Genomic DNA, 120451 nt, shown 5'->3' with positions numbered 1-120451 from the left:
AATACATATTTTTTAAATTATATCTATTTAAATTTAATACATATTTATTTTTTAATTATAATTTCTAAATTTATGAATATGTGAAAGTTATTTGTTTTTAACAAAAAAAAAACTCATTCCATTATTAGAAAAAATTAATATGTAAGGGTAAAATTGTAAAGTAACATTTTACACCTTTAAAAAAAACTTTCATAAACTTTCCTCGTACATCCATTCTAACATACTCCAATCCAAACATCATCATTCCAAACAAATGTTTGGATTTAGGAGTGGAAATGAGAAAGTTATGATGTTTGGATTAAGGTAAATAGAGTAGAAAGTGTAGGAAAAGTTTAGGAAAGTTTGTGAGTGATGTCATGGATGTGATTGAAATTATATTTTTTTAAATGATAAAAATATAAGTTTACAAATTTACCCATATATTTAAAAATTGTTAAAAAATTAATTTGATTTATTTATTTATAAATTATAATTATTTTTATTTAAAATATTTATAATTATAAAAATTTGATAAAAACTTATTTTTATATTAAATAACATTATTTTATTTTATCTTTAATTTTTTGTAATTAATATAATTATTATATAAATTTATTTCTTTATTATTAAAAAGTATATTTATTATTATTATTTATTATATATATATATATATATTATGATTAATTATGTTATTTTACAATAATTATTTTTTTATAATCTTAATTATATTTTTATATTTAAATTATAATTCTATTTAAAAAAAATATTTAAAATAAAAATGGTAAAATAGTAAATTATAATATATATATATATATATATATATATATATATATATATATATATATATATATTCAACTTTCTTTGCAAATCAACAAAGAATGTTTAGAGTGCAATTTTTTTTAGGGTTTCCATGCGTTTTACATTGATTTTTGCACTTTTCTTTTGTAGAGTAAAATTGTGTTTTCCTTGTTAAAATGTTACTATCAATATAATTATACATAAAATAAAATATTTCTTAAATACTTTGAAAGATTTTAACGATGTTAATTGATTTAAATAATTTTAAGCATTCAAATTGATTAAGAGTTTTACAACTTATTATACATATAATTTCCTTTATGATCTTTGTTTTTAAGTTGGAATTTGTTTCTATAATTTTGATAAAAAATCATATATTTTAATTATATTAAAATTGGTTAGGATATGCATTGATTTGTGATTGATCTATAAAGAGTTATCCTGACTCTACTTGCATATTGAAATCATATAGATGAAAAATATCAAATAGTGAGAGTTGAATAAGGTTCATATGATTAAATATATAGTTTGTAGGACATTTGGTCTGACAGGTCATATGGATTAACCATTTCATATAAGGTGATTTGGTACTTATATTGCTCTGCACACAACAATGTGAATTTCAAAGTGTGGTAGTATGACATGTTCAATATCTGAGTCTACGTCAATGTATAATATTCTATAAGTAGAGTCATTTATATATATATATATATATATGTTGGATAGTGAAATTATGACATTAGTTATATTGATTACGCATTAATTACACACGTGACTGCTGTATTTATTGAAACTACATTTGTATTTATTGATTTTAGCAATTTTAATTGAATTAAATAATTTCCAACATTCAAATTTTTGTAGTAGTTTTAAAAATTATATATATAATTTTGTTTCTAATCCATGTTTTAAAGTTGGAATTTGTTTCAATAATTTTGATTAAAAAAATCATATATTTTAATTATATTGAAATTGGTTAGGATGTGCATTGATTTTTGATTCATTTAGAATAAGGTATCATGACTTTATTGGTATATTGAAATCATATAAATGAAAATTATGAAACAATGGGGGTTGAATGAGGTTCATATTGAGTTTATAGTTTGAAGGATAACTGGTTTGCTGTGTGAATTTCAAAGTGGTAGAATGACATGTGCAATCTCTGAGTTTGAATCACGGTAGAGTCTTCTAAAAGTAGAGTCAAGTGTCTATGTATGTTTTTATTATAACTTTGACATAATGGATATTGATTACAAGTTAAATATACACATGTGACTGTTTATTTAAATTAGAAGATATAAGAAGTTATGAATTATATGTTTGTGATTGTATTAAAAATATTAGCTTACCCTACCTTCTGTTTTCACTACAAAAAAATATGAAATAGAAACTAATTTTTACAGACCAAAATAATTAGTTGCAATAGTAACTAAATTAGAGACCATTTTAGAAACTAAAACAAAAATTAGTTTTTAAATTAGTTTATATTATTGTTAAATAGTTTCTAAATTGGTATGTAATTAGCAACCAAGGTTTTAACTACCAATTATTTAGTTTCTAAATTTGGTCTACAAAACCTTGGTTGTTAATTAGATACCAATTTAGAAACTATTTAACAATAATAAAAACTAATTTAGAAACCAGTTTTTGTTTTAGTTTATAAAATGGTCTCTAATTTAGTTACTATTGCAACTAATTATTTTAATCTCTAAAAATTGGTTTCTATTTCATGATTTTCTTGTAGTGTTTGTGGTTTGTTTTAAAATTTGTGATGGTTGTATTTTACAAAAAAAATATACGAGGTTGCAGGTGTTAAAACTCCACAATAAGGATATGAAGTGTTTAACATTTTTTTTTATATTTATCTATATTTTAAATTTCCTCCAAAGAGAGATATATTTTTGAAATATGATATATACATAATTACATATTTATATACATGACATAGTCGGTATGTTTTATATCGTTATGAAATATTTAATATATTTATAATAAATAAATAATTAATATACGAGTTAATTGATTATTTATTAAGCAAGGAATTGAGAATTATCTATCAAATAAATTTATATTATATTATTAATATAATTATACATAAAATAAAATATTTCTTTAATACTTTGAAATATTTCAGAGGTATTAATTGATTTAAATAATTTCCAACATTCAAATTGATTAGGAGTTTTACAACTTTATATATATAATTTCGTTTATGATTTTTGTTTTAAAATTAAAATTTGTTTTTATAATTTTGATAACAAAAATAATATATTTTAATTATATTAAAATTGATTAAGATGTGCATTGATTTGTGATTTATCTAGAAAGAGTTATCCTGACTTTATTTGTATATTGAAATCATATAAATGAAAAAATTATTCAATAGTAAAAGATGAATAAGGTTCATATGACTGAATATATAGTTTGAAGGATATTTGGTAAGACAGGTCATATAAATTAACCATGTCACATAAGATGATTTGGTACTTATATTCTTATGCACATAACTATGAGAATTTCAAAGTGTGGTAGTATGATAGGTACAATATCCGAGTCTAAATCAATTAAGAATATTGTATAAGTAGAGTCAAGTGTATATATATGTTGGCTAGTAGAATTATGACATCAGAGATATTGATTACGAGTTAATTACACACGTGACTGTTGTATTTATTGAAAGCTATGTTTGTATTTATTGATTTTAGCAAATGTTAATTGATTTAAATAAGTTTCTAACATTCAAAATTGTTTAGTGGTTTTACAACTTATTTTATATATATATATATATATATATATATATATAATTTTGTTTCTAATCCCTGCTTTAAAGTTTACTACAAGAAAATCATTCAATAGCAACCAAATTTTTAGATTACAAATAATTAGTCACTAAATTGACTAAATTAGATACTATTTTAGAGATTAAAAAATTATTGGTATCTAAAGTGATTTATAAAAACTATTTTTATAAACTAAGTTAGAATATAAAGTAGTAAGTAGTTAAAATCTTGGTAGCTAATGGTTAAATACCAATTTAAAAACTATTTTATAAATTTTTATTAATAATAGAAGTTACCTTAGATACCAATAAATTGTTTAGTTTATAAAATGATTTCTAATTTAGTCAAATAGTAACTAATTATTTTAGTATCTAAATTAGTTCTTATTTGATGAGTCAATATGTGCATGATTTGTGATTCATCTAAAATGAGGTATCATGACCTTATTGTATATTGAAATCATATAAGTGAAAAATATGAAATAGTGAGGGTTGAATGAGGTTCATATGATTGAGTTTATAGTTTGAAGGATACCTGGTTTGCCAGGTCATATAGTTTGGTACTAGTTGTGTGAATTTCATAGTGATAATATAACATATAACAGGTGCAATCTCTAAGTCTAAATCAATGTAGACTCTTCTAAAAGTAGAGTCACTGCAAAAAAATCATGAAATAGAAACCAATTTTTTGTAGTTAAAACTTTGATAGCTAATTAGATACAAATTTAAAAACCATTTAACAATAATAGAAACTAATTTATAAACCAAAAATATTTTAGTCTTTAAAATGATCTCTAATTTAGTCCCTAGCAACTAATTTTTTTTGTCTCTAAAATTGGTTTTTATTTCATGATGATTTTCTTGTAGTGAGTATTCTAAAAGTAATAATCAAGTGTTTAGGTATGTTGTTAGTGAAAAATTGACATAAATGATATTAATTATGAACCAATTATACAAATGTGACTATTTATTTAAATTAGAAGATATAAGAAGTGATGAATTATATGTTTGTGGTTATATTAAAAATATTAGCTTATCCTACCTTCATTTTCGTGTTTGTTTTAAGACATTACAAGAAAATCATAAAATAGAATAGAGACACAAAATAATTAGTTACTATAGTAACTAAATTAGAGGCAATTTTAGAACCTAAAAAATATTTGGTTTCTAAATTAATTTATATTATTGTTAAATGGTTTATAATTTGGTATCTAATTAGCCACCAAGTTTTTGCTACCAAATTTAGAATCTAAATAATTTACAATTAAAAATTGGTAGCTAATTAGATACCAATTTAGAAACCAAACACTTTTTTAGTCTCTAAAATGATCTCTAATTTAGTCATTATATCAACTAATTATTTTGTTCTCTAAAATTAACTTCTATTTCATGATTTTCTTAAAGGGAGATATGTGATAGTGGTGTATTACACAAAAACGCGTGATGTTACAGGTGTTCAAACTCCACAATAAGCCGATGAAACATTTCTCATTCTTTATATTTATCTATATTTTAAATTCCTATAAATAAAGATATATTTTTAAAATATAATATACACATAATTACATATTTATGTACATACGACAAGTTAGCGTTACCGTTATAAAATATTTATTAAATTTATAATAAGTAATTAATTAATACATGAGTTAATTGATTATTTATTGAGTAAAATGAAGAATTAACTATCAAACAAATTTACATTATAAAAAAATTAACACATGTTAAGAACATTTATGAAATTGAAATATCAGTAGTATATAATGTAAAATTGAAATAAAATAAAATATAATATAATATGTAATTTGAAATATAATATACACACTACAATAAAATTATGAAATACAAACAGATTTTTAGTGACAAAAAATAATTAGTTGCTATAGTGACTAAATTAGAGACTAACAGATTTTTGGTTTCTAAATTAGTTTATATTAGTGTTAAATAGTTTTTAAATGGTATCTAATTAGCAACCAAGGTTTTTGTTACCAAATTTAGAATTTAAATAATTTAAAGTTAAAACCTTGATAGCTAATTAGATACCAATTTAGAAACTATTTAACAAAAATAGAAACTAATTTAGAAACCAAACAATTTTTTAGTCTCTAAAATGGTATATAATTTAGTCACTATATCAACTAATTATTTTGGTCTCTAAAATTAATTTTTATTTCATGACTTTCTTAAAGTGAGATATGTGATAGTTGTGTATTACACAAAAACGCGTGATGTTACAGGTGTTCAAACTCCACAATAAGCAGATAAAGCATTTCTCATTCTTTATATTTATCTATATTTTAAATTCCTAATAAATAAAGAATTATTTTTAAAATATAATATACACATAATTACATATTTATGTACATATGACAAGTCGGTACGTTTCATATGTTAGCGTTACCGTTATAAAATATTTATTAAATTTATAATAAATAATTAATTAATACATGAGTTAATTTATTATTTATTGAGTAGAATGAAGAATTAACTATCAAACAAATTTACATTATAAAAAAATTAACACATGTTAAGAACATTTATGAAATTGAATATCAGTAGTATATAATGTAAAATTGAAATAAAATAAAATAAAATATGTAATTTGAAATATAATATACACACTACAAGAAAATTATGAAATACAAACTAATTTTTAGTAACAAAAAATAATTAGTTCCTATAGTGATTAAATTAGAGACTAACAGATTTTTGGTTTCTAAATTAATTTATATTAGTGTTAAATGGTTTCTAAATTGGTATATAATTAGCAACCAAGGTTTTTGTTACCAAATTTAGAATCTAAATAATTTACAGTTAAAACCTTGGTAGCTAATTAGATATCAATTTAGAAACTATATAACAAAAATATAAACTAATTTAGAAACCAAACAATTTTTTAGTCTCTAAAATGGTATCTAATTTAGTCACTATATCAACTAATTATTTTGGTCTCTAAAATTAATTTTTATTTCATGATTTTCTTAAAGTGAGATATGTGATAGTTGTGTATTACACAAAAAAACGCGTGATGTTACAGGTGTTCAAACTCCACAATAAGCAGATAAAGCATTTCTCATTCTTTATATTTATCTATATTTTAAATTCCTAATAAATAAAGAATTATTTTTAAAATATAATATACACATAATTACATATTTATGTACATATGACAATTCGGTACGTTTCATACGTTAGCGTTACCGTTATAAAATATTTATTAAATTTATAATAAATAATTAATTAATACATGAGCTAATTTATTATTTATTGAGTAGAATGAAGAATTAACTATCAAACAAATTTACATTATAAAAAAATTAACACATGTTAAGAACATTTATGAAATTGAAATATCAGTAGTATATAATGTAAAATTGAAATAAAATAAAATAAAATATGTAATTTGAAATATAATATACACACTACAAGAAAATTATGAAATACAAACTAATTTTTAGTAACAAAAAATAATTAGTTGTTATAGTGATTAAATTAGAGACTAACAAATTTTTGGTTTCTAAATTAATTTATATTAGTGTTAAATGGTTTCTAAATTGGTATCTAATTAGCAACCAAGGATTTTGTTACCAAATTTAGAATATAAATAATTTACAGTTAAAACCTTGATAGCTAATTAGATATCAATTTAGAAACTATTTAACAAAAATAGAAACTAATTTAGAAACCAAACAATTTTTTAGTCTCTAAAATGGTATCTAATTTAGTCACTATATCAACTAATTATTTTGGTCTCTAAAATTAATTTTTATTTCATGATTTTCTTAAAGTGAGATATGTGATAGTTGTGTATTACACAAAAACGCGTGATGTTACATGTGTTCAAACTCCACAATAAGCAGATAAAGCATTTCTCATTCTTTATATTTATCTATATTTTAAATTCCTAATAAATAAAGAATTATTTTTAAAATATAATATACACATAATTACATATTTATGTACATATGACAAGTCGGTACGTTTCATAAGTTAGCGTTACCATTATAAAATATTTATTAAATTTATAATAAATAATTAATTAATACATGAGTTAATTTATTATTTATTGAGTAGAATGAAGAATTAACTATCAAACAAATTTACATTATAAAAAAAATTACATTATAAAAAAATTAACACATGTTAAGAACATTTATGAAATTGAAATATCAGTAGTATATAATGTAAAATTGAAATAAAATATGTAATTTAAAATATAATATACACACTACAAGACAATTATGAAATACAAACTAACTTTTAGTGACAAAAAATAATTAGTTGCTATAGTGACTAAATTAGAGACCATTTTAGAGACTAACAAATTTTGGGTTTCTAAATTAGTTTATATTAGTGTTAAATGGTTTCTAAATTGGTATCTAATTAACAACCAAGGGTTTTGCTACCAAATTTAGAAACTAAATAATTGGTATTTAAAACCTTGGTAGCTAATTTGATACCAATTTGAAAACTATTTAACAATAATAGAAACTAATTTAGAAACCAAACATTTTTTTAGTCTATAAAATGGTCTCTAATTTAGTCATTATATGAACTAATTATTTTTTATCTTTAAAATTAATTTCTATTTCATAATTTCCTTATAGTGAGATTTGTGATAGTTATGTATTACACAAAAAAACACATGATGTTGTAGGTGTTCAAACTCCACAATAAGTAGATTTTTATATTTATCTATATTTTAAATTCCCTATAAATAAATAAATATTTTTAAAATATAATATACACATAATTACATATTTATGTACATATGACATAGTCGGTACGTTTTATACGATAGTGTTACCGTTATGAAATATTTATTAAATTTATAATAAATAAATAATTAATACATGCGTTAATTGATTATTTATTAAGTAGAATGAAGAATTAACTATCAAATAATTTACATTATCAAAAAAATTAACACAACATGTTAAGAACATTTATGAAATTGAAATATCAATAGTATATAATGTAATATCATTTAGTGACAAAAAATAATTAGATACCAATTTAGAAACCATTTAACAATAATAGAAATTAATCCAGAAACCAATTTTTTTTTTTAATTTCTAAAATAGTCTATAATTTAGTTACTATAACAACTAATTATTGTTTGTTTCATGTTTTTCTTATAGTGACATTTGGTATAAAGAAAAGTGATCTCATATTGGCTATTCCATTTATAATATATGCTCTAAAGTTCATTACAAGATAATCATTAAATAACAATCAAATTTAGAGACTACAAATAATTAGTCATTATACTTACTAAATTAAATACTATTTTAGAGACTACAAAATTATTGGTATTTAAAGTGGTTTTTATTATTAATAAAAAATTATAAAATGGTTTTTAAATTGGTATTTTTATTAATAATGGATAATTTTTTTAGTTTATAAAATGGTCTCTAATTTTGTTTAGTCTCTAAAATTAGTTCTTATTTAATGTTTTTCTTGTAGTGGTAAATTTAGTCAATATGTGCATAGATTTGTGATTCATCTAGAATGGACTACACTATCATGAAATAGAAACCAATTATAATTAGTTGCTATAGTAACTAAATTAGATACATTTTAGAAACTATAAAAAAAATTTGGTTTCTGAATTAGTTTCTATTATTGTTAAATGGTTTCTAAATTGGTATCTAATTAGCTACCAAGGTTTGAGCTACCAAATTTAGAATCTAAATAATTGGTAGTTAAAACCTTAGTAACTAATTAGATACCAATTTAGAAACTATTTAACAATAATAGAAACTAATTTAAAAATCAAAATTTTTTGTAGTCTCTAAAATGGTTTTTAATTTAGTCACTATAACAACTAATTATTTTCTGTCTCTAAAATTGATTTCTATTTCATGATTTTCTTATAGTGGTATCATGACCTTATTGGTATATTGAAATCATATAAATGAAAAATATGAAATAGTGAGGGTTGAATGAGATTCATATGATTGACTTTATAGTCAGAAGAATAATTGGTTTGTGAGGTCATATAGTTTGGTGCTGACATTTATATGCGCATAACTTTGTGAATTTCATAGTAATAGTACGACAAGTGCAATCTCTGAGTCTAAATAGATGTAAACTCTTCTAAAAGTAGAGTATATTTATGTACATACGGTCAATACGTTTTATACGTTACCATCACCGTTACGAAATATTTAATAAATTTATAATAAATAAATAATTAATACATTGATTATTTATTAAACATGAAGAATTAACTATCAAATAAATTTACATTATAAAAAAAAATTATGAACATTTCTCAAATTGAAATATTAGTAGTATATAATGTAAAATTAAAAAATATATAATAAAATATGTAATTTTGAAATATATACATTTGGTATTAGAAGAGAAGTGATGAGGAAATATTTGATTAATATGATCTATAATTGAAAAAAAAAATGAATAAAGACTTTAAAAGAAATTGTGAATTGTTGTTGAAAAGAAAGGAAAGAGAAATAGTGATAGAGCAGCCAGCCATAATAGCCTGAACGGTGTGAATGGTGTATCCGTACAACCCTTTCTGCAATCACTGACGCTGCCTCTGCATGCAAAGTACCCGCATGCCCTCACTCTCTCTCATATCTTAATTAATTAATCAATCAATTAATTAACCCCAAAACCATTCATCATTATCGTCCAAACCCAATTAACTCAATTAATCAACGGTTACGATCAGGGTGTGGCCATCACAGAGAGAAGCCAACTCAGTAAAAGCAAAGGGGTCTTGCTTTGCAGCTGCACTGTACTGTACACGAACACAAACACAAACATAAAACTCGTAATTTGTCTTCGTCTGTGTTCCACCCTTGTTAAGTTGCACCTGCGCGCACCGGAACACAGGTTGAGTATTACTTTGAAGGTGGACGACAATGGAGGAAGGTGGGAGATCGCATAGTTAACACAACTCTCATGAACCAATGAACAACACTCTGTGAAACGTTTCTTCCTTTTTTTTAATTTTTTTATTATTTTTTTTTTCTGTTTCGACGCCTCCCTCGCTCCTTAAATCTCACGTGTGCTCACTTTCTCCTTCACTCATTCACTCATTCTCCTTTCTTCTTCTCGCTTTCTCCGTTCTCTCGTTCGTTTTCTCCGCCTTTCTTTGCCTTCCATGAGGAGGAGGAGAGAGATGGAGCCTGAACCCAGAGACGGTCTTCCCCGTAACCGAGGTACTGCTACTGCAGTGCTATGCTACTGTTACCACCACAACACCACCATCCATCCTCAATCATTTTCTTTCCTTCAATACAATAGTGCTACTTTACTTTTCTCTTTCTCTCTTTCTTTTTTCTGTGCTTCTGGATTCACCAGGACACATTCTTTTACAATCGCTCCACCAAATCAAAGTCAACAACTGCTAATTATTATGCTGTGTTTTTGTTTTCGTTGCTGTCGGATTAAGGCTGTTTCAAGAATGGTGAACTGAATCAGTACACCAGTCCTTGATTCTCCTCTCTCTTATAAATCCGCGGCCTCGTTTGTTCATGGATCGGTGTTTTGTTTCAATTCTTCAATTTTAATTATTTTCTGTGATGGTTTCGTAGGTCCCGGAGATGATTTGTACACTGAACTGTGGCGTGCATGTGCGGGATATTCCGTTCATGTTCCTCGTGTTGGAGAGTTGGTTTTCTACTTCCCTCAAGGCCACTTGGAGCAGGTTCTTCAATTTTCTCTCTTTCTCTTTTACTCGTGTTCTTCTAATCTGGTCTTTGTCGTTCTCAATTTTACTCATGTTTTGTGTTGACTGTACAACAAAGATGGTAACTTTCCAAGGTTGTCTTGTCATCTATTATTTTTGTTTTTATTATTATTTCAGTTCATTTTATTAGGTCAATTATTGCGCACAAAGTGTTTTTGAAATGCTTAAATCAAACGTTTTTTTTTACCTTTTCTTAAGATTAAATAAGCTCTGCTTTATTTAATGTAAGCAAGTTTATTGATGATGAATGTTGGAAACGGCGATTTGAACTATGCAATTTCCCTGTGTCAACTAATTTTGCTTCACATTGGGGATACCATTGCTTTGTTTTAATTTAATACGTTTTTTCACTTAATATTTTGTAAAACATTATGAACTGGGTGGCATTAATTATTCTTTTCTGAATATTTAATACATTCGTTCTTAATTATTTTTTCATTTACTTAATTTGTGAGATTTAAAGTTTTGTTTTTCTCACTCTCCCAGTTTCGGTTTTATCGTTTCTGTTCAATGTAGTGTCTTCTTTCTTTTTATCATCACCACCAATCCATGCCTTTATACATAGGTTGTTCTGCTCTGGCTGGAGTTCATTTTGTAATAAAAGCTTTTGTGAAATTTATTCTTTTTGGAATTTTTACAAAATACTAAACATTTCAGTTGAAACGATTATGCTAACTTTTTTTTTTTTACATTTAATGCATTTTTCATTTAATATTTTATTAATTACCTATTATTTTATTAACTTATTTTTAAAAAATAAGTGTAACTCTTAAGTGCATGTTTGTTTTTTTCGTCAGAAATTCCGTTTAACGTCAATCCTTGTGTCACGTTTAGGAGCAAATGATAATTCAAACACAGTTTAAATTTATCGGATTAACGTTATTTTTTTCTCTCACCTTGTTCTAATCTTATTGTCTTTGAACGTATCTTTTTTATTATGATTTTCTTATATATATTTTTTATTTGATTACCAATTTAAACTATGGGAAGAAAGCGTTATTTTTTAACAATGAAAAACTTTGTTTCTTAATTTTATGCTTTCAATTTTGCAAACATCATTACTTTTCAAACATACTTTTACATTCAATTTATATAAGATTTACTGTTTTATTTGCTTTGTCGTCAACTTTTGATTTTTCAAGTCTATAGATAGGAATCTCAAATGGCGTATATTTTTGACGTCTTTGTGTTTTCGAAACCAATTATAATTAAGCAAATGAGAGATAGAGATGAATGATGTGTACAAATTTTGTTTCTTGATTTCATGCTTTGGAAGTATCATTAGGAATGAGTTTGCAAATAAACTTTTTGTCACTTTATGTGTAGTACACAACAACTAAGAGTCTAAAGTTAGTGTGTTTCATAACAATTTTTATTAAAAAATAATTGCTTGTTCTTCAAAACAATTGTAAACACAAGTAATATTTTGTTAAAGTAATCTGAATAAAATTTAATTTACTCTAGAGGCTAAATCATCCTTTTCTTAATCTATGATTTAAAATTTTTTGGAACTTAAAAACTACTCAAGAAATTTAATTGAAAACTGAAAAATAGACAACATTAATAATTTTTATTTCAAATATTTATTGTATTTTTAAACATTTTTCATTCAATATCAATAATTAAAACAGTATTATAACCTTGATTTATTTTATGTGACAAGTGCATTTTTGTTAATTTGTAAAATTTATGGGTTTCTCCCATTTTCCAATTTTGTTCATCTTTGTTTATTTGATGGCCATCATCGCTTTAATATACTTGATCACTGTTTTTTTTTTTGTCTTTGACCACCACTTTTATATTTGGATAAAACTTTTTTTTTTAATTCTAATGAACCTTCTTCAATTTCAAGCAAGTATTTTTTGTTCTAGAAAATTAAAATACTGTTAAGCTCTTCATATGACATCTAATTAAATTTTTTTCTTTCTTTTAAATGTTGAAACCTTTTTGAGTTTGGCTTGTAGATTAATGAAGTATACTCAAGTGTTTTGATTGAAACAATTAAAAATAATAATGAAACTAATAATAAAAAATTTCAAATATTTAATATACTTTTGAATTTTCCATTCAATGTTTTATTACCTGTTAAAATACTAATGTGATTAACTTGTTTTAAGAGACAAGTGTGTGTTTGTCAGAGTTATGATGGTCTTTACTCTGTGCTATTTTCCCTTTTTTTAATCTTTGTTTAACTTGGTCTCTCTCACATATCTTAGAGAGTGTTGCTAAATTTCTTTCTCTTTTAATCTTTCGAAATCAATGAGTTCGTGTTTTTTAATTAATAAATCTCAATCACTTCAATTGACAGCATAAACTCAACATTAATAATTACAGATTTTTAATATAGACTGTCTTATGATTACCATTTCATGATCGAATGATTGGCTTGTGGAATAGGTTGCTGCATTTACTCAGCATCAGCAAGATGGACACATGGAAATTCCTGCGTCTGGTTTGCCTTCTAAGATCTTATGCAGGGTTGTGTATGTTCAGTTACAGGTACTGTCATCTTTCTACCCGGGTTGGTATTGTTATTTACATCAAATGTTTAGTGCAAATGGGAAATAATGTAAATATTTGATTTTGCAGGCCGAAATTTACACAGATGAGGTTTTTGCTCAAGTTACATTAGTTCCGGAGGCCAAGGTTGGCTACCTTCACCTTCTTCATTTTTGCTTCTTTAAAGTGCAACCGTTATTGTTATGATATTTTTTTTATAGTATCCATTCAGTATGTGACATTAGTATTCTATAGAATTTAATCTTAAAAGAATGAATGGCAATTTACCTTGTACGACATGCAGACAAGGATAATGTCTTAATAGAATTGGTTATTGCTTGGATCTTTGCAGCAAAATGATTTTGATTTAGAGAACGAGGACAATCATGTTCCTTTAAGAACTGCAACCTACTCCTTCAGTAAGGTACTCACTCCATCAGACACAAGCACACATGGTGGATTCTCTATTCCGAAGAGACATGCTGATGAATGCTTCCGTCCCCTGGTTGGAATCCTTAGCATCTGTCATTTGTGTAGTTTTTTCTTCTTAAGGAATTTGGGTTATTTAAGGTCTTTGTCTCTTTGATATTACAGGACATGACTCATCAAACGCCTGCACAGGAAATTCTTGCGAAGGACTTGCGCGGGTTCGAGTGGCATTTTCGACACATATACCGTGGTGTGTTTAGATTACTTTTATTTTGTCAAATGTTTCTGATTCAGTTGCAACAATGTAGGGAAATTATTGTTAATTACAAGTAAAATAAATCGCATATTTTTTTTGCAAGAAATGCTGGTTTAGTTTCTGGGTTGGATATTTTTTCAAATGAAATGCAGGTCAGCCGAAACGACACTTGCTAACTAGTGGTTGGAGCACGTTCGTGAATGCAAAGAAACTTGTTGCTGGAGATTCATGCATTTTTGTTAGGTACTTTCTGTCTCATTCTTTCCCTCCCCCCATGAATTATGTTTGTGTTATTCCAGAGGAACTCTGGTTAGAATCAAAAGTTTCTTTTTTCAAATGCATTAGGAGAAGTTAATCATTGCCAGTATAGTTTTCAACTTCCATTAAGAGTAAGATTTTCAAGTAATAGTAGAGAATATTAGTAGCTTGTGCTTTTGGCGGCTTGCTATAAAACGTCACAAGAAGAGGAGCTTTGTAATATTATTCTAAATAATTAGGTTTATTTAATAATTCCAATGTTAATAGAAGTGTCAGTAAGAAGGATAGTGCTTGTGTTATTGCAGTGGGGAGTCTGGAGAAGTTCGTGTTGGGATTCGTCGGGCAAATAGACATCCCAGCAATGCATCCCTGTCTTCATCTCTGATATCGGGTCATAGCATGCAACTTGGAATTTTGGCTAGTGCTTCCCATGCTGTTTCCACAGGATCCCTGTTCACTGTCTATTACCACCCTTGGTGAGTTGTTCAGGATTTATCAGATTGAAAATTCAAAAGCACATGTCTATATATACACACACACACACCCTTTGGGCATAAGTTTCAATTGGAATGAGCTATTTGTTACCCACAATTTTGCAGGACGAATCCCTTTGAGTTTATTATTCCTCTGGAAAAATATTTGAAGTCAACTGTTCCCGACTATTCAATTGGAGCGAGAGTACAAATGCAGTGTGATGTTGAAGAGTCTCTAAGAAGGTAATGATGTCAAAGTTTGACCGAGTCATGGATGTTTTATCTTGAAATGAATCTATCTCTATGAAAATAAAAGGAAAACATACAGAAGCTGTTAATGGTAATTATAGTCTCTAACTACAATGAACAATTCGTAATCAGGTCTATTGTCTTTTTGTTTTGAGTAACCAGATATGCAGGTACGATAATTGGTACTGAAGTTATTGACAGCATTAGGTGGCCTGGTTCTGAATGGAGATGTCTCAAGGTAATCAAGCCCTTTCCAAGTCTTTTAGATTTAGTTCTTTGAAGCTATAATGCCTTTATGTTCTATATTACTGGATTCAATTAAATTTATATCTTCTCAGGTGCAATGGGATGCCGCAGTAGATGCCTTCATGCACCCTGAAAGGGTTTGTCCTTGGTGGATTGAGCCATTGGAATCTGCCACGGAGAAGCACTTTCCTGTTCTCCCAAACCCAAAAAGGCCACATCTACTTAACCAGCACCCTTTGCCTGGATTAAGTGTCTTTGGCATGAATGGTCAGTACTTATAAATTCATCTCTAGTTTGAGTTCCCTGTAAAATTCGATTTTAGGAAGCTACAAGATGTTAATGCTATAACTTTCCATGTTTATAAATTAGAATGACATGTTGCCTTTTCTTTAAGCATTATGGACTAGTTGAATTCTCTTTTTATCAGATGCTGGTCAGAGTTCAGCCAGGGCGGCATCTCAGACTCAGAGAACGGATAGGGACTTGCAAGGACAAGATTACAGTGGCCTGAGTACTTCATGGCCATTGCAAAGACCATCATCGAGTGATGTAATCAACCCATCGAAGTTCTCAATCAGTGGCTCACAATTTGGGAAGGAAAATCTGAACCAGCTCCCCTTTCACATGCAAGACATTCTTCATAAATCTCTTGGAAGATCAACGTCATTGGCACATGAAGACTTGTCAATATCAAGTTCAAATTTAGGCTCCATTTGTTCTGACTCCCTGGGATGGCCTCCTTACGAATCTAGAAATGAAAATGATGCTCCATTTGGTCAACTTGGAAGTTGTAGTAGATACAAGCTTTTTGGAGTTAGCTTAATTGACCGCCAACCGGAGCTCCCTTCATCACAACCTTCAAGTCTGCGTTCTACTCCTCCAATGTCTGTTACCTCCGGGAAAACATGTCAGAAGTGTCGCTCTGTCAATCGTAGCTGCACAAAGGTACTAAGCATTTCATATTTAACCTTCACATTGATTTGATTTTCTTGAGTTTGATTTGAACCCTCGATAAATACATTATGATATAAATAAATAATAATATAATGTGAATAATCTAAGTTCTACTATATCATATATACTTTATTGAATGGTTAATACAGCAAGTAGCTGAAACATTTTTAGCTTTTCACATTCAGAGACATTTGAACAAAGGCAACTAACTATTTCAGGTGATTAAGCTGGGAACTGCTCTTGGAAGAGCAGTTGATCTTAGCCGTTTTCGTGGATATGATGAACTCATTGCTGAGCTCGACTCGATGTTTGATTTTGGTGGCGGCTTAGTCAATGGAAGCAGTGGATGGCATGTGACCTGCATAGATGATGATGGAGACATGATGTTCTTGCGAGATTATCCATGGCAGTTAAGTACCGAAACTAAAAATATCATTGAAACATTTACTTATGCACAAACAAGCTGTTAAGCACAAACAAGCAATTTCAATGGTTTTAATAAAAAATAACAGCTGTGGTTGGAATTTTTCATTTACACATTGAAACATTTACTTAAGCAAATTCTGGTAAAAACAAAATTGAGTGGCTTTGTTTTGGCTAGTTACTCTCTTTTCTTTTATTTTTTGTTGCTAACTTTAGTATTTGTACCATCAAACAATGCAGGGATTTCCAGTGTGTGGTGCAAAAGATGATCATATGTCAGAAGGATGGTATTAACAGTCTCAATCCAAGGTCCTCAGCAGATCCTCCAAGCCTTTAGTGATCCGCCCCGTGTCTCTTTCTCCAGCAGCTTGCAGGACTAGTCCATCTATCCATACCTGTTCTCTCTGTGCAACCAATGCCATTTTGTTTCGTTTTTAGTTTCAATACATTTCTTCCCTTTCCCGGCAATTTCGGAGATCCGCAGTATTATATAAGTTTATGTGGATCTGGCTTTAATATTATATAGGAATATAGCAATCATAGTGAAAATATACAGGGTCAAAAGATCGAAAACTGGTTTTGTTGTTATATGAACCTGTGTTCTTGATACTTGTGCAAAGTATCCATGATTGTGATATAATATTTAACAATAATACATGGAAATTGCTTATTTTTATCGTCTTCCAGAATTTTCAGAATTAAGCCTTGGCGCTTGAAATTTAAGCAAATTGAGTTTGATCAAGTTATTTTAGTGCCATAGTGTCTAATGGTCCTCCACAAATGCTTTACGAATAATTTTTTTGGTACCTATAAACTTGCGACTATAATAAAAAATCGTAGAAGTTGAAAAGAACATTGTTCTACAAATTGCGAGAGGTGGGGCATGACCTCATCCCAAAAGGTTTAGTGTATACGAATGAATGGTCGATATTACTAGTTGTGTTTTTTATGTAGAGAAAGCGAGAGGGGACAACAGTGTCCATGATGACAACCTTGAAACTAAATCTGGGTCAGCACATGATCGTGTCGCCTCTCATCCCTTGCACACTCGCATTCACACCATCTTCCATTGCCGTAACTCTGACTAACCAACATGCTTCTTCTTCACTAACTCTATGCTATACTCCAACTCATTTGCTCACACGGGTCAGATCCCATTCTCACCCATTCCCAGAATCCAATGACCAAGTTGAAGACCTTAGAGTCCCTGACCATTGGTTAGACCCAAACATTTCCTTGCAGGTACTCCTTTTTTGTTGCTTTCAAAACCAATTTGATATCAGTTTTCAATTATCAGCAAGTTTAGAGAATAAGTGGTTGGGGATAAATTATAGCATGTTTTTTTTTTCACTTATCAGGAATCAGAATGGCTTAGGGTTACTTTACATAAATGGTTGGATGATGAGTACTGTCCAGAAGAAACCAATGTGGAAATAAGCCGAGTTGCTGCCAACTCATACTACAATTCTTTGCTACAGAAGCAAACAGACCTGGGTGAGATTCTGTTGAAGATGGCCCGTGAACTGGAGTCTATTAACTACAAAGAGAGTTTCCATGGGGCATTCTCATCAGCAAATGCTGCTATTGACCTCATTGCTCAACGGATAGAACAGTTCTGTCAATCAATCTGAATTTGTTGCCTCTAATTTGTTCGTTTTGGTTTGATTTCGTTCTAGTACAATCTTGTATCTTTCTAGGCTTTAACTTTAATCCCTGGAAAATGTTGTAGTGCAGGCCATTTTACGGAATCTTGTGATCTTACTATGGTGTCTATTTCTGAGTTTGCTGAAAAGGAAATGAATCTCATAGGGTTCCTTTCCAGTGAGATTGTGAAAGTCATTATCATGTCAGTATGTCACTGATGAACAACCTTTAAACTATCGAATCTATTCAAGAACTAGTCTTCATCAAGTGAACCAAAAATGTTGTCAACTAATTTTGAAGGAGAAAAGGCAAGAAATTCATATCTTGAGTGGTACTTTCTTATGAATGAAGTCTGCAAGACAAATTGGCACAATAAGTTTATGAGCAGTAATTGAAACACGGGAACCCAAGTTTTTGCATGGGTTTTTTATTCAAACTCGACTGAATTTATTTGTGGTGTATGTCGAAATGATGAGGATTTTGCAAAATGGTTGTTCTTAAGTTTCAATCATCTGACAGGTTCCAGGCTGATTTAAGTTATGTTTTTTTTAGCTTCTTATAAAGTGCGATTCCCTTTGTCAAGTAGTCCACGGGTGCTGTAAAGTTTATAATAAAGAAGGCTATTGATGGAAGCCCGATTGGTTATAATACTCTTTATAATGTTCAATCAAGTTGGCAGAGGATGCAATAGAAAGTGCTCTGAGAATAAAAAGCTTTATCATCATTTCAAGTTGATTATGACTATAGCATATTTTATAATGTTAAAATCTAAAGGTAAACATGAAAGGTTTTATTCTTCTATCATTAGGTAATGAAGGACCTGAAATGGCTGGACCAGCCATCAGAACAGATTCAACAGAAACTCCCACTACAAAGCTTTTCTATCTCTAATTCCTTTTGAATAAAAATATGAAACTATAGAAAAGTATCACTTATAATAGCATCCTTATTTAGGGTGCCTTGAAGCCTTGACTCTCAATGCTTGCATGGCTATCCCAAACTGATATCATTTGGGGTCGCCACTCAAACACTAATTGACTCACTCAATGGAATTATTTATTTAAAATTTCAAATTGGAAGATGGTTTTCCATCATTGTTAGCTTTATCTAAATAAAATTTGAACAAACTTCTACTGAACTTGATCTGGTGCAGGAAAGTCCAAATTCTTAAAAGATGTGAAACCTCCATCCACAACCAAGTTGTGTCCACTAACATACTTGGCATTATCTGACGCAAGAAAAAGTGCAGCTTCAGCAATATCATTGGGTTCACAATAGACACCCTTTAGGACACCAGCATTGTGAATAATATCCGCATGTCTCTGACTATTAACATGAGGATAAATCTGACTCATTTCTCCCAGAACAAAAGGTGTTGGGATGGCAAAAGGTGATATGCAATTGACTCGGATTCCATGCCTGCAGAGCTCTGAAGCCAGCGATTTAACAATGCCTATGATTGCAGACTTAGATATTGAGTAAGTGTGCTGGGCCAAACCTCCCATCACACCTGTGACACTTGCTGTGCAGAGAATAGACCCACTTCCACGTGGGATCATCACACGTGCTGCATGCTTCATGCCTGCCACAGCACCACGAACATTTATGTCCATGATTTTGTCAAACAATGCCATGTCCAGGTCAACAATGCTTTGAGGACTTCTGCAGGGTACCCCTGCATTGTTGTACATGATATCAAGTTGTTTGTATTTAGAAACGGCAAAATCAACAGCATTGGATATGTCTGACTCTTGAGTGACATCACATGTTATGAAAGTAGCATTAGATCCTAGTTCTTTTGCCGTCTCCTCACCAAGCTGTTGATGAATATCAGCAATAATAACCTTAGCTCCATTATTGATAAATTTGGTAGCTGTGGTCTTTCCTATTCCACTAGCTGCTCCAGTGATCAGTGCAACCTTGTCTTGTAGCTTCCTAAACCACCACATCAGAGAGTAAGGCTATATCACCCCACAAATCTTTCTAATACTTTATGAAAATAAAAGAAAAAGTAAATACATTCATCAATATCTTGGAAAGTTAAAAAAGATCAAATACTTCTTGTAGAAGGATTTTGAATTATTTCAACATCAAATGTGAATTAAAAAGCCTCAAGTACAAAGATCCTTGTGATAACATTTGTAGAATGCTGAACATCATATGATACATATCTAATATTTGACGGAATCAGAAATTCATGACTAAAAGATTGTGGAGTCTTTGATGCCCCATCAAAGACTAGTATGTCACCAAAAGATGTATAAGTGTTTCAACAATTGAGTACCTAAACCAAAGTCAAAGGTTCGATCTTAGGTTTGGATATAGGTTGGCAGTTGGAAATACCACTTTATCCTAAAATGGGTCGATCCAATTCGCGGGGGACTAATTAGGTGCCAAATAGAAGCCCCAAATCCCTCCTCTGGTTACATTAAAATAAAAGTCTGGTGTCTCAACTGGGAAATCTATTCATTATCTTCATAGTCCTCTACGCAAACATAGACACCATGACAGGAATATAAACTATAATGCATCTAAGGAAGATAGATACAAGAAGAAAGCTGAAGAAATAGTAAAGCAGCTAATCCAATTCGTATTATGAAAGGAGCTATATCAATTAAAATGCAAGGTCCCAGTCACAAGTCAAAACGGCTAGTGATCTGTGTGATAAAGAAGTGAGTATCTTCATGTAAGACTCCATACATTTATTTAATTAATCCACCAGGTACACATCAAAAGCCTTCGAATTCTGTAAATATGTGAATGGTAGCAGTGAAAATGAAAGGATTGCAAGGAAAATGCTGTAAATTTGAAACCGAGATGCATTGTGGATATGTGCCAGGAGGATACATTATGAACAATCAGCATTCGCCCCTTAGCTTGTTTTCACAAAAATTTCCCCCAATCAACCTTAATGGTTTCAATTAGTCAGATCAGAATAACTGATAGTTTCCAACTGATAAATCAAAGACAGGATAAACTGATGGTTAAGTTTCCATACCCTCCAGCTTGAGTAGACAACAGCCTGTTGAAGCTCTCAGCAAACAAAGCCCTTGAATAGGAAATGTTGCCACTGTTTCTAGCAATTACAGAAACAAAAACTAAGTTGTAGCAGTATTCATAACATAAAAATAATCAAAGAACTGAAAGAAAAATCCACATGCAGGATCAAAGGTTATTATAACAAAAAACAACAGCCATTCATTTCATTAACCTAGATGTTAAATCTACACACAATCCATCCACCTCACAAATTGGACAAGTAAAGAACAATTAACAAAAAGGTGAGTGAGAGGATTCAACAGTGGCTGAATGGAAAATGTGAGCAGAACATCTTATACTTTTTTAATCATCAAAGTGAAAAGATAGTTAAAGGGAATAATTAAAACAGAGAAACACGTGAAAGACATAAAGTGTGAAACCAACCTCAAACCCATTCTTATCATGATTTCTGGCAAAAAAAAGAGCTCAAATGCAGACTCATACACCAGAAGCTCTGAACATTAGCTTTGGATCCCTGTCAGACTAAACAACACTCTTAGTCAATGCTATCTTATAAAATGATGCAAGGGCAATTTCGTCAACATGACTAAAAATATATGTGTGATATAATTATTAAAATAAATAATTCCAATTCGAAAACACAATTTTACAAATAAAAAATTATGTTTCAATTTTTTTTCTTAATTAAGTAACACTACTTTAAATTTATATATATATATATATATATTAAAGTTGTATTTAAAAAATAAATTTTAAATTTTTAGTTTTTTTTTTTAATTTAAATTGAAGTATTGGAAAAACTAAGCCCCATCCCTAGATATTTTTTTGTCATATCTATGAGTTACATTTTTTTTAATTTTTTACTGCCCCCACAAACTTTTTGTGGCACCAACACTGTTGATGTATATAGAATAAAAATTGGGGCATAAGAAAATGATGTATAAAGACACCATTTTAACTTAAATATTAAAAATAAATAAAAATTTAAAGTAATATTTAACATGTTTCAAAACATAATATATATATATATATATATATATATATAAACAGTTGAAGTCTCCCTAAAGATAAAAATGTGAAAAGTTGCTTCCAAATACACTATTTTTTGCAATTTTTTTTTATATTAATCAGTTTTTGATAAATTTGAAAAAAGTTTTATCAGATTGGTCCATAAACCCGATGCTGTTGCATTTAAGTTTCATCCTTAAAAAAAGCCTACACCAATTAATAAAAGAATATAATAAAATAATTAGAGCAGAAAATGGTTTCCCTCCAAAATGAAAAATTATCTTTATTATTTGCATTTGATTTTGATTTTGATTTTGATTTCACCCCAAATAAAGGGCATTTCAATTTGTCAAAGTTAGCATTCTTCGTTGTTAGCACTCTGATCGCAGCATTAGGGTTTTATTTCAACTCCATTGCCACCCAATTCATCATCCATCTATGCCGTGTTTTTCAAGAATATTCAAATTTCATTAGTAAAGATAAACAGTTACCGTTCCAATGGCCAGGGGTTCTTCGCCTCACTCTCTAACTTCATCACCCCCTGCCGGTAATCTTCCATTCTTTTTTGCTTCGTTGTTGACGTTGCTGTCATCATCATCATCTTCATTGTTTGTTGTTTTGTTGTAAACTTAATATCTGTTACTTCGATGATTTTGATCTTTAAAAAGTGGATGACGGCGAGTGGTTTGTTCTTTGATCGTATTGAACTTAATGATTAGGGCGCTTCATCTGATAGTAGATTATATTCCATGATCATTTATAATGGGGCTGATTGTTACTACGCACCAGGTTGAGTTGAAATGTTTTTACAGGGATAGGAAATGCATGCAAGTAATTAACGAGTAACTGCGAAAGTTGTGTTTGTGATTCTGCATGTTAACGATTATGGATTGAGTCATGAACTTGCTTAGACTGATAAGAATGTTGTTTCGCTACAATTAGGATATAAAGTTAAATATGCAAGTGACGACGATCCATCCAGGGAAACTGATCTCTTTCAGGACACCTTAGTGCTCAATAGTCCTTTCACTGAAACGGAGTATGAAAATCTCAATCTGGACACTGAGATTCTAGAGGATTCTGAGCCTGCTGAGGACATGACAACTGGAAAAATGTGCGAGTATGGACAAGTTGTTCTGGATAGCGAGGATGAAGAAATGGATGATAGACATGTTGGCAAAGAATTTCTTGAGGATGAAACTAGTCCAACAGTGAAAATTCCTTCGATTCTCTTCCAGAAAAGACAGCCCAAGCCACCTTGTGAGCAAGTAGAAGCAAGCACCACCACTTTTGGGAGCTCTGCTGCTGGTATGTGTTTGTTATCTAGATTTTAATATTGTTTTTCCTTGTTTCTGTCTTTGTAATAAATTTTTGTACTGTATCTGTATAAATTGTGGAGCACTTCATGATTCATGAATGATTAATTTTTCAAGAACATAATATGCTTGAAGGCGACAAAAGAACTTTAGTTGATTCGGACAGCTTTGATGACGGCAACCGTTTATATCCACCTGCAACCCTAAATCACATTCACTCACCAGAGTTTGGGGATTCAACCCAAGCTGCACTTGGCTTTGTGGATCAGTACTTGTCGTCAAATGATGTGGACTTGTTTCAAGGAGTTCATCGTGGAAAGACCGCTAGGGAGAAATCACCTCATGTCCTGAATGCAAGAGGACCACTAAATCTTGCTAAGAAAATTAAAGCCCGAACTAAAAATGAAGAGAAAGAACCGTTCAAATTGGTTGACAGTTGCCAACATGACAACAGAGGTCGTATGTTTAGTCAAAAAAGTGAAGCATCTTCAAATTTTGGAAGATACAAACAGACATATACGAGAACGAAAAAGGGTGGCCATCTTAACTGTAGTACAAGTAATACATTTGATGGGAAGTTAGGCCAAGGACCAAGAATGGCAATTGAAAATGATAACTCTCTCAAGGAATTTAATGTTCATCCAAGTTCTATAAGAGAGAATGCTGATGTTTATTCCGGTGAAACGCATATAGAGGATATGTCTGATATTGGTTTAGGCACTCAAATAGCTGCTGAAGCAATGAATGCCTTAGCTTTAATGCCCCCTTATGGCTGCCAGTTCAATGATACCCATCAACCAGAGAATGCATTAGATGGCTCTTTGAGCGATTTGACAGAGAATGAAGCTCATCTGAATAATTCTTCAAATATTCAGAATCCTAGTTTACGTTCTATTACAACAAAATCAAATAAGAAAAATGCATCCTCCTCTAGATTTAGTAAAATAACATACAGCTCTTCTTGCAAGGACACTGACAAACAGGAGTCAAATGTTGTCTCTGACAAAATGAAAAAAAGGATGAAAGGCAAGTCAACTGCTGAGGGGCGGTTTGAAAATAATAATAGTTTGCCGGTATGCAGTAAACATGTATTGCTTGAAGAGGTTTGCCCACCGGGAGAATACACAAGTTTCGAACCTGCTGCTGAAGAATCCGAACATAGGAACAATGAGAGTGGACATCAAAGAATCAAAGATCAACCAAGCCTTCGTACTGAGGAGAACAATAATGACAAGGAGAAGGGTATTAAACACAAGAGAAAGGAGACTGGTTTAGAGGCTGATCCAGTGAAGTTGGGGGCTAGGACTAAGCGTCTTAAATTCCTTACCGACTCATGTATACTTTCTAAGAAAGTCAGGTTGAATCATCTTACTGAAGTTAGCCCAGAGTTATCTGCAACCCGCAGTTTTTCATGGACTGATTCTTGGGTTTATCCAAAAAGATCACGAGGGAAGAGAAAGGGGGCTAATATGGGAACCAAGCTCAATGCAACAACTGTTTTGTGTACTGATGGAAAAGAAAACAATGTGTTCTCCACTAGAAGTATAGAGGACCAGGCCAATGCTTCATGTGTTGATGATGGCGGATGCTTGTTACAGGGGGACTTTGTGCCACCAGGCTCATCTGGTGATGCAATGAAGGTACAAAACTGGCCTGATATGCACCCTTTATTTTTGGCACATGTTGAAAGAGCATCAAACAGAAGTGTTGCACAATCAAGATCAGGATTTCGTGCTACAGTTGTGGCAAGTGAAGGCGTAAAAGTTTCAAATGTAAACCATTCATACACTGAGCATCACAAAAAGCTGTGCGTAAAAACCCTGCCTAAGTCTTCACTTTTGAAAGAGCTTATCAGATTAGGAGTTCCTGAGTCCATGTCAGATATGATGTGGAAAGATCTGAGGCATCGAAGAGATATGACAGATGTTCGAGTTCTGTTTAGTCAGCATTTGGATGACAGTATCATTAAGCAGCAAAAAAAGGTTAGCCATGGATTTAAGTTTGTGATAGAAGATGCTAAATTTTATCATCACTGGCTAGTGAATTATTTTCCCTCCTTGCAGATATTGAAGCGTCTCAATATATCTGTTGCATCGTGTTCAATGGAGGCCACACATTTCGTAGCTGACAAATTTACACGCACAAAGAATATGTTGGAAGCCATGGCTCTTGGGAAATTAGTTGTGAATCACTTATGGCTTGAGAGCTGTGGACAAGCCAACTGTTTTATTGACGAGAAAAATTACATTCTGCGGGATATGAAAAAGGAAAAGGAAATAGGCTTCAACATGGCAGTTTCTCTTGCTCGCGCAAGACAAGAGCCACTCCTAAAGGTATTCATGTCAACTTCTATCATGCCCAAATTCATATGCATTTATTATATTTGCTCAAAATCTGGTTTATTGCCTCTACAGGGTAAAAGAGTCTACATCACGCCACATATTAAACCTGATAAGGAAGTGATTGCAAGCTTGGTCACAGCTGTTCATGGCCAGGTATGCATATTCACCTATGCATGCAACTCCACAACTGCACCTTATTTGTGGCTGCAATATCAGTCGTGTTTGGGCTGTTAACATTTGTGATTCCCACCTTTCCCCCATTTAAATTAGTTCATGCATAAATTGTCTTGTATCTTCAGGTAGTAGATCAAAGCGAGGTGTGTGCTGATATGAATGATAAGATCTTAGATGATCTGTTAATTCTTTCTTGTGAAGACGACTATGCAATATGCCATCGTTTATTTAAGAGAGGTTTTGAACTTTACCAACCTTCTTGATAAATGATGAAGATGTTTCATTGTGTATTAATGTATCATAACATAACTCTTATGTGCTACACAAATTTACAGGAACTGCAGTTTACAGTTCAGAGCTTGTTCTGCATGGAATTGTAATCCAAAAATTGGAACTTGAGAGGTATGATGACATTTGGGAGTCATTTTTCCTTCGTATTTGTGTTATTTATTTGTCCGCAACTCTCCAAACACAGAAGGAATTTTGTTCTACTTCATTTTTTATTTTTTTTTGCATTTTTAACCTTGTTTGATTTATTAGCCTAGCTATGTAAATGCCACCTTTGATCTCAACTCAACCACCATGTATAGCTGTTTCCCACAATAATGATTTGCTGGCTTAGAATAAAGTCACGGGAGGATAACTAGAATTGAGTTCAAAAAGATCCCAAAATATTGTGTAAAACGACATTGGGTTGTTGAAATTATTATATGAACCCATGGTTTAAATTACATTCCCTCTTTCATATTATGTCTCAAGTCAAGTTAAGCAGAAGAAAAAGCTCTTATAAAGTGAGACTATCTCAATGGTGAACAAGAAAGGATGTATCTAATACTGACTGACTTTTAGTGGGTTCAGGCTTCAGATCACAATTAATGATTGCACCCTTATTTGTCCACTTTGGAGTTAGTTCACTTGGAAGAGCCTTGTCCATTGTCTCAAGCACAACTTACGATATGCCTTCTAAATGATTATGTTCTAGACAGCTTAGGAATAATCTTTAGATATATTTGCATTTAGCGAGCCTATTGTTTATCCCTGAGGAACAAGTAAAAGCATGTTGTTCCCAGTGAAGATATTAGTATCTCATCATCTCAACAATTTTATCAAAATTTAACCTTATTATGAACTCTGGCAGACATCAACTCTTCATGAGTCAAGTTACAAGGAGTAGCAATTGTCCAAGTACGTCTAATCGGTTTGGGAAGGTTTACAGAAGGCGTCGAGGCCTTATCCTGGATTGTAGCTGATAAAGTGTTATCAAGTCTAAAATGCAACACGTAAAATTAATGGCCATTCTTGTCTCGGATGTTGATTTAACAGCGCTCCTTCTGCAAGTTAACACTGTAGTTAAGAAGAATAAAATGGCGTCAAAGTATACCTACAGAGAGCAGGAATTATTTCCTTTTCAGGGTGCAGGGGCACTGGTTTTAATGTAATATGTAAGTTGGCCAAGGTGTAATGATTCTGACAATTTTTCGATATAAAATGTTTGTATTCTCTCCTCTTTTTTCTGGCTAAATGCACGATTTTTCACCTGGCAGACAATTTAAAAGGCCAGAAAAAATATTCTTGGATGATTTACACCTAATTTCATTGAAGAGTCTTCTAGGTGAGCTTTCTGCGGGAATTTCCATCATGAAGTTGCAACTACCCAACATAACACAAAGTCAAGGTAGCCCTGGTTTATTCACTTATTAACTTCTTGTTAACATAGGAATAGTGCTCTTAACTGTCTTTCTGTAATAGATCAAAATCATTTCAATATTTAAATGATTCATTTTAATTTGATGTTTTTCATCGCTCCATTTACTCTTCTATAGCCAATTTTTTTCATATTCCTCTTCATATAAAATGCTACAATAATTTTTTTAAAATTATCAATAACTTAGTTTTTTAATTATTTTTTTTTCATTAATTTCTATTTTAAGTAAAATTCCGTTATATTGATCTTCATATTAGTTTCACAAAGTGAAAAAAAAATGTCAAATTTAATAAAAACTAAAGTACAAAAAAGTTATTATATTAGTCATTATTGAAAAATAAAATTGTGAAGAAATAATTTATCAATTATTTTAATCACACTTTTTTTGCCTAAAGCTTTTATAAAAATCAACATAGAATAGAACTTTACTTTAAAAAAAAATGTTATTCATAATTTTTAAAGAATTATTGCGGTATTTTATTTGAAGAGGAAAAGAAAGCTACTAATGGAGCAAATGGAATAGAGAAGAATTTAAGCCACATATATTTATATATATATATATATGGAAACTGAGAAATTAGGATGTTAAATCTATCTATTTTATTTATTTGTCATTCAATCTATTCAAAAAATAAATTGATTCTATATATCTATTAAAAAACTAAATTCAATTCATCTATGTATTTAAATTTTATAAATAAGTGTTAATCTGTTTATTTTTTAAAAATGTAACAAATTATGTCATTAATACTTAATAAATAAAAAGTATTTTTATATATTTTTATTTTTTAAAATTTTAATGTTCAGAAAAAATATTTTTAAAACACACGACAAACTTCAAATATATCACACGCACAGTGGATTTTTTTGTTTCAATAACTACATTTGAAGTTATGTATTGCGTGTGATAACTTGTGTTCAATAATACATTTTCTCGTGAGTTACTTTTGTAATTATTGATGTTAAAAAATACTTTTGAAAATGATATTTAAAAAGCAACGTCACTTAAATCATAGAATATCTTTTGAAAAGTCTAAACGCACTCGACAACATGACACTGAAATATTTTCATGTCCCGTAATAACATATTTTAAATAAAATATTAAAAAATTATGGTTAGAGTTTAATCTTTTGATCCATCTCAAAATTAATTACACATTGGATGGTAGTATTTAAAAGCATTTTTCTAGTACATTTATGAATGCATAGACTATGGGCATTTAGGTTGTAAAATTATGAATACATACTCTATTGGTAATGAGTAGGGTTATTATACAAAGAAAAATATAACTCATATATGGACGAATTAACCAATAATAAGATTTAATAAAACCATTAACTAACTGAAAAAATCTAGGAGAAAAACTTGAAATAATTTATTGTAATATTTAAAATCAATTCAAAATAATAGAAGTTTTTAGAAATAAATAATTTCACAATTAAGAATAAATCAATCAAAATCTATACCTCTCACCCTAAACAAAAATATTTCACTTCAAATATTCTGACTAAAAAATTAGTATAAAATAAAATAAAATGGATTAAATATGTTCTTTTGTCCCTATACTATAATAAAATTAATTTTATGTCTATAATCTAAATTTTAGACTTTTTAAATATTTGTAGTAAAAGAACTATTTGAATGAATCCTTCCAATATAAACGAATTTTTAGTATAAATTATATTATAATATTATAACATTTACTAATCAACTAATTTTTTTTTACATAACAAATAAATTTTCAACATAAATTATATTATAATATTATAATATACGTTAATCATAAATTAACATAGAATATTTTAACATCATAAATTTTATATCTACACTAAAAATTTATTTGTTACATAAAAAAATAATTATTATTTATTCTAATAATTTCCTTATATAAGTACTTAGGAGATCTAGTTATACAAAAAAAAAAAAAAAGTTACAAGAACGAAAAACATGCATATTTAACTCAATCAAATTAGTTTTAGGATATATACCAAATTTGAGGGCTCAGGAGTAAAGCCATTGAAACAGTATGAGCCCAAAAGGACAATCTGACACTGAAAATGTTTGGAACAGACCTTTACTGTTTCAAAGTGGCCCAACTCAGGAATTCCATTTTCCAAATCATCACAACCATCATTCTCTTTCCACCACATTATTTCCCAACGTAGGAATCTCACACAGTAAAAAATCGGTTTCTCTTTTGGTCATAGCTCTCGTTTATATACACAAGTTATTGGGTTGTTTCACAAATATCCAATACCATGCTTTTCTCACTCTCTACCAAAAAGCTAAATTCCCTTTACATTACAATTTGGCACACTTTTTATTGACCCCAAACTCAAATTAGATAAAGTGAAAAGGAACTACCAAGCTATCTTTAGTTTAGTGCGAATGATTATGATTTTCCACTTACGTTTTTGGAGCATTCACATTTTCTAATTTCAATCAAAGATACATCCACTGCCCTTACTTCTTATCTTTGGACCATACCATAAATTCACCATCCACACCAAATGTACGCTGCATATTCTAAATCTTAGCAAAAATACTTCATCAAAAATCAAAGTAATTTTTTCCATCATTTTGTATCTTGCACTATATGGTGATTTGCTGAGAGAAATGATATCAATACAATCATACAAATGAATAGAAAACACCATTCAGAAAAACTTTTTCTACTGAAAGATAATCCTTGTGTTTGCATTCTCAGCCACACACATCATGCAACAATTAGTTTTTGTAGTATTTTTTTCATACAATGTGCATCCTAATTAAGATTCTAACACATAATATAACAGTATAGCAGTTTTTTTTTTCAACTTTATAAAGTGTTCTCATAAAATAACTTGTGTTATGAGATTTAACACAATTAAAATGGGGAATAAATTGAATAAAACCTTGATTGTGGTCTTGAGCAGTGACAGTGGAAGATGTAGATTGGAGTGAAATGGAAGAAGAGCAAAGAAAAGTTGAAAATGATAAACTTGAAGTTGTATAATAGATGTGATAAAGTTAAAAATAAATATATATAACAAAAAATAAATTTATAATTAAATAATATTAAAATATTAAAATAAAAAAAGTATTAAAAATTTAAATATAATTGTATAAAAAATTGGAGTTGTGAAGAGAAAGTAACAGTATCCATTGATACATCAAACATTTGCGCTGTGTTGGCGGGACAGTCTGGCTTCCTTATCTTTCAACCTCGTTTTTGTCGGTTACTACAATATTGCCCCTTCTTTCTTTCTTTTACCTTTCTACCCTTCACGAACAGCTCCCATATTCGTCCCCTTGTTTTGTTTCACATCACCATTTCTAGAAAAATTAACAATAATAATTATTATTATTATTCCACTCCAAAAATGTTAGGTATTAAAAGAGTATTATGATCTACTTAAATCAAGTCTCCAAATAAACTAAGCAGTCAACAAGTTTATTGAAAGACAACTATATTATCATGATTTTGTGAATAATTAACATAATACTTTTATAAAGTTACACATTAAGTAGATTTTCACACTACTAAATAAAAAGTTAAAACACATGACAATCTTGACGTCTATAAATTAAAAAATACATTCACATATAGAAAAAACTTTTTATAAATATTTTGATTTAGATATATGATAATCCTTTGTTATACCAATTACATATTATGTAAATTTATCCCATTTTATTTAATTTCACGTATAATAGACATGACAAACTACCCATAACATATTTATATTTATAATTGAACTATTTATAAAAGTAAAGAAAATTAAACACACTAGTTTATATACTTGGAGTTGTGGAAGAAGTAAGCAAATTCATCATGGCAATTGATCGAAGTTTGATATTATTAATGGAAGATCTTAATATAATTTGAGTTATTTCTTTTTATTTACTTAAAAATAAAGATTTTCATAATATATAAATAAATGAAAATTTTATATTACGAACTCATCTTGCAATGTTAAATTATATTTAAAATTTATTTTTTTATAGAGTTTATCATTATTACTACTATTAGATTACCATTAATATACAGTCTCACAAAATCTAAAAAAAATATATTAAAAATCTTACCTCGAATAATTTTTTTATAATATATAAATAAATACAAACTTTAAGTTGGTTCAAAATCTAAAATTTACTCACTAAATATTTTCTTTAATATCAACTGCTTTTCATGCAGAGTCAAAGGTTTAGAAGGCTTGAAGGTGATGACGGCCACCTATATATAGAATTTTACAGCATACGTGTGTGATGTGGTGTGAACTGTTCCTTCCATCACTCTTACGGCTGTAGTTGGATTTAGCTTCATGTGCTTTTCATCTATGATTGAAACTGGAAATTCGATAGTTTCATATGATTTTATGTTGGAAAAGAGAAACCTGATGTGATCATCGAAAGGGGAAACGTGCCAGACACTATCACTTCTTTCTGTTTAATAATACAATTCCGAAGATGAGGCTCAATTTATATCAACTTCCATGATCATTCAGAGGTTTCAAGCTAGGAACTGAGTACAAAAAAGTAAATAATATTTGGTAATTAAAGATTAATATTTTGGAACATGTACAGTTTGTTGCATGTGGGTAAGTAGTGCTACTATTAGTTTATTTTATCATTTCAAAATAATAATTTTACTTAAAGCAAAAATTTACCTTTTTTTCAAAACATTAAAATTGAATAGTGAAAGCTGCATTCACCAGCCAATAAACAGCAACAAATTAACATGGTTACATTGAAAGGGGAAAAAGACAAAACAAGTGTAAACAAACGGAACAATGAATAAGTCAAACGACATCGTGCATTCCCTGGTTATGCATTTGAATAAGATTGAATTGAATTGACATAATCACTTATTTCACCTTTTTCCAAAACTAAAACAAATTAAACATGTTCTTAATCGCTAGTAATACTTAAAAAGCAGATACAAATTTACGCAACAAACACGGAGATGAACAGGAAATTGGAACCTATGACCCGGTCACAAACATCACAAGTCAAACTACATTCACACACACAAACGACAGTCAACAAAAAACATTCAAGTTGCATCTGCTCACCCTAATCAATCACTACCACCCTACTCCCCAGTACTTTTTATTACTAATATATTCAAATTAAGTTCGTTTACTTTCAATAATTCAACCAACTTAGCTATAAAATTTCAAAATACCAAAAAAAAATTCATTACTCATCATTCTCAACAATATTTACTTTTCCTGTGAAGATAAATATTTCTAGTCTGATGTGGTGCATCAAATAAAGTACATGTAATCGCAATGGAAAAAATGAGATTCTGATGAAACCTACTTGCAAATGAAAAAGAAACCATGACTTAAGCATAAAAAAGAGAAGAATTGAAAAAAAAATACAAAATAAATTCTTATTTAATTCTATATACGAAAATAAATTACATAATATATATAAGAAAAAAATTAAGACTTAGATAAACAGAGAAAAGGAAAAAAATGTTAAATCAAACAAGTAAAATAATTTAAAACAAAACAGAAAATTTTAATAAATATGTTAATACTTTTTCTATATGCATTTTACATATTATAGTAATGTCTAGTAAAATAAAATTCTCTCTCAATAATCTGAATAACTTGATATGATTTTTATTTGTCTGAATTTATATAACCTTTTATTTTTGGTATAAAATAAAAGTGGAGAAATGAAGTGCATGGAAGACAGAAAGGCAGGGAGACAGGACTCCACTAGTAGTAGGAGTACCAGCTGTACGTAGTGGCAAAAGGGTAAATAGGGCGAGAAGCATGTCGTTGGTGGAAGGTTATAATAATTAAAATTGTATTTTATTATTATTATTATTATTATCGTAGTTTTATAGTTTATTTTATGGAAGAAATTGAAGATCGAAGTGGAAGTTTGGCATCTGAGTCCGGAATTGGGGTGTGAGGAAGCCAAAATTAGTTTGGTGAATCGAAATCTGAGAGTGAGAGAAAGAGAAAGACATTGATTGATTGGTAATGGCCGAAGGGAAGGAAGAGAGTAAATCTAGCGAAGAGAGCGTGAAGCTGTTCGTAGGGCAAGTGCCGAAGCACATGACCGAACCCGAACTCCTTGCAATGTTCAAGGAGTTCGCTCTCGTCGACGAGGTCAACATAATCAAGGACAAAGCAACTCGTGTTTCCCGAGGTACTTTTCCAACCTTGTATTCTTCGACATTATTGTTCTTTCTCTCTCTCTCTCTTCCTCGCCACCTGTCTCGCCTCCTTCCAACCCTAATTTTTGCGTTTCCCTCGCAGGTTGTTGTTTCGTCATTTGTCCCTCCAGGGAGGAGGCTGATAAGGCCGTCAATGCGTGTCACAATAAGAAGACGCTACCCGGGGTTGGTACTTGCTGCTAACTGCTTTTCTCTCTTTTTTTTTCTTTTTTAATTAATTAGATTAATAAATTTTATCTGTTCTTTCTTATGTGGTGGTGTTGAATGTGATGGATGGATTCTTTTTTGTGATGTGAATGAGTGCTGCTGCTATAGTAGTTATTGACGCTGACGAGTCTTTGTTAGGAATGAGTGTGTCTTAATTCGGCAAAAACATGTGTTTAATTTTAGCATTTTTTCGCGGTGGTACATACTATATTTGGGTAACCTAATCAACTTGCCCTTCACAGCTTATAAGTTATTTGCATTCTGCTGTTTTTCTCCTGCTCTATTCTATTTTTATGTTTCCATTTTCATGGAAATCAATTTTAGTTGCAATGCAAGCATTTATTTATTATTTAGGTCTGACATTTTTTAGTTTAAAAAGTGTCACTGCTATAGTATGCGTCATAAGCCTGAGATAAGTTATCCTGTGCTCATACAATATACTGTTTTACTTTTTTTCTGTTGTATTCTTAATGTATCTGTCAGCTTTAATATCATTGTGGCCTTAGGTTTTGACCCTTGTTAATATCTGGGAGTATAACAGAAATGAGAATAAAGGAATGAATATATAGTGAAATTTTATGAAGTATTTTTCACTAACATGATGTATCCATATGTTATACTTTTCAGTGTACATTTGACTAGTTGCATATTTTAATCAATTAATTAATCAATAGATGCGTTTCATGTAATGTGAGTGGATGCTTCACGTAATTTTTCTTTAATTTTCAAAGAAGTTAGACTTTGTAATTCTTTTCATCCTTTAAGGTTGAGAATTGAAGGATACTCGTGGTTTGAAAAATGATTTTCCTTTTATACACAATCTTTCTTGCTGTTCTCTGTATAATGTACCTGCCAAAAGGGTACAGTACTAAGCTTCTCGGAATATTTTGTATCTTCCAGTTCTTCTTCAATGGTATGGGTTCTCTGCAAAAGACACTTGAATAACTATATTGTCCTTGTAATAAGGGTAATAAATGTTAACATGAACAGGGTATTCTATCTCAATATTTTAGCTCCTTATATATAGATTTAGACGGGCCACAATGCTATGGGCTTTATCCATGTTTACTAAACTTACCCTTTTAAACACTTCATTAGTTTATCTTGATTGTCTTCCTTAATCTGCCATGCTTGGCTAGGCTGAGAACCTCTTGTCGATTGAATGGTTGGTAGACATTGGTTCAGAAGGCCATGATCCCCTCAGGGATACCTGGTATAATGAGTCCTATTGAGATTGAATGGAGAAAACCATTTAAATTGGAACATAGAAGTTAGAAACCTGCCCAGAAAAAAAGTAGATTGTAGAAGACTATGCAAATAGAAAGCAAATATGTAATAATGGAAGAAATAAAAAAATTCTAAAATTAAAGCGGAAATACTGTACTAAGTTGTTTGACAGAACTGTGGTTTGGAGAACAAGTACATTAGTTATGAATTTAGATTTTTGTAGTCATTTCAATAAAAATTTACTTTGATCGTGGCCTTTTTCTTTTGGCGATGCTTCTATTATTTTGGGGATTCTCTGACCTAGTGATTTATTTACTGGCAGATGTGCTTTTAATATAAAAATCCAGGCCTCTGTTTGCTTGATTAATTGTCTTTGTTGGTTGTTATTTAAATATACATTATGAAAAAGACTAAATACAATTGAAAATTTTGATTATCCATAGCAATATTGTAATGGAAAGTTATTGCTTTAGTAATATTCCCATTATGATATGGAACATAACATCCTGTTTTTGTGTGTCCCATTCAGGCATCCAGTCCATTACAAGTGAAGTATGCAGATGGCGAGTTGGAAAGATTAGGTATTAAATACTCTATTAAATTAAAGATTTTGTTCAGTTGATCAATTTCTGAGAATCATTTATGTGCCATAATTTGTTTGTTATATTGAGGTCAACCCTTGATGAGTAATTTTCTGCTTTCGTTGAATCTAGAACACAAACTCTTTATTGGCATGCTTCCAAAGAATGTTTCCGAAGTCGAAATATCTGCACTTTTCTCCAACTATGGAAATATAAAGGATTTACAGGTTTTAAGAGGTTCTCAGCAAACAAGTAAAGGTACTGATTTCATACCTTAATTCATCCTTTCATTTAGGGATTTGATGTTTCTTAACTGCAAAGTGTTATTTATAGTTGTATTTTGTGGTAGGTTGTGCATTTTTGAAGTATGAAACCAAAGATCAGGCTCTTGCTGCTTTGGAGGCAATCAATGGAAAGCATAAAATGGAGGTTGGTATTTATTTAAACCATCACCAAAAATTTTAACGCCATTTTTTGGTAGTAGTGCAGTTGTTCAAGCAATATGATGAATGTGTTTGAAAATTTCATCTATTGTATATTGTATTGAGGGAAGGAGAGTATTAAATTTTATGTAAAGGATGGAATTATATTGTTATCTGATTGATAACGTTCAGCTGTTTAGCTATTTAGTGGCACCACGTTAATTTTGCTGTTGGAATGTATGAGTAGATATGGCTTTAAAGCTGAAATACCAACTAGATGGCATGATAAATCATAGAAACATACAGACTATTTTAGATTCAATTACATGTTTTTGGTTCAATTTTGTGGTACAATGGAAAAGCGCATGCCTTTAAACTCAATTACAATTTAGTTGTAAATGGTGTTTGCAGTATTTTGGACCTTCAAGCGGCATTTGGCCACAAAATCCTGTTGGTGAGGGACGTGAACATTTAATCATGTGTCTCAGATTTCATTATAGATGCACAAATACTTCAAAAAAATTTATTGTTGTCTCGATTTGGAAATCTAAGACTGCCTTTGTTCCCTACATTGGTTTCCATAAGATAATGTTTCAGGCTAAAGCTTGACTCATTATTTATATAGCAGGCTCAAACTGGATCCAAGCTTAGAAAGGGGAACTCCAGCTATGGCTTGTTCAGCTCATAATGTGATTGCAATAAAATGTGCCCAAGCTGGATAAATCTCAAGATAGGGGATTGTTAAACATGCACAATTTCAGTCAACTTATATAATGTCAATGCGTACGAAACATAAAATATATATATTGCATGCTGGAGTTAAACTAGCATCTCATTTGTTTAGAACCAATTTTATGATTTACTGAAAAATCACATTTTTTCTTGGCAGCTAATCTTCAAGTGAGATTACCCATCAAATACTAAGCTTCATCTAGATACTTTATTTTGTATTTTGTTTGCATAGTGCCATAGTCATATGCTTCTGTTTGCTTGATAGGTACACTACTCATACATGTCAAAACATTATTGATATTGCTAACTTGACAAGTATGTCTATTCAGATAACTGGAATTTCAATGTTTGATGTTGCTTTTGTCTTCCATAGGGTTCAAGTGTCCCCTTAGTTGTTAAATGGGCTGATACTGAAAAGGAAAGGCAAGCTCGAAGAGCTCAGAAAGCACAGTCCCAAGCTTCTAATGCACCACACACTGATTCCCAGCACCCGTCATTGTTTGGAGCCTTGCCTATGAGTTATGTTCCTCCATATAATGGATATGGTTATCAGGTTAGTTCTAACAAGACTATTTTATAGCATATTTCTTTAATTCTTGTAATTTATTGTCTTCAAATCCGAAACCATCACATCTGTGTATTATTGTTAGTTCCCATGCCTAACTTGATGAGATATGTGTGATGATAACCGTTTTCTCTTGATAGGCTCCTGGAGGTTATGGGCTCATGCCCTATCGCATGCCACCGATGCAGAGTCAACACGGTTTCCATAATATGATGCCCCACATGAATCAAGGAAATGCATTACGGCCTGATCTTGGCCCTAATATGAACCCTAGAAATTATCATGTGGCTCCTGCAAGTTATGTTGGTTCTTATCCTGCTGTAACAGGTCCACAACATCCCATGGCATATCCTACAGGAATGATTAGTCCAAGGCCCATGAATGCTTCTCCTGGTTCTGTTTCACCTGCTAGTGGAAATAACAACTCTGCTGCATCTTCAGGTGGCAGCAAAAATTCTGGGGGTCAGGTTGAAGGTTGTTATCTATATCCTATATGTGCTTGGGTATAAAATGATTGTGTTCGTTTATGCTGAATGCATGTATATTTAATTATTTGTTTTACTGTCACTCTTTCCTTACAAAAAGAAAGGTTACTTTGATAACTGTATTTCTACTTATTATTCTATTTCTGACTTAGGACCACCTGGTGCCAACCTATTTATTTATCACATACCTCAAGAATTTGGAGATCAAGAGCTTGCTGATGCTTTTCAACCATTCGGTATAGTCTTGAGTGCTAAAGTTTTTGTGGATAAAGCAACTGGTGCTAGCAAATGTTTTGGTAAGCGTATGCTCCATTTATTAAATAAATTTGATGGGTTTTGTGCTGAGCTTGTGTGTGATGAGCTCGAATTTGCAGGGTTTGTAAGTTATGATTCCCCAGAGGCTGCTCAATCTGCCATCAGTATGATGAATGGATTCCAATTAGGAGGTAAGAAGTTAAAGGTCCAGCTTAAGAGGGATAACAAACAGGGTAAACCTTACTGATGAAGCTGAACAATGGACTTTTGTACAATTCACATTGTAATTCATGACCCATCTGATGTTAATACAATTTGTAATTTTCTGTAACATGAAAGTTCAATTGCACATTGATTATTAATTTATTGATTTTTCCCTCAACGTCCCTTGATTGTATTATCCTTTATAGTTTCATCCAATTCCATGTCCAGGATGAGAGGATAACTTCAAATTTTTTTTTCTCAGATATTAACCAGATTTTCAGGTTTAACATATATTTTCTGAGTACAATTGTACATGTAGTAAGGAAATCTTGTTTACCCTAGCTTCTGTGAACAACATTGATGTATTCTCAAATAAAAGGTAGCATGTGACAGGTAAAATAAGTTGTACTGATAGATTAATTACCTGTTTAATTTTTTGTAACACAATTTGAGAATTAAGTATGCTATTTCAAGGAGCATACAGCAATATATGGCACATCAATTACTTCCGTTGAGAATGGGCAGTGACAAAAGTAGACGGTAGTCTTTGGTTATTAGATTAAAATGGTGGCCAATAGATGCAGAATTAAACTCATGATGTATCTGATTTTTAATTTATGCATGTGCTATTTACAGTTTATGGCTAAAGTTTATTTATGTATTTATTTTTTAAAAGTGTTTATGAATATTTATATAGTCAGACTTGTTATGTATTTTTAAGAGTGCGTTTACATAAAATGTGTTATGAAAATAATTTTTCAGAATGAGAGCGAATTAAATGAAATATTTGATTATTTCACCTATTTGATTGGAGAGTAGGAAGAATTTTGATGGGATGTAGGAAGAAACACCCATATAGGTTTAAATGCAGCCCAAGAAAGTATGTGATGAGTTGTGTAGCATTTATTAGGCTTTTACTTCTACACCACCATATTTTGAACCTGCACCCCCATAAATTTTAAAATCACTATTTTATGGTTTTTCATGGATAGGGTGTAATTTCTTTCATATATTATCGTTCTTCATTTATACGACTTTAGGTCAGAAAGATTTTCACGTAGCAGTCGTACCACAACAAAATAATTTTGATTAAATATAAAATTATATTTTAAGTGAAATTGTACATGATCTACAAGACTTTCAGTGTAAAATAATTTCAATTTACACTAAAATAATAAAATCTCACAAGAATCCAAGACCGAAATTATAGTTTTAACAAGATATTGAGAAAAAAATAAACGAATAAAAGTACTAAAATTGTAGTAAAATATGAAACCAAAAATATAATTAAGCTTACTTGAGATGAGGAAACTCTATTTCATTGGATACCTTATATTTTCTAATTATTCTTTCTATCAACAAAATTTTAAAAAATAATAAAAAATAACTATCATTTTTTTATTTTAATTTAATAAACTTAATAAAATACATACTTTTTTAATTATATAATGAAATATTTGGACAAATGTTTGATTTTTTAATATGAAATATCAATGAATAGCAATGAAAATTAGAAATCATTAACTGGCACTTAGCTATTTTATTCGTTCTAACTTAATGCCTATTTTATTCCTTTATAAATATTTCTATTTTTCTTTTAAGTAAAGTTAATAATACTATGTAATGTGGTGAAAGTAATTCTCATACATAACTTCTTTCAAACAACAATAATTTTCTTAGAGCAAGATATGAAAAAGAAAGTTTTAATTAAGCACTTCTCCATGACTGAGAGTATAATTTACTCTTAATTATAATTATAAGCATACGCATATGCATTATATTTTAAGCATGATATGAAGATATAAACTTGTTTGAGAGATATTAAGTTTTGGTGATGGGAATGAGAATTGGAGGCAGGTTTCATAGATGTATGCTGGCTGCCTAGTGCATTAACAAAAGTCAAACTTTCTCATTATCATAACTGTCCTTTCTTTTTCTTCTAATACAAGTAGCCTCTCACCAACCATGCTCCATTTTTTTTCTAACTTGATTCAATGACCATGCCATGTTTCTTATCTCATATTTTACTAAAATATGTTATTAACAACAAAGTAATAAATTCACAACTAAAAAAATAAAACAAACAATAAATAATAATGTATTCTTATTAAAATAGAAAGAACAACAAAAATTCTCTTCATCAATATATTCTCTTGAAAATATAAAGGTTAACTATAAAGAAAATCTTAAAAGAAAAAATAATTTTTTTAATTTTTCTCTTAAACACTAAAACACTGTAAAACAAAGGTATAATTAAATTTTGGTCTCAACATTAAGGGTCAATAGTCAATTTCGTCCTAATTGTTTTAAAAAATATGCAATTTGGTCCATTTTGTTAGATTGGCAGGAAGAACACTAACTAGTAATCATATGGCACACAGAGTGACAGTTTTATGCATACATGGATTGTGCAGTTGTTAGGTACACATGAGACACATGATGTATATTAAATTTTCTGATGTGGAAGTGCAAATGTTTAGGGTTTAGGGTTACATTTGTCCCTTTTAAGTATGTTGGGATGGATTTTGTCCCCTGCATTGAGTGATTCTTTGAAGTTGTTTTGTGGAGCAATTAGGGATTTGCTTCAATGTGTAAGAATGTCTTATCAATCTTCATCATCATGTAGTTGTAGTTGTAATGGATGCGATCTACATAAACACTGTAAATCTAATCATGGTGGTGTGAGCTGGAGTGCTTTCTTTGCACCCATTTGTGATTGTGGAGATTTACATTGCTACACAAAACAACTTGAACACAGTGAAATTTGATGAGTGTAGGAAGAAATTTGATGCGATATGGAAAGAAACACCCTAATAAAAATTACAAAATTGTCTTCGTTACCTTTTGTTTTCTATATACATTACAAGTGTATTAATATTTTTTTATTTTTAATAAAATTTAATTTTTTTATGTGGGATGGTCTGCAAGCCCGTGGGTCATCCCTTCCCAGGACGACCTAATATGGGACAGGGCGGGTCAATGTGGGACGAACCAATACGAGACAAGTTAACCTGTATTACCAATTGTAGTAACATGTTTGAAAGCAGACGTGACCATAAGCTTCGAACGCTCTTTTTCAACTATGTTGAAAATTTTCATTAGATTGTTGATGCAATATGACACTAATGTGTATTTACTCATTTAATGAACATAGAGTTTTCTTTTCAAGCATAATCTTATGCGAAGTAACTTAACCTTTTATCTTTTATAATTTGATGAGAGTGTTCCAAATGTCTTTCCCAATATTCTTATCTGCAGTGCTAGAAAAAACTGCATCTACCATTATTAAGTGAAAATTTGTTGTCATTAATTTTTTCAATCTTTAACCTGTAATGACAACAAATTATTCTTCAACTTATGCATTTTTCACTATAATAATATTTTCTACTGGAACTAATGATGATAAAATTAACTAGTACACCGAGAAAGTTCTCTAGAAAGAGAGACAATCATTAACGGACACACTTCAAAACCAGGTCTTCTCTTTCACAAAACTTTTCTAGACATGCATTTTCACAATGAATAAAAATAATTCTTTTCTGGTGAGAAAGATTATACTAATTGTAATCACATAGATTTTTTGTCTACATTGTAACTCACAACTAAGATAAAAAATGAAAAAAAGAATAAAATAAACAATAATATAATTTTACTAAAATAAAAGAAAATTACAATACTTCTAAAACAATAATACTCTCCCTTAAAAATGGAAAAAAAAAATATTAGGAAACAATAGAGGAGGAAAAATTTTCCTTAATCTGAAACTTCTCTTACAAAATACTCAACAACACATAAAAGGAGAAAAAAATAAAAATAATAAATATATAGAATATATAATATAATAATAGATAAGAGATAAAAACAAAGAAGAGATATATAATAGATGTTTTTCATAAAAAGGTGTACATATTTAATTTTTTCTTTAGATGTTTTTTTAAAGATTTAGAAAAGGTTGAATATCTCTTTTACTTGTAATAGTAAAAATCTGAAAGTAGCACGTGTGATGCAAGCATGACAACTGGAATATCGCAACTTAATTGAGAGAAGTGGAAGAACTCAACGGTGATGATTTATTTAACAGTTTGTAGGTGAAGCTCAATTGTTCACCGTGACGTGAATCACATGCTGACGCTGTCTTTCTTTTACCTTTGTTTTGTTTTTGTAAATGACCAAATATTTTTCTAAGTTGGCTGCCTCAAGTTTCATGCACCCCATCACGTTTCTCTTCTCATATATATTATCAAATACGATACATTAATAATTCATATTTTTTATACTATTATATTATAACTCTTAATATTATTATTTTAATATTTTAATATTATTTAATTATAAATTTATTTTTTATTATATATATTTATATCTAACTTCATCACATATACAACTCTAATCATTGTCAAAATATAATTTCTTTATCAAGCACCCAACTATTCAGATTTTCATACCAACCTAAGTTTGGAGAATGTCGCAAATAACTTAATGCTTCTTGCTTGCCTTAATTAATCATACCTTAGTTTTTAAACTTCATAACCGAAAAGACAAACAAAATTTGTCTACAAGTGAGTTTATGAAATTTCCAACACTTAAGAATAAAATAAAACAATTTTATAAAAAAAGTCATACATGGAATTGATTTCACTAGAGCCATGAATTTTGACACCTAGAGGCAAGTAGAGTCAAAGGCTAGCTTTGAGGGTTTAAGATCTTTTGTACTAAAATAGAAAAACAAACGTGGCTATTAAGATAGTTCCCATTTATGTTTCATTGTCTTAAATTTGTTCTAGAAGAGTGTTGAAACATGTCCTTATTGCAATGGTATCACTCTAGAAGACCATGACAAATCTGAGGCAAATCCTTCTCCTTTGGAGTAATGAGAATTGACCGGTTCCATATGTTAGAGGCCAAGTCTTAGAAAGATTGCCCCGTCAGTGTCACAAAAAAGTATCCAACAAGACACCACAACTTCTTTCAATCTCACTATTATTTGAGTGGCTTGGAGATGCCCTTGTACTGTGTTGGGTGCAACACTTGCAGAGTTTCAACGCATTAAAACCAAATCGTTGCTTCTTGTTCATACAAGGTCCATGGACATGAACAACCCTTTTGATGTCCCTTCTAATTACATGCTTCTTGAGGCCAGTGGTGACTCTGAAACTGATTGTAGCCCCACTATGGAAGAACATGGTTGTGAAATTGACAGAGAAGAGGATGATGCTCTATCCTGCATCTACGATAGTTCTGAGACGTGTAATGCTGCTGAGATCAATGGAAACGAGTTTTGGAATAATGATCATGTAGATGATGTTGGAGATGAGAAGAAATTTGAGGTTCATGGAACATCATATTGTGATGATGGTGATGATGAGATGCAAGAACACCAGAAGTCCTGTGTGTCTGATGAGTTGGGCCATGAATTGGTGGATGAGATGGAAAGGAACAGGAGGTTCTGGGAAGCTTGCTTGGCATCGTGACTATGTTTGAGGGAGTTTTTTCCTTTTTCTGAATCACACTGCTCTGGCTTCAAGAACATTCATACAAGCATAGGGGCTTAGCTTCACCACTATTTATTCCTTTTTAGCTAAATGGGTCTGTTAAACTTATCTAAAAGATAAAAGCTTTCAATTGTATATGTATCTATGCCTAAACTGCTTTGTTCAGTTTCAAACCACGTTTACTTGTATAAATCATTGATCCTTGCATTTCACACTATTCAACTGTTACCATTTCTTATTATAGCTTAATCATACAGTAATCTTGTTACAGAATTTATTGATTCAGTTATCTTTGAAATTCAGATGATCAGATACAATGGTTAAGGAGATTCAGGGAAATTCTGTTCTGCGAAATACTGTTTCAGACTTTTAGCTGTGAAAGCATGGTTCATGAGTTCAACAGGCTTAATGGAGAGGAAAGTATTTTGGTTTTGTTTAGGTCCACTGATTGAAAATGCTAGCATCTTGATGAATTTCTGAAGTTTGAATGAATAATAAATGCAATGCAACATGTGATCTTGTGAATAATTGAACATCAATTACGGTCCAACTGAGTTAAGTATTTTATTAGTAGTACCAGGTATTATGGAGCATTCAAATTTCAGACATTTTCAAATAGTTTTATGGTCAAATTTCACACTTTTTTGGTCAAGTTGATGGACTTTCATGAATTGGGAATAATAATTTCAACATAACATGTTATCTTCGGACTAATTGAACATCAATTGTTGTGGACTCAGAGTTTAGCATTATAATATTATTATTACTTGGTATTGTGAAATATTAATTTCACCCAACATTAAATACCATTTTGTCTTTAAACGTAAAAAACAAAAGAATATGGTGAAGGCAAGGATCTTTAAAAAAATGTTGCTTTCGTAATGTTTCTTCCAAGAGAAAGATTTTTTTTTTTAATATAGTCTTTACATCATTTAAGAAACTTAAGAATTGAAACTAATGATTAGTTTATATATATATATATATATATATATATATATATATATATATATATTTATTTTTTATTTTTTATTTTTTTTTCTTTAATCTATAAGATGTTTTTTAAGGATAAAACCTTGATGAAACTTCAAACTTCAAAACAAACTATACATCAAATAATATCTCAACAGAGTTGAGATCGGGACATCGACGCCGTATGTGGAATATTCATCTTTGATGAATGAACTAGATATTTCAAAAGTGTTCGAAACTTTGATTAGTAATGAATTGAGACTTATTTATTCTAATTCTAGTGTTGATAAGATTATTTCTAAAATTGATTATCAATTTTGTAAATTTTGGTTGAGATAGATGATATATTTATGAATTTAGTGGTTAAGATTAACCATGTAAATATATTGGTAACCAAAAAAAATTGTAATAAATTCATTGCTTTTAATTATAGTATCGGTACATATTATTCTTTTTTTTTCTTTTTTATATATTGTAATAAGAAATTAAATAATTTTCTCAATTCTAATAAAATAGTTAGAAAAAAATTATTTTATCTTTTTTTTTAATTTCAACTCAGAATAAATAGACAAGTGTAAATTAATTAAATTTAAGTGGAAACTAATAAATATTTTTACAAAAATAATCACTATTATATTGAATTTTGCAAACAATGAAAAAAATAAAACAAAAATCTATTAAAAATATGATTATCGAAATGGAAAAACAGGAGTATATTATTTAAAGTCAATCAACTTAGTCAACCTTTACATGATACATGATTAAACATTATTAAATATTTTATCTTAAATTTAAAAACTTAAATATATGTCACTTTAAAGATTACTTTGGAGAATAGAATGGGTGATGATGGTCCATTGCCGCCTAATATTTTTTTTCAACTTATGAGTAATGATGAGATAATAATAATGTAAAAAATCATTTAAGTAAATCCTTTTCTTTGTATTTATCGAAAGGTTTATAGGTAAGAGACATTGGATCATGGCACACACACATATATATCAGAAATTACCAAAGTAGTAAGTAAACTCATGGGTTAGATCATACCAGAATTGTTGATGAAGATAAAATGATGAGCTTTGTTAGATCTTGCATACTACTGCTACATTACGTAAGGAATATGTCTGAAGTCAATGATAGAAGATGGGGTATCACTTTTGGGCACCAAAACAATATTAGTATCATTTATAGAACAAAAAAATTCACCCAAATGTAGCAATTGTGTACATGCATTAGAAATATCCTCACCACAAACTTTCCACCTTTCATAATCACCATATATAGATGTAAATAAATTTCGAAAGTAATCATCTGCAATATCACGCAAACCCCTGATCTTGAACATAATTATTACGGGCATCTAGCAACTTTTGCATTCGATTTTGTCTTCGTCTAGCAGAAAAACTGTGTATTTGAATCACCATCACGTAGCCAAAATAAATCTTAGACCTTTGCTTCCAGTTTTGTTCTTAAGAGCACCAAACCCACATTCAACTGACTCAACATCGAACCTCCTCTACTCCTCCAGTTTCTGACAATGTGAGTTGAAATTTCTACCCTAAGCATTCAAAATAAACACAATAGGAGTATGATCTGAAATGGGTGCCAAGGCATTAACTAAATGAACATGGTCCTGTGTCGAATTAACCTCTTTGAGATATTGAATAGTGTAGGATTCTAATCTCGATACAGTCGTGAAAGGAGTTCAACATTTAACTACGAGTAATGTTACATTACCAACAAATTTTGATCATGCACAAATACAAACAAAGCAAGCACCATTTCTTGCTGATCCAATCTCCCTATTCCCTAACAAATTCATCAATGCATTCATTCAACACTACCTGTTTAAAATTTGAAAATACACTTGGCTACTCCTTAGATTCTCATCCAATCTAGTAGTGGGACATAGAGAATCAGAATCAGGTCAAATTCAGCCCTAAACTGAACATAACCACTGCCCACATTCCACAACGAAACACCCGTGTACCAATTAACCCTGCTTGTAGGGACAAAATATAAGACAAGGTACTTAAACACCGCTAAAAAAGTTAAAATACACTGAGTTCTTAACTAGATGCAAACAGTGGAACTAGAGAACCAGGATCTGTAAATTTATCGATCATCTCCACGTCATTGGTGCTTGTGCTTCCCATTGATGAACTACTTGTGTCAGCATTTGATTCCTCGGCAGTAAGAGTTGTTCTTGAGTCATCTTCGGAAGAGGAACTTGAGCAGGAATTCTCAGTTTTGATATCAGTAAATGATAAAGCAGATTCCAAGTTATAGACAGAAAAACTCTTGGGGCTCTCTAACTTCTCTTGCAAATACCCTACAGGTTCTTCCGATAATCTTTTTGTTTTCTCATCCAAACGTTTCAAGAAGCATTCCACTATCTCACTTACTGATGATGCATCACCCTCCCCGTCCTCTTCACTGGTAGGACTATAGTTAACATCATTATGATCATCATCATCATCTTCTTCTTCTGACTTGGTCTCTCTCAATTCATCACCACTAGTATCCATTTCTTGCTGACTATCATAGTCATCCTCTGATTGGCGATCAGATGAACGAAATGACATAGGCGAATATCCTCCTTCGGCTGTTTCTTCACGTTTTCTAAGTGTCTTCAGTATTAGGGTCTTCAGTAAATTCATCACTTGGACCGCATGCATCAGAGCAGTTAATGGATCAGACATCTGTTTCAGGAGACAAAAGTAAAAAATGGAATTTAGAATACTAGGTTTCCAGTTTGCATGCTAATGGAAACAACATAAATTATTTTGTTAAGCATGAATGACTTGTTAATTATAAAAATTAATGATTTAGATTTTAAAATGAAAAGGTGTATGGAAACATACCTGAGTCATATTTGGAGCAAAAACCATTGCAATGTTTCTTGCATCCATTTTGTTGTAATCCTCTTCAGCTACAACATCAGCCATGAGATCAATAGCCCAGTTGAGCAAGGCTGACTCAGTTGGTTTTAGCTGCTTCACAAGCTGAACAGACTCTTCTTCTGTGTTGCACTCAAGAACTTGCTCAGGGGAAAGTCCATCTAGCACTCCTGAAGGAAGCTCTCTGAACCATGCTTTGATTAGGCCTGCCAAGCAGTGGACATCAATGTCATCAGGCACAATACCCTTATTCAACTGCTCCCTTAAATGCTCCTCTTCACTGTTCTCTGGATTTATGCGAAATATACCTTCAGCCTGAAAATTCATCGAGAAGAGACCACACAAATGACAGTCAATGATCCAACCTCGCAAGGTCTTTGTCAATGGTCCAAATGGCAAAGCATATCATAAATTTGGTACCTACCTTTAAGCCACCCTGTGAGTATAATCGCTCTTGCATTAGCAGTAGAATAGTGGGAACACTGTTTCCTTTTGAATCATAGGAACACTGCATTGATTCTGCTGAGACGCCAAACACACTAACACTGCAAGTGTTGACGTTGGCAAATCACATCAGCATACGGATAAAGATATATAATCTGGCTATAGTTGGGATTTATCAAAAAATTATAGGGCGAAGAAAACAGATATGATTCAATAACTGTTTTAAAAATTCAATTGCAACAATTGGAGTTTGACAAAAACACGTAATCGACGTGAACCCCAGATCAAACACTCTCAGGCTCCCCACTTTGCAATTACACAAAAACAAAGAAACTTGCTTCAAACCACGCCGCACAAACGGCTTGATTGCATTTTACAAAAGTACCGAAAAGCCTGAGAAAAAATAGGACAGCTTTTAAATCCTACATTACCGTTAGGTATTTTTTTCAGCAAATAAAGGCAAACCTTAATTCGCTTTTAAATGCAACTATAATAAAGGTAAAGCTTAATCTCCTTTTGAATGCAACTATCTAACTTTTTAGTTTTATATCCTCCTTCTTCCACTTTTCTCCCACGCAACGGACAAAAATCCTTACTGAAGAATATTAACGTACATTCCTCCGTCAAAACACACACACACACTAGAAATGTAGAAGGGTTTATGGCCATAAAACTCTCCACTTCATAAAATCCGAACAAAGTGGATAATTTTCCAGCTTAATCTGTCAATTTTGCAGTTTGGCAAAATACTCCAAAGGAAAACTTCTCCGCACAAAACAGTTACACCGATTTGAACAGGATTATTTTCAGGGAAAAAAACGCAACTTTTGAAAGAGAAAAACTACTTGCTCACATAAAAACAGACCCACCAACAACAAAATCTCTGAGCACCAAAAATGAAACAAAAGAAATAATCTTGGAGCATTTTTAGCAAACCCCATTTTAAACAAGCGAAGAAAGGAGTACCTAGCACTGGGAACAGGAGCGGGGACATGAACCTCCAACTCAAGAGGAAGACCCAGAAACCCATTGAAGCGATCGAAAGTGACATGACTAACATGCTTGACGTTTGTGGGCCATCCGATCTCCATGGGGTGATGGACAGCGGAGATTACATCGTCGGGACTGTCCACACTGCACGCCACCATCGATTTCCTCAGCGCCGCCAACAGAAGCGCAACAGGCGACGCCGGGTTTTGGTCCTCTTCGCCGCCTCTCCGCCCCTTCCCACCACCGCATCCGCCAACGCTGGTGACCACGACCTGCCCCGTCATCCTTATCTTCTTCCACAGAAAACAAACACAAACGACTCTATCTATGCGTCTCTGGGTGCACGAGTGGAGAGAGATTTTTCTTGTTTTTTGTTTGTGTTTATTGGGAGGTGGGAATGGAGACAGATTTGAAATTTGAGGATGAGTTTGGCAATGCGAGTTTTGTTGTGTTGCATTGAAGTTGTTTGCTAGTTATGTTATGTTATGTATGTATTTCCGAACTTTGAACCTCAACGGCCACTCGTTTCAAATTTTGTTTCAGACTTTATCTACCCTTTTCTCTCTCCTTTTTCACCTCACTGTCCGTACTATTAACACCACATGCCACCACACATTATTAACTGCATCTTCCTCTTTAATCAATTCTCACATTGCTCTACACCATCCTTATTACTTCCCATTATCATTATTAATTGTAAAATTAATATTAACACTGTTTAACATTTAAACGCTCTTAAAAAAAACTCAGCAATAAATGTTAAAAAAACGAATTTTTAAGTACGGGCTATTTAGTTCCATTATTACACTGTAAAAAGGGGGCAATTTTGAATAATGGGCTATTTTGTTTTCTTTCGCCTTTCATTTTAGTATAATCATGAACAAAAGAAATATTTTTAAAAACTGAGTGGTTCTTTTTGTTTTGTTACCACTGTGACAAACAAATGCAGTTCGATTCTTAAATAATCTAAGGTAATCGTTTGTTAAACTGTTAAATCTTAAAACGGCCGAACCGTTTATTTAGAATATCGGAATAGTATATTCTTGTAGAAACAATTTATGTTGAACGAAAGTGCCACCATAAAGGACAATAATACGTTGGCGATAAAGTTTTTATCATGAAAAAGTGATCTTATTATTTGCTTCTTGTGTGTGCGAGTCAGCTAAATAAAACAACACACTCATTTGTGAAATTAAGACATCTTCGAGTTTGGACATCAAATCAAATCTATAAACTCGGTTTCATTTAATGCACGAATAATGACTTGTGGTGATTTGATCTGTTTATGGAAATTGTGAAAAATTAGAATCTACGAACATCTACTTTAGTTGGTTGATGAAACTAGGACAATTCACCAAATTCCAATGATCCATATAAAATTCGAATTTTATGGAAGACCGTTGCAAAAGAATATGATCCTTCTTTTATGAACATTTTCAATTGTTATGTAGGATCATCAACTTTTGTATCTCCAACTGCTATGGATCCTTTTTGCCTCATTCTAATTGCTTTATGAGAAACGGGATGCACAAGTAAAATGTATACGTTACAACCTTTACAAAGGAAATAAGTAGAAAAAAAAATATTTCATATTTTACATAATTATTTTCCTTTTATTTTATTATTGTTGTTATTTTGTGGGATACCCCAATGTTGGGTAATTGTGGAGCCATATGGGTGAGATAGATTAACATGGGATTGCGATGAGACTCTTAAAGACTGACATGGAAAGGGCCATTGATAGGGCACAATTCAATGGTAGCATTTTTAGGAATTCAACTCATCTATCATATTGGAGAATCAACACCCAAAAAAAGAAAAACTCATTTATGGTTTCTAACATATTCACTATTCATTTATTCCTATATAAATCATCTAATTTTTGTGAGAGAGATTGATGTTGAATTAAATTAACTTATTTTTTTATTCACCAAAAAACAAACAAGGTTTTTTAGAAGAAATAATAATATATTATTTCTTTTTATATGAACAATAATGGTGATGTCAAATACATACATAATCAGTGACTCAGGTGAATGTTTAGAAATTGGTTGAGTTTAATTTATCTAACTCAAGTTCTCCTTTTGGTCAAAGGTCTCTTCTCGTATACTGAAAAAAAGATTGTGTTTGGTCAATTAAATAAGTATAGGGCCGAGGGAGCGGCACCCCTTGTTACTGGTGGGGGCCCATGGACCCATGGACCTGCCCTAACTTTCTTTCAAATTCAGATTTTTTTTAATTATAATTTTTATTTATCAATTTTATTAATTTTCCCATAACTGTATCATTTTATTTATCGGAAATAAAAAAATGTGTCACGTGTAAGTAAATATTAATATCTTATTAGATTCCTGAACTAAATTTACTGACTTCAAAACTTTAATAAAATTTTGTAATCAAGTATCTCAGGAAGTAAAATTGCAGATTGATTTTTTTTATTTAAGTCTTGAAACAATTTTTTATTTGTAATCAATATATATTAATTTTTATTTAAGTATTGAAACAATTTTTTTCTTTGACCCCAATTTGTTCCTTGGAGAGAGGAGTGGAGAAAGTTGAGATTTTCAGAAACATATATAATTGTACTTGTATAATATTTTTGGAATAATTGGGCCTACTGGGCCCTAAGAATCCGTAATTGGGCATGCATGCAATAATTTATTTTATGTAGCTTAGCTGTATCTCTTTTCAAATATCTGGTAGTGACATTCATTTTATTTGTTTATTTTTTAAATTTCAATACGCGGCTTTCTATCAAAGAGATAAACAATAAAATAAGAGGGAGAAGATGAATTATTTTCTAGCACATTTAGATAACTTTAAATTTATTTTGTTAAATTAAAATATTAGGTAGAAAAAATATTGTTTGACTTTAAATTGTTATAGTTAAAAGTTTAAATGATCTCAAATTAGATTATACAATATGAGTCATACTTTGACAGATGTATTTATAGGTTTGGTTAGTTATCAATTAACTTTTAAATCTTAACTGATTCCAAGTGATATAACTATGTTACTTATTTTTTATTTTTTTATTTTCATTAATGTTATTTAATTATTAAAAAAAATTGATTAATTTTAAGTACTATTATAAATATTCATTTATTATTAACTAAGATTTTGGATAGTTTTATTAAATTTCTCTTGTTAATAATTAATAGGCTCTAAACTAATTTTAGATAAATTATATCCCTTAATCATATTCATTACTTTACACAACTTTCAATCTCAAACTGAGTATACGAAAGACGAAGAGGATTGATAATTAATATATTTTATAATTTACTTTAAATAAGTTACATCACCAACTAACAATCAATAAGATCTTATAGAAAATCAATCAATGATTTAAAATTACTAAAAAATTAAAATTATAATGATTACTTAAAATATATTCTTCAATAAAATGTTAAGTATAAGCTAAATACTTTTTATATATAATTAATTGTTATAAATCATTCATCAAACTATTGATTAATATGACTCCTCCTTTAAATTGATCATTTGATTACTATAGACTTTTGTTATTTGTATTTTAATTTAAATAGATTTTTAGATTGTCACAAAAATCCAAACTGAAAAATGAAATCCATTCGAGAGTATGTGAGAGATAAATAATTCATTGAGAATTTTTTTTTTTAGTTTTGCTCTTTTCATAACAAAAGAGATTTTTTCACAACTAGTTATTTTTTTTATAATTATATTTTTATGTTAAGTATGATATTATCATACAAAACTATAATATATGTGAAGTTCAACAAAATGGCATGTTATTAAGTGAATTTACATCTAAACAAAAAGAATGGAATAATGAAAAAACACATAGTGTAATATTATTATTGATAGGTGATGAGAATATGGAAGAAGTTTATGGAGAAAAGACTACTCACAAGCTTCATGCAAAGATCGAAAGTTGGTACATGATAAAGTTTCTACATATTTGTCTTTGTTTGAAGAAATAATTATATACCATACAAGTGTATGAAGGTGATTTCATCTCCGAACACATTGATAATTTCAACCAAGTTGTTCTTAGTTTAAGAAGCATTTATGTTCTTATTAATGATGATGACCAAGTTCTTCTTCTTAGTTATTTACCAAGATCTTAAAAAAATTATTATGAAATGGATTCAAGCTTCGGACAAAGCTTGAAAGTTGGTACATGATAAAGTCTTTATATAATCGTCTTTACTTGAAGAAACAATTATATACCATGCAAATGTACGAAGGTAATTTCATTCCTAAACATATTGATAATTTCAACTAAGATGTTATTAGTTTAGAAAACATTGATGTTATGATTGATGACGAGGACCCATTTTTTTTTTCTTCTTAATTCTTTATTGAGATCTTGTGAAAATTATTAGGAAGTGAGTTCAAATTTTTATCTCTAACACACCTCCTTCACATGAAAACATGAATATATCGAGCGTGAGACTAAATAATTATGTATGACTTGATAATGAGTAATATAATGAGTTCAACCTCGATAGGTTAAACTCTAATACCATATTAAGAATTGTGTTTAAGTCTTACTCGTCATAAGAAAATCAACTTGTAAGATGAGATTTATCCCAACTTATATATTATAATTTTACATCCTTAATAAAAATAAATAAAACCGTCATTTTTAATAGTAGTTATTGATGGAAGAAGTTAAAACATCGTTACAATATTGAAGATTAAGAAGGTATATTATTGATTTATACAATAGTATCAAGTTAGGCTAGAGATGTGCGAGAAAATTATTCCTAATTAATTCACAATTTTTATTATATAGTCTTAAGTTAAGTATAGTTGTCTGATAAAAAATTATGTAATCATTAATCATAAGTTTTAGTTCTTTAACAATTTATTAACTATACTCTCTTACATCGTTTTGATAGTTAAAACAATGTATTTTTAAGTCCTTAGGTTCCAACTTCCCTTCATTTATGTCAATAAAAATATAATAATTTTTGTTTTATGTCTGGTGTTTTTTACTTTTACTCTTTGCCTTTTTATGTTATAGCAAAAATTCCTTCTTTTAGTTCTTAATGTCATTATAATGAGAAACAAAACAAATGATGTTGGATATTGCACGGGTTGTACCAAAAGAAATTATTAGGGTACAAATAATTGGAAAAAAACTAAGTTACGAGTTTAATTGTTAAGTTAAATAGCTTATAGTAATATTAAATTAATCCAATGTTTATTTATCAAATATCTAATTGCAATTAAACAAAGTTTATGAACAAATTCAGTCAGTTTCAGACTAAATTATTTGACATTATCAGTCAAATATAGTCTAATTTATTACTAAATAATATTGAATTTGACCGAAGTCTTTTATCAAAGTAGTGTGTTTTCAACCAAGAAAATTATCACCCCGTCCCTTGAAGATTCATTTCATTTCGTCTTGTTGACTATATACACAAGATATCAACTATAATGTCGTTTTGCCAAAGCAAATTAACTATGTTTTAAGCCAAAAAAAGAATCACATAGCACTGAATATTATTTATTACGCTTTCATTTCTTATGTAGATATAAAATGATAAATTAAGTAGGAGTGATATAGGTAAAAAAAAAAACTATTAATAAGCAATTATAATAATAAATACTGATCGTAATGGGTGTTAAGTATGATTTCTTTGTAAGTACTAGTAAAAAAATCAACTTACTTTCTAAAATAAAAAAGTATGCATTTAAATTCCACAAAAGTTATTTTTATCTAATTTCTCCAAAACTAAGATGTATAAGTTGATATTAATTTACAGATAAAATCTTAATTTAATTTTTCATTTGTCTCACTTATAAATATTTGTGACAAAAAAATAAAATAACTCCTGCCTTCCTCTTTAATTTTAATTCTAATCATTCAGCAAAAAGAAACTTGGACTTGAATTAATTAAAGGACTTACAAAATTTCTAGGTGGCTACATAATGATAATGATTAAAGATATGAGATAAGAAGTAATCAGCTAGTAATCTCATATTCAATTTTGGAAGAGGGTATAAGCTTTCTCTTAATCTGATTTTTTCTTCATTTACAATAAAATAAAATGAAAGTTCATTGAGAAAAGCAAGGTATAGATGTTGAGAGTTTGTCAATGGATGTGAATTGTGATGGTATCGTTATTTTTATAGTAACAAAAACAAATCCTAAAACCATGTGTTTTTTTTATTAATGAATAAATAAAATAGAATGAAATATTTAAGGAATATTTCAATTTTTATACAAAACTTTCCAATACCTAATCATAGGTTCCAACAAATAAATTTTCTAATTAAAACTATTTTTAAAGCAAAATATTTAATTTTATTTTTTGTTTAAGTTTGATAATATAACTCTTATTTTTGTCTTATTTGAGTCCTTTATCGGTTAGTGTTTTAGTTTTATTCATAAAAATTGTAATTTGAGTGATAAACAAAATTATTAAAAACTAGCTGGAACATAGGTAAACACATCTTTATTCGTATTTTTTTATTTTTGTTATTAACGTATATTTATATTTTTTATTATTATTATGTATTTAATTTTTATATTTTATATTTTTTTATATTTTTTTCTCTCGTAGTTTTCTTATATATTACTCTTTTGCCTAAAAAATAACTATCTACGTAAACTCACATTTTACCCTTGTCTCTCCACTCATCTCTAATATACGTCTCTCAATCCATTTATTTCAAAATTAATTTTAAAACTTTTTTTTTTAAATTTCAATTTAAATTACATTTTTAATTTTACCATTTTAAAATAAATTAAATTTATTATATTTTAATATTGTAAAAGATAAATTTGGAAACAAAATGTATATAGCAAATGACAATTATAAAGCGAAATTATATTTTATATATAGATATAGATAGACAACTTTTGTAAAGAATTTCCACAAATATTAAAAAGAACGAAATTAAAACAGAAAATAAATAACCATGGATTCCAATTTTTTTATTGAAGTCTTAAGCAAGCATGTGGAATGAGACTAGTCATTATATAGAAGACAAGCTTGTGCGGAAACTGAATGTTTGTGATGCCTTTGACATACATAACGTTGACTTCACTTGTTTGCTCATTTTTTCTAATCATTTCCAATACTTTAGCAGTTGACATTCAATCACGATAACAACCACAACAATTTATTCAAAATATTTATAAATATCTTCAAACTTCAAACTTATCGTTGTTGCTTGTTGGACAAAACAACACGAATCTTCTATATTATTTACGTTGAATCTTTTTAATGTCTCCTCCAAAAAAAATTCAACAATACTTTTTAAGTGGTTATTTTATGGTGTAAATAAAAGTAAGTAAAATATTAATGGAATGATAATTCGTCATTATTTTCTGGATTTTGTTTTCTTTTTCCTTTATTCATTAGTTTTATATTATTATTTTTTAGTTTAGAAAATAACACCACATTAAACCTTAAAATTAAATTGTGTGAAACGAACATGATTAAAGAAAGGGAATCGGCCTTCTCAGCAAGACTAATGACACTTTAATGTGATTACATTTTCTTAAAGAATAGATTAGAAGATAAGTAGAAAATTAATGTGTGGAAAAAGAATAAAGAAGTAGCAAAGGATAGATGTTATTATTATTATTATACCATTGTTTTTATTATTCTTATTTATGTATGTAATTATTTGATATTCATTCATAAATAAAATATTAAAATAAACAGATTTAAAAAAGATTATAACAATGAATGGTGGGGATCGTGGGAAAATATGGAATCATAGAAATTTTATTATTTTCAACAGTGGTGTGACTAACACGTATGAAATTTGTACTCTGATGCAAGCAAATGTTTGGTATTGGATTTCTGCAAAATCTCGCACTACTTCGATTTCCTTTTCCAGTTGGTGTTTGGAACCTTTGGAATGTATGTGTTTGGTTATTTGATGTTTTTTAGGTTCTTAGAGTGGACTGTGTTTTTTCCTGTTTGATTTGGAGAGTACACGTTAGATTATGTATTTATTGTATAAGGGTTGATCCACCCCTGAGGTGGTTCACATTTATTTATTTGTTATTGCTAATAAAAAAAATAATAAGATATGGTTGAGATTTACAATACAAGTATTGAATAAGTCTTTTTTATATAACATCTCTTCAACTATTATTCTTGAAATCACATAAATACGATTGTGAATTGTTTAATCGTACATGTTGAAGATGAATTTTTTGATAATATATTAAAATCGTAAAATCATTTTCTATTTTTTTTAAGTGAAGTCATTAATGATAAATATGAATTTAATTAAAAATAAAATAATTAAAGTCATATTTATATTCGACTTCAATTTAAAAATAAATGATTGAAATTGTGTTTATGATGTAAGACTTGAATTAAAAATTTGAAATCATGTTTATTATATATAAACCTTAATAATATATTAGTATAAAATTAATCAAATTAAAAACATTTTCAATATGCACACTTGGGAGAAAAAAAAAATTTATTACACAACTTTTATCTAATAAAATTGAAATTGTATTCTATAAACACGACTTTTTTTTTAATTAGCCTTCGTGAAGCACAAACACAGCTTAATCTATTATTATAACATTTGTTTTACAAAATTGCAGTAACTATTGACGTATTGATTTGTTAATTGGCAATCTTGTAATTTTAGAAAACGGTTTAATATATCAAATTACAACAAAAAGGTTTAATATATCAAATTACAACAAAACGGTAAATTAATTAATAGTTTACAATTTATATATTTTTCTTATTTGAAGTTATCTTATCTTAAAACATGTAGGAGATATATATCTCAGGCATGAGAATAACAATGAAGCAATCGTCTGGTATACTGCATATGCTTGAGGATATGGCTGAAATTTATTATGCTTTGAAGATTCCACATTTTGCATCTATATTTCCTTAAGGAACACTATCTTCTACATTTGTAAAACCACTCAAATTCATCAAAAACTCGCTGGTGGAAGTGTTGTATTTGGTCAAACTGAAAAAAAAAGTTTAGAAAAAGGGTTGAGCAGCGAAGTTATGTTATGACAGTGAAGAACATATGTGCAAAGTGCTGGCAGATTCTAACCAACCACTGTAGAATTGAACAAACTATTCTTTTCACACAAACTTACCACAAATAAAAGAAAAAAAACTGTTCAACACTAACATTATTATAGGCGACAAACTTGAGAAAAAAAAACTTGTATGTTGTTTGGCACATGCATAAGATTAACTTGGTTGCTGAATTTTTCTAAATCCTTTGCACTTGCTTCAAATACTTTAGTCGTTGACATTCCATCACGATAATTGTTCAACTACCTAACGTATGCAAATTACTTAATATACAAACATCGAATTTGTTGTCGTTGATGAATGGGCGAAAACGTGTAGCCCCATCAAATCATTGTTTTTCCCTCAAAGGCTTAAACTATAGTTTTCTCTAATTCGTCTTCCAAAATTTAAGGGACACAATCATGCACATTTAACTTGTAAAACTACACTCACCACTACAAAACTATAGGGTGTTTGGTCAAACCTAAGAGAAAGTCTAAAAATGGTAGACCCGAGAAGCTTATGACAGCAAGGAAAATATGTGCAGAGTGCTGGCATATTAACCACTGTAGAATTCAGCAACTTATTTGTAATAAATACGTAATATTTATTAATAGTTACAAGATAATAAATACGTAATAAAGAGACCGTTACAACTGAAGTTGAATGAGTCAACGGCACTCCGAATACTCGGATAAATATCTCAACACAACGATAAATCAAAAGATACACTCCCATGTGTTCTGGCCAACTGATTATCTAGCTCACATAAATGGAGATCAAAGTCAACCTATAAATAAGACTTCTGAAGGAGAAAAGAGGTACGTTTTTCATATCTTAAGAGAACACACCAAAATACTAGAACTGACTTAAACGTCGGAGTGCAATCACAGATATCCGACCGGCGGAGCACACAGCGAGAAGAAGAACTTCGAATGACTAAGAAACTACCAACACGTCAACGAATTGTGTATCAGTGGATAAATATTACCTAAGTTCCGTCGTTCATACATGTACACTATTCAACTCTTTTAACACAAACACTCAACAAAAAAGAAGAAAACAAACAACTCTTTCGACCACAAACTGACTTTATTATCGAGTGTCAAACCAATTAAGAGAAGTTTTTTTTTTCTAAAAAGTAATAGTTATATCATGTGAAACCAATGGTAGGTGAGATTATCTTAATGCTACTAGATACATACATGCATGCAATGATTGAAGTTGCCATTTAATATATATGTTTGAACCTGGTTTGAGGGCACAAGTTTCCTTCTCGGATTAATATTCTCACACAATTTAATATTATTCTGTATGTAATGCTTAACTGGTTTGATAAACTAAAATGACTTGGAAGGCCTATAAAAGGGAGCAAATGCTGTTTTAATTAAGCACATCACTCACCAATTAAGAGTTAAGACAAGTGCATAGCTTGGAAGTGACACAAAGGGATTAAATTGAAGATTAAGATGAGATTTTTTCTTGTAGCTTGTTTGACAGTGTTCTGTATCCTTGGGGCTTGTCAAGGTGGCAACCTTAGAAAGAATTTCTATAAGCAAACATGTTCTCAAGCCGAGCAGATTGTTAGGACCAAAATCCAGGAACATGTCTCTGCAAGGCCTGATTTGCCTGCCAAGTTGATCAGAATGCATTTTCATGACTGTTTTGTCAGGGTAAACATTCATAGTTCTTGCTCTTTATTAGTATTAATTACACCCTATGTGCATCATTTCAAATTTAAATACAACAGTGTTGATTTCCATGCAACGTAATTTAGAGCTACACGCTGATTCACATGACATGGTTGTGAAAACAACATTTCAGGGTTGTGATGGTTCGGTTTTGCTGGATTCCACTGCCACCAACACAGCAGAGAAGGATTCCATTCCTAACTTATCTTTGTCTGGCTTCGATGTCATTGATGACATAAAAAAAGCATTGGAGGCAAAATGTCCTGGAACTGTATCTTGTGCTGACATACTTACATTGGCTGCAAGGGATGCTGTTTCTGTCCAAGTACGCAGAAGCTAACCATTATATATACTGCAGAACTTGCATATGCTTTCATGTAATCTTGTGTTATGCATGTAACTGACTGGTAATATTTGCAGTTCAACAAGCCTATGTGGGAAGTGCTTACCGGTAGAAGAGATGGGAGAGTATCCATCAGTGGTGAAGCCTTAGCCAATCTACCAGCACCTTTTTTCAACATTAATCAGCTCAGAAAAAGCTTTGAGAGTAAAAAGCTTACAGTGCACGACCTGGTTGTGTTATCAGGTACATTTTTTAATGTAAACTTGTGTTAAATGTACATAATATTAATCATAAATACCAAGGCAAAAGGGGTCACCGAAATCATCACAATCAGCTATTATGACAAACCAAAATTAACCTTTTGGCTATGTGTTTGGATATATATAGGAGCACACACATTTGGAGTTGGTCATTGCAACTTATTCAGTAACAGGATTTTCAACTTCACCGGAAAAGGTGATCAAGATCCTTCTCTGAATCCTACTTATGCCAATATTTTGAAGTCAAAATGCAAAGGTCTCAGTGACACCACCACAGCAGTGGAGATGGATCCTAACAGCCCAATCACCTTCGACAGTGACTATTATTCGATCCTTCTTCAGAACAAGGGTTTATTCCAATCAGATGCTGCCCTTTTAACAGCCAAGGTGTCAAGAAACATTGTGAACGAATTGGTGAAACAAGACAAGTTCTTCACAGAGTTTGGGCAGTCAATGAAGAGAATGGGAGCCATTGAGGTCCTCACAGACTCAGATGGGGAAATTAGGACAAAGTGCTCTGTTGTCAACTCTTAATTAAGACTCGTTACTGCTTTTAATTTCTTGTGTTTCTTATTCTATATTCTTTTTTTTAAGCCATTTAGTTAAATTTGCTCTGTGAGACACCTTCAAAATTAAGAAATAAAGTTTGTGTTAAATTAATTGTACCAATTTGTCTTTATTGACCTCATATTTAGTGTATGGCTTGAGAGATTTTTAGACTAATAATATTATAAATATGGAACAAAATTAGTTGTATGTTTTAATTAAATTATCTTTTTTATTTAATATATTCTCAACTAGTAGTCAAAATCCAATTCTTTTCAGGTATAAAATCATTCATTACATTAGTTGTTGTTTTTTCTGACAAATATTATTCATACGTATAGTCATACAGTTAAACATATATAAAATGTTTTCAAAAAAATAGTTATGTATCATGCTTTTAAACTTCGGTATTATGTGAAACTATAATTTGATGAAAATGAAAAATTATATAGACTATTAACTTGTTTTGTTATTTTATATTTTTACGTTTTGTAATTGTTTTTAATTAATTCAATTCATTATTTATAATAAAAAACTACTTATAATAAAATTATAAAATTTATTTATTTTATAAGCATATTTCCTTAAAAATCTAAGATTTTTTTTATTTTAATTATTATAATAAGAATTTTTATTATTATTATTATTATAATAAAAGAGTGGATCACATGCGTTTTCACTGATGTCAATAAAAAGAATAATACCCTACCAAACCAATTAATATATAAATATATTCTATCAATAAAAAAATACTATAAAATATAATCTTTCAAACGAATATAATAACAAATATCATTAGATCTTAAACAATTACATATACAAAATAATCTGATAAAAATAAATAATGTATATATTCAACATTTAAATATAAATCATTAAATGTAACACCAAACTACTTCAAATTCTTACAATTAAATGATTCAATTTTATAATTAAGTTTTTTTCACCAAAACAACTAAAAAACAGCATTAATTTATACCAGATAACAAAAGTAGCAACTTTTGATTATCCACTTTATATGCAAATCTTCAAATCCAAAAATATTATCAAGTCTTTGTTTAAAGTTTAAATTATAGTTTAAGATTACGTTAAATTCCCTTACATTGAATTTCCTTCGATCTTAAAGAAACCATAAAGTTGTTAACATAAGTCTATTTTTAGAATTCTTTATGAATATGTATAATCTACCTATGTATCATTTTTGTTAACATTTGTGTTTTGGTCTAGTCCCCCGTATTTTTGTATTTTCTTTCTTTTTTTCTTTTGTTCAATAATACTTTTTTCATATGATGGTAAATGATTGTTGTAAATTGAGGTGTCAGCCTAGCTGACATCTTAAGTTGCATAGTGATACCTAACATGGAAACTTTTATTTAAAAAAAAGAAACCATAAAGTTGGAGAGATGATTTGAATCATAACCTTATAAATATAAATTATTTAACTATAAATCATTATATCTGACATTAAACTACTTCAAATTCTTATAATTAAATCACTCAATTTCATAATTAAGTCTTATTTAACCAAAATAACTACATAATAACACTCTTTTATATGAAATGACAAAAATATAAAATTTTGATTATCCACCTCACATACAAATCTCCATATCCATAGTATTTTTACATTAAATTTATTTTGCTATTAAGGAAGCTATAAATTTAAAGAGATAATTTCAATCACAATCTTATAAAAACTCATTTATTACCTTAATATGTTGTAACTTTATCCAACAAACAATTCAAAGTTAAGATAAAAGTTCAAATATCTCTACCATCCCATGATATGAAGTTTTATAAGAAAGATAAGAGATTTAAAGATTGTTCTTGCTTGATATATAAAAGAAGAAGAAAAAAAGAGAAAAGAAAAACCATGAATATTAAATTGGAAAGAGATTTAAAGGATGTTTAAGACGATAGGTGAAAAATAAAGAATGGAAGAAAAAAGAAGAAGAAAAACTATGGATATTGAGGTGGAAAGTTGAATTTTCTCTATATTATTAATATTTTTATTCTTCTTTTAAACTTTTTTATTTATTTAAAATGTAATTTATGTTAATCTTACCACTAAAACCTCAAACTAGACAACTTTTTAGATTTTAATATATGTCTTTTCAAAAATATTAGAATCATAAAACCATATTAATCTTTTGTGTAAAAATATTTTTTAGTAGTATATTTCATATATAAAAATAAAACAACATATTTAATAAAATTCCTAAAACTTTTCTACTTACAAGGATTGATTATCATTTTGGATTGGATTTTAATTAAAAATCCATATTTTTATAAAAAAAATAAATAAATTGTATTTTAAATCAAAATTTATGTTTTCTTACAAAATTAACATAATATTAATATAATAAGATGTAAAAAGTTAGAATATTATATAAATATTAAGAAAATATAATAAAATTATAATTTAATAAAACTAAAAAAATTAAAGATAATATAATATATAAATTCTTAACATTAAAATATACATACCTATAATACTTTAATTAAACTTTAAAAATATTATATCATTTTATTATAAATTTATTTAATAATATTAATTAATTACAATAATAAAATAATAATAATAAATATATTATTTATAATAAAAGATAATTTATATAATAATAGTTTATGAAAATATTTTTATATATATTTATAAAATTTTAATTTGATTTGATTTATGAAAATATGTTTATATATATTTATAAAATTTTAATTAACTAAAATGTATAAAAAAGATAAGTTGGGAATAAAATGATCAAATTGAAATATTGTAGATCAGACAATCAGATTGCAGATATTCTCACTAAGTCATTGAAAATCGATGTTAAGAGATTTGTTTTGTTGGGTACAAAAATTGTTCCAAAACAAAATTAAGAAAGAATGTTGATTATTAATTCAAATTTTATTAACCTTAACTGTTGATTATTAATTCAGATTTTGTTATCTTAAATTATTTACGGGTAATTATTACATTAATGATGAGTTTATAGCTTTCGGTCATTATAATTTTATTACATATTATTTCTTATCTTAAGAACAAGATTTTCCTACGAGTTTTCTCTTCCCTTATACACACATGCCTACTTACTCTTGGTCCGGCCAACTTTATAACAAATGCATTCACACAACATAAATATGCATCCAACAAAAACACCTTTATTATGTTGAGTGGAGCACGGAGCACGGAGCACGGAGCACGGAAAACGAGAAAGAATAAGAGCGAGATTCGTGGGGCAAAGAAAATGTACCGCAACTCAGATGTGATAGTATTTGAACAGTCTAAAATTCTGGAGAGAATAGTGGTATAACAAAAAGTTCATCACCATTAAATTGTTAAATTACTGTCATAAAAGCCTGGGGGAATTCTGGAGATATGGTAACAAAAAAGTTCATCACCATTCAAATTGCTGTCATAAAGACTTTGAGGAATAAAAACTTGAAAACAATAAAGATAGGATAAAAGGTAGGAGTCCCAACGGAAGGACTGTAACACTGCACTGAAAACTTCTTGCCCTCACCCAAAATTAATGAAGTATTTTTGACACATCAAATTGACTTTCTCTGCAAATAATATTGCAGCACCATTGACATTGATAGCATTTAAATTATAACAACGTTGTATCAGAACCTACAAATGTTTTGAAAATAAAATACATATCAAATAACATAATTCCAGGTCGAACAGTATAAAAATTATAGATGTAAAGAATAGAAAAAACATATTAAACTCCAGGTCAAATCTGAGGGCATCTGCATGTTAATAAATTGCTTCTATTATATACTTGTGCATGCATAAAAGCTATAGTTGGAACTAACAAAAGTTGCATATGCATATATTCTGATAAGTCGGTTAATTTATGATTTTTTCATATAAAATCTTTTTTTTTGTTAACATATGAACTTTGGTCTAGTTTCCCCGTATTTTTTATTTTATTTTTTTTTTCTTTTGTTTAATAATATATTTTTCATGTGATGGTAAATGATTGTTGTTACTTGAGGTGTCAACCTAGCTAAGATCGTAAGTGACATAGTGATGTCTAACATGAAAGTTTTTATTTAAAAAAAAATGCAGTTAATAGTATTTAATTGTGGGTTATGGTAATTTTAACCTTGCGGCAAAAATCACCTTCAATAAAATTTTGATTAATGAAGTAGGTAGATTTGTTGAAGGGTAAAAATAATATGACATATGGGTACCTTTGGACTTTTCCAACTGAGTAGGCCTCGAGCTTGTGATTCCATAAGAAACGATGTGTTGATTAAAGGAGTTCCAGTTTCCCTCTTCAATGTATGTATTCGATTGCATCGTCGAACTTGTGGTCTGTTTTCTTCCACTTGAAGAATCTTGCCAAGGTCGCATGGCAGAATCTAAATCCAGAGTACAAGAAGAAAAAACTTCAAGTGATATTACATTTATGAAATAAATTAATATATATTATAAAGTGGACTTTAAGTTTAACTCAATCCCATAAAACCGGTTCATGGGGTGAGGTTTGCACCCACTTATATACAATGAAATGTCATAATTTTTAGTTGATGTGAGATCTCCAACAAGATGTATTTTGGCGCTACCTGATAATCACGAGTGGCTACATTGATTGCAGAACACTACATTAACATTTTTAATATACTGAGCGTCATTGGTATTGTTGAAACTGTAGTAAATTTAGGCTTTAAAATGAACAAAATTGGTTTCCCGAGGCGTGAGTAATCATTGTCCGTAAGGACTTATCCGCGGTGTATTGCGCAAGTCCCCCAGGATACAACAGGATCTTCCCGGTAATTTTCAGGGATCAGAACTAGCAAGTTTTTCTTTAAAAGAGTAATACCCAAATAGAACCCAGAAATATTATAATAATTAAAAGTAAGTGAGGAGAGAGAAAGTGAAAAGTAAAAGAATGTGGGAGGAAGAAGAAGGTGTGAAGAAGATGAAGAAGGTGAAAGTGAGATGCGTTTTCTGAAGGAGGGGAACCCTTGTTTATATAGGGAAAAAGGTAATAGCCCCAAACGGCCACTACCCACGTTCCAACAGCCATTGGTGGCGCGATTCCAGGTTCCAACGACACCACTTCTTCAACCTCCGAAAAACCAGGCATAGCAGGGGCGGAACGACTTCTCCACTGCAACAACGATTCTGAAAGACCAGGTGAAGCAGAACGTGCACTTGCAACGGTAACATTTCAGTTTTGGATTTCGCAACAAAAATCTCAATGCGTTTGATTTTAGGGTTTTCTCGCATGCCCTGTTTTTATTTGCAATACCGGAGCTTCGTTTTACAACAATCCTCCACATATTGCAAAAGATAAAACATAGAGATATTGAAACAAAAAGAATATTCTGGGTTCATCTAAGATGTAATGCATCAGATCTGGTATAGCAAGCTATATGAATGATAAGTGTCTAATTTCAGTAATATTTCATATTAAAATATAGGCACTTATGAGGATTTATTGCTAATTTACATATAAAATAATCCCTAATTTATGAATTTATACCTTTTTACATTTTTTATGATCTTTATTTGAATAAGAGTATTTTATTCCCAAATTTGGTGTTAATTGCAGATTTCTAAGGAAGATTGGAGATTTGGATTAAAGATGAATGATTTGAGCTAAAAAGATAAAGATAGAAGGTCCCAGAATGAAAAAGATGCAAAGAAAGATTGGGCCTTTTTTATGTGTTATCATTTAGCTCATTAGCGCGACACAATAAACAACCTAACCCTAGAAAAGTAGGATAAATAGAGGGCTAGAGGCTCAACCTTAGTGTGCCAGATTTAGAGGAAAACACCATAGAGTGAATTGTAAGCCAATTGGGAGAATGGAAGGTGATAGAAGTATGCGTGGCTAATTCTACCCTTTGGGATTGAGAGTAATCTGCTCAAACTCTTATGTATTGAGGTGATATTTTATATATTAATATTCAGTTCTTGATTGATTATTGGTATTGTTGTTTTACTTTTAATTTTCCGTGACAAATTGAAAATCTTAAATCTGACCGGGAGGTATTTTTAGGGTTCGGACCTAAACAACAATACTTAACATATTTGAGTGCTAGGAATAGATTTGAAATGTTAATTGCTATTAAACGTCTGAGCTTCGTTCTAAGTTGTTCTTATAATTATGCGAGGGATCGATAGTTAGGGGACATTCTTAAGGATTTTATATGCGAGGAATCGATATAAATGATTTTTATACGGGCATCAATTTCAATCAAAGAACTTAATATATTGACATGCTAATCAAAATACATGAGAGTGAGAGAGATGAAACTAATCCTTATTTTTCCAATTGAAACAACTAATTCTTTGTTTGTTTTCTTATTGATCAATGCCAACACAATTAATTCAAAACTCTTTTAATTGTTCTGTTTTTATATTTAGCGATTATTGTACTCGATAATTCACCGTTCCTTGTGGGATCGATATCCGTCCTTAGGGACAATTATTACTTTTGACAAGCGTGCACTTGCCGTAAAAAGTCATCAATGAACCAGTCTTAGATTAATGAACGTAACACATAGTGTAGTTGGTATAGCAAGCTATATGAACCAAGACACTTAGTATGTGTTAGAGGTTTATCAATCACAATACACTCCCACATTACTTGTTGTTATCGCTGTGTTGCGCTACTAGGCCATGCGCGTGCCCGATATTCATGAATGCTATAGAGATCTTGCCAAGATCTCATGCAAGCGGCCCCACTTGACACTCATATAGGTGATTTCATCAAGTGTATGCTGCAAATCACACACCACCCATAAGGGATATGAAAATCATTAAAACTTTGTAAATCGTTAAAACTCTTTTACCTCAGAATTTTAACCACAAAGTTTATCCTCTTGATAATGCAGTAACTAACACTTTCACACACACCATAAGAATGGACAAAATTGATTTTAAATCAATACCAATGCTAGCAGAACTAACAAGTGACTTGTTTTTACCCATATGAACCTTATTCATGGGATCTCCAATCACAAAGGTTGGGTTTCCATCACTTGTTTGTTTGCAAGTGGCTTAAGTCTCATTCCCCTCGATGTTTTTAAAATCATTTTTCTCCCTAGGGGTTTAGTCAGAGGATCTTCCAGATTCCGTTCTGACTTGACATAGTCAATAGAAATCGTTCCACTCTTTAACAGCTGTTTCACCAAATTATGTCTCAATTGTATATGTCTATTCTTTCCATTGTAGCTTTTATTTTTAGCTATAGCTATTGCCGATTGGCAATCACAATGCATTGATACAAATGGGGTTGGTTTCATTCCTAAAGGAATGTTTGCTAAGAAGTTTTTCAATGACTCAACTTCACTACCAGCCATTTTTAGAGCAACAAACTCAAATTCCATTGTTGATCTTGCAATAATAGTTTGTCTGACTGATCTCCATGTAACTGCACCAACCCCAAGTGTAAATACATAACCACTAGTGGATTTTGTCTCATCTGAATCAGAGATCCAGTTAGCATCACTGTACCCTTATAGCACAGCGGGAAATCCACTATATTCAATGGCATAATCCATTGTACCTCTCAAGTATTTCATGAGTCTCGCAAGTGCATCCCAATGATCCTGACTAGGACATTGAGTGTATCTACTCAATCTACCTACTGCATAAGCAATATCTGGTCTAGAAAAACTCATTAAATGCAATAAGCTCCCAATTATCTGGGCATACTGAGTTTGAGAAATAGATTCTCCTCTGTTCTTCTTTAATTTGGAGTTAGCATCATAAGGGGTACTCACTGACTTAAAGTCATAGTAACCAAACTTCTTTAGAAGTTTCTCAGTGTATTTTTCTTCGGATAGTAATATACTATCTCTCTTCCTTATGATTTTAACTCCTATAATCATACTTGTTTCACCCATGTCTTTCATCTCAAACTTAGATTCAAGAAACAATTTTGTTTGAAAAACTATATCATTGCATGTACCAAAAATTAGCATGTCATCTACATACAAACACATAATGACATATTCACCATTTTCAAATCTAGAATACACACATATAAAACTACAGGTGATATTACATTTATGAGAGAAATCAATATGTATTACAAATAAAACTACAGGTGATATTACATTTATGAGAGAAATCAATATGTATTACAAAGTGGACTTTAAGCCTAACTCAACCCGATAAAACCGGTTCATGGAGTGAAGTTTGCACCCACTTATATACAATGAAATGTCATAATCTTTAGTTGATGTGAGATCTCCAACAAGATGTATTTTGACACTACCTGATAATCCTGAGTGGCTACATTGATTGCAGAACACTACATTAACATTTTTAATATACTGAGCGCCTTTGGTATTGTTGAAACAGCCCTTCATGATAAATTTGACGGTTGGCTTCGTACTGCAAATAGCATGTATTAAAACATCAGCAAGAAAACTCAAAAAACAGAGTGAGAAATTATTGAGATGCCACAGTACCAGTAAGCTAATATAACCATTGTCGTTAGCAGCTGCAGAAAACTTATCAGTAATATAATCATTATGGATTCCTTAGTGGAGCTCAGAGAAAAAAGGATTAGTGAAAAAGAAGAAAAAATTTCCATCTTATGTCTATGGACAATATAGGCAGAAGTCAATTTATAGAGGATTTTGGTACCTTTTTCGGAAGCAAAAGTCGTTACATACGAACTTCTCTTCCTTTCAAAAATATGATTACAAGTTTTTAAGATAAAGTTAGACTATTCTAGATAGCTAAAAGAAGAAAAAGAGATTATTTTCTTCAGCTTGAATTGAATTGCCCATCTTGCATCTCAATTTTAAACTCATAAATCTCCAAAAAAATCAATTTACTAGATATATCATATGGTTATGGAATTGCTTATGAAGTGTATGAATTTTATTAATAACTAACTATAAAAGGCTTATATTTAAAGAAACAAAAAAATAAAAAAGTTCATTGATGCAAAACTTATAAAATGATGCTCTAAAATAAATAGAGGAGAAATGATTTACTTTCTAATTTATTTTTAGATGTTCTTAATACCTATTTAATAGTCATGGTAGAATATGAAGATTTTTTTATTTCAACAAGCCATGGGATTTGATATTTCAGTGAAAACAAAAGTAAAAAAAGTAGGAAAATTTTTTCTTTAAAAAAAATATATTTAAACGCTTATATCTTTTTTATTTAAATAAGTAAGAGGCAAGTTGACATATAAGTATTCCAGTAGTAGTTGAGTATTCAAAATTTTATAAGTTTTTTACTCTAATGATATTAAAACTCATTTTTATATTTCTTATATTAAAAATTTAAAATTAAACTTAATATAAAATTAATTTCTAAATATTAGTTATAAAATGTAAAACTATTTTAAAATGATTTAATTATTAATAAAGTCAATTTAATTAACTTTAAATTGATTTAATATTTTTTAACAAATAAATGGTTGTTGCTGTCTAATTAGAATCGCTTTAGCGACAGTAAAAGAATTTGATTATTATGAAAAGTTAATAAAATCGATTAAATAAATTCTAAGTCAATAATAACTATATTTAATATTTATGTACAATAAATATTTAACAATTATTTATTTGAATTCAATTATTTACTTGGATTTAATTGTTTTTCAGATCACAAATCTATTTTAAGCCATAAGTTCTAGATACAACTTATGTATTTTGTTTCAGCTTTTCTCTCACAATAGTCAATCAAACAATTTCAATTTTTGTATGGTTAAAAATAAAAGTTGATATGATAAGTTTATATTATTTTAAAATAAGAAAACAATTTTTTTTTCTGTTTGCCATCAAATTCGATACTTATATATTTTACCGTAAAAAAAACTTCGCTACAAATTCATCATCATACGGTAACATTATATATTTTGTTCTTCTTTTCTTTTATGAAAGAAAAATAAAGAACCAAAACCAAAAGTTATTATTTGTCAAAGTAATATTATAATTTTTTTTTTATGATTCTGTTTTAAATAAAGGTCACGTTAACATTAGACATGACACTACAAATATCATATATATTACAGAGTAAACATCATTTCATTTGCAAGAAATTAATAATTACGTTGATAGGCTTATATCCTATTCTTTCTATTTTGATGTTGGTTACACTCTCTAGTGGTTTTGTTAAGTGTGCACTTTTTTTGACAACCTTTTTCAGCTGCGCCAAATTATAACCTATTAAAAAAAATCTATATGTTTTAATTGAATCATTTTTAAATTATCTTTTTTATTTAACATATTCTCAACTAGTTGTCAAAATCCAATTCTTTTCAGGTATAACATAATTCATGTTGTTTTTTCTGACAAATATTATTCATACGTATAGTCATACAGTTAAACATATATAAAATGTTTAAAAAAAAATAATTATGTATCATGCGTGATATTACGAAATAGACTTTAAACATAACTCAACCTCATAAAACCGGCATATAGAATTGAGATTTGCATCTACTTATATACAATGAAAGGCTCTAATCACTAGTTGATATGAAATCTCCAACCTGTGAAACTATAATTTGATGAAAAGAAAAAAATTATATAGACTATTAACTTTTTTATTTTATTTTTATCTTTTTACGTCTTGTAATTGTTTTTAAATTAACTCAATTCATTATTTATAATAAAAAACTACTTATAATAAAATTATAAAATTTATTTATTTTATAAGCATATGTTCTTATAAATCTAAGTGTTGGAGATCCACCATCGACTATAAATTATGACATTTCATTGTATATAAGTAGATACAGACCTCATGAGCCAGTTTTATGGGATTGAATTAGGTTTAAATTACACTTTTTAATGTTTTTTTAATACTTATATATCTCTATTAACATATATCACCTCACTTTTTTTCCCTTTCACACCATCTTTACATTCATTTATCATGTTTTCATTTTTATTTTTTTCTCTCTTTGAATTTAGTTGGAGCAAACAAAATCTATCCTCACACATTATCCCACAATACCGCATATAAAATCAAAGGAAGATTGACACTCACCTGAAAACCACCTTTCACGTCCAAAAGCAAAGAAATTACATGTTTGTTATGGTACCGTAACAAACATTGATAGCTATTTTCCATAAAAAATTATAAAACAGTTAATAATAAATATAAAACGACTTCTTAAATTATTCTTTTTACACCAAAGTTATACTGTTTTTTTAAGTTATAAATATCATAAAATTATTTTCTATCTTTTCTAACAAAGTTTTATGCATATAATCGCGAATTGAATTCTTTTTATCAGAAAATACTAAAATTTATATGATTTTCTTTACTTGTTGGTTTCTGTTGGTTTCAAATGGTAGACGAGATGCATTGATAAAAAAAATACCATTCGTACTTACTTTATATTTACTACTGGAAACACAGGCACAACACTTGTGTATTCGTTTTTGTTTTTATTTTTATTATATATATATATATATTATTAATATTAAAATTTAAATAAACGGTATTAGTCTTTGCATATTTATATTATAAGTATAAATTTATAATTTATTTTAAATGTTTATTTTTCTATTTGTATATTCTTATCAAGATTAAAAAAAAAATTAAAAAAATATAGCTATCATGATTGCTAAGTATTATAATTTATTTAATTTTCATCAGAAAAAAAAAATACAATTACGACATGAAATAAATAGAAAAGTAACAAAAAGACAAAAATGTTTGGTGAATCACAAATTTTCAGTAAGAAAAACAGAAAAGTTATATTTTTTTTTAAATTTAAATAGTTATAAAATAATAAAATAATCAAAATACAATATTGATAAGAGGATCAAATAAGAACAAAATTTAAATACACTAAAAATAATTATAATGAGAAATCTTTATATATAAATATATATAAATGCTTCATAAAGAGATGTAAAGTAAGATATTTAGTCATCACATATTGATAGTTGTGAATTGGCGGGAGATTTCTTAACTATTATTTGCAGTGGCCGAGCTCCTCTTTGTAGTTGGTGCTACTTCTTCTATCCACGATGCGAGTGTGAAATCGCTGATTCGCTGTGTTGAAGAAGCATCTTTAGCAGATGGAAGATCCAGCTCCACCTTCTGAAGCTTCCAATCGACCCCCTCGTGTTAGTTTCCATTCTCACACTTAGTGCTCATACTTCTTCTCAATTCTGCACTCATTTGACCTAATTTTATTTCGCTTCTTTCTAATTAAGCAGAAGAGGGGCAGACCTCCCAAACACCTTCCCAAGGACCACGACGCCGACGCCCTTAACCGCGACAGGACCACCCAACACGCTCACCGAGAGAGTTCGCCCGACGATTTCGACGAGCCACGCAACAAATACAGGCGAACTCCCGCTTCGGAAGGAACCTCAAGCGTCGCGCACAAACCCTCTGACCAAACCCTAATTGGTAAACTGAACACTCTCTGCTACTTTTCTCACTGCTCAAATATCTAGGGTTTAGATTTTTAACTTATACATTTCATATCTTCATTTTTTTATACTGTGATTAGCGAAACTATGCTTAGTTGTTTTTTTTTTTTTTGTGTGAATAGTTTTTAATTGCGGTCTCTCTGTAATTAGGTAGATTTTGTTGTGCAGTGACTGGACCGGGGCTAATTTTTATTATGTGATTTTCTGTAGAGCTGATAAAAGGAAATGGCAAGTTGATTCCTCATGCGGTCAAATTTTGGGTTGAGCGCTATGAAAAGGATCCGAAACCTGCAATGGTTGATCTCCTGACAATGCTGTTTGAGGTAATATGAAATTCTCAAACAGTTTCAAAGTATTAAGGACCACTAGCATTAGACATCGTAGTTTTATACATGCAAATAAAAGGTGAAAGGTAGACTTGGAAAAGAACTTGGACACTTTATTATCATCATTACTCATAAATACCCGCTTACGGATAGTAACAAAGTGAAATTTTAAATGTAGGCATGTGGAGCCAAGTATTACGATAAAAGTGATCTCGTGGATGAGACTGATGTTGATGAAGTTGTAATTGCTCTTGTCAATTGTGCTAAAAGGGTATACAACTTGTTCCCTTTTACTTTTGTTTCCTGTTTTCTAACTTATTTTTTAGTAGTGTTAAGGCTAATAGTGTACAATTACCAAGTCTTTGGCATCCTCTATTGTGATATAATAGTCAAATTATGAGTTAGATGTGGACATTTATCCTCTCCTTTTTTACCTTTTGACTTTTTAGGGTGCAGGTGAAGATTATCAGAATTCCAAAAAGAAAGAAATTAAAAACTTCAAAGAGAATCTAGAATCATTCTGGGATAATTTGGTTCGGGAATGTCAGCATGGGCCATTGTTTGATCAAGTTTTATTTGACAAGTGCATGGACTATATCATTGCATTGTCATGGTTAGTATGCTTGCTTCAAACTTCTGAATCTATGAAAATATATATATACCATGACTCAACTGCTGCTGTACCTATGTAGCACCCCTCCAAGAGTTTACCGTCAAATTGCATCGTTGGTGGGTCTTAGGCTGGTCTCATCATTCATAACCATCGCTAATATGCTTGGTGCTCAGAGAGAGACTACTCGTAGACAGTTGGATGCTGAGAAAAAGAAAAGAACTGAGGGGCCTCGAGTTGAGTCGCTAAATAAAAGGTTTTCTGATACTCATGAGAGAATAACATTGTTGGAGGAGATGATGCGCAAGATATTTACTGGGTACGAGTTTGCCAAGCTAAGATTATTTTTAATCAAAGGAAAAGAAAGCAACATTTTACCACCAGTATTGAATTTGTTGTGGCTGTAGATCTAACCTGCCCATTTAATGTTTTTTTGAAGGTTATTTGTGCACCGCTACAGAGACATTGACCCAAATATTAGAATGTCATGCATTGAATCATTGGGTGCATGGATCCTTTCATACCCAACACTTTTTCTGCAGGATTTGTACTTGAAATATCTTGGATGGACGCTAAATGACAAAGTATTGAACATGTTGTTATGTTCTTATCATGCAACTTTTAATTGTTCATGTACTGCACAACTTGCTGTCTTGCTTTAACTTTTTCTCCCACACTCCAATTTGTAGAATGCTGGTGTAAGAAAGTTTTCTATACACGCCCTGCAAAATCTTTATGAGGTGGATGATAATGTACCAACCCTTGGCTTATTTACTGAAAGATTTTCGGGCCGTATGATTGAGCTTGCTGATGACATTGATGTTTCTGTGGCTGTTCATGCCATAGGTCTTGTTAAGCAACTACTAAGGTCTGAATTTCTAACCTTTTTTTAATTCATATATATTAACTGTTTACTTGTGGGTTTTTATGCAATAGATTGTAAATTGATTTTGAATTAATTGATTTTTTGGTTCACTGCAGACATCAACTTATTCCTGAAGATGACTTGGGTCCTTTGTATGATTTGTTGAATGATGAGACCCCAGAAATCAGGCATGCCATAGGAGCATTAGTGTATGATCACTTAATTGCTCAAAATACCTTCCAATCAGGATTTAAAGGTCTTAAGTCAATCCATGTATTTTTCACTTTATATTGGATACCATTATTTTGACTAGGATTAAATTGTGATGAGACAATTTTGTTTTTACAGATGAAACTGTCGATACCTCTGAGGTCCATCTAAAGAGAATGTTGCGAATTCTGGAGGAGTTCTCCCAAGATCCTATTTTGAGTACTTACGTAATTGATGATGTGTGGGAATACATGGCCGCCATAAAGGTATGTAAGCCATGCTAATAATAGGAAAAATATTGAACAAAGTGACGCCTCCTCCTTTTGGCCATCACGTGTTTGATTGTTTGCTCATGCATATCTGAACTGAATATTCCAGTGCTGGCTAGGATGTGCTTTGTTTAAGGTAAATGCAAGGATAGAAGGATTAAAATATTTTGGAGTGTTGCATTCTTATAATAGGTAGCAAATTCTAGAATTCATGCGCAGTTTAGGTTGCTGCTTTGGTGACAAATTTTATGATATTCCAAACCTAGCTAGGACGTGCTTTACCTGGTACTATTGTTAATTAAGAAGTTCTGCAACATATCTAATGAATTTGTTATATATATCTTCCATACAACAATGACATTTCTATTCTCTGAAATATCTTTGGGCTAAAATACAATGTTACCATTTCTTAAAGATTCCACAAATGTAGATTGAGTAGAAATCTAGAGTCCTGGGTATGATCTCACTCTTCTGAATTTTTGTATGATGTATATCTTTTGCAAATCGTCTGTATGTTCATGAATTGCTGCCCTGTGGATATTATGCCAGTGCTGCACCTAAAATTGTTCTGGTCATAGTTATTGTTGTACTGAGTAATATTTAGTGGTTTCTTGATGGTACTTAATGTTTTGTTTGCAGGATTGGAAGTGCATTATAACAATGCTGCTCGATGAAAATCCATCAGTAGAGCTCTCTGACAGTGATGCAACAAACTTGGTGCGGCTCCTGTGTGCATCTGTGAAGAAAGCTGTTGGAGAGAGGATTGTTCCTGCTACGGATAACAGAAAGCAATACTACAGCAAAGCCCAAAAGGTTTGTGTGATCTTGACATTTTAACTTTTTAAATCCAAATATCTCGTATTTGTTTTATTAGCTCCAGCACCCAATGATTTTTTTACTGGTTTTTGATGTGGGTTGCACATGATGTTTAATGTTTATTTTGACAAAAAATTTAGCAGACCATGCTTTCATGGACAGTGTATATGGCTTTATTCTTATTATCATTTCTAATTTATTCTGGATTTTTTTAATTGTGTTTTTGATTTGTAAATATCTGATCACTTCAGGAATTCATTGTGTTAAATTATTTTCGGTAGCAAAGAATGTATTTATTGGATACTTGATCAGTAACAACCCAGTACTATTTGTAAGCATTCATTTTGATGGAAGGCTTGTTTTATTGTTCTTTATGACAGTCTCTAATCTCTTACCTCCTATTAATGACAGGATGTATTTGAAAATAACAAACAGGAAATAACTGTTGCTATGATGAAGTCATACCCATTACTCTTGCGAAAGTACATTTCAGATAAAGCAAAAGTGTCATCACTCGTTGAGATTGTTTTACATATGAACCTTGAATATTATTCCTTGAAGAGGCAGGAACAGGTTGGTGATTTTTTCTGTGTCATTTCAGATTTTCCCTGTTTCTGAAAAAACTGACTAGTGTTTGCTTTTCAGAATTTCAAAAATTTACTCCAGCTCATGAAAGATGCATTTTTTAAGCATGGTGACAAGGACCCTCTTAGGGCTTGTATGAAGGCAATTAATTTTTGTTGCATGGAAAGTCAAGGGGAATTGCAAGATTTTGTTCGTATTAAATTAAAGGAACTTGAAGATGAAATAATTGCTAAGCTGAAATCTGCGATTAAGGAAGTAGTGGTATGTTCTATGCAACTCAAATTTCATAATTTTTGTTACTTTAGTTTCTCGTAGGAGAAACTTAACGTATAGTGAGATGACACTGCAGGATGGTGGTGATGAGTATTCTCTTCTTGTAAACTTGAAAAGGTTGTATGAACTGCAACTGAAAAGATCTGTGCCTATTGATAGCCTGTATGAAGACATTGTCAGTGTACTACGTGGTTCTAGGAATAATATGGAGGATGAGGTGAGTAAGTGGTTTCTCACAACAGGTGTTATGTTTTTATGACATTGTTACTTGTGTTCGATTATTAAATTATCTGGTCATTCACATTCAGGTTGTTGGTTTCCTGCTTCTGAACATGTATTTCCATCTGGTTTGGAGTCTACAGTCTATAACAAATGAAGAAGCTGTTTCTGGCGCATCCTTAGCTTCTCTTTTGTCTAAGCGTGATACCTTGTTGCAAGAACTTGAGTACTTTCTCAACTTGAATGCTGACAACAAGGAAGGGGGTAAACCTGGAAGTGAACTTGCTTGCAGAGTAAGAGAGCTCCAATTTATCTGCCTTTTTCTTTGTGGATTATAAACACATCATGTCTCCATTCTCTTGATTTGATCTAATGAATTATTTATTGCCGAAGGTATGCATCATACTTGCAGAAACATGGTTCTTATTCAGGACAACAAATTTCAGAAAGACACAGCTGGAAACACTAGGATATCAGCCAGATGCAATTATGCTTCGGAAGTTTTGGGAACTTTGCCAACAACAGCTTAATATTTCAGGTGAACATGGACAGATGTTATGGACTCGTACTGAGATTCATCCTATATTTACTAATTAAACTGAAACTATTTTTTTTTCTGTCTGTTTACATTGCTTATGAAATTGTTGTTATTGATTTGGTGATAGATGTCTTTTTCACTTTCCTGTCAATTTTTAGATGAGGCAGAAGATGAAGATGTTAATAAAGAGTATGCTGTGGAGACAAGTAGAGATAATATGATGATTGCTGTTGGAAAGCTGATTGCTAATGATGTTGTTCCAAAGGTGGATTGGTATTTTGTTTAAGTAAAGTTATGACTATTTCCAATTTTTTATAGGGAAACATATTTCTGTTGCTTGTGAAATAATTTATGTCAAAATTGGCTATTCCTGATGTAGGAGGATCTTGCTTCTGAGATTATTTCTCATTTTGTGATGCATGGGACTAGTGTGACTGATATTGTAAAGTATCTGATCACAGTTTTGAAGCAAAAAGAAGTTGATTTGGCTTTCATTTTTCTGGAAGCACTTAAAAAGGTTAGCCTTTTGGCGCTGTTCCTAAATAGTAGATATAGTTGGGTTTTCTTTTGTCTTTACAAGGACTATTTTAGCAACGATAAACAGTTAAATTTCCGCCCTGTGTCCTATTTACTTGAAATCTGATTACTATAGTAACTCATGAGTGTATTATCCTCGGTCAAAACAAATTGACATGATCTCATTTTTTCACCCCATGCATGTGTGATGACATACCTATTTACTTGAAGGATGATGATAGTTTGAGACTCTCATTTTTTCAGATTCCCATTTGACAACCAATAATATTATTATTTTATCTTAAAAAAATTATTTATTTTTATTAGTTAAAAACAATATGTTATTGTTAAAAGGAGTTTTAAAGTGGAGATAAGAGAAAAAAGTGGATGTCAAAGAATTATTATTGTTATTTGAAATCTGAATACAAAAGTTACTTGCAATATTTATATTCAAAGCAAGACATAGAACTAAATATTTACCTCTAATTGGTAAGGAGTATCAGTATCTTAATAAAAAAACAAAATGAATATTATATTTCAGGGTGCTTTCAATTTCAAAACCTTTAATTTCTCAATTTTAGCTTGGGCTCAATGTTGGCATAGTTCAACATAGTATTCACTTCTTTCCTGGAAGAAGCTGTTCAACTGAGCTTGTCTTTGCCGTGCTTTCTGGAATTATAGTTTGCAGTGGTTGGAAATGAGGGTCTGCCTTTTGAGTTTCCACCATTTTTTTTCCGCAGAAAGAACACCATGTTTATATTTCATCCTTCTGACCCTTCTTTTATAGTTCTTTCCGTAAGTCTTCATGAATTTATTTTGGCAGGAATACCATCGCCTTCTGGTCTATATCTCTGGTAGTGAAAATGGTTCTTCAGAAAACAATCCTTTATTAGGATGTAAAGATCTGGCTGCTAAGCTTTCTGGAACATTTACTGGTGCTGCCCGGATCAAATACAGGCCTGAAATTTTAAAAGTTGTCAGGGATGGCATTGAATATGCTTTTATAGATGCTCCAAAACAATTGTCATTTCTTGAAGAGGCAGTGCTTCATTTTTTGTCAAAACTCCCTGCTCCAGATTTAAATGAAATGTAATAGTTTTTTTTTCATTTGTTGGTGTTATTTAGAACTATTTGCAGCAATACACATTTTGATGCATATTCTTTATGAAATAGATTGAATGAGGTTCAACAAAGAGCACAAAATGTCAATACAGAGGAAAATCCCAGTGGATGGCGTCCCTTCCACACATTTATTGCCTACTTACGAGAAAAATGTGCGAAGAATGAGGGATTTCAAGGTAATTTATACATTATTTTTCGTTCTTAGTTATGTTATGTGCCAAACAGTCAAATACTTTGCATAATAAAGCAATCATGGGTTTTATCTGAGTGAAGCATAATATATGAAATAGTGATTATTTATTTTTCAAATTTTGGAAAATTCAAGCCAATATGTAACTAGTGAATAACATTTGCCAAATTATTTTCTCCAGTTGTGACTTGATGAACTAGTTGCCATTTGTAAGTTCACTCTGGATACAATGTGCTTGGCTGGGCTTTGCTGACTCTGTTATTCACCTGTTATTGATTCTTTTTCTTGGTTCTTATTCTTGTTTTTTTTTACGTTTCTCTCTACAAGCACTCTAATCTCATTTTATGTGGTGCAAATTTTTTTATATCCGATACCTTTTCATGTGCTTGTATTTGTTCATGTGGAATATATCCCCTTAGATGGATTTTTTTGTTTCAACGTACAATGAGTGTATTATAAGATATGGTGGTACACTCCAAATTTGGTGGATGGCTTGACCAATGAATTAGGTTGTAGGTTTCAATGCACTGTAGATGCATATTAGAAAAAATACACTTATGATGAGATTGATATTTTTAATTTAACTTTTGAGGCCCTTTTTGGTGAGGATGATGGATGAAGATGGAGAGAAGGGTAAGTAAATTTGGTAGTTTGGTGAAGAGGATAGGCAAAAAACTTTAAAAATACAATTATTATTTTTCCCTTTATGTTTGGTTTGTGTTGCATGAGGTGAGGGGTATAATGATGAGTATTATACTATCTATATAGTTGATCTCTTATCTACGCAATCAAATTGACAACTTTCAAAAAACTTTCTTTCTTTCCTATTTCTACTGTTCATAACAACTTGGACATTCAATTTTATTTCTCACCTATTGCTCTTCTCCCAAATTATTTCTTATCTATTTTCACTTCCTCTATTTCTCTCTTCAGAGCCAAACATGGCATGATTGATAACATTTGCTGGTTAGGGCCCTCTATAAAAGTTATTCTTAACTGAAAAGTGATAGGATCAAGGCACTCGGATATGTTCGTTAGGGGATCCTATAAAGTGCATGAACAGTACATAATTTTATTTCTGTGGCAAATAAAATAGCTGCTACTGTAAGTAGTTGGGATTCTAGATAAGTAAATTTGGTTGGGGCTATAGCGTGACAACAATAAATCAAAGTTAAGTTGCTATTAGATGTTTAGTGATTACTTTGCCACTGTTGTAGCATACTGGCAGTGAAATTGATCATGTGCAGTTGGTGGGTATGAGCTTATTAATGTGTTTGAATATGATTCTATGCTTTTGGTAAATTTGCCGCTAGTTTCAAAACTGTTTACATGTTCATTTCTTTTTGGCTCTAGTTCTCGGGTTTTGTACTTGGGTTAAAATTTCCATGACTAGACGATTGCTTGTGTCTAAAATGTGCTTTATTCAGTGGTAGTCCTTTTGAATTCAATGCCTGCCTGCTCGAGCACAACATATGAAATAAAAGTTTTCCTTTAGCCCTCCAATCTTGCTACGATTTATATTTTTCACGATTTTGATAATATTTTTATGACATCAAACATCTTCCCTTTTCTGTGTGCTACATGATGGGCTTAAGATTACAATGATGGCTATATACATTATGTTTGGTAGGTAATGGCTTTTTTTAAATGAAATAATCATTTTTTACAGTTCTTTGGAAAGCTTTTAATTGCTAACTTTTTTTGGGCACAAATTGCTTAATTCCAAATTCATGTGACTAACTGAGATAATTTCAGATGAAAAAGAAGGGGTTTCGGTTAGGCGCAGGGGCCGGCCACGAAAGAGGCAAAACATACCAGGAAAGAAGCTTTTTGATGACCAGAGTTCAAGTGAAGACGAGGATTCCATTAGTGCATATGAACTAGATGCACAAGATGAAGGGAGAAGACAGGAGGAGGATGATGAAGATGCTCTATTGATAAATTCAATCAGATCATCATCCAAGCTAAGGTCTCTTGGAGTTTCAAGGGAGGAAAACAAAGCTCAGACAGGGAATTCTAGTAGAGCTACCGATAATTTATCTGCTTCGAGAACATCAGGTATCGTGCATTGGCAAATTAAGATTTGGTATCTTCGTGCTGCTAGCGATGAACCGAAGATATTTATACAGACAGCATTTGAAAACAAATTTGCACGTCTGACTTCGGAATTGAATTTTGCTTTTCCTGCCATTATATATATTGGAAGTGCTTGCTTGAGAATTGATATTTTCACCTATTTAAATTTAAAAAGTCATTTGCTCGGGGGGTATATGTGTTGCTGCTTCTCTCTTTATTTTAATTTTTCAAATAAATTGTCTTGGAACCTTTGTGATTCAATCTTGTTTCCTTAAGCTTTTCTGACCGATTTGGAGATTTTACAACCTCTGAATTTCTTTTCCTAAACAAGTTAACTGGTTGTAGCTGTTATTGTGCTGCTTTGGTATTTATAATTTTCTGGTTATTGTTGCCTCTTGTTAATAAATATATATGGTGAACGTTTGGTTTAACTTGTGTCACTTTGTGTTTCATTGTGCAGGCGCATCAAACTAGTCTTCCACGGTTATATGTTGGCAATTGTTTGACACTAATTATTACACTTGGTAAGATTAGGATTACCTGTTTGTAATTCAATTTGTTGAATGTATATATAAATGTATCTTGTTCTACTCAAAGTTGCCGGACTTACTGCTAATAAATTCAGTACAGTGATATGCCTCTTGACGGCCAATTTGAACTGGAAGAGTTGGCGTGGCATTGTCTCGCTTTAAATTTTCACCATGGTGGTCACAACGTTCTTTCATTCTATGCCGATACTCATAAACTTTAAAATCTAACTTCAATTTTTGGCTGTCCATGCTAAAAACCCATTGAATGGAATGAATTTTATTGTGAATTGAAATAGTTCGAATTTTAAAATTACCTGGTTGGTACTTAAAAGTTACTTTTTTTTAACTTTATAATTGGAAAATGTTCGTTAAATATTAAAATAATAAACAAAAGTTAACTCATGAAAAAAAGAAAGAGGAAAAGCAATCATTTTTTAAGTATGGTAATTTTTGTTTAAATCAAGTTTATGCATTTAAATTGTCTCGTTTGAATACACAAGGCATACTTGAGGTTTTTTCTTTTTATATTCTTAATTAATAAAAGGAAAATATTCAAATATTTTAGGTTATAAATAGAGTAGCAAAGTAGACTTGGCCATAATAGCCTGTAAAATTGGTCGCCTTATTTAAATTCAATAATTATAATTATAAAAAAGTTAAATTTTATAAGTCAAATTACTATATTTAAAAGTTGAAATTAATTTTGTGCGACTTATTTTAAAACATAAGTAGTTTATTTATTTTTTAAATTTAGAACTATCTTTAATTTTTTTTTAAATTTAGTCAATTAACCAAAATAATGCTGGACTTTGAACATAAATAATAATAAATTTGTTTGGATAAAAACGTAAAAAAGTACAGAAGTAGTATATTTGTTAATTAGGTAGAATTAATTTATTTTTATAGGTGCAAATATTTGAGGAAATGGCTAAAACGAAAGGCGGTAGAGGCTATGAAGAAATTCGTAGGAAGAACATACACTATAAAAAGGAGTGGAAATAAACCCTAGGTAACACAGAGTAGTGAGAGAGAAAGAAAGCCCTGTAAACCAAAGATGTAAAAATGTATTTAATTTTTAACATAATCATTTAATTTTCTCACAACTCACATGTAAAAATGTAGTTTCTTTACACACTAATTAGTTTAGAAGCCTATTCATTCATATATTATATATCTCAGTATGTATATTATATAAAGTAGGACGAATAACTTTCTCGTACTCGTAATAATTATTCTGCTCATTTTAAAGATCAAACATTGGTTCATTCCATATCAAAATGATTCATTAGCTAACCAACAATTTTCAGTCAAATATAGCATTTGAATAATAAAATTATAATATCTAAACACTTAAAATTAAACACTTTATTCTTAAAATTGATGGCCTCTGGATCAAGGTAAATGAAAAGTCATTTTATTAAAAAAAAAATTATTTCTTTATTCTCATGTTGTTAGTCCATCATGGAATGAGACCGATAAGTATACTTATCTCCTAGGTCCGGATTGTTTCAGCTTGCGAAGATCCTAATCTTAATAAAAAAAATCCTTCTTTTTCTTCCTTCATTAATCCGCGCATCATGGAAATGAAATAAAAATCAAATAACCTTTCAACATTTAAATATAAATCATTAAATCTAACACCAAACCACTTCAAAATCTTACAATTAAATGATTCAATTTTATAATTAAGTTTTTTCACCAAAACAATTAAAAAATAACACTAATCTATACCAAATAACAAAAGTAACAACTTTTGATTATCCACTTTATATGCAAATCTCCAAATCCAAAAATATTATCAAGTTTGTTTAAAGTTTAAATTATAACTTTAGATTATGTTAAATCTTCAAATCCAAAAATATTATCAAGTCTGAATTTCCTTCAATCTTAAGGAAACCATAAAGTTGGAGAGATGATTTGAATTGTAACCTTATAAATATAAATTATTTAATTATAAATCATTAAATCTAACATTAAACTACTTCAAATTCTTATAATCAAATCACTCAATTTCACAATTAAGTCTTATTTAACCAAAATAACTACATAATAACACTGTTTTATATGAAATGACAAAAATACAAAATTTTGATTATCCATTTCACATACAAATCTCCATATCCATAGTATTCACAAGTCTTTATTTATAATTTAAGATACAGCTAGACCTTTACATTAAATTTTATTTTGCTCTTAAGGAAACTATAAATTTAAAGAGATAATTTCAATCACAATCTTATAAAAACTCATTTATTACCTTAATGTGTTGTATAATAGTTTATATAAGATTACAACTCTAATACGAAGTTACGTTCTTGCTAGATATATAAAAGTTTTATAAGACAAGAGATTTAAAGATTGTTCTTGCTTGATATATAAAAAATTTATCAAAAAAGATAAGAGATTTAAAGATTGTTTAAACTATAAGAAAAATAAAGAATAAAAGAAGAAGAAAAAAAGAAAACAAAAACCATGAATATTAAATTGGAAAGAGATTTAAAGGTTGTTTAAGATGAGAGGTGAAAAATAAAGAATGGAAGAAAAGAAGAAGAAGAAAAACTATGGATATTGAGGTGGAAAGTTGAATTTTCTTTATATTATTAATATTTTTATTCTTGTTTTAAACTTTTTTATTTATTAAAATGTAATTTATGTTAATCTACCACTAAAACCTCAAACTAGAGAACTTTTTAGATTTTAATATGTCTTTTAAAAAATATTAGAATCGTAAAACCATATTAATCTTTTGTGTAAAAATATTTTTTAGTAATACATTTCATATATAAAAATAAAACAACATATTTAATAAAATTCCTACAACTTTTCTACTTACAAGGTTGAAAATAAATAGTAATAAAACATTAAAACTTTAAATCAACATTTAATTTTCCTCGTATTCTTATAAATTAATTTGTCTCATTCTTTTATTGTTACGTTTACTTGTTTCACAAGTTTTTTAGTTTCATTCTCTCACACAACGCCATAAGAAATATGAAATTTGATAATAAAAAACTTCAACATTTTCAATTTTTTTTTTCACATGAATGATTATATATTACTATATTTTAACTTTTTTCCGAGTTGGTTTAAAGATACTAATAACTGACAAAGAAAAAAAATAAGTATGTGACTTAAAATTTTTATACAAGAAAAATTTCCAGGATTTAAAATAGTTAAGTTATACTTAATTTTTTATATCTTTAATTCAGTATTATTTTATATCATCGTTAAAGTTTCTTTTAACTATTTTCAATTTTAATTTTTTTCACTCTTATACTGTTATAAATACCTATTCATGTGTACTGCAATATTCATTGTATAGTAACATACAATACAAGAATAGGAAAAAAAAATGTGATAAGATTTAATAGTATGTTTAATTTATACCATGCAATAATATTATGTCATTACATACATATATTTATATATATATATATATATATATATTTCGCAAAAATAAAATAATGACAATGCAATATAAAATATGACAAACTTACCTTTTTAAAAGTCCGTTATAACTTTGACACGTTAAAATTTAATTTCCTTAAAATATTAAAAATATACAAGTTTTCAAAAGACAACATTGTTAATTTAATAATTTAATTAATTAAATATTTAAATATGCATGTAAAAGTTCTTATAATTTATAAATATCTGAAAATATCACGCTGAATACAAATCTTTTGATATAAAAAATTATATAATATAAATTAAAATATATGTATATATATTGTATTATAATCTCTTATCTCAATTATATTTAAGCCACTTTCATAATAAAAAAAAGATACCATGTCAACAAAAACAAGACGAGAATAAAGATTTAGAAGATCCTATATATATCAAATACCTTTTTTTTTTTGTGATTAGATAGTTATTCTATCTTACCGTTATTTACAAATTGATTTTTCTTTAATTTTTATATGTTTGTTTACAATTTTTATTTTTAAAATATATTTTTGGTTCAATTTTCAATTTTTTTATATTTATATTTTAGCTGATTAGTTTTGTAAAATAATATCTTAATCTTCCAAATAACTTTTTAAAATATGTATATTCTTTCAAAAAGAATTATTAATCTATATAGATATACGTTTCTTTGATATTTTTTAATATTTTAATCAAATAACTTTATATTTAATAAATAAATAATAATTAAATAATTTTATACTTAAAGATAAATGCTACATATAACTCTATCATTTTATTATTTTTTAATATTATTCTTAGAAAATTATGTAGATATATATTATATTAAGAAAAGAAATTATAGAGTTTAGAAAAAGATTGATTTGGTAACTGAGAATCCAGAATCTTAACGCATAATTTGGAATTAGTTGTTAGACCCAATATATAAGATAATTGATCACATCTAAGGGCACAAGCTTCTCTTTCTTACTGTGTGTCACTGTCATCATCACCATCGAACCTTTTTCTTTCCCTGCACCTTTTCTACTTCCACAAGCCATCACTCATTCCACATTCTATTCCCAATTCCCACTCCTAATCATCTTCTGCATAACCCTAATTCCACATTCTTAAGCAAATTCCTAACATAAACAACCCTCGATTCTCCACCATGATGCTCAGACTTCGAAGCCGCGACGGCCTGGAGCGAGTCATGGTCGAAAACCCGCACGCCACCACAGTGTTGGGGCTGAAGCGGCTTATCGAAGCCCAATTGAGAATTCCGGTTCAGAACCAAACCCTCTCCACCAACCAGAACCTTCTACTGGCGAAATCGCGTGAAGATCTCCATCGATTCACCGATATGGCCAATCCCGATGTCACTCTCTCGTCTCTCAACCTCGCTCACGGCTCCATCGTCTTTTTGACCTACGAAGGCGAGCGCCACGTGGCGGGCCCCGCCTTCAACCCCGCGGGATCCTTCGGCCGCAAGATGACCATGGACGACCTCATCGCCAAGCAGATGCGCGTCACGCGCCAGGAGAATCCGCACTGCGAGCTCGTGTCGTTCGACCGCGATTGCGCTAACGCGTTCCAGCACTACGTCAACGACACGCTCGCGTTCGCGGTCAAGCGCGGCGGCTTCATGTACGGCAACGTTTCCGAGGAGGGGAAGGTCGAGGTGGACTTCATCTACGAGCCGCCGCAGCAGGGGTCAGAGGAGAATCTCTTGTTTTTCAGGGACCCCGAAGAGGAGAAACTCGTGGAGGCTATTGCGGCGGGGTTGGGGATGAGGAGGGTAGGGTTCATTTTCACGCAGACGATAAGCCAGGACAAGAAGGATTATACTTTGTCGAATAGGGAGGTACTTCAGGCTGCGGAGTACCATGCTGAGAGTGGGTTGAAAGAGTGGGTTACTGCGGTTGTTAAGCTTGAGGTGAATGAAGATATGAGTGCCGATGTGCATTTTGAAGCGTTTCAGATTAGTGATGTGTGCGTGAGATTGTTCAAGGAAGGGTGGTTTGAGACTGAGATAAAGGAGGACGATGATCCCAAGTTGTCTAAGATGAAGAAGGATGTGGTTGTTGGGGTTAAGGATACCAAAGAAGTTGACAATGATTTCTTCTTGGTCGTCGTCAAAATCTCAGATCATCAGGTTGGTTCCTTGTTTATATTCTCTTTTTGCTTGCTCCATGTCAATGTGATTGTGATTGTCTAGTAGAAATTACCATGTTTGCTGAATTATGGTGCACGTCTGCTGTACTTGTGCTCTGTTCTACCCCTAGGCTGTATTTTGGTTCAGTGCCTAAGAGTTATTCGCCGTCTATATCATTTGTTTTCTTTTTAATCTATCTGTTAAAGATTAATTGTTTTTCTCATAACCATTAGAATAAACATCAAAATTGTTTTCATGAGGTGTATACAAATTTTAATTTTTAAACTGTAGAAGTGATGTTTATGCTGCCACAATTGGGTTTGCAGGAACCCCTATTTTCTGGTACTAAATGGTGGCTTACTCAGCTCTGTTGTTGAGTAAGGCTCTTTTTAGGGTATGAATTCATGGTAGTAAAGGAATAGAATAGCTGTTTCAGCATAAAGCTAATTCCATCCATTTGAGGATGTGCCTAATTGGTTTGAATGGACTGTAGTAAAATCAAGAACGCCGATTCAGGATTTTCTTTTGTTCCATAAAACTAGTTTAATAATTTCAAGGAGCATAGACCCCATGGTGATGGATAATTTGAAATAATCCTATTTCTGGACTTTCATTCTTTTAATTGTCTACTGTTGTGAGTGTAAGATTAATATTTGCACTAGAAGTTTCCACAAATTTAGAGAACTTAATACAATTCTGCACATCAAAGTAATAACGGGTAATCACTGTATTTTTTTACCACAAATTTGATCAACAAGGGCTACTTCAATGTAAAATAGTGTTTATGTATACATGTCATTTAGTTCTTCCAGTCTTTAGCCTCTTTAGGGAATCAAGGATTTTTTTCCACCTGTATCATTCTTCCTCCAAACTAGTTAATTCCCTGAACATGTTTTATCTAGAAGGTAGATATTTTGGTTTAAGGAGTCTTCCATGAGAAAAAAAAAGGAAGTTTAAATGACAGTCAATAGTTACATAGCAGGCAAATTTATTTATCCCAAAAGCTTGGGAATTGCTACTTGTTGTGATCGTATTACCAAGATTCTTTGATCATCAAAATGATACATATTTCAGATAACTTAAAATGTTGAAAGAGTATGGAAGGATCATATGATCTTTCTAAGTTGTCAATTGCTACCACAGAGGCTTTCTTTTTTAAATAGTTGTCCTGTGCTTGTTAGGTATAGGATACCAGGTAACGTTTGATTACCCAACTTGTTTTTGGTCATTTTTCTCCTTGATAGGAGAAGATGGACAACTATAATTTTAAGAAAAGGGTCTTTTATAAAATCAACCCTTTTAACAAAAAGAACTTTAAAAAGAAGCAGCTTCTAAAACAGTTGGTCATACGAGCTTTTAAAGGAATTAGTTTTTGTTGTTTTTTACTTCTATCCCTTCTTTTCCTTTTTGTTTAAACTTCAAGTTCCAGTAACTCATTACCCAAAAAATTTAACTTTAAAAAGTATCTTTTAGGCTAAAAAAATTATAGCAATGCTATTTAGTTAAAAAATTTAAGCGCTAAAGAAGACAGCCAAACACTTGATCTCTTTAACCAGGGTTAGCCAAATTTATGTGCTGCAGATTGCTAAATTATTGACTATATTTTCTTTTCTCTCTTTATTTTAAAGTGATAAACTGTCAAATGTTATACAGTTGTCAACCCAAAAGTTTTCTAATCTTTTTTTTGTATACCTGTGACTTGAACCAAGTATATGCTACTAAAATTTCAGTCTTCATAAAAATGTTTCTTTTCTTTTCAAATCATAAAAATCATATAGTTTGCTTTGTAAATTTTAACCGTCAGTAACTTACCAGTGTATTGTCACCAAAATGCAGGGTCCTCTTTCATCAACATTTCCCGTTGAGAACCGGAACACACAGATGACTGTGAAGGCTTTGAAGAATCATCTGGACAGGACGAAAAGTCTTCCATTTGTGAAGCGAATTTCTGATTTTCATCTTCTTCTTGTACTGGCAAGGGTTTTAGACGTAAATGCTGATGTTCCTGCATTGACGGAATGTGTGCAGACACAGACTTCTGTACCAGAAGGTTACCAGATCCTTATTGAGTCAATGGCAAGCACTGCTTGATGCTTTATGCAGGTTGTCTGGGTTCATTTAGAATAGTGTCAAGAGAATTATGCACTCTACATTCAGGTCCTTTGCAGCAACACGGTGCATATTGCTCCATAGCACTCGCAGAATGTTTATGTTGGAGATTTGTACATTGGTTCTTCATAGTATTGCCACTGAAAATCTCGGATCTCTCGTTTTACCGAAAATGAGCTGATGTGGTTCAGTTGTTTTAATGTTTAAATTAATTATAAGTAGTCACTATTTTTAAGTGCGATAATGTTTCAATTTATATAGTATGAATTCAATGTTTTTTAACTCTTTGTGTTCAAGGCTATTGCAATGTCTTTTCACAGACACTGGGTGTTCAGTGGAGTTCTAACTTGTCTACGAACAATTTCGTTAATACTTTGCTCCGTGAAGGTTTCTAGGCACGCATGAAGAAGGCCTTGTCCGGTTACCTCGCCAGTTCTAGTAAAGGACAGGGATTAAGTATTTTCTTGATGATTGGTTGGATTAGTAGAAGGAAAATAAGGAAGGGAGAAAGAAAATAAGAGAAGTGAAAAGGTATGAAAATTGAACTTTTTTAAATTGGTGAAAGATGGTGAAAATAAATGAAAAATAATATAATTTTACCTATTATTAATAAATTTATTTATTATTATAAATTATTTCAATTATTTTTTTATTATAATGATAATAAATCTCCATAATTAATTATAGATGTATATAATAATTCAAAAGTGTTTTTTTATACTTATATATCTCTTATTAACTATGAAGCTCAGACACTACTCTTACATGTTGTGTCGATGTCCGATACTTGTATTAGATACGGACACTTGTATGATACTTGTAGAACACGTATCTATGAAGTGTCCAATTCAAAAAGTATTTGTTAGATTTTTGACAATTCTAGTACGGTTCTAATAAAAACAATTTAAAAAATGAAAAATACATTAATTTTCTAAAAATTCAAATTTTATTATATAAATTGTTATTATGATTATAAAAATAAGAAACAAATTCAGTCATGAAAAACATCTTTCTACTATACTTGTACACATAAAATCTTTTTTGTCAATTTATACTGTTCATAATTATATAATATATACATCTGTGTTCCGTGTCCTAGATTTTAGAAATTTTACATATTTCGGTGTCAGTATCAGTGTCTCTATTATATAGCTTATTAACATATATCACCTCACTTTTTTTCCCTTTCACACCATCTTTACATTCATTTATCATATTTTCATTTTTTTTTCTCTCTTTGAAATTACTAGGAGCAAACAAAATCTATCCTCACACATTATACCATCTTCACACAAGGCCGCATCTCAAAGCAAAGGAAGCTTGAGACTCACCTAAAAATTAGGGTTGGGCAAAAAATCCACTTTTGTCAAATTACTCAATTTCTGCACTGCACTAATCCATTAAAAATCAATTTATTTAAATCCAGTTTTTAGTTTGATCTATATTTTATTATATTTTCAGAACAAATATCCATTTTGTTTATAAAGATCTTCAAATTAGAAAATCCAGATTTCCAATCCAAATTCTCTATTTTATCTAAACCATCTTTCTATACTTTCTCTCATTTGTGGTTTTCTCTCTCTCTTGCACCTCTTATTCACTTTTTAAAATTTTAGTTGCTCTTTCTTGGTTCCACCTCTCTCTCAATCTCCTGCACCTCTTGGTTCCACTTCTTAGTTCCACCTCTTATTCACTTTTTTAATTTTAGTTAGTGTCTCACACACATTACATTATTATGCAATCAAGTTTTATACATTTTTTTATAATTTTATTTGTTCTAATATTTTGTACATAATAAATGGATATAAATATTTTCAAAGTTTAATTAAAGTATTATAGGTAGATATATTTTAATATTAAAAATGTATATATTATGTTATCTTTATTTTTTTTTAGTTTTATTAAATTATAATTTTATTATATTTTCTTAATATTTATATAATATTCTAACTTATTGATATATATTATTATATTAATATTATGTTAATTTTTTAAGAAAACATGATTTTTTATTTAAAATACAATTTTTTTATAAAGATATGAATTTTTACTTAAAATCCAATCCAAATATGTGAATTTGAATATCCAAATTATTTTTATTAAAAATATGGATTTAGATTATAAATATAATCCAAATCTTTGGATTGGATTAAAATTCATGACCACCCTTACTAAAAACCACCTTTCACGTCCAAAAGCAAAGAAATTGCATATTTGTTATGTTACCATAACAAACATTGATAGCTATTTTCCATAAAAAAAAAATATAAAACAGTTAATAATAAATATAAAACGTTGCATGTTTGTTATGGTATCATAACAAACATTGATAGCTATTTTCCATAAAAAAATATAAAACAGTTAATAATAGATATAAAACGACTTCTTAAATTATTCTTTTCACACCAAAGTTATACTGTTTTTTTAAGTCAAAAATATCATAAAATTATTTTCTATCTTTTCTGACAAAGTTTTACACAAGGCATACTTGAGGTTTTTTCTTTTCATATTCTTAATTAATAAAAGGAAAATATTCAAATATTTGAGATTATAAATAGAGTAAGCAAAGTAGACTTGGCCATAACAGCCTGTAAAATGGGTCGCCTTTTTTAAATTCAATAATTATAATTGTTAAAAAGTAAAAACAAGGTTTTACTATATGTTTCTTAAATTTTACAAGTCAAATTACTATATTTAAAAGTTGAAATTAATTTTGTGTGACTTATTTTAAAAAATACGTAGTATATTTATTTTTTAAATTTAGAACTATCTTTAATTTTTTTTTAAATCTAGTCAATTAACCAATATAATGCTGGACTTTGAACATAAAAAATAATAAATTTGTTTGGATAAAAACGTAAAAAAGTACAGAAGTAGTATATTTGTTAATTAAGTAGAATTAATTTATTTTTATAGGTGCAAATATTTGAGGCAAATGGCTAAAACGAAAGGCGGTAGAGGCTATGAAGAAATTCGTAGGAAGAACATACACTATAAAAAGGAGTGGAAATAAACCCTAGGTAACACAGAGTAGTGAGAGAGAAAGAAAGCCCTGTAAACCAAAGATGCCGGCTGGACACGGTTTGAGATCTCGAACCAGAGATTCCTTCTCTCGTCCATTCAGGAAGAAGGGTACCATCGCCCTCACCACCTACCTCCGAACTTACCACATCGGCGATTATGTCGACATTAAGGTAAACGGCGCCGTTCACAAAGGAATGCCCCACAAGTTCTATCATGGCCGCACCGGCCGCGTTTGGAACGTTACCAAACGCGCCATTGGTGTCGAGGTTAACAAGCAGGTATTACGTTCTCCCCTAAACCCTTTCTGCTTCCATTCTTCTAATTTCTTCACTGGCTCATTGTTAGATTCTTCCTAATCTGTGTTATTTCTGCTTTGTGCTTTAAGCGCGTTATTAATATTAAAATTGATGTATCCTAATGGCTTTCTCGATTAGATATATTAGGCTTCTGCTCTGAACTCGTATGCATTTCTTTTTATATGGGAAGTTGATGTAATTGAAATACTTTGTGTAGGTCGGAAACAGAATAATCAGAAAGAGGATTCACGTGCGTGTGGAGCACGTGATGCCCTCGAGGTGCACCGAGGAGTTCCGGCTGAGGAAGATCAAGAATGATCAACTTAAGGCTGATGCCAAAGCTAAGGGAGAGAAAATTAGCACCAAGAGGCAGCCCAAGGGTCCTAAACCTGGTTTCATGGTGGAAGGTGCTACACTGGAGACCGTCACTCCTATTCCGTATGATGTTGTCAACGATCTTAAAGGCGGTTACTAGTTTTGTGTTTTGTTTTTCATTGCTGTTTGTTGGATTGGGTAGTGCTTTTTTGCCACTTTTTTAAGCAAGGATTTGTTCTATTTTTGCTGTCCAGGAAGAATATTCTGCATGTTTCTTTTATTACAATTTGTCATAGATAAACTATGAGTTTACCTGGTTGAACATACAAAGAATATTAGACTGATTAAATTTTGGTTAAGGTTCACTTAAGAGTTATTTATTAATGTAAGCATTGGCAGCTTGATTGGAGCTGTTGGTTTGTTCCAGCATTCTTTTATAATTTTGTGATGGCATTTTAGAGTTAGGAAGCGGATATAATCAGGACTGTTCTCTGAAATAACATGATGAATTACTGTGACTTTTTGCTGACTTTCTCATTGTTGGTTTGGTAAGTGATCATTTTGTTTGTGCTTTAATTCATGTGAAGTTCCATTCAAATGATCTTCGTGATTGCCACAGGGTTTTCTTTTGTGGATAGGTTCGTTCTTTAACAAATGCAATTCGGCCTCATTTGTTGCAACTACTGGTACAAACACCCCACTATACACAATCAACGCCCTCAAAATCTTTAAAGTAAATACGATTGAATATGCTTTTCGTTCTTCAGAATTGTTTTTAATCTTGATTTAGGTCTTTTATTAAAACAATCAACTTTTTGTGTTGTTTTCATCTCTAATTTTGTTTAGGTCATCTTTTAAATAATAAAAAAATCAAACAAAAATTTAATATAAGAATTAAAACAGAATTAAGTCAAATTATAATCCTGTTTAAGCCATTTAATAGCCAAGGATTCTTAAGTACAATTTTTTTTATTCCTTCAAATTTTATTTAACACTTGTATAACTTTTAGTAAACCATTAAACAATAAATACTTGTATTTGTAAATTTCATTTTATGGGTAATACAGATTATAATATGAAGTTATTATTGTTTAGAATCCACTTATTTTTCTCATAAGTGGTTTCAAGGACACTTTTTATATAAATTTCGATGTAAAATATAAAATATCGTTAAATTTTAATTTCTATGATGTAATTTTAATTTTTCTATGTAAAATATGTTTTTCATCAATTCAAAGTAATAAAATAAAGGTATAATAATCTGTTAATACTGTTTATGACCATTTATTTTGTCCTTAATAATTCTTGATTTAAGTTTTAATCCTTGTACATTTTTTTAATAATTTATTACAGTTAGAAAGTATTTTAGTGTTTTTTACATCATAAATTCTTATGTGGTATTGTCGTTGGGATCAAATGCCAAACTTTACAAGGACTATAATTTAAGGTGTCTAAGAATTGGTGTTTTGGCTCCCCAATTACAAAAACAAATGGAGGAAGATTTTGAATTCAAAAATACTGTTCCAAATCTTTTAGTTTACTATGACAGGCCTAGGTTTGATATGACCCAAATCGAACTTAGTTAAGAGTTTTTCTACTAATACACAATCTCATACACAATGGGAAAATTTATTGTGCCACCCTTATATAGTATTCTCCAGATTATATAATCCAGACACGAGTTTGAAAATAGATTTTCAAATTATGTAATTCGGAAGTTAAAAAAGACTATCGGATTATGTAATCCAGAATATTATAGAGAGGTATTTTTGAAAATATAAAAATTTATAGAGATGGAAAAAAAATATATGAAAATGTAAGAACAAATAGCCCTCAGTTAAGTCATAGTTGTCTTGTTGTATTGAGAAAAATCATGTCCTTTTTTTTTAGGATTGCAAGTGTATGATATCAATTATGTTTTTATAACATTTTAAATTCAAATAAATTTTTTTAAAATCCATCACCTCAAACTATTTTTTTATGTTGGTATTTGGTGAGTGTGTTGCACATGATGATGTCTAATGTCTATTTTTGATAAAATCACCAATCCATACTTTCATATTTAGTATACATAATTTTATTCTTAGTATCATTTCTAACTCGTTTTGGAATTTTCTAATTGTGTTTTCAAAGTATAAACATCTTATTACGTCATTCTAGATGGTAAATAATGCGTTTATTTAATTTTTATCAATAACAACTCATGAGTATTATTTGTAAACGTTGATTGTGATAGAAGATTTGTTTCATTGTTCTTTAGGGCAATCTCTTATATATTTTTCTCCAATTAATGACATGAATTACTAAGCTTGAATTCTCAAAAACTCAATTTGGTAGTTTTTGATGGTGAAAAATATTCTCCTTTTTTTTAACTAGGTTTCATGAACTGCAACTCACATTATAATAAGTTTTTTAAGTGAAGAAAAATGAATATATATAACTACCTCCCATCCATACATTTTACCTATATATATATATTTTTTATTTTTATAATTGTTATATATATATATATATTAATTATTTGAATATTTAAATTATAAAATGCAACATAATTAATTTTTTAATATTATTTTGTATGTATTTTTTGAATTGAAATATCATTGATAATTAAGATAAAGATTGCTAAAAATTATATATAAATTAAAATTATAAAAAAACAAAATGATGAATCATCAGCGAATTTATCCAAATGTGATACAACATGATGATGAGAACTGAATTAAATATTACATTTTGGACTTTTATAAGTGATTGATAATTGGTAAAAGAATGACTATTTTAGACTTTTTTTTCAACAATTTATTCTTTTGTTGAAAATTAAATGTATGGAATAATAAAATTAAAATGATATCATCTTACAATCTGAACATTAAAAAAATTACTTTGATAACAAAATTTAGAAAAAGAAACAAAAGTAGCATATTTCTTAGCTATCCACAATTAGAATTATTTTTCTAACACCAAATTTAATATTTTTAAAGCAAAAAATATTTCACTGACTAAATCGTGAATTTTCTTTAATCTCAACTATCATGAAAAAAAAATATTATTAGAATACTCCATAATTTGGAAAATTAATAAAATTATATTTAAGCCACTCCTACCTTATTTATTAAAAAAGGGTGTGTAGTTAAGGGAATTGGATATCATTAAGGCCTGAGATGTACCACATAAGCCCATTTAAAAAAAAAGCCCAATTAAAAGCCGTTGGACATACCAAAACCCTAGCGATCTGCTCCACTATAAAAGAAAATGTAAAGAAGGTTTACGATACTTCCTTCTACCCAAGCCGAGCGCAGAGAGTGAGTGACAAACCCTAGGTAAGCAACCATGCCGGCCGGTCACGGTTTGAGATCTCGCACCAGAGATTCCTTCTCTCGTCCTTTCAGGAAGAAGGGAACCATCGCCCTCACCACTTACCTCCGAACTTACCACATCGGTGATTATGTTGACGTCAAGGTTAACGGCGCCGTCCACAAGGGGATGCCTCATAAGTTCTACCATGGCCGCACCGGTCGCGTCTGGAACGTCACCAAGCGCGCCATTGGTGTAGAGGTTAACAAACAGGTATTACTCTCCCACAAACCTTAATATCGTTTTTATTTTTCTTCTGGATCAGTTATTTCGTGTATGTGTTGGATTATCATTTCCAATGTCAATTATATGCGTTTGGATTTGGCATTTTTTTGTGTCTATTTATGTTATAGGTTTTTCTATCCTCCATATGTTGTTTGTTTGATTTTAGTAGTTTGAAGTTTAATAGTGCTCTCTCTAATTAGTATTTTATGCCTTCAGCGCATTATGGTTTCCCTATTGATGGGTTCTAATGGTGGTTTGATTTCTTGAGGGTGTGTTTTTTGAAATAGGGGATTTTGTGTTGAGTATGTATTGTGTGATGTGCAGGTAGGAAACCGAATTATTAGAAAGAGGATTCATGTGCGTGTTGAGCACGTCATGCCTTCAAGGTGCACCGAGGAGTTCCGCTTGAGGAAGATCAAGAATGATCAACTCAAGGCGGAAGCTAAGGCAAAGGGTGAAAAAATTAGCACCAAGAGACAACCTAAGGGTCCTAAACCAGGTTTCATGGTTGAAGGAGCTACATTGGAGACTGTCACCCCCATTCCTTATGACGTGGTTAATGATCTTAAAGGAGGATATTAGTTTTTTAACTCTTGTTTTGTTTGTCCAGTTGTTTGTTTGTTGGTTTTAGTTTACCCATTATCTGAACAATCGTACTTATTTGAACAATTTTAATTTTGGTCTGAATACAATTATATGGTCTATTTTATTCGGTATTTGTTGAGCTTTACGTATTGTGATTTGCAAATAATGTTTTCATCTTATTTGTTTTCATTGCGAATGAAGGTTATATTTGATTCGTGAAAGCGGTTTGAGCAGTCTTGTTATTTTCATTAGGAATTGTTCAGGACCTCTGGTTAGATTAACGAAAATGATTAAATGTATAATCAATTTCTTTTGTAAAAATTTGTGTTCTGCTTTGTGGTTTTTGGTCAAGCTTCTGGCATCTTTGATCAAGAGAAGGGTTGAAGGTGTATTACCATACCTTCAAAGTATGGTTCTTTGCGTAAAACTACAGGTAGTGACTAGAATAGTCAGTAAAAGATTTATTCTTTGCATTAAGTTGTGCTTAGTCAATTTTATAATATATTTAATCTGTGTTAAAATTTATTTAATTCAAACGATTTAATTTTAACTATTATAGAACTAATATTTTGGATGTTATATTTCTTTTAAGAAATGATAGAGCTGTCTTAGAATGGAAATAGTAGTCTTGTTATTAAAACTTTCTGCCCATCATCAAAACCATTCGTGAGGACAAAATCTGTGAAAAATATCGTGTGACAATGAGAGGGTTAAACAGTTAGTCTTTATGTTGGTATGCAATGAAAAAAATCGCCATATAAGGTTTCTTGATTTTGGAAAACATAGTTATTCTAATTTATAATTTACTGATTATCCATAGGTAGCTCTTGCGTTAATTGAATTTCGCAAAGACGATTATTGAGTAATTTCAAAAGGAGAATAAGTTTCATAGGGAAATTGGATGCATTCATTCGTTAGTATTCTTCATTCCTCAAGTAAAATTGTTTGAGGGATGTAGATGGGGCAAAAGATGGGGTTGGTAACATGCTCGATTTAGACGGTTTTTCAACCTTAAACCTCATCTATATATTCCCACCTCACCTTAAATACCAATCATCCTTCCCCACTTATCTGATCTTGCAGCTTATGTCTGGTTGCACAAGTTGTTGTGCTATATTTCGTTTTCTTTTTCTGTCTTTAATTTACTTTTCTTATTCTAATAGGGAAAGTTCATTGATCGTGATTTTGTTGAGCGAGGACGTGCTTATAACGGGGTGTTGGTGGCACAAGCTCATCCCTTTAAGTAATTGATGTAACTCCCAGTTTTAAATACTTTGAAGAATGAAGGGTTTTCTTTTCCATTAATTCTCTCATTTTTTGTCATCTCTCATATTTCCACATCCATGAATTACATATACATGCGATCCACGATATTCTAACACATATACTTATCCAATTATAAGAGAATCATCATTTCTACTATAACATACTAAATGTGATAAAATTTATCACTTAAGTTGTCAAATTAAAACTATGATTTGATACCATGGTTCGAGTGATAGTAATTTTAGAAGATAAAAAATTGGTTTAGTTTTTTTTTTTTCTTTTAAACGACTACTTATTATTTGAGTGATGAAATTTGTAAAGGATATATTTCTTTTTTGGCATCTCTCAGTCAAACTCCAAACTATAACTTAAGTGAGCATTATTACATGGCCATCATTTGAACAACTATACTGAAGGAGATATATAAAAAACAAAACAAAAACAACAATTCTCATATAAAAATAAACTTTAATTTAACACTTAATTGTTTCTGCATAATTCTATCATATCCAAAAATATCTGCTTTTTACTCAAACTTTCTAATTAACCAAATCAAACTAAAAAAAAAAGAGACTAGTCCAAACTCCTAATTCAATCCAAAACTGATTTATACTAATTAAACCGTAATTTCATGTATCTCAAATTTAAATGAAATCTCACTCTAAACACAACGTATATCACTTGAGAGTGCGTTTAAATTAAACTTAATTAAGTAAATGTAAAAACATTAGTTTGACATATGTTGAACTGGTTTGCTTTCAATAAAAGCAGTTAAAATATCCACAAGCTTTCAAATATGTTTGATATTATTTCCAAAACATCAAGTTACACAACAAACATGTCTACTAATTTAGATTACCATCACACTCTTTTTTCTTAATTGATCACAACAACTTAAGTATATAATTTTTCCAAACTCAAATAATTAAAAAAAAACATTCACATTGATTAACATTTTGATTGATTTATATTTATCTACTTTCTATTGTCTCTTAAAAATGTAATTTGTTGGTAAAATAAATTAACTAATCATCTTAAAATATTAAAGAAATTAGATAATTTAATTATTTTGTTAGAATGAAAAATGAATTTTAAAAAATTATTTACAAAATTTTTCATTCTTTTATTATAAAATCATATATATAATAAAAATATATTCTGCAGTACAATTTGATGAAGGACATTTACTGCATATCTATTTTTATAAATATTTTTTTTATAGGATACAAATTTAACAAAATTATTTTTGGAATCATGTGTTATTATTTGTATGATTTTACATATTAAACGTTGGATAAATCTAATATTTATGCATATACAATATTAGAATATATTAAGGGTTAAAAATGAACTTAACTGGTAAAGAATTAACCAGTTTTTAAATTATACGAAACTTATTAAAATTAATATATTCAAAGAATCTGTCAATGTTCAATTTAATATTCATAAATTTATCAGTATAATAAATTTTATATAACACTGTGTATGTAAGTAAAATTCTTTTCAAAGTTAACATAATATACTTAACTAAAATTTAACTAAATTATGAATTTGAAAAATTATTCCCACGCATCAAAACCCAATCAAGTTATAATTAGGCCATATTTGGTCTTTAAAATAAATTAAAATTAAAGGTTAAAAATCTAAAATAAAATTGTAGGTGGTTGTTGTTGTAAAAGAACCATGATAGTGTTTTTAAAAGCTACTTTGCCCCCTTTTTTTTACATAAAAAATTAACATTTAGTTAATTCTTTTTGTCCAAGTATATTTGACACAAAATTCTTTCTTGAGAATAAAACAAATTATGTATATATACACGTATAATTTAGTATTTATACTTACTTTTTCTACATTCTTGAAAATGTGTATTTTCAGTTTCTACACATGATTTTATTTATTTTTAGTCATTACATTAGAGAATAGAATAAATTAATATGACACTAATAGAGAAAATCACTACAAACTACCCTTAAGAACAATGGTGTATTGAATTATTTACATAAAAAAAATATTAAAGACAATTGAAGTAAAAAAATTGTGGAATGGTTGAGGTTGCAATAATCCGCCTATGAACTCTTCTTCATACGCTTACTCTCTTACCGGAAAGGCAACCCAACGAAAAGAGTCTTAGTCCACCACAGCTTCGTCCCAAAGCTTGGAGGGTAATGGAATAAAGTATGATTGATCTCCCCGATCCCTTGGCTTAATATAATCAGTCATCACTGAGGTACGAAGTTACTGTACCGATAGGGATACTGAATATCACTTGGGACCACTTGGGACAGACTGAAGACTATTTATTTTCATATATGCTCTATGTATCTTGGTGCATCTAAGTTTTTTTTTTTCGTCAAAATAAATAATATTTTTTAGAACTTGTACAGCTAATGAAATGGATTCTGAAGACAATTATTATGAGATAATATTATTTATACAAAAATAATATAATAATATATCTTGGAAACTTTGCAGAATTATGAACATTGTCATCTTTTTGTTTTTTTATCTTTGTTTTTATTCTGTGATTTTATCAAATAACTTGCCTTTAACAGGTATCATTTGTTCCCAAATTTGTGTGTTTTTTTAACTTATTATTGTTATTGTTTACTACATCAATCCATCTCTAGATATGCAACCATAAGATCAAATCAGCTCAAGAATATAATTGACAATATGATAAATATGAATATTTTTTTGTCACAAACTAATGAGTTGATATTATTTGCATCTTTTGAATCAAACTTGTTCAACAATCACATGATATCAACATATATTAGTTAACAAAATAATTTTACTTATAAGTATCCTATATGCTTGATGTACTATTATTATTTATTTGTATTATTGTTATTTGTTTATATGTCATTACTATTTAGTTGTACATTTAAATGTATTTTTTTTACTTTGCTAAATTAAAAACAGTAGTTAATTGTTAGTTTTTAAATATTATTATCAATTCTAAAGTTAAATAATAAAAGGTTATTTCTTGATTGTTTATATTTGTCATTTAATTAGACCAATATTATATAATATTATAGTATCTAAGATTATATTATCTTATTTCATTATCAATACATAATTCAATAATAAATACTAAAATACCAACCAATTTAAGTATTCTGCATTTTATATAAAGAAAAAATTCAGAAATTGAAAGATTCAAGCATAGTGATCAAATGAAAACAATAACTCGGCCATAACATAAACTGAAGAAGAACTTACACATTCTAACATGTAAATATAGGTTTACAAATGGAAAGATTACAGCTTTGAACATAAAACTAGTATTTAAAAATATATCTCTTCATCTTTTGTTTTGATATTGAATTAATTGTGTATAATGTTGAGGTGGAATTCCCTTGAACACAAATAGCCACGTTAACTAAACTTCACTGGAGCATCCTAAATCAAGATCAAAAGAATTAGAGACAAAATGTAGGATTCAACTTAGGTCGACCAATATCATATTAAGGTACGCATTTGTTAAATATTTATTACACTAAACTATCCAAAACTGAACATTAACTTAACCGTCAAATAACATTTTACGATCATCTCTTTTATACAAATAATCTTTCAACGTCTGAATTAATAGTCGATACTACTGAACGAACGACAACAATCGGACGTAATAGGAGAATGAAACCTTCTCAATCCAAACAGAAACAAAATATCCCTACTAGACAAATTAGGGACTACAACCAATATTTTAAATGAAAAGAACAACATATCACAACAAGTCACGTGACATCACTTATTCAAAAACTCACTCAAATGATTGGAATCACAATCTCTAATCCCTTATAATTTTCTTAATTGAAACTTTATTAGTATAATTCTCACAATTTTCTCTTTTCTCTTAAATATATTACTTACATAAATACTCACATACAATAGTAATATTTTTAATAACTAATTGAAATATACCAACTTTGTATTCATATTTATGTGATCAAACTATTATGCTATTTATACATCATGCGATCTCTACACGTACTTCTTAAAAGAAGAAAAGCTCATAAACTAATACTGACGACTAAAAATAATATTTTTTTTAAGAATGGCCAAAAATATATTTTTTTAAAATAAAAACATATTTAAGTATTTTATTTAACTACTAAAACTTCAAAAAAATATTTAGATTACTGATAACCACACTAATTAAAATAACAACAATAACCATCCACAAGCTTTCTAATTTTGTGATTGGTTAAATTCATGTAAGCATTGCCATTGACATTGATACATCCTACATTAATTATTTCAAAGAGTCATCACTTACAACTTATGTAGAACCTAACTCAACAAAAAGCTCAGCAGTTTATACTTATAAAACAAGTATTACAAATATTGTTAAATTTATTATACATATTGATTTATAATTAATGAGTGTAAAAAAAAGTTTATATTGTGAGCATAAGAGAATTTTTTAAAATAATACCTTGTGTTTATCTAACAGTAGCTGAAAATAAAAATAAAAAGAGAAGAAGATGATGGTGAGGGGAAGAATACAAAAAAAATAAAACAGAGAAAGTAGGAAGAAGAGAAAACAAAGTCATAACATATTCATAATATAACCTACAGATCCTCTTTCTCTCTCCCCACACACTCTCAATAATTAAAAAAAGAAAAGAAAAGAGAAACATAGAGGAAGAAGTGGAAGCGATTACTTCCACTTCCCTGTAAAACCCTAATATCTTCAATCCTTTCTTATTTTTTTTCGGTTTTTCTCTCTAAAAACCCGTCTTTCTCTCTCAAGAACATCAAATCTCGATCCCTCCCTTTCCCTGCAAGATCCGCTGGTGGTTCGGATTGCGCAACAGGGTTTGGCTTGGGTGGGTTCGTCAAGGCTGGCGGGTATTCGGGTGAAGTAAATGGCGGATCCGGCCGGAATCCGGCTCCGCGAGAGGTGCGAGCGTGGTGTTGCGGCGGAGGCGTGGTTGATAGGGTTACAGTGTGGTGACGATTGCCAAGAGTGAAGCATGCTGAGCGTGCTACGCGTGCACCTCCCTTCTGATATTCCCATTGTAGGCTGTGAGCTCACGCCTTACGTGCTCCTACGCAGACCTGACAAGACCGTTACCACCGACGATGTCCCCGAAGCATCCCCGTTAGACGGCCATTTCTTGCTCTACAAGTGGTTAGTTCTGCTCTTCTATCATTCCTCTCCCTTTTTATTTCTGAATTCTCTCTCTTTCAATGTCTGCTTGAGTCGTTTTGTTTGTTACCTAAGTGGTTTTGCTTGCCTATCAGGTTTTACTGTTACTTTTAGTTTCAACCGTGTGCATGCTTTGGAATTTTGTGTTACTAAATGCAAAACTGAAGTGTGTATGCTCCTAGTTATTTGTTGTTGAATGTGCAATGGCAGAGTATTTCCTCTCTCTTTCAATGTCTACTTGTATTTTCTACCTATTTGAGTTGATTTTTTTTTTTTTTTAAGTGTATATTCTGTGTTGTTTTGGAATTAAGCACATTATGGTTATCCAGCAGGTTTGATTATTGCCTTATCAATTAAGGGGATTGTTTAAATAGTTGTATTGATTTCGAGTCTTTTGATGTCTCCATGTTGCATCTTGACTGGAGTAGAAGTCCCAGAGAAAAAGAATCAAGACAGTGGTTTATTATTGAAAGAAGTTTTTTTTATTTTTCATTGGTGGTCTCATGGTTACTTGGGTCCTGTCTCCTTTATTATTTTGTGTAAATAATTTTGCTTATTCATTATTGTTTATTGATTTGATTATTCAAATTTTCCAGGCTAGTTCTGAATTGCATTAGGTTGTGATGTATTTGCTTGTTTATCGTTTTTCTTTTTCGGTTCTAGTCTTCAGTAGTATCAGTCTGCACAGGTGCTCATTCACAAACTTGAAGTCTGCACTTCTAATGCTATGACGTATTCCAACTTCTCAATAAATCACTATACATCTAACTTTTAATTCAGAAGCTCCCAAGCTAAATATTGAATTTCACTTCCATCAATTCGAATGTGGTAATTGCAATTCCACGAGTCTAAGAGAGCATAATGCATGTAGGTTTAATCAATCTGTTAGGGATGGCATCTCATCTCTGCCGGTGTCTTGTGCTGATGAATAGACATTGCCTAATGTATCTGGTCGTTATAATGCTAGTCATGCGATTATTCGGTATATGCTTTGGATGTAATTCTAATTCATATTTTGGTATGATGTGTTTGGTGTTATCTGTTTATTCAGCTCTCTTTTGAAGTTTGGACACTGATAGAACTATCAAACTTTTGCCATTATTACCCTAAATTGGATAACTGTTGCAAGAGTTTTGCTAGTGTTATTAAGTTGATTACTTAAATAGTCGCTTGTGGTAATTTTGATTATGAAAATAGCAATTTGATCCATATTTACTACCTTTATGTAATTTTTCGATTGAGCTGATGCAGATATTGAACTTTTTGCATCTATCATTTGACATGTGTTTGGTAATCTATGGAAGGTATCGAGTGCAGAGTGATAAAAAGGTTGCTGTTTGTAGTGTACATCCATCCGAGCAGGCTACACTGCAGTGCCTTGGTTGTTTAAAGGCTAAAATACCTGTTGGCAAAAGTTACCACTGCACTCCAAAGTGTTTTTCAGACGCATGGCAGCATCATCGTGTCTTACATGATCGTGCTGCAAGTTCAGGTAATGAAAATGGAAATGAGGAGGAAGAGTTATTTGGGCGATTTAATAATTCTGGATCTGGATCAATCAATACCACCTTATCTGCCTCTGCATCAAGTGCTAGCTTGACAAATGGGTCTGCACCTGTGTATCCAGCAGCCATTACACAACGAAGTGGTGGTGAAACTTGGTTTGAAGTTGGACGATCTAAGACATATACGCCAACAGCTGATGACATTGGCCATGTCCTTAAATTTGAGTGTGCTGTAGTTGATGCAGAGACTAAACTTACTGTAGGGCACGCTAGCACTCTACTAACTTCCCGTGTCATTCCTGCCCCCTCGCCTAGCCCACGCAGGCTAATACCTGTTGATGGGATGGGTCATTTGGATGCTGATGGGCGTATAACATCGTCAGGAACTTTTACTGTTCTATCATACAACATATTGTCTGATTCATATGCGTCAAGTGATCTATACAATTACTGCCCTTCATGGGCTCTTTCTTGGCTGTATCGCAGGCAAAATTTGTTACGAGAAATAGTCGTTTACCGTGCTGATATTATTTGTCTTCAGGAGGTATGCAAATGCTCTTTTGGCTATGATTTCATTGGCCAAGAATCTTCTTCTAACAACTCTACTGATCTTCAACTCGTTTATTTTCAAGTTTTGTTTTTATAGTCATGTTCAATTTCAAACGGTTATATATAATAAGGCTTTATTATGGACTTGGGGACATGAAACAATGTTGCCACCTGTTGCTCATTCTAATGTTTTATTTTTTAGTGTTGAACTGGTACTGGTTTTGAATGAGCTTTAAACAATTACGACTTAAATTCCGTGCTTTTACATGGGTGGATTTCATTTGGGGGGGGGGGGGGGTCTGTTGCTGGAAGTGGGATGATGTTCAAGTGTACCTTAGCCAGCCTGACTTAGAAACTTAGAATGCATTACTTATCTACTCATTCCGTAATGATTATATTCAGCATTCTAATAATCTCTATTGGATGACTTGCAATCTATATTTTTCCAGGTTCAAAGTGATCATTATGAAGAATTTTTTTCTCCTGAACTGGACAAACATGGCTATTATGGACTTTACAAAAGGAAAACAAATGAGGTTGTTAGAGTATTATGGTTTGACTCATCACTTTTTAAATTCCTTTTTGATGTTAAGATGTTTATGGTGGATTTGCAGGTATATAGTGGCAACATGAATACAATTGATGGGTGTGCAACATTCTTCCGCAGAGACAGATTTTCACACGTGAAAAAATATGAGGTTGAAATTTTTGTGTGTATCAGTGTACGTCAGTTCTCTTTGGTTTGTACACAACATAAAGTGATTTCTGCTTGTGTGCAGGTTGAATTTAATAAGGCTGCACAGTCTTTAACAGATGCTGTGATTCCAACCACTCAGAAGAAAACGGCCTTGAATAGACTGGTTAAGGTAGCTTATTGCACCAAAAATTGCATGTTACTTTAAAATAATGATTCTCTTATTGTGAAGTAGTCCTTACCAAGTTTTCTCTACATTCTTAGGATAATGTTGCATTAATAGTTGTTTTAGAAGCAAAAGTTAACAATCAGCCTGTTGATAATCCTGGGAAGAGACAGCTTCTTTGTGTGGTAAGCTCTTGAATTTCTTTATTTGTTTCAACCAAGATGGTCTTGCATGCTCTTACCTTCAATGTCCATGATGTGTACTTTTATATCTACATTAGATGCCTTTTGTATCTCACATACCTGATCGCACTACAGTATCTGTTTGAATGATGGGGATTTCTCCAGAACCATGTTTCATGGGTGCTCTCTTAGTTATGCATTATAACAGTTCATTTTCTAATATCTGTTTATGGCTTTTTGTCTTAAGCAGCTTTTGAATGGTTGTTTTGATACAGGAGCTTATTATTTTCTTTTTACATAAATTATTTCTAAATGTCTCATGTAACGTGTGTGTTGTTTAGTTTTTTTGTTTAAATCATTATTGGATCTATTTGTTTATTTATTATAAAGATATGCAATATTTCACCCTTGTCCCTTTTTTGTTAGTTTGGGTTAAATTACTTTTTTACTAACACAATCTCTATTAGTAACTCATATATTGCTTGTAATATAGGCAAATACACATGTAAATGTTCATCAAGATTTAAAGGATGTCAAACTCTGGCAGGTAAGTAATTTCTTTTGCTTCATCATATTGAATAGTGTGTTTATTTGGAGCATGATACTTATGAATTTCCTCTTCTTTTTAGGTGCACACTCTTTTGAAAGGATTGGAGAAAATTGCGGCTAGTGCAGACATTCCAATGTTGGTTTGTGGGGACTTTAATTCAGTTCCAGGAAGGTCTGATTACTTTCTGGTTACATTTGGATTTGTTTCTTCTGGAAGGGTCTCTTATTATTGTCAATAATTTTGTTTCTTAAAGTTATATTCTTATTTTGCTGTAGTGCTCCTCATGCACTTCTTGCAATGGGAAAGGTAGATCCATCCCATCCTGATTTAGCAGTTGATCCACTTAATATATTGCGTCCTCACAGCAAGTTGGTTCACCAGTTGCCACTGGTAAAGTGCTAGAGAATTGCTTATATATTCTGTATTTTCCCGGAAATGGTTGTTCCTTATTTTTTTTTTCTGGTTGTGGATTTCTCTCAATTTTAGGTCAGTGCTTATTCTTCCTTTGCAAGAACAGCTGGTCTTGGATTTGAGCAGCATAAACGGAGACTAGACAATGCAACAAATGAACCTTTATTCACTAATGTAACCAGAGATTTTATTGGCTCTCTAGATTACATATTTTACACAGGTGTGGTATCTTGCAATGATGTTATTAATTTGATCAACTTAACATCCTAGTCATTTGTTTATGAAGTGATGTCTTATGTGGTGTCAGCGGATTCATTGGTTGTGGAGTCATTGTTGGAGCTATTGGACGAGGAGAGTTTGCGGAAAGACACCGCACTTCCTTCTCCTGAATGGTCCTCTGATCATATAGCTCTGTTAGCCGAGTTTCGCTGCTGCAAGAATAGATCGAGGCGATGACTCAAGGTGCCATCATCTCTTCCCTTACCCTGTTCTATTATTATTTTATATTTTCTTCTTTTGTGCTTGATTATTGTTAGTGGTTATCATCTTTCTGGAAAGATACTTGGCATTTGTATTTCTGTTATCAATTAATGAACAGCTGAAGTCTCATTTTATGTTACCATTGAAATTCAAAATGTGTATTGGAAGGCCTATTTTCATAATTGTAAATTGAAATAATAGTTTATTACTTAATTTTGATTTCCTTCTTAATTCATAAAAATTTAGGCATAAAGCATGTTGCATCCTGATTTTACATTATTTATTGCGAAGTTCGGTTTTATTACAAAATTAAATTTTATTTAAAAGTGAATGATCTAAATTGTTTGCATTTTATTTTTATTTCTTTCTATTAATTTACATTCTCTTCTAGTAGACATAGCTTCTTTAAGTATCTTAAAGCCTTATTACCAATATATCGTCTCTTGATATGAGGCTGGTCCCAAACACAATTCGACTGCTACATCTGTCTGTCCATCTAAGAACCTTTGCCATTATAGTCTACGGAGTGTAGATAATTACTACTAGGCATATTTGCTGGTTAGCTTCATATTTGTTGTCTTCCATATGTAAGTTTATTAATCCATGTACTTGGCATATTTGTTGTCTTCCACTACGTACAAGACTATTGATTTCAAAGTAAGTCAAGAATGAGATTTACCTTACCACATTGAAGTGTTTTTGGTGTCATGACCTTAGCAACGAAGTAGAGTTAAGTCAAGAATATTAATGAAAACACCACATTGAAGTATTTTTGGTCTCATGACCTTGCTGATTGACACATTGTTGGTTTTGCGGCAACAGGCTTCGACATTGAAGTAATAGATGATTCCATGAGTGAGATTTGGGCAGCAAATGACTTTAGAGGGATGTTTATTTTCGTTAGCTGAGAGATGAGGAAGAGTGAGAATTGTGAAGGAGAGAGCAATTTTTACAATTTAGGGACGTCATGATCCTTGTTACAATTTTCTGAATTGGTTCGAAAACAAATCCTTATGATCTGATTGTGTCAACAATTGCTGAATTGGCGGGGATTTGTAAACGGATTTTTCTTTCATACTCTGGAATAAACCCCAAACCCTTTGTTTTCCTAAATGGGGCCATGTGCTATAGGTGCTTATAATTTATTATGGAAATGGGTGTAATTGATGAGGATTTTTCCAAATTAAATGATGTTTGATGGCAATTTTCACCACAATAAGGAGGATACGTCCTTCATTTGTCTTTGCCTGAGATTAATTGCACCTGCTTTACATACCTTTTGCTGCATTGCTGACTGCACTTTAAGAAGTGCTGGTTGTATGTGGTTGTACAATTAGTCTTCGGTCTTTTGAAGTATTGCTCTGCAGTTTAAGTCGGTGTGTTCTTTTTATGCCTAGACCTTAATGTGCTTTGGTTCTTCATTGACGATGCTCTCATTTTGTGTAGGTCAGATCCAAGAGAGGCACAAAGAAAGGGTCGAAAGAAGCGTTTGATTGATAAGTTATTGTAAAAGTGGTAGATCATACCTTTGTCTTTTTCCCAGGTATCTCCTTGTGGAGGGCCTTGAAATGATCTGCTTTGTATCATGTTACCTTTGTCATAGAAAAATTATGATAATGCCTTACTTATTTTCGCCCATATCTGGCCCAATCGTTTCCTTATAAAGTAAGTTTTCTTCGTACATTTCCACTGGTTATCAATCAACTAATCGCCCCATTCTCAAGCCCCTCCGATCACGTGGCTGATGAGCCTCGGACTTCAATATCTCAAACTGTAGCGATAATCTGTACAGTTTATGTTGTTTTGTATCTGCAATGATCATCATAAAGTTGATAAATTCAAAATGGTACATTGATATAACAAGAGAGTGGTTACGATAATACTAATAACTAAGTTTAGGTTGTTTTGTAACTGCAATGATCATCAGAAAGTTGATAAATTCAAAGTGGTATATTGATATAATAAAGGAAGTGGTTACGAGAATACTAATGTCTACGGAAAGATGTTTGCATGACAAGTAGAATATTTGGCAGTGCTTCTAAAATTTAATTTTTACCGCTTAAGTGTAATTTTTATTCCGTGTTTGACTGTTATATTTGTTACTCAGTAGTATAAGTCTTACGTGAACACCATCTAGAGTGAGTTGTTGATCATTATCTATTCTTCTTAATTTTATTTGTTAAATAATTGGTTATCATTTATTGTGTAGTTTTTATAAAGCTTTCCTTTTTGGATTTTCTAGTTTTAGTTTGGCCTTTTTCTAGCATTGTACTTGTTCTCATTTTTTATATATATCACTGATATTTGGTCATCCTCTAAACCCAAGTTGGTATGAATGGAGGAAGATCTCGTTGTCTTTTGTTATAGCTTGATCGATCGTTATTTGCAGCCTCTAATCATTCTTAGTCTCTGTTTACCATCGTTATTTTCTTCGATGAACTCAGGGTTAGGCGTGCCTTAAGGAGTGTAATTCTACCCAAGAACATGTGTGCCTTAATACTGAATCACAATCTACGTATGTTCATTTTCTGTAGGATTTGTTGTGCACTTGCATCTCGCACCCCACCTTGAGTGGACTTTGTCAACATGTTTCTGCCCTCAGTTCTTGGTTTAACCTAAGTTGTTGGCAATGTTTTGGTTCTTGATTTTCACCCTTGATTTTTAGTTTCTCCCTTCTTGACTTCTCCCTTTACCAACATGTTTTGTGCACTTGAATGGTTTCTATAGGTCATGCCCCCCCTTTTTTATTACTTCTAATATTATAACAATTAAACTCAATTGGAAAGTTTAATTGGAAAAATTACCTGTCTTGGTCTATTTTTGTTGAGTTATGTTTCAAGGCAACCATAACCATTTGGAGAATTATATCACAGTTATAACCACTGAAAATACATTTCACTGGTAACAACTTGACTTCTAACTCTTTGTTGTTCTATTTTAGTGAGATGAACTTAGATACTCATTTCTATCTGATGTAATCCAAAGTGTAGTCCCCTAAAAAAGACTCATTGCAAGATATAAACAAAAACTTGGTAAGTTATGTATGGTCTTGACTATGAGAAAATTACGTTTAGATTTTAATCATGTATGTTTTCAAATCTTAACTGATAATTGTTGATAAGATTAGAGACAAAATAGGTCACCGAGAATATTACCGCTCTCATACCATGTTAAGAATATAGATTTTGATAGAGAAATTGAGAAACCATATAATGAGTTTTGTGTGTTGTGCACCAAATGAATATTTTTATTTATAGTGAAGAAAAGATACAATAACAAGGAACAAAGTTAACACCTTATCATGAGAAATGTTTGGAAAAATATTTTCGCATCAAATTATATCATATCTCTTCCTATTTAATGTAATTAAATCATATGTCACCAGATTTTTTAATGGACAACTTAATCACTAGACATTTTTTTTTTGTATGTATCTCGATAAAAGATAAAAATTTAGCTGAAGTTATTGAAATTTCAGCAATCGCAACACCATGTGGGAGAGAAGAAAATCGTAGCAACCAAGGAGGATGTGATGATTGAAGTTGGTGTTTTCAATTTACATACAGCAAAAGAATGAGTTATGCTTAGAAATTTGATACTCATAGAATAAGTTATACACATGGCAATCCATGTGATGTGTCTTAATTTGGAAGATTCAATTCCAAGTTTTGTGAAGGGGTATGAAGGATATTTGAGAGTTAAATCTAAAAAATCCAACTATCAAACTCAATCTTGTTCACTACCAAGTGTTTTAACATCATGTATTTATCAATTTTTGAAAGGTAATGGCGTCTATGGATACTTGACGATCTTTGATCATATTTGTGATAACATTTATCATTCTCATTCATTTCTTCTCTATAAAATTTCTCACCTTGTTAATGGGTTCAAAGTTGCATCTCAAGGCATTGGTCAGGTGACTTCATCTCCTTTAAATCTAAATTTTGTTTTAATCTTTTCTCATTTTTCTTATAATATAATCCTCTAAGCCAATTGATTATTTCCTAAAATTATTCTTTTACTTAATTAACTTATCCATTTAGTCTTTCAGTAACATATGATGTTAATTGTTTTGTCACATGGAAACATGGTATAGGTTCTCTGATTGGTGAAGTACATGAATCACAAAAGATATCATATTTTAAAAATGAGACTGTCTGTATCTTGTTCTTCAACTTTATCTCTAAAGCTTTTGAATGATCATTTGAGTCACCTAAATTTGATGAAATTGAAGATAATGATTCTGATTCTTAAGCAAATTCAAGTTTTAGATGGTCAATTATGTCAAGAAAACATATTAGGTTGAAAGAAGGTGTAACTCATGTTTCTCTTCCATTTATTTAGGCATTGCAGGGATCAAGTTTCATTTAGATATTTTAAAAAACTTTTTAACACTCTATGATTCAGTGTATTATAACAAATATCATTTTGAGATAACACTATCTTATTGAAAGATTAGACATTTAACATCCTTTATATGTTCGTTAGTTTGTGTTTCAATTTAATTTTTTAATGAAATATTGCATACAAAAAATATGACAGCTAGATTATCAATGTCATAGAAGCAACTTGAAAGTCTATGCAATTATACTATTGTTTTTTCAAACAACATGAAATAATATCTTGTTAATAGTTATTTTTACTAAAAACAAAGTTTAAACATAATTATTTTTACAAAAGATATGATTTCTCCTTATTTAAATACAATAAATTAATTTTATCTTTAGTCGATTTTCAACATATATTTGTATATAAAATTAAATATTTATAATAATTCGATAGTAGGTGAAAAATAAATTTAATCAATTTTAATTTAGTATGATAAATTCTGATATTATTATAACAAAAATTATGAAATCAAATAGTATAAGGATTACTTATATACTAAATTAATTTAGTATTATTTTTAGTGTATGTGACATACAATGGTTTCTTAATATTTGAGCTAGTTGAAATTTTTTGAATTAAAGAGACTGGGGAAGAGAACTTTGTTACAAATACATGGATGAAACACATAATAAAAAAAAGAATGAATTAAAGAAAAGAATGATACTTCATCGCCTGGACTTTAGCCTGCATGCCATGGTATAACTAGGATCTCTTCAATTCCCTCCTTTCATAATATCCCCTTTGGAGAGCTTCAGTTCTTGGCTTTCTACACTGTCATAGCATTTGGCAGCTATTTATAGCAGTAAAGAATGTGAATGAATGAAAACTAGTTTAGCTTATTATATTGCTCAATTCAAACTAAACCATTTTGGATCTTTGTTCCATATCTCTAAATAGTTTGGTGGAACATAAACCAACTAATAAACTATTATTGAGACATGTCTATTATGAGAAGGATATTCCAAGGCAAAATATGTGTTTATTCATAGAGCCTCACACAGCACTGCATTCATATGAATAACCTTTTTTGTTTACCTTAATTTGAGTGCATTGATATAGGAAACCACCACCACCACTGTTCTCTAGTCTTTTCCAACATGGGCTTCATGATCTAAATGATATATATAGATCACAGCAGATAAATAGGACCCAAACTTTCTCCTTCTGTCAACAGCATTTTTATTTTATTTTAGGAAGAAAATGGAATAAGATTAAATATTAAAATATATTGTGTTGTTGGAGTATTGTCGATTGAAAATATCACTTTCGAAATTGATTTTATAAGGTTGAATTAAGTTTAAAGTTTATTTCTTAATATGAGATAAGAGTTTTATCGAGTTCATCAGAATTTGTTAAACTTACGTCATAAATATATAATACGAGTTGGAAGGTCTCAGCGTATGAAGAAAATCTCATATCAACTTAAAATAAATACAATTCATAGTATATTTATCTTAAAAACTAATTTGATAAGATAGAGTTTAGATTTAAAGTTTATTTTTAATAATTTTAGGTTAACAATATAATGGTGGTGATTTGAGTGGGGTGACTTATCAGTAGAATGAAGAATTAATGGAGTATCAGATGAATGAGGAGTGGTGAAAAGGGATATGTCAAATGTTGTTGTTGGGTTGTGTTATTTTTGTGGGAAGAAATTGAAAGGAACATGCATTCATTTATTTATAGTCACAACAACACTGTGAAGATCCCTCATCTTTCTGCAATCAGAAGCATGCATGTATCATAATCATAATGGAATTCAAACTGTTTTTTCAGATAAAGAAAGATATGGGAAAACAGTATTCTATTCATACATGGTCTGAGTAAAATAATCAATATTCGATTCAAATGTTACCACTGTTTAATTAACTGTTTAACAATCATAAATTATTTATTCTTTAAAACCATATATCGTGTTCATCATAAAACTCATCCAAAATATTCACAATCATCTCAATAATCTTGAACCACATTTCAAGATAAAAGACTTCTTTAAGAATTGCAATATTCAAAATCTAAAGTAATATATGACCTAAAAAATCTCAAAATGGATACAATTAATACTACTAGTATATATATTTTGCTTATATATATTAAAGCAAATTCTTTATTCCATTAATTCCTAAGTTATACTTTTGACTAATATTACTCACTTAATTTGTATTAAGTAAATGAATTGCAAAATTTAGCTTCTGTATAATGGATTAGTTAAAAAAAAACTAAAATTGATTTGATTTAATAAGACCTCAGGGCACTAGAACCACATTTATGAGAAGAATAATACTCCTAAGATATGACTCTGTGGGGATCAAATCAAACAAAAAATACTTAAATTTATTAAATAGGATTAGTTGTGGAAAAGATTTCAAATCAACATATTTTCCTGGGTTATTTTTACTTGACTTTTTTTTTTTACTTCAATGGAAAACAATTAACAAGATTTACTTAATACTATTTTTTTAAGAAGTTATTTTAAATTTTATCTTTAATATATTTTTTATTGATTGGTTCACTTGGTTCACAAGTATAATAAAATATAATTTAAAAGTATTCTGGTCACAAGCATTTCTCAAATATTGGTCCACAGATTTTCTAAAAAGTATTGGTCTGAAGATTATTTACATTAATGCATTTAGTCTCTTGTTTATGCCTAATTTAATTTAAGAGGATATAAACTTGAACTAATAGCAGTTATATGATTTACCAGTTTTTTTTTTTCTCACATGAATTTTATTTATGAAAAAGAGAAGTCTAGTGTATTTATTAATACAAGCATAGGAATATTTATAAGATAACCAGACCAAAATATTTAGAAGATAACCAAGACCACATATTTAGAAGCTAAAGAGAAGATTTCAAAATAATCTAAAACTCTACTTTTAAAAATAATTTTATTTCTATAACTCCAAATCTCATTAACCATTGTGATCCAAATGTTCTCCATCCCTAATAAAACCAATTCCAGAGTATTTCATAACCAGAACTGCATAAAATGGGAGTGAGCATGGATGGGGCTACTAACGAAATGTCTAACCAAGCATAACAAAGATTCCACACCAACTAGGATATTCTACAGTCGAAAAACAAATGATTTACCTCCTCCTCTTTAACCCCACAAAAGCAACACAATACACTTTCGACCACAATCCCACATCTATGTAAATTGACCTTAATAACAATACTATTTTTCAACACCCTCCAAGGCGTAACCTGAGCTAAGGACAAAGCCTTAATCCTCCAAAACGAATTAAACATCCTCGACTTGTCCCCCTCATAGACACCTCTAAGAAGCCCATAAGTCGAGTTAATTGAGAACTCTTGAAACTTATTGGCTTTCTAGACCCACCTATCAACTTTCTCCAAGACAAGGCACGAGTCGTGCACTACCTCAAGAAGTTGACAAACCTAGGTCTTCTCCTAGTCAAAAAGACTTCTTCTCTACGCCAGATACTAGTCTCAATCGTTATTTGCCCAAAACCTACTATGAACCAACAACATATATTTCTGGACACTCGATGAAAACAACCTTGGGAACTTAGTCTTCAATGGTTCGTTACCAGCCCACCGATCTTCCCAAAGCTTGATATCATTCCCATTGCCAATTTCCCAATTTAAATAGTATCCGAAATTACTACCCCACTTCTCCATCTTCCAAATCTTTTTCAAATCTTTCCACCAAAGGGAAGCACTGTAAATACACTTGTCCTCCTTCAGATTTCTCGAGTCTCTATACTTATTAGGGCAAAACCACGACATGTAAATTACAATTTCTTCTTTAGAATATATATATATATATATATATATATATATATATATCAAGTTTTATATTTTATTATTAAACTTTTTAAGACATCAAATTCATGGTTAACTATTATGTTGGCTATGTAAATTGCATGACATATGTAAATTACATGATATTTGTAAATTTATAATATTGCATGACATTTGTATATAAAAAAAGCTATGTTTTTCACAATATATCATTTAGATAATTTATGTTTCTTCTCATTTATATCCATATTTATTTAATTATTCCTATTAATATTTAATAAAAATTAATATTAAATATATATATATATATATATATATATTTCTCGAGTATGTATAAAATCACCATTAGTTTTTAAGGTGTGGAACAAACTAACCTTCTTGAACCATAACATAATCCAATATTTCTCCGTTCTTGTTCATATCAACTTATATAGTTTCAAAAGGTGACATAACAACATTCCAGACTTTCTTTTACTCCTTCCCTCATCTTTCTTACATTAACACTACCAAATGTATTATTCCTGAACATAGTTAAATTGAATTGAATTTTCAATGTGATTTGATTTAGAGTTACTTTATAGGAATTTAAGTAAAATTTTATAAATATCTTATTGTAATTTATTTTTTTACAGAATTGAATTTTGAATGTGATACTTTTAATTATCTGAATATATAAGAGGAATTTAAGTAAAATTTTATAAATATCTCATTGCAATTTATTTTTTTATAAAATGAATAAATTTAAAATAGAGTTTTTATTATATAGTGTCATAACAATTTCCATTTCTATTTTTGTTTGTTTACGTTCATTCTTTTATAATAATTTATTATTTACGTCTCTCTCATCTCCAATAACTATAACAATATGAAATTTATATATATTTATTTATATAATTTTATTTTGCAGGATACTTAACTTTTGAAAAACCGTTTTCAAAACAAAACAAAACAAAATTATAATTTTTTTTAAATAAAAGCTTTCATGTTAGGCATCACTATGTAATTTGACATCTCATGCTCACACATCAAGTAACAACAATCATTTGCCATCACATGAAAAAAAAATATTATTAAAAAGGAAAAAAAGAAAGAAAATACAAAAATATAGGAGAACTAGACCAAAGTCCATATGTTAACAAAAACGATCCATAGGTAGACTATACATATTCATAAAGAATTCTAAGAACATTTAGATGGTAGCCTATTATACCAATGAAAAGATTTTCTATTAATAAATACTAAATTAGCCAACTTATCAGCACACGCATTCCCTTCACGAAAAATATAAATAACCCCAAACCTGATTTTTCCACAGTGATTAAGACAAGTAAGTATTCCATCGATTACGAAGCATCTAAGGAACATTGGTCCTAGCAGTAAAAGTAGCATAAACCAAAGCAAAATCACATTCTAGCCAGACATTAGTAAGCCCAATTTTTTGAGCTTCATCCATAGCATGTATAATCCCATAAAACTCAGCAACCAAAGCAGTCTGAATTTCAAAAAACGCAGAGAAAGCTCCAATAAATTCCTCCATACTTCCCCGGAAAATACCTCCACAAATAGCAAGACTAGGATATCTCAACAGTCTCACCAATGTTAATTTTAACCTAATATGGTGAAGGAAACTCTCATCTAGCCGGAAGAGGACGAAAAACTTTACCAGTATGAGTATTAATACCAAAAAACTTGATCACGTTGAAATTCAACATATCATTCTTCATTGAAGCTTTAGACGAATTACCCACTAGACGAGTTAAATATTTAATAATTGAAATAGCCCTAGAAACCTTAGTCTTATCCTGAAAACGAGCATAATTTCTCATACGTCATAACCATTAATATTAATAAAATCAAATTTAAAATTTATTAATTTTATAAAAATTAAATTGTATTGATGAGATATTTATAGAATTTTATTTAAATCCCTATTATATTTTAAAAAAATTAAAGTAATTGCTCATAAAACCACTTTTCAATTCAAAGTTCAATTTGACTATTTTTTAAATAATAAAAATATTAAATGTAGTGCATATTGTCTTTCAATAATAAAATAAAATATTGGTTGAAAGATAAAATATGAAAAAATTTGTATAAAAAAAAAATTATAATGAATTTTTTTTTTATATATAAGTATAGAATAACACAACATCTTTTCTGTATTTTGGATTTTTTTTGAAAATATTAATTTTTTTTCGAGTGATCATTATTAGATATTGTAATTAAAAATTTATAAAAACACAATTTAAAAATATATATTTTAATTTACCTTTTATTTATTTAATATAAAGATATTGAAAAGAAAATGGGAAGGGTTACAGTAATTATTATATATCTAATTAAGAAAAATAATTATATTTAAAAGTAATTTTGGTAAAAAGGTTGAAGAAAATTTTCATTATGTATTATTGTAGATTAATAAGTTGAAGTAACACATATTAAAAGAATAAGTTTAATATTCAGAAGACGGACAACAAATTTAAAATGTGTATGGTTTGACGTTAAAAAAACGTACTTTTCAATATTTTTTTCCTCAACCGTTGTACATTTAATAATTTGTGATTTGTAAGTGTAA

At 30.3% G+C, this 120451-nt stretch overlaps 13 protein-coding genes across 22 annotated transcripts; 11 read left to right on the top strand and 2 right to left on the bottom strand.

Annotated features, from left to right (window-relative positions):
* The first annotated feature begins 10316 nt into the window (after nucleotides 1-10316).
* On the top strand, nucleotides 10317-17733 carry LOC137814692 (auxin response factor 2A-like). Of its 2 annotated transcripts, none has more exons than XM_068617562.1 (14): nucleotides 10317-10456; nucleotides 11122-11234; nucleotides 13674-13775; nucleotides 13866-13922; nucleotides 14128-14280; nucleotides 14370-14454; nucleotides 14613-14703; nucleotides 15024-15194; nucleotides 15318-15434; nucleotides 15603-15678; nucleotides 15779-15953; nucleotides 16114-16631; nucleotides 16859-17049; nucleotides 17304-17733. In XM_068617562.1, the coding sequence occupies exons 1-14, from the start codon at nucleotides 10447-10449 to the stop codon at nucleotides 17398-17400; spliced, it is 1956 nt and encodes a 651-aa protein (XP_068473663.1). In that variant the 5' UTR covers nucleotides 10317-10446; the 3' UTR covers nucleotides 17401-17733. The 2 variants fall into 2 exon arrangements, with proteins under 2 accessions (XP_068473663.1, XP_068473662.1); XM_068617561.1 differs by having other exon boundaries at nucleotides 10455-10746.
* A 199-nt stretch (nucleotides 17734-17932) lies between these two features.
* LOC137814694 (uncharacterized) lies at nucleotides 17933-18986 on the top strand. The gene is made up of 2 exons (XM_068617565.1): nucleotides 17933-18305; nucleotides 18422-18986. Exons 1-2 carry the CDS (start codon nucleotides 18045-18047, stop codon nucleotides 18692-18694), a joined length of 534 nt encoding a protein of 177 aa, XP_068473666.1. The 5' UTR covers nucleotides 17933-18044; the 3' UTR covers nucleotides 18695-18986.
* A 490-nt stretch (nucleotides 18987-19476) lies between these two features.
* Nucleotides 19477-22248, bottom strand: LOC137814693 (zerumbone synthase). Of its 2 annotated transcripts, none has more exons than XM_068617563.1 (3): nucleotides 22131-22248; nucleotides 21706-21783; nucleotides 19477-20642 (listed from the first exon to the last, which is right to left on the bottom strand). In XM_068617563.1, the coding sequence occupies exons 1-3, from the start codon at nucleotides 22148-22150 to the stop codon at nucleotides 19838-19840; spliced, it is 903 nt and encodes a 300-aa protein (XP_068473664.1). In that variant the 5' UTR covers nucleotides 22151-22248; the 3' UTR covers nucleotides 19477-19837. The 2 variants fall into 2 exon arrangements, with proteins under 2 accessions (XP_068473664.1, XP_068473665.1); XM_068617564.1 differs by having other exon boundaries at nucleotides 21706-21777; nucleotides 22131-22237.
* A 761-nt stretch (nucleotides 22249-23009) lies between these two features.
* LOC137814691 (uncharacterized) lies at nucleotides 23010-28338 on the top strand. Of its 4 annotated transcripts, XR_011081670.1 has the most exons (9): nucleotides 23073-23262; nucleotides 23658-24023; nucleotides 24149-26013; nucleotides 26095-26364; nucleotides 26446-26526; nucleotides 26673-26784; nucleotides 26883-26949; nucleotides 27686-27989; nucleotides 28092-28338. XR_011081670.1 is itself a non-coding variant. In XM_068617559.1 (8 exons), exons 1-8 carry the CDS (start codon nucleotides 23214-23216, stop codon nucleotides 27795-27797), a joined length of 2904 nt encoding a protein of 967 aa, XP_068473660.1. In that variant the 5' UTR covers nucleotides 23010-23213; the 3' UTR covers nucleotides 27798-28052. The 4 variants fall into 4 exon arrangements, 3 of the variants coding, with proteins under 3 accessions (XP_068473660.1, XP_068473659.1, XP_068473661.1); XM_068617559.1 differs by lacking the exon at nucleotides 28092-28338 and having other exon boundaries at nucleotides 23010-23262; nucleotides 24167-26013; nucleotides 27686-28052; XM_068617558.1 differs by having other exon boundaries at nucleotides 23032-23262; nucleotides 27686-28338.
* Nucleotides 28339-33913: 5575 nt separating this feature from the next.
* Nucleotides 33914-39287, top strand: LOC137814690 (RNA-binding protein BRN1-like). 2 transcript variants are annotated; one of them, XM_068617556.1, is made up of 9 exons: nucleotides 33914-34403; nucleotides 34514-34596; nucleotides 36395-36446; nucleotides 36579-36704; nucleotides 36796-36875; nucleotides 37974-38153; nucleotides 38306-38639; nucleotides 38803-38946; nucleotides 39025-39287. In XM_068617556.1, exons 1-9 carry the CDS (start codon nucleotides 34235-34237, stop codon nucleotides 39150-39152), a joined length of 1296 nt encoding a protein of 431 aa, XP_068473657.1. In that variant the 5' UTR covers nucleotides 33914-34234; the 3' UTR covers nucleotides 39153-39287. The 2 variants fall into 2 exon arrangements, with proteins under 2 accessions (XP_068473657.1, XP_068473658.1); XM_068617557.1 differs by having other exon boundaries at nucleotides 34110-34403; nucleotides 34514-34600.
* A 4746-nt stretch (nucleotides 39288-44033) lies between these two features.
* LOC137816224 (uncharacterized) lies at nucleotides 44034-44904 on the top strand. Its single transcript, XM_068619300.1, has one exon. It carries the CDS (start codon nucleotides 44194-44196, stop codon nucleotides 44578-44580), a length of 387 nt encoding a protein of 128 aa, XP_068475401.1. The 5' UTR covers nucleotides 44034-44193; the 3' UTR covers nucleotides 44581-44904.
* A 2361-nt stretch (nucleotides 44905-47265) lies between these two features.
* On the bottom strand, nucleotides 47266-50546 carry LOC137814689 (rho GTPase-activating protein 2-like). The gene is made up of 4 exons (XM_068617555.1): nucleotides 49881-50546; nucleotides 48895-49015; nucleotides 48435-48785; nucleotides 47266-48272 (listed from the first exon to the last, which is right to left on the bottom strand). Exons 1-4 carry the CDS (start codon nucleotides 50186-50188, stop codon nucleotides 47640-47642), a joined length of 1413 nt encoding a protein of 470 aa, XP_068473656.1. The 5' UTR covers nucleotides 50189-50546; the 3' UTR covers nucleotides 47266-47639.
* Nucleotides 50547-60307: 9761 nt separating this feature from the next.
* Nucleotides 60308-61881, top strand: LOC137814688 (peroxidase 3-like). Its single transcript, XM_068617554.1, has 4 exons — nucleotides 60308-60591; nucleotides 60743-60934; nucleotides 61030-61195; nucleotides 61340-61881. Exons 1-4 carry the CDS (start codon nucleotides 60388-60390, stop codon nucleotides 61744-61746), a joined length of 969 nt encoding a protein of 322 aa, XP_068473655.1. The 5' UTR covers nucleotides 60308-60387; the 3' UTR covers nucleotides 61747-61881.
* Nucleotides 61882-73604: 11723 nt separating this feature from the next.
* LOC137814685 (sister-chromatid cohesion protein 3) lies at nucleotides 73605-83453 on the top strand. Its single transcript, XM_068617551.1, has 22 exons — nucleotides 73605-73827; nucleotides 73921-74116; nucleotides 74350-74462; nucleotides 74644-74736; nucleotides 74915-75078; nucleotides 75158-75394; nucleotides 75515-75659; nucleotides 75765-75943; nucleotides 76057-76196; nucleotides 76289-76416; nucleotides 77059-77232; nucleotides 77647-77808; nucleotides 77881-78081; nucleotides 78170-78310; nucleotides 78402-78605; nucleotides 78706-78850; nucleotides 79009-79115; nucleotides 79230-79367; nucleotides 80190-80455; nucleotides 80540-80664; nucleotides 82434-82736; nucleotides 83215-83453. The coding sequence occupies exons 1-22, from the start codon at nucleotides 73780-73782 to the stop codon at nucleotides 83226-83228; spliced, it is 3423 nt and encodes a 1140-aa protein (XP_068473652.1). The 5' UTR covers nucleotides 73605-73779; the 3' UTR covers nucleotides 83229-83453.
* A 4173-nt stretch (nucleotides 83454-87626) lies between these two features.
* LOC137814684 (NPL4-like protein 1) lies at nucleotides 87627-91238 on the top strand. The gene is made up of 2 exons (XM_068617550.1): nucleotides 87627-88847; nucleotides 90684-91238. Exons 1-2 carry the CDS (start codon nucleotides 87864-87866, stop codon nucleotides 90936-90938), a joined length of 1239 nt encoding a protein of 412 aa, XP_068473651.1. The 5' UTR covers nucleotides 87627-87863; the 3' UTR covers nucleotides 90939-91238.
* A 2664-nt stretch (nucleotides 91239-93902) lies between these two features.
* LOC137814683 (large ribosomal subunit protein eL21x/eL21w) lies at nucleotides 93903-95017 on the top strand. The gene is made up of 2 exons (XM_068617549.1): nucleotides 93903-94258; nucleotides 94494-95017. The coding sequence occupies exons 1-2, from the start codon at nucleotides 94022-94024 to the stop codon at nucleotides 94749-94751; spliced, it is 495 nt and encodes a 164-aa protein (XP_068473650.1). The 5' UTR covers nucleotides 93903-94021; the 3' UTR covers nucleotides 94752-95017.
* Nucleotides 95018-97822: 2805 nt separating this feature from the next.
* Nucleotides 97823-98886, top strand: LOC137814682 (large ribosomal subunit protein eL21z/eL21y). Its single transcript, XM_068617548.1, has 2 exons — nucleotides 97823-98158; nucleotides 98495-98886. The coding sequence occupies exons 1-2, from the start codon at nucleotides 97922-97924 to the stop codon at nucleotides 98750-98752; spliced, it is 495 nt and encodes a 164-aa protein (XP_068473649.1). The 5' UTR covers nucleotides 97823-97921; the 3' UTR covers nucleotides 98753-98886.
* Nucleotides 98887-104502: 5616 nt separating this feature from the next.
* LOC137814681 (carbon catabolite repressor protein 4 homolog 1-like) lies at nucleotides 104503-111354 on the top strand. 4 transcript variants are annotated; one of them, XM_068617547.1, is made up of 13 exons: nucleotides 104516-105161; nucleotides 106484-107062; nucleotides 107171-107228; nucleotides 107683-107769; nucleotides 107848-107931; nucleotides 108013-108099; nucleotides 108192-108278; nucleotides 108769-108822; nucleotides 108905-108996; nucleotides 109101-109215; nucleotides 109312-109456; nucleotides 109544-109698; nucleotides 111168-111354. In XM_068617547.1, exons 1-12 carry the CDS (start codon nucleotides 105004-105006, stop codon nucleotides 109690-109692), a joined length of 1695 nt encoding a protein of 564 aa, XP_068473648.1. In that variant the 5' UTR covers nucleotides 104516-105003; the 3' UTR covers nucleotides 109693-109698; nucleotides 111168-111354. The 4 variants fall into 4 exon arrangements, with proteins under 4 accessions (XP_068473645.1, XP_068473648.1, XP_068473646.1 ...); XM_068617546.1 differs by having other exon boundaries at nucleotides 104522-105161; nucleotides 111163-111354; XM_068617544.1 differs by having other exon boundaries at nucleotides 104503-105161; nucleotides 106484-107228; nucleotides 111163-111354.
* The last annotated feature ends 9097 nt before the right edge of the window (nucleotides 111355-120451 follow it).

This window comes from Phaseolus vulgaris, chromosome 1, assembly GCF_000499845.2.
Source record: "Phaseolus vulgaris cultivar G19833 chromosome 1, P. vulgaris v2.0, whole genome shotgun sequence".
Lineage (NCBI taxonomy): Eukaryota > Viridiplantae > Streptophyta > Magnoliopsida > Fabales > Fabaceae > Phaseolus > Phaseolus vulgaris.
Note: the sequence above shows the minus strand (reverse complement) of the source record. Positions and strands in the feature narration are given on the sequence as shown.

Coding starts and splice junctions, on each gene's coding strand:
- LOC137814692 (XM_068617561.1), top strand. CDS start 10,689: ATGAGGAGGAGGAGAGAGATGGAGCCTGAACCCAGAGACGGTCTTCCC. Junction 14,281..14,369: donor ATGAATGCTTCCGTCCCCTG/GTTGGAATCCTT, acceptor TTGATATTACAG/GACATGACTCATCAAACGCC. Junction 17,050..17,303: donor TTGCGAGATTATCCATGGCA/GTTAAGTACCGA, acceptor CAAACAATGCAG/GGATTTCCAGTGTGTGGTGC.
- LOC137814694 (XM_068617565.1), top strand. CDS start 18,045: ATGATGACAACCTTGAAACTAAATCTGGGTCAGCACATGATCGTGTCG. Junction 18,306..18,421: donor ACCCAAACATTTCCTTGCAG/GTACTCCTTTTT, acceptor TTCACTTATCAG/GAATCAGAATGGCTTAGGGT.
- LOC137814693 (XM_068617563.1), bottom strand. CDS start 22,150: ATGATAAGAATGGGTTTGAG. Junction 21,784..22,130: donor ATGATAAGAATGGGTTTGAG/GTTGGTTTCACA, acceptor TGTAATTGCTAG/AAACAGTGGCAACATTTCCT. Junction 20,643..21,705: donor TTGTCTACTCAAGCTGGAGG/GTATGGAAACTT, acceptor GTGGTGGTTTAG/GAAGCTACAAGACAAGGTTG.
- LOC137814691 (XM_068617558.1), top strand. CDS start 23,214: ATGGCCAGGGGTTCTTCGCCTCACTCTCTAACTTCATCACCCCCTGCC. Junction 24,024..24,148: donor TTTTGGGAGCTCTGCTGCTG/GTATGTGTTTGT, acceptor TAATTTTTCAAG/AACATAATATGCTTGAAGGC. Junction 26,527..26,672: donor TCACAGCTGTTCATGGCCAG/GTATGCATATTC, acceptor TTGTATCTTCAG/GTAGTAGATCAAAGCGAGGT.
- LOC137814690 (XM_068617556.1), top strand. CDS start 34,235: ATGGCCGAAGGGAAGGAAGAGAGTAAATCTAGCGAAGAGAGCGTGAAG. Junction 34,597..36,394: donor ATAAGAAGACGCTACCCGGG/GTTGGTACTTGC, acceptor TGTCCCATTCAG/GCATCCAGTCCATTACAAGT. Junction 36,876..37,973: donor ATGGAAAGCATAAAATGGAG/GTTGGTATTTAT, acceptor TGTCTTCCATAG/GGTTCAAGTGTCCCCTTAGT.
- LOC137816224 (XM_068619300.1), top strand. CDS start 44,194: ATGGACATGAACAACCCTTTTGATGTCCCTTCTAATTACATGCTTCTT.
- LOC137814689 (XM_068617555.1), bottom strand. CDS start 50,188: ATGACGGGGCAGGTCGTGGTCACCAGCGTTGGCGGATGCGGTGGTGGG. Junction 49,016..49,880: donor GCTCCTGTTCCCAGTGCTAG/GTACTCCTTTCT, acceptor CAACACTTGCAG/TGTTAGTGTGTTTGGCGTCT. Junction 48,786..48,894: donor ACTCACAGGGTGGCTTAAAG/GTAGGTACCAAA, acceptor ATGAATTTTCAG/GCTGAAGGTATATTTCGCAT.
- LOC137814688 (XM_068617554.1), top strand. CDS start 60,388: ATGAGATTTTTTCTTGTAGCTTGTTTGACAGTGTTCTGTATCCTTGGG. Junction 60,935..61,029: donor GGGATGCTGTTTCTGTCCAA/GTACGCAGAAGC, acceptor TAATATTTGCAG/TTCAACAAGCCTATGTGGGA. Junction 61,196..61,339: donor CGACCTGGTTGTGTTATCAG/GTACATTTTTTA, acceptor GGATATATATAG/GAGCACACACATTTGGAGTT.
- LOC137814685 (XM_068617551.1), top strand. CDS start 73,780: ATGGAAGATCCAGCTCCACCTTCTGAAGCTTCCAATCGACCCCCTCGT. Junction 76,197..76,288: donor CTTCCAATCAGGATTTAAAG/GTCTTAAGTCAA, acceptor TTGTTTTTACAG/ATGAAACTGTCGATACCTCT. Junction 78,311..78,401: donor GGAATAATATGGAGGATGAG/GTGAGTAAGTGG, acceptor ATTCACATTCAG/GTTGTTGGTTTCCTGCTTCT.
- LOC137814684 (XM_068617550.1), top strand. CDS start 87,864: ATGATGCTCAGACTTCGAAGCCGCGACGGCCTGGAGCGAGTCATGGTC. Junction 88,848..90,683: donor TCAAAATCTCAGATCATCAG/GTTGGTTCCTTG, acceptor ACCAAAATGCAG/GGTCCTCTTTCATCAACATT.
- LOC137814683 (XM_068617549.1), top strand. CDS start 94,022: ATGCCGGCTGGACACGGTTTGAGATCTCGAACCAGAGATTCCTTCTCT. Junction 94,259..94,493: donor GTGTCGAGGTTAACAAGCAG/GTATTACGTTCT, acceptor TACTTTGTGTAG/GTCGGAAACAGAATAATCAG.
- LOC137814682 (XM_068617548.1), top strand. CDS start 97,922: ATGCCGGCCGGTCACGGTTTGAGATCTCGCACCAGAGATTCCTTCTCT. Junction 98,159..98,494: donor GTGTAGAGGTTAACAAACAG/GTATTACTCTCC, acceptor TGTGATGTGCAG/GTAGGAAACCGAATTATTAG.
- LOC137814681 (XM_068617544.1), top strand. CDS start 105,004: ATGCTGAGCGTGCTACGCGTGCACCTCCCTTCTGATATTCCCATTGTA. Junction 105,162..106,483: donor CATTTCTTGCTCTACAAGTG/GTTAGTTCTGCT, acceptor AATCTATGGAAG/GTATCGAGTGCAGAGTGATA. Junction 107,932..108,012: donor CACACGTGAAAAAATATGAG/GTTGAAATTTTT, acceptor GCTTGTGTGCAG/GTTGAATTTAATAAGGCTGC.